General features: G+C 50.5%; 5 protein-coding genes across 5 annotated transcripts in view; 3 read left to right on the forward strand and 2 right to left on the reverse strand.

Moving 5' to 3' along the window:
• Positions 1 to 30318: 30318 nt before the first annotated feature.
• GPN1 (GPN-loop GTPase 1) lies at positions 30319 to 48023 on the reverse strand (the record flags this gene model as incomplete). The annotated part of the gene is made up of 14 exons (XM_081998109.1): positions 30319 to 30410; positions 31022 to 31129; positions 31636 to 31726; positions 34144 to 34183; positions 38076 to 38158; positions 39323 to 39469; positions 41582 to 41627; positions 43256 to 43350; positions 43453 to 43531; positions 44016 to 44053; positions 45080 to 45146; positions 46639 to 46678; positions 47745 to 47838; positions 47934 to 48023. The coding sequence occupies 14 exons, from the start codon at positions 48021 to 48023 to the stop codon at positions 30319 to 30321; spliced, it is 1110 nt and encodes a 369-aa protein (XP_081854235.1).
• A 311-nt stretch (positions 48024 to 48334) lies between these two features.
• Positions 48335 to 69532, forward strand: ZNF512 (zinc finger protein 512; the record flags this gene model as incomplete). Its single annotated transcript, XM_081998110.1, has 14 exons — positions 48335 to 48358; positions 51261 to 51319; positions 52621 to 52829; positions 53960 to 54049; positions 59792 to 59875; positions 61127 to 61251; positions 61633 to 61719; positions 63005 to 63103; positions 65094 to 65261; positions 65888 to 66082; positions 66724 to 66825; positions 68128 to 68190; positions 68675 to 68773; positions 69233 to 69532. The coding sequence occupies 14 exons, from the start codon at positions 48335 to 48337 to the stop codon at positions 69530 to 69532; spliced, it is 1704 nt and encodes a 567-aa protein (XP_081854236.1).
• A 31340-nt stretch (positions 69533 to 100872) lies between these two features.
• On the forward strand, positions 100873 to 111785 carry FNDC4 (fibronectin type III domain containing 4; the record flags this gene model as incomplete). The annotated part of the gene is made up of 6 exons (XM_081998322.1): positions 100873 to 100945; positions 106464 to 106579; positions 106999 to 107203; positions 108145 to 108234; positions 109548 to 109681; positions 111750 to 111785. 6 exons carry the CDS (start codon positions 100873 to 100875, stop codon positions 111783 to 111785), a joined length of 654 nt encoding a protein of 217 aa, XP_081854448.1.
• Positions 111786 to 119025: 7240 nt separating this feature from the next.
• On the reverse strand, positions 119026 to 127150 carry LOC309403723 (low density lipoprotein receptor adapter protein 1-like; the record flags this gene model as incomplete). The annotated part of the gene is made up of 7 exons (XM_081997970.1): positions 119026 to 119075; positions 121245 to 121310; positions 121745 to 121817; positions 122198 to 122312; positions 123263 to 123375; positions 123900 to 124042; positions 127066 to 127150. 7 exons carry the CDS (start codon positions 127148 to 127150, stop codon positions 119026 to 119028), a joined length of 645 nt encoding a protein of 214 aa, XP_081854096.1.
• A 254-nt stretch (positions 127151 to 127404) lies between these two features.
• IFT172 (intraflagellar transport 172) overlaps positions 127405 to 141796 on the forward strand; it is a gene marked incomplete at both ends in the record, with an annotated part of 40308 nt that continues 25916 nt past the window's right edge. The window contains 15 exons of the mRNA XM_081998321.1: positions 127405 to 127443; positions 127553 to 127696; positions 127861 to 127973; positions 128556 to 128595; positions 131077 to 131142; positions 131537 to 131616; positions 133086 to 133173; positions 134037 to 134251; positions 134348 to 134471; positions 135563 to 135658; positions 137531 to 137692; positions 139733 to 139786; positions 140312 to 140415; positions 141079 to 141164; positions 141644 to 141756. Coding sequence (XP_081854447.1) covers positions 127405 to 127443; positions 127553 to 127696; positions 127861 to 127973; positions 128556 to 128595; positions 131077 to 131142; positions 131537 to 131616; positions 133086 to 133173; positions 134037 to 134251; positions 134348 to 134471; positions 135563 to 135658; positions 137531 to 137692; positions 139733 to 139786; positions 140312 to 140415; positions 141079 to 141164; positions 141644 to 141756 — 1524 coding nt within the window. The remainder of the gene's footprint in view (positions 127444 to 127552; positions 127697 to 127860; positions 127974 to 128555; positions 128596 to 131076; positions 131143 to 131536; positions 131617 to 133085; positions 133174 to 134036; positions 134252 to 134347; positions 134472 to 135562; positions 135659 to 137530; positions 137693 to 139732; positions 139787 to 140311; positions 140416 to 141078; positions 141165 to 141643; positions 141757 to 141796) is intronic.

Genomic DNA, 141796 nt, shown 5'->3' on the forward strand with positions numbered 1-141796 from the left:
CATCGGCCCTGCGGTACCCGAGAGGGCAAGAAACAAAGCTACCGTTACACTCCCGGAGAAGTCACCAGCCCCACGATCCTCCACGCTGCTACCCCGGCTCACCTCAAATACTCCTCCGACTCCCAAGGGGCCCACGCAGCATCTGCAAAACCAAAAGGGAAAAGCTTCACCAGCTTGCCGTATAATACTCTGACATCAATCAACAACCCCAGAGAACAGCACCTCACCTTCTCAGAACGCTCACTGGGATACAGTTTCACCCCTCTCGGGCTGCATGCGGTACCTGCGCAAAACCAAAGCAGAAGGCACGTGCCGAGACGTTGCCCAAAACTGCACTCTGCCCACGCCCATTCGTATCTCCTGCGCGTTTACCTTGGCCGCTTGCCCATCTGGCCTCCGTTGTTTTCAGCAGCAATGGTGACACTTGCACATCTAAAAAACAGAAGAAACGAGATGCTTATGCCTTCACGAGTATGACACCTGAAAAACAACTTCTACCTCAACCGACAGTCATGGCACACCTTGCCCGAGCCACCTCTGATGCAGATGTCCCGCTTCGCTCCTCGCTTTACACGTGCAAAGTAAGAAAATTATGAGCCTTAATGGACCCACCAGGCACGTCTTCCCTCCGACACCGTGTGCCGACCCGCCTCCTCACGGCGCTCCGCTCATCACCTCCGTGGCTCTTTAGAGCGCATCTCGTTCCTCTGCTTCTGAAAAGAAGTTCTTTGCCAGGTCACCTGGATGCAGAGATAAAGATTAGTGATTCCAGAGGTCTTATTTCTGACTACAACACCATCTAGACTCCAACTGCAGTCCGACATTTAAAAGACCACACCACTTCAAGCCCTGCGCAAACAAGCCTAAACACATGTGAGATTCCATTTGCTTCACTGCTGCCGAACGGCCCCCTCCCAAAGGCTCCAATCACCTCCGTAACACAGTATTGAACCGGCTGTGCGCTCAGCCTGACGACGGCTACTCGATCCAGGGTGACTGGACAACCTTTGCCTAAACGGTCGAGGCATATTGACGTACTAGCCATAGGCTCTTATGGCTATCGCACCTACCTCTGACTCTACGCCCCTGGCAGAGCAGCTCCACGCCAAACACACACACAGGTGTAACGCAGAGAGCCACAAACGGCTCAAAGATGAGACGACCGTCAGCAAGACTCACGATTCCTGGACCCAACAGGCTGTCAGGCAAGATGGCTGAGGAAGGTCTACGGCAACCCCAGGAAAAGAGTCAGAAGTAACAGCCCGTCGCAAGAAGTTCCTCTCAAGACCAAGATAACTGATGTGCAAGAAGCCTGCCTTCAAGACCTAACGGCATAAGGATGCAGGGAAGAAGTCCCAGTCCCTAAAACGGAATGCCTAGAGAGCAGAGCTGCTCACGTGGCCTGGAAGGCTGCTGCAAAAAAGAGGACCGAGCGGCAACTTGCTAGATGCAGGACCGACATATGCTTTAAGCTGGTCACGCAAGAAAAGCGGCACTCAGTCGGCACTATGCCGATGACTATCAGCATTTAAGACCCTAGTGATGGCACCTGAGGCGCATGCTATGCCAGACAGGTATGAGGACATCAAGACCTAAGGAAGGTCCAAGACACAGAACACAGACTACACAAGACACGGGCTGGAGCTGCCCTGCCTGGCACACGTTACTGGGATGCTGAGGAGTAACCCGATCCCTTTGCCTGCCCAAAGAGGACTGACTCTTTGGGGACAGCCCTCTCCCCTGCACTAGCATTAAAACCCCTCCTGGCAGTTCCCAACCTTGTCCCCTCCTCCCAGCCCCGCCCCAGCCCCAGTCCCTCACGTTAGCTTTCAGAGGGACAGGGGTCTGATTCCATCCTCACCAAAAATAACATGTCAACTAGCTGCTATGTTGCTTCACTCAGGAGACTTCCTCTACATCATCTGCGATAAAACCACCCAGAAGTAGTGGTGGGGACAAGCATCGCATCAGCAAAGGCCAGTCTCTTCCACAAAATGCCTCCAGAAGCGCCGTGATGTTCTGCTGAGCTGCTCGTTCCCGAGCCGCACGCTAAGGCCATCATCTCTGCGGTACTTAAGACGGCAAGAAGCAAAGCTACCGTTACGCCTGCGAGAAGTCACGGGCCCCGCGATCCTCCTCGCTACTACCCCGACTCACCTCAAATACTCCTCCAATTCCAAAGATGCCCGCACAGCACCTGCAAAACCAAAAGGGAAAAGCTTCACCAGGTTGTCGTATAATACGTGGCTATTTAACGCCAACAACTGCCTCACCTTCCCAGAACGCTCATCGGCGTACGGATTCACCCCTCTGAGGCTGCCCGCAGCACCCACGCTAAAAGAAAGGCGGCACATGCTGAGTTCCTGCCCAAAACCGCACTCCGCCCACAGCGATTCCCATCTCCCGCACCTTTACCTCGGCCGTTTGCCTGCCTGGCCTCCATCGTTTTCAGCTGCCGCGGTGAGGCTTGCGCAATGCCTATAAAATACAAATGAGGGATGCTTACGCCTTCACCGACAACACGATGCCTGAAAAAAACAACCGGTATTGCACACCGGTCATCGCTCACCTTGCCCGAGATGCCTCTGGTGCCGATATCCTGCTTTGCTCGTGGCTTAACACCTGCAAAATAAGAAAACTACAAACCTTAAGGGATCCACGTAACGACCGGTCACATCTCCCCTCTGACACCACGTGCCGACCCGCCTTCTCACGGCGCTCCCGCCCCTGACCTCCGCCGCTCTTTGATGCGCATCTTGGCTGCTCTCTGCCTCTGAAAACAAATTATTAAACAGGTCACCGGGGCGCAGAGACAAAGCTTAACAATTCGACAGGTCTTCTTTCAGATTAGGAATACCATCTAAGCTCCCACTGCAGACCACCGTTTAAGAAACCACCAAAATTTAAGCCCCGCACAAACAAGCCTAAACACCTTTGAGACTCACTTTGCTTTCAGTTACCACCCTGAAACAGCCCCTCTCAGACAGCTCAGATCTTCTCCACAAAACACTGTTGAAATGACTGTCCCCTCAGCCTGTCGATGGTTACTCGACGCGACATGACCGGGCAACCTTTGCCTAAGCGGTCGAGGCACGTTGACATACTAGCCGTACGCTCTTACTGCTATCGTACCTACGCCTGACTCCACGCCCCGGGCAGAGCAGCTCCGTGCCAAACACGCGGTACAGACTGACATGACAGAACACCACACAGCTCAAATGATGAGACACAAACGTCAGCAAGAATCACGATTCCTGGACCGGGGATGCCGTCGGGCAAGAGGGCTGAGGAAGCTCTAAGGCAGCCCCAGAAAAAGATGTGAATGTAAGGGCCCGTCGCAAGAAGTTCCTCTCGAGGCAGAGATAACCGATGTGTAATAAGCCTGCCTTCAAGACCTAACAGCATAAAGATGCAGGGAAGAAGTCCCAGTCTTCTGGGGGGATGCCTAGACAGCAGAGCTGCTCACACGGCCTGGAAGAGCGCTACAAAAAAGATGACCGAGCGGAAACTTGCAAAACGCAGGACCGACGTACGCTTTAATATGGTCACGCGAGAAAAGGGGCACACGGTTGGCACTATGCCGATGAGTATGGGCGTTTAAGACCCTAGCGATGGCATCTGAGATGCGTGCCATGCCGGAGGCAGAGCGGTACGAGGATATTGAAACCCGAGGAAGGTCTATGACACAGAACACACACGACACAAGACACAGGCTGGAGCTGCCCTGCCTGGCGCACGCTACCGGGCTGCTGAAGAGTAACCCGATCGCTTTGTCTGCCTAAATGGGACAGACCGTTCCCGGACAGTGTAGGGGACTACACTAACTTTAAACATCTCCCCTGCAGTTCCCAACCTCACCCCCTCCTCCCAGCCCTGGTCCTTCAACTTAGCTTTCAGACGGCCCAGGGGTCTCAATCCATCCTCAACAAAAAGAAAAACCACTCGTGTCAGCTAGCTGCTATGTCGCTTCACTCACCAAGTTGCTCTTCATCATCTGCCATAAAAAACCCACCAGCAGTGGTGGCAGTAAGCATCACATCAGCAACTGCCAGCCTCTTCCACAAAACGCCTCTCTCGAGAGGTGCTGTGATGTTCCGCTCACCCGCTCATTCCAGAGCCGCACGCTCAGGCCATCATCCCTGCGGTACCTGAGAGAGGAAAACACAAAGTTGCTGTTACGCTTGTGACGAGTCACCAGCCTCACGATCCTACCGGCTACTACACCAGCTCAGCTACCCGCACGGCACCTGTGAAACCAAAGGTAAACGCTTCATCAGGTAGCCATATAATACTTAGCTATTATCCACTCGCCCCACCGACAACCGCCTCGCCTTCTCAGACCGCCCCTCAGCGTACGGCTTCGCCCGTCTAGGGCTGCTCGCACCACCTGCATAAACAAAAAGGAAGATGCACGTGCCGAGATACCGCCCGAGGCGGCGGCCCGCACGCACCGATTCCCGAGTTCCGCTCCGGAAACTCGTCCGCTTGCCCGACCTGCCCCGCCGCTTAAACGTTGCCACGTTACCACCCATAAAAACACAAACAAGGGCTGCTTATCCCTTCACCACCAATGAGACGCCTGAAAAATAACTGCAACTTCAGCCCACTAGCGGTCTCTCACCTTGCCCGAGTGTGCTCCGGTGCACATATCCCGCTTCGCTCATTCCTTCGCGCCTTCAACGTAAGAAAAATAAACCAAAACTCGTAATCTAGTCGTACGGCCGACGGTCCCATCTTGCCTCTGACGCTGTATGCCGACTCGCCTTCTTACGGCTGATCTTTCCGCATCTGCGATAACGATATTCAGCAAGTCACCCAGATGCTGATCGATAGTTTACCAAATCCAGGGGTCTTGTTTCCATTTAGGAATACCATCTAGGTGCCTATAATAGTCTGACGATAAAAAAACACCAACATCAAGCATATGCGTGCAAGCCTTAACCCATTTCAGATGCAACCTGTTCAACTACCACTCGATAAGCCTCTCACAGATCGTTCCGGTCATCCCCTCGACGTCCTCGCCCGCTACTGCGGACTACTTGCTCCGAGGTGGAGTGTACAGTCGCTAACTAAACACAGTCTAGCCATATCGACGTTAACTAGAGACTCTTCTTGTTAGTCTTCCCCTCGCTAACGTTGCTCTGCCCCCGGGCAGAGCAGCTCCGACCCAGACACGTGTGCAGACCAACGCCGCACGCGAGGCGAACGACTCGACGCAGACGCAAAAGAGCGATCTCGGCAAGAAGAATTACCCCCGGAGGGAGAGCGCTTCTAGGCGAGAAGACCTAGGGGACCGCAAAGAAAAATCTTAGGCTGCCCCAGAAGTCAAACTCCGTAGGCCTTTACGAAAAGATACGGCCGCAATCACGACGCTACACGTGCAAGAAGCCAGGCTCTAAGACCCGAGACAAAAAGGATGCAGAGAAGTAGTCCCGGAAAAGGGCTCCATGAAAACGGACAGCTCAGCGAGGGATATGCCGACGCATCCTGGATCGCTGCCTCGAGAAAAAAACGTCCACGGACTTCTCAGAGACAAGACGCACGAGACGGATCTGCGTGTCGAGTCTAACGCGGGAAAGGAACCGCTCCCTTAGCGTTCCGATGAGTTGAGTGCACGAGACGCTCGGTAGGCTATCGATGTGCCCACCTAGCACAAAAAAGGGAACGTCAGGAGCCACTTAACACGTGATATTGAGCACAGAAAACAGGTGACACAAGCTACCTTCTTACCTACGAAGCCCCTGAGGGAATTACAGCGGCGGTCAGCCGATAGAACCACCACAGCGGTGTGACACGGTGACTCAAAGAACTAAAGCGGACCCCTAACGACTACAGAAACCAGCACTAAAAGACCAGAATAAAAAAACACAAGAGAATGTAACCGCCATGGCTGATACTGCAGAAAATCTCGCCGGATGCTGAAGGAAAAAGCCAAAACTGGAATAACAGAAAAAGCTCACGTGCCCGGGACAGCGGTAAAGACAAACCCCTGGCTGACCGTTGTTATGAGCGCAAATAACGCACATCATCTCCGAGAAATCCCACGGAAGGCGGTCACAAACCTGCGCCGGAAATAGGTGCTTAGATAATGGCTCTCGGTAATACCGACCGCGATGTCCTGATGCACGGCGAATGGAGAGAAGCAAAAATTAAGTCGGTAAGGAAGTAAGTAAAAGGCACAGAGAAGCAAAGATCTCAGAGTCCCAGAGGGCATATTTGCATGTACCCAAATGCTTTCTGAGATGAGACTCCTCTGACGTTCGGCCCCGCGTATAGCGACGCGGACGCCCAGACGGTCAGCGCCATGTCTCTCATGACTTTGTCATACTTCCCGTCGGCTGCGGGGAGACTAAACCGGAACGGGCCTCACCGACACCCAAATCCAACCGCAAAGCCAATCTGAGAAAGGCTGATGAGCCCTCCTCCCTTTCCCAACCATCCCCCTGCCCCAAAACTTCAGCGATCCCTTCTCCTCTCCTCAACTGTCAGCAAAGGAACGCTGCTCCTTCCCGAGAGCTCCTTCCCTGTGTTCGCATGCCCCGAACCCCCCGTGTCGGCCGCTCCGTGGGAGCTGCTCTTCCGAGCTGTGCCCCGCGTTCTGCGGGCGCCTCCTATCGCCCGTCTTCCCACGGGCTCTGCTACAGGCCCACAGAGTAAGTAGAGTCCCGACGCTTATCATCTACGAGAGGACTGCCGCAAGCTGTCGGCGTTCTGGAGACGACAGGGTCCTCCACAGGCGATCGGGAAAAGCGATGAGCTGTCCCGTACCCTGAAAGACGCTACGCCTCGGGTCCTTGCCGTTTCCTTGAGAAACGCTAAAGCTACGTGTACAGATGTGTACGAGATCCTCACCGTAACCCCTGCTAGATAGTCTCACCATCATTCCCGTGAAGAAAGATGATATGAGCGACTCCCACAGTGCACATCAAAACCGGTGAAGATGACGACGTTCCGCCTTCCACACGGCCAAGACTTCCAGGAATATGCAATGCACCTAAGTTAAAAAAACACACACAAAAAACAAGCACGCTACTAAAGCGCCTCACTACACCTGAATGCTCAAAACAAATTTACTGACCTGAAAAAAACAAATATACAGAAAAAAGCTACATAGAAGCGCGCTTTCCGCTATATATGCCGCTTTACCTCAACCGGTCCTGAAGCTCTTACCTCAGATACCTCTGCTTCTCCAAGTATCAAAATACATCTACGCTAAAGAGCTGAGGAAGATGAGAAGTGGCAATAAACTGCAAGAACAGCAAAGCACTAACCTGAAAGAAGCCCAGAGGCTGAATGAGCTCCCTGAGCCGAGGCTGTGGCTCATATACCCCGGGCCCTGCCCACCACGCTTCCCACGGTCCCCTGGGAGAGAGGAGGGGCGAACCGCCAGAAGGCATAAAGGCGGCCGGAGGAGCGGCAGCAAGTTTTCTCCTCTGCCTTAAGTTTACAGTATGTGAAGTGCCAAATGGAGAAAGCGACCCTTCCCGGACACGACGATACCCGTTCTTTTGCGATGGCTACATCTATGGCATGAACCACGGGATCGGGTGGGTAATTGAGCTTCCTTTTCCTGGGGCATAGATAGAAAAAGGTATACGTTGTACTCGGTTACGTAAGAAAGTAGTTAGTTAAATGCAATTACAATATTTTATAAAAAGTCACATGCTTTAGTTTTCTACGAGAAACCCAAAAGGCTACAGGGGTTACGCTTCATTTCTCAAAGACCACGCACGCTACCCGACCTCTACCGGAACCATGTTCTGCATAGGGACGAACAACAAAGCCGAACTAGATCCTGTTCTAAGGATCCATTCCCAAACGTATCTCCGGTTCGCAAAGCAAATTATTTACTGTAAATCGCCGATGATTCTGAATCGCCTCGACGGCCTCTCCGACCGACTCCCTTACAGAAGTAGATGAGTCCCAAAGGACGCAAGTCACTAAAAAAAACACAGAAATACAAGAAACGTAGCAGAAACTGTATAAAGGGGCCTAATCGACACCAAAGTAGCTAAGATGAAAATAAACTAGAAAATGCAACACAAACACCTCAGCAAATGAGGCGATACCCTTCATCTATAGCGACGCCTCTGAGAAACTCAAGAGGAGAACCGAGCCGACGATAGATGTCTTCGGGGTACCAGATACCGTATAGAAACGTACCGTAAGGCAGAAAACAGACCGCCGCGGAGCACCGAGATGGCAACGGAAAAGGTTCTGGCGGAACAAGAGGCGTCGTCGCAGGGATCAGAGATGTCTCGAAGGGGCCAGAGAGACCAAAAAAGTCTCGGGGATGCAGTGAGCCCAAAAGGGAATTGAACAAAGTAGAGATGTCCTCAGGGGGCCGAGGACCGAATGGAGGAGCGCCGAGCAGACGAGAGGACGGAAAGACCCACCGGGGTAACGCGTGCGGACGTGGGAAGGGTTCAGAGAGAAACGGAGGAACGCAAAGCGACCCGCCGAGCTAAAACGGGGCTCAAAGGCGTAGCGCTTGTCTCCCGAGAGCTCGGTGAGGGGAGCGGAGGAGTCCCGAGGGGACCCGAGACCCCAAAGAAGCCTCAGAGATAACAATGAGGAACTCCGAAGGGGATGCCGACAAAGTACGGACTTCATCACGGGGCCAGGGGGTCAAATGAAGGCATCCTAAATGGCAAAGATTAAGATAAGAGCGCTCTGACGTGAAAAAACAAACCGACCGACCAATTGACCGACGAAACCCACAGAGAGATCTAGGGGGCAACGAGAGTGCCATAGTACGAGAAAGGACTCTGAAGACACGGTTATAAAGAGTAGAGGAATTATGAGGGGGCATGGTAAGAAAAGAAGGCTTGGGGACACTTCGAGTGAGGGCTTCGGAGTCTCAGGAGGGCACCTAGGCAAATTGCAGGCGACTGAGAGAGGCACCCTCGACGGCAGAGGGAAAGATAAAGGAGCTCTGCGTAGCAAATAAAGATGGAAGGCTCCGACGGAACAAAGGAGACGGAAAGGGAAATAACGTGCCACGAGGCGCCGTGGAGAGCGAGGAAGGTCTCGGGAGGCATCGTGACTGGGAGAAAAAGCGTCCCGAGGGAGTCACAGAGATGGAAAAAGGATTTGGGATGTGATGATTAAATCCAGAGGGGATGGTGAGCAAGTAAACATGTCATCGGAAAGGCAGGGAACAAAGAGAGGCACGGCTAGAGGGACTCGGGACGTCTTCCGAGGGAACGAGAGGGCTGTGAGCGCCGCTCCAGATCTAAAGGTGTGCTAAGGGCAACCTCAAAGGCATCTAGAGGTGTCGTGATGCCACGAGAGGAGTCTCGAACGGGCCGGAGACCAAAGATGGCTCGGCGACACGAGGAGTAAGTCTGGAGGGGATACGAATGGCGTGCGGGTGTCCTCGGGAAGCCGGGGAACAAATGGACGTGCCCCGGGTAGCAGAGAGGACGGTAAGAGCCGTCTGAGGCGCAAACAGATCCAGAGGCGGGTTTCTGAGGGAACGACAGACCATCAAATTCCGCCCCAGAGCTCAAACGAGGCCGTGGCATGCCAAGTAGGTCTCGGGAGGCGCGGTGACCGGGAGCGGGGGGATCGTGAAAGGCTCGGAGGCATAAGAGCGATCGAAAGGGAGATGAAGCGCTACCCGAATTCTGCGAAGCGTGAGGAAGGTTTCAGGAGGCGTCCTAGATGGCATAGGAAAAAAAAAAGTGTTTATTTTGGGAACAACAAATAAATAGGCAAAGACATAGAAAATTTCACAAGCGACAGGGTATGCGACACGCTAGAATGAATCAAAAAATTAAGCCGGTGAACCTGATAAAAAGAGACGAGGAAAGAAAATTTAAACGTGAGGGGGTACGGGACAGGCGGCAAACAATTAAAAAGAGGGAGAGACATCCTTATAAAAGCAGACGTAGAACAAATGTTTTAAAAGCGATGGGTTACAGGAAACGGGGCGGGGGGCGGGGAATAGGGACAGAAAGCGAGGTAAAAGTACACAGAGAAACAAAATTTCAAAACGAAAAGAATTAAGAGTAAAAAATTGGAAAAATAGGGACAGTGACCTGCATAAAAGGAGGCGTAAAAGAAAATTTAAGAAGCGATGCCCTTGGGAAAAATTAAGGAAAAATAATTAATAAATAACAACAATGAACGAGGCGAAAGCAGAAAATTTTAAAGGCTGAAGGATCAAGAGAGGAAAGCGCTAAAAAATAGTGGCGGCGACCTAAGTGCGGACAGAGGCGGAAATATCGAAAAGCGATGTCGCTAAGGAAAAGAGAAGGAAAAATTAAAAAATAAAGACGGCGAACGCAACAAAAGTAAAAACTTTTAAAAGCCAGAGGGACTGAGGGCATAAGAACAAAATTAGAAAACTGTGACGGTGAACTAAAATGGAGATGTACAAAGAAAATTGAAACAGGGAGGATGTTAAGGAAAGACACAAAATACTTAAAAATACGGGCATTAAAGGCAGGGAGAAAGTGAGCATAGCGAGAACGTATAAAAAGCGATAGGGGTTAAATAAAGGAATCGAATATAGAAGAGACAGCAAACTACAAGAGTTGGAGAAAGAGACGGTAAAAAGCGAGGGCGCTAAGGAAACGCGAGAAATTGATTAAAAACTAAAGGTAGGCGAATAAGGACCGCGAACGGGATAAAAGTAGACAGAAAACTTGAAAAGTGACGGTGCTTATGGCAATAATGAAAGAATTAAAATGTAACGATGGCAAACTGAAATGGAGACGTATATAGAAAATCTAAAAAGCGTAGGCACTAAGGGAATATGGAAAATAACTAAAAGGAAAGACGGCAAAGGAAAAAAGTAGGCAAGAAAGAACGTTTTAAAAGCGAGGGGCATTAGGGAAAATAAGGGGAAAACTGAAAAAAATAGCGACAGCAAACTAAAGAAAGATACAAAGAAAACTTAAAAAGCGAAAGCGCTAAGGAAAGACAAGAAATAATTACAAAATAAAAGGCGGGCAAATAAAGACGGCAAAGAACATCGAGGCAGGTGGAAAACTGTAAAAGCTATGGTGATTAAGGAAATAAAGACACGATAAAGATAGCGATTAGATTGACCTAGATGTAGAAAGCGCACGTAAAAAGGAACAGGGTATGTGATAGCCGGGAAAATTAAAAAACGGCTGTAAGCAGCCTGAAAAAGCAGATGTAGCGGGAAAACAAGAAGCGATTGGCTACGGGACAGACAGGAAACATTTTAAACATAAAACAGAGAAATGGAAAGGAAATTTAGACACGATGATGCACGGGACAGAGAAGAAAAAATTAAAAAATAAAGACAGCGAACGGAATAAAAGTAGCCACAGAATTTAAAATGGACAGATAATAGGAAACAAAATAAAGGGAGACATAAAAAGAAAATTGTTAAAGCGACTGGCTACAGGACGGAAAGGGAAGAATTAAAAAATAGGGACAGGGAGTCGCATAAAGGCAGACGTTAAAATAAATATTATAAAGCAACAGACTACGAGAAACACGGGAAAGAATTAAAAAATAGGAAGAAGGACAACATTAGAAGGAAAGATGGAAAGAAAATTTTTAAAGTGACAAGGTATATGGAAAAAAGGGAGGAATTAAAATTTAGGGAAAGGGAGACGGATAAAGGGAATTGTTGAAAGATAAATTAAATAGCAATGAGGTACAGGAAATATAACGAAGCAAAAAAAAAGTCATGAAAGCGAGCCAGATAGAGGGACATGTAGAAGGAATTTGAAAAAGCAACTGAATACGAGAAACATAGGCAAGAATTAAAACATAGGCACAGGGAGGTGGACAGAGGACAACATAGAAAGAACATAAAAATACCGATGGGGTACAAGAAACACAGGAATATTAAAAAAACGGGGACAGGGAGACCGATAGAAGGAACTGTAATAAGAAAATTTTAAAAGCAATGGGGTACAAGAAACACAGGAAATAAATAATTAAAAAATAGGGACAGGGAGATAGATAGAAGGAAACACAGGAAGACACTTTTTAAGCAACGGGGTACAGGACAGAGTGAAGAATTCAAAAACAGACACGGTGCCAGAGAGAGGGAACTGTAGAACCAGAAATTAAAATGCAACAGGGTACAAGAATCACAAGAAAGCATTAAAAAACAGAGAGAGGGAGCTGCCGAGAGGGAAACATAGAAATAAATCAATAGGTGAAATGGCACGGGGCAGAGTCAGCAGAAGAGTAACAAGTTTCAGGGAGCCAGGCAGATAGGTGGGCCAGCACAGAGGGAGACGGAAGCAGGGACAGGCAGGGAGGCAGGCAGACGGCTGGGGCAGGGCGGCAGAGACGGACCAGGATGCGCACGAGAGAACGCGTGACTCGCCACAGCTCCTGGTGCTGGCTGGAGACCTTCCCCGCCCCGACGCTTCTCTTTTTGCCTCTGCTCCTTCCTCCTCTGCGGTGCCGCCTGCCCGACCTTCCCCCGCTTGGCAGCATGCAGCGAACACCTCGATGTTCCTCATCCGCGAGGCTTCCTCGCATTCTGGTGGTCTTCTCTATCAGGGATGGCTCGGAGGGATCCTGCCTCGCTCCAGGGACTGTCTGTTCCTTCCTGGAGGCACCTGCCTGCAGCACCTCCCTGGATTCCCTCCTCAGCCAGTTCCTCTTCACTAGCTCCCTCAGGCAGCCGTGCCCCGGCAGCCCCTTTACAGCCAGAGCCCCAGCAGCAGCAGGGCCAGCCCCGCCCTCAGCCTCACTGGCCACACCTGGGGCTGCCCCAGCTGGAGCCCATCGGGAACAGGGTCCGTGGCCAAAGCCCCACGGCACATGGCTACCTCCCCTGCACCCGTCCGCAGCCACGAGCTCTGCCCCCGGGGGCTGCGACCGCCACGAGGGGGGGACACAGGAGGCGGGAAAAGGTTATTGGTTAACGCACCTAAGAAATCCCGGCTGCGAGGCTCGGTGCCCAAAGGCAGCAGGACAGAGGGAGACAGAGGGAAGAGACAAGCAAGACGAAGGACAGAGGGACGTAGAGAACAGATGTGGGACAGGGAGCCAGAAAACGGGACGCTGTGAACGATAGAGGGACGGGGTCCGGGACGACGGTGCAGAGAGAGGAGAGCGGAAAGACTGCGCCGAAAAACACAGATGCGCAGATGGAGGAATAAATGAGAGAGACAGAGAGCGAGAGAGGACGGTGAAAGGGACCGGCAGGACAAGATAGAGAAAAGGTAAGGGCTGGGGAAACCGATAGGGGAAAAAGAAACATAGGCAAGAAATTAAAAATAGAAACGGGGAGCGCGGTAAAGGTAGGCATAGAAAGAAAATTTCAAAAAGCAACAGGGTACGAGAAACGTAGGCCAAAACTAACAAACAGGGACAGGGAGATAGACAGCTGGGAAGTGGTACAGAGGGAGAGAGAGAGAACGCGATGAGTGCGGAGCAGGAAGGAGAGATAGAGAGTAAAACTGAACGAGAGCAATAAAGAAGGCTGGAGGGAGAGAAAAAGACAGAAAACAAGCCGGAAGGATTGAGGAAAAAAAGAGAGGGATGGGTCAGGACAAAGAGACGGACAAAGAGGAAAAAACAGCCACGGACTGCAGGATGAGAAAAAAGGCCAAGGAGCAGGACAGAGAGGGACAATCGGATAGCGAGCTGAGCACGGGGATATAGTGAGAACTGATGAGACAGGCAGCGGTACAGAGATTCAGAGACAAAAATTTAGGTGTAGGATGAAGGGCAGAGATGGAGAGGAAGGGAGAGCCCGGGACTCACTGCAGTTCTCGTTCTCGGCACTGCCAGAATTTGCCGGTTCAGATGCTTTTTCCTTCTTCTCTCCTCCCTTCCTCTTCTGTAACTTCTGTAACAGCTTAGCTGTCCTCCACCTAAGAGAATACGTGGGTGTCTTACAGCTCTTATGAGATGAGGCTGCCTAGACACGTAGCCTCGCTCGTGCGCTACATGGCCATACCATGCTGCTGGTGATGCGTACAAACCCTGCGGTGCACGTTGGTGGTCTGACCTGCTGTGGACTACAAAGAGGGATCCTTCCTCACCTAGAGAGTCAGGCTCTCTTCCCTGCAGCGGGAGGCAGCTGCCTGCTGGATGGCCTTCGATTTCTTCTTTACTTTCTATGGCCTCTCCAGCTGCAGCCGCAGCAGCTGCTGTCCACAGCCGGTAAGCGCTCTGCCTGTCCCTTTTTGTCCTCACGGCACGAGGAGAGTGAGACCGGGGGTAGACAACCCACGTAAGCCTGAGATGGGTCCAGTCAACAGGGGAGGAATGCACGATGGCATCCTCGGCGCAGCCTCTGGGAGAGGTACCTTTCCTTACCGGGAGGCGGCAGCGAGCGTCGCACAGTCGCTTCACGGGCACCACGGTGTCACATTGCTGTTACTGGCCGACGGCGCTGCGGAGCGTACCCAGCGCCTACCCACGGTACTGCAGTTTGATCACCGTGCGGCAGCGAGCGCGGCAGGGGCGTGCGCCGCCGCGCGTTCACGGCCCCCGTGTGGCGGAACAGACTTTTGGTCGCCAGGCGGCAGCGGCGAGGGCAGTGTGTCACTGCGTGGCACCTGCAGCCTGGCACCACAGCTCCGCTACCGACCTTTGGACGCCGGGCAGCAGTAGCGAGGGCAGAGGCGTGTGCTCTTGAGTGTGCGGCACACCCCGTTTGGTGGTGCAGCACAAAGCCTGCAGAAGGCCACACGAATCAGGCAACAAAGCTACACCTCGTCCTGTGACACAGGGCGCGGTAGCAAGGACTGCGACGTGGCCGCCCACCAGCCAAGCCTGCGAAAACTATACTTCCCTGTGCGCCCTGGGGAACTGACGTGGCTGGACAGAAGTGCGTGCTGTAGGAGGCAGCCTTCCTCGTAATCTGGCCTGGGGGAAGTGCTGTTTCTCGCCCTTGAGCCAACAGGGCCGGTAGCCCCGCTCTCCCCTGGGCAGTTCCCACCGCACGGCCCCGCCCACGGTCCGGACTCGCTACCCCAGTCATTCAGCCTTCGCTCCTCCCTTGGCTCGCCCCAGCCCCTCCACGGCCACCAAGGACAGAGGCAGCACTAGCCCCTCCCCCAGCAGCCACCCTGCTTATAGGAGGGGCCTGTTGCCATCAGCCTCAGTGCCCACACCTGGTGCTCCTCTGCCCCGGTGCACAGCTGGAGCCCAGCTGAAACAGGGGGCCATCGCCCGACCCCCACCCCAGGGCATCACTTACTGCCCTGGGCTCCGGCGCAGGCCCTCACCCGGTGCGAAGGCAGTGGAAATGCAGCCGGGAAGGCAAAGGGGACGGCGGCGAGCGTTTATTGGGTCACATGCGTAACAAGTGCCTGGAGCGGGTCTGCCCCGGGGCTCGGGGCCTGCAGTCATTCCTGGAGCCACATTCGTCGCTCCGGCAGGGAACGGGCAGCCGGGCAGCTCCCAGAGTGATGGGCTGCCGGGCAGAGGCTGTCGAAAACGAGGAGCACGCCGCAGAACAGGAGAGGAGAAAAGCGGCAGCTGGCTGGATGGCGGGGGTGCAGCGAGAAAGCGGGAGGGAGGGAAGGGGATGGCGAGAGAAAGACAGACGGAAGAGATGGGGACAAGAAAAAGAACAGAAGCACAGGGAGAGAGGGGAAAAAAGGGAGCAGGGCAGAGCTAGGGAATGCAGCAGCAGGGACAGCGGAGCAGAGGCAGAATGGAATGAGAACAGAGAAAGAAAAATAAGCACAAGGGAGCAGGATGGAGATGAAGAAAAACCTGGGATAGGCAGCACAACAGAGCAGGATTAAAAAAGAATAGGGGCAGGGAGCAGGACACAGGCATGCAGTGAGAAGCGACGGCACAGGGAGCAGCACGGACCAACAGAGAATAAAAAAGAAAGGGGGAGCGTGAGAGAAATGGGGGGAGGGAGACAGATAAAAGGACAGAGCAACAGAGGGCAAGAGGAGCGGGACACTGGGACAGAATGACAAAAGTGGGGCAGCGAGCAGAACAGAGCAGTAGAGACACGAGAAGGACAGAGGGATAGAGAGACAAAGTGGGAGACAAGGACTGCCAGAGAGATAACGACCGGAGGGGTCGGGCACAGAAATACGGGGGCAAGGAGCGGCAGAGAGTGAAGGAGAAAGAGAAGGATGAGGAGCAGCACAGAGGGTTATAAAGACAAAAGTAACGTGCGCGAAAATGACTGAGGAGCAGAGACGGAAAGGTAGGGGAAAAGGACGGTGAGACGGAAAAAGGAATAGGGCCAGTGAGCAGGCCAAAAGGACAAAGAAAAAGGAGAGGAAGAAGGAAGCAAGGGTAAAGGTGGGGACAGGGAATGGGATGTACAGAGAGAGAAAAAGTAGGACACAGAACAGGGGACAGGGATTGACTGATACAATGAGAAATACATATTAGGACAGAGAGATGAAGAAGGTAAAAACAGTGACGGGCTAGAGGACCTGCTTCTCACACCCTTCTCGCTCCCAATGTCGGTTCCGTGGACTCAAAAATGGGACGTGGCACAAGACTGGGGAACTGCGGAGTGAAAGAAAAGGCATGGGAAACTTTTAAAAAAGAAAAAAACAAGAGAGTGCAAAACAGCAAAAGGGAATGGGATAGGGATGGGGAGCAGACAGAACAAGAGCAAAACGAGAGAGATGGGACACCGGACAGAAAGTGAGAAGAAAAAAGGGACAGAAAGCTGGATCTAAGGATGGAAGCAAAACAGGAACAAAACCTGGTATTTCTTACACAGTGTGGATAACAAAAATGAAAATATTCTACCAGCTTGAACAGAACTGCTTACAGTAGTGGCTTACCCTGCTTCTACGCTAAGTTAGCATCCGTTTCGTGGCAGGGTATGCAGAAATATAAACCCCATGATAAAACATGGAAGGAGAAACATGCTTATACGAGTAAGGTAAATGGATTATGGGCACAACAGCTAATATTACTCGGCCTCAATCCTAGCTCGTACGGTCAATAAATACTCAGATTTCCGAATGTAATTTCTGCAAATTCCAGATTTATTTGTGCTCCTCAATTCAAAAAAATAAATTGCATTCTCTCAGCGTTAGATATAGGGTTGTTTGAAGATGCTGTGAACGTAAGGAGACACTTCTCTTTTGCGGGTTCTTTGGAAAATATACGCTGACTCTGAAATTGAGCGAGAAGAGTATGAGAAAATGAGAAAAGCTTACTGCGGATTACTTCGGTGGACATGACATGTTAAGGTACGTACGGGCACCCGGAATCCAGAATAGGTCTCGAATCTAGTCCACGGTGGAGAGAAACCCTAGGCTGCTTCAGTCGTCTGGCTTTTTCAAATCGACGGCGACCCTAAGTTCACTCCCGTGCCTGTGCTGTGAAGAGGGGAAAGACGTTTCTACGTTGCGTATAAAGAGTTGATCTTCTACGCAAGTATTAATACATTGCTTTCCCCTGATGTGTTTCTTGGGTATTGTATGATATTTTCATCGGTCGGGAATAAATGCAGTTGAAGAGTTTTTACTATTACTGACTTCGGGTATTTTTGGTGTGAAAGAAAACCAGGAAAACACCATACAGGAACTAATTTCATTTTAATAGTCTCTGAATTTCCAGTATTTGAAAGGAAAAAATAATAGGGTAAGTACAGGAGTCTGCAGCCATTACCAACAGAAGCAACGTTGGTAAGCCTCTCAATATTCTTTTATGGTATTTGATGGGAAAAAAACATTGAGCCTAATATTTCCCATGTGTAACTTCTCGGGGGCTGGATGCAAGAAGAACCTGACACTCTTAGTAAGCTGCCTGAGAATCACAGCTTATGATTAACATCTCCTGGTCGCACAGGATGAAGCAGAGGTATAACTGATTCCTTGTCCGTATATCTGGATGGACTTTTTCTCAAATCTGTGCCAAAGAAAACAAATGCTATTATAAGACGACAGTCATGGCACAAAGACACGTTACATGAATTCTCTGTTACAATAAGATAATTTTTATCATGAAGATTTCCTAGAATCATAGAATATCTCAAGTTGGAAAGGACCAATAAGGATCATTGAGTCCAACTCCCCGCTCCTCGCAGGACTACCTAAAACTAAACCGTGTGACAAAGAGCATCGTCCACACGCTCCCCGAACTCTGACGGGGCTCGGCGCCCTGACCGCTACCCTGCAGACCCCATTCGGGTGACTGACCACCCCCTCAGTGGACCTCTTCCTAATGTCCGATGTGAACTTCCCCTGACGCTGCTTCGCTCCATTCCCTCGTGTCCTATCGCCACTCGCAGGAGACAGGGGATCGGGGCCTCCCCGTCCGCTACGCCCGCGAACAAGTTGTCGACTGCGATGAGGTCACCCTCGGTCTTCTCTTGTCCAAGCTGAGCGAACTGAGCAACCTCAGCCGCACCATGCACGTCTCACGTTAGACACTTTTGACCGTCTCGGTCGCCCTCCTCTGGACACGCTCAAATACCTCGACATCCTTAGCGTTGTTCAGCATCAATGTTATCAATTACGGTATAATGCTATGTGAAACTCAATGGACTGGAAATGAAATGCCGAGTTAAAGGGACAAACGTATGATTTAAGGCATGTGCAGCAATGGTACATGTCTCTCCATAGCCCCTGTATTTCATGCACCCCCTGCACCTGCCTGCAGCACCCCCCAGATTCCCTCCCCAGCCAGTTCCCCTTCACCAGCTCCCTCAGGCAGCTGTGCCCCGGCAGCCCCTTTACAGCCAGAGCCCCAGCAGCAGCAGGGCCAGCCCCGCCCTCAGCCTCACTGGCCACACCTGGGGCTGCCCCAGCCCCAGCTGGAGCCCGTGGGCAACAGGGACCATGGCCAAAGCCCCACGGCACAGGGCCCCTTTCCCCAAACCTGTCCACAGCCACGAGCTCTACCCCCAGGGCTGCAACCACAGCCGGGGGGGCACAGAGGAGGCAGGAAAAGGTTATTCATTAATGCACCTCAGGAATCCGGGCAGTGAGTCAGCTGCGAGGCTCAGTGCCCAAAGGCAGCAGGACAGAGGGAGACAAAGGGAAGAGACAACAGGAGGAAGGACAGAGGGACATAGAGAAGAGGCATGGGACAGGGAGCCAGAAAACCGGATGCTGCGAACAAGAGAGAGACGGGGAGCGGGACAAGAGCGTAGAGAGAGGAGTGCAGAGAGATTGAGGGGGAAAAAGGAAAAAGGACAGAGATATGGTGGAATAAATGAGACAGGGAGCAGGAGAGAAAAGCAGAAGGGACCAGCAAGACAACAAGATAGAGACAAGACAAGGGCCAGGGAAAGTGATAGGGGAAAAGAAAGCATAGGCAAGAAATGAAAAATACAAACGGGGCAGGACAGAGGTAGACACAGAAAGAAAATTTTGAAAAGAAACAGGGTACAAGAAACATAGGCAAGAACTAACAAATAGGGACAGGGAGATGTAGAAAAAAAAGTATAAGAAGTGATATGGTACAGGACTGTCAAGGTTCAGCCCCAGCCGGCGACTAAGCCCCACGCAGCCGCTCACTCACTCCCCCACGTGGGATGGGGGAAGAGAATCGGAAGAGTAAAAGTGAGGAAACTCATGGTTTGAGAGTTTAATAAGTAAAGCAAAAGCCACGTACGCAAGCAAAGCAAAAGGAATTCATTCACCACTCCCCACGGGCAGGCAGGGGTTCAGCCATCTCCAGGGAAGCAGGGCTCCATCACGCATAATGGTTTCTTGGGAAGACAGACGCCATAACTCCAAACATCCCTTCATCCCTTCCTTCTTCTTCGTCCCAGCTTTATATACTGAGCATGACGTCATATGGTATGGAATATCTCTTTGGCCAGTCTGGGTCAGCTGTCCTGGCTGTGTCCCCTCGAACTTCCTGAGCACCCCCAGCCTTCTCGCTGGCCAGCCAGCACGAGAAGCTGGACCGTCCTTGGGTACTCAGCAACAACTCAAAACATTAGCACATTATCAACAGTTTCTCATCCCAAATCCAAAACATAGCCTCACACTAGCTTCTGTGAAGAAAATTAACTCTACCCTGGCTGAAATCAGGACAAGGACAGAGAGGGAAGAATTAGAGACAGGGAGATGGATAGAGGGAGACGTAGGAAATTTTAAAGCGACAGGATACAAGAATCATATACAACAATTAAAAAATAGGTACCTGGAGCTGCATAGAGGGAGGCATAGGGAGGAAAAGTGACAGGGTACAAGAAACACAGACAAGAAATTAAAATTAGGTCAGGGAGACAGAAAGAGTGAAAGGCAAGAAGAAAACGTAGAAAGTGACTGGGTTCAAGAAACATGCAATAATTTAAAAAATAAGAATGAGAGGTAGGAAGAAAGTTTCCAAAGCAGCGGGGTACAAGAAACATCGGCATGAATTAACAAGTAGGCACAGGGAGCCTGAAAGAAGGAGGGGGATGACCTTGTCTGGCTGCCGGGTACCCACCAAGCTTCTGTATCGCTCCCCCTCCTCAACATGACAAGGGGAGAAAATACAACAAAAACGCTTCTGGGTTGAGATAAGGCTAAAGAGATCACTCATCAAGTACTGTCACAGGCAAAGCAGACTTGACTTGGGGGAAAGTAGTTTAATTCATTGTCAATCAAAATCAGAGTAGGGTAGCGAGAAATAAGAACAAATTAAAAAAAAAAAACCAACTTCCCCCCCCTCTCTTTTTTCCCTGGGCTCATCTTCACTCCTGACTCCTCTACTTCGTCCACCTGAGCAGCGCAGGAGGACAGGGAGCAGGGGCCATGGTGAGTTCGTCGCATGTTGTCTCTGCCACTCCTTCCTCCTCACATCATTCTTCTGCTCCAGCACGGGGTCCCTCCACGGGGCCACAGCTGCTGCCAGGAGCCTGCTCCAGCACAGGTTCTCCACAGGGTCACAGCCTCCTTCAGGCACATCCACCTACTCCAGCAGGGGGTCCTCACTGGGCTGCAGGTGGGTATCTGCTCCACCAAGGATCTCAGTGTGGTGCAGGGGGATGACCTGCATCAGCATGGTCTTCACCATGGGCTGCTGGGGAATCTCTGCTCTGATGCCTGAAGCACCTCCTCCTCCATCCTCACTGACCTTGGTGTCTGCAGGGCCGTTTCACACTCACATTTTCTCTACGACAGCTTCTGCGCAGCATTTTTTAGCCCTTCTTAAATACAGCGTCACAGAGGCACCACTAGCATTGCTGATGGGCTCAGCTTGACCAGCAGCAGATCCGCCTTGCCCCCCAACATGGGGGCAACTCCTGGTGTCTTCTCATGCAACCCACCCCTACAGCCCCTGCCTCCACCCCCAGCTAACAAAACCCTGCCACGTAAACCCAATACAAAAGCGATCAGCTGCAGCGCAAGTGGGGGGATTGAAAAATATGGAAAGGAGCCACAGAGAGAGATGGCGGGGGGGGGTGGGCAGAGGTAGGGGGTGATTAGGAGTTTGGGTTTGGTTTGAATTTTTTTTACAGCCCAATTTCAGGTACAAATTAAGGGAAAGAAAAAAAAAAAAGAAACATAGCAACAGACACACATAAAACTTCCCTCAGGTTTGGTTCCTTCCACAGTAGTCATCATGCATTCAAAACAAAGGTGCATCGCTGTGCAAAGCAACGTGCCACTTCTCCACATTATTCACAGGCGACACAGAAGTTCAAATTCCACGCACGAGTTCTGCAAGGACACAAAAGGGAACAACACACGCCATCTAGTTTCCTGCCCACTGAGAAACTGGAAAGCAGACCAAAACAGGCAAGACATACAAAAAAAGATCCACGGCATTAAGAACTCTGTTATCCTGGTGAATATTGGTAACTATTGCTTGGGTTTCTTTGTAAAAAGAAACACAAAGGAATTAGACTATGATCAACAAGAACTAAGCCAGCAGGATAAAAACCCAAACCCACCCAACACATACACAACTTTAACTCCTCAAAAATAGCTTCCAACCATTTCTTTCAAAGAAAAATAATAGGGAACATGCAGTTACTGGAGACCTCAATATTGATGTCTTTCTGCAACTCTCTCCACCTAAATTTGGGGAGAAGACTATAACAAGTTCACAGCGCATGAGGCCCTTTAAACTAAAAATGGACTAAACTTATGAAAAGTATTTTACTTTCAGAGCTTCACTTGTTCTCTTTGCATTAACACAGGCCCCACAGAAGCAAGTCCAAAAAACTTGTGGAAAATTAATTACATGAAGTGTGAAAAGAGCCCAGAATCTCTCCATTTTAAACCTACCTCAGGCAAATGATTCTGCCAGCGGCTTTTCCAGACCCTGGGATTTTCCTGCTTTCCGTATTTCCGACGGTAGGGGAAGCTACCATGCTTGTATAACCTTCGAAGCTGTTAGCACTTCTGCAAAACACAAAACATTCCTACACACCCTGTATGCAACAGGGAAGATTTTACAGACGTCCCTCTGTTGGTACACACAATGCCATCCTTCTCTTAAAACCAAGGAGCGAAGGTTTTGTACACTTTTACCTTTTCGTGAACTCTACTGCATAAATATGAGGTCTTTTTTAAAGTGCTGCAAACTCCTCTTCATCTTCTGGGCTTGCTCGGTATGGATATACGCCACGTTTTAATCAGGCCTTGCTACCTAGCAATTCCAGACGCTTCCTAGCTCAGAGCTTGACAAACGCACATATTCTGAACACTGCAGATGTCAAGTTTGGTGTGCAGAAGCTTGACTGCTAAAATGAGTCCGGCGTGACAGGCCACAATTTAAGCGTAACAGGAGATGGCCAAATCTGTTCCAAAAGTACTACAGTTTTTTACATCGCAAGTCATAGAAGTGTTGGTATTTCCTTCAATGCTCAGCAATTTACAACACATGATTACGGATGGACAACAAAAGAAAAAAACAAACCACAACCACCACAAAAATTCTCTCCTAAGCTTCTTGATGATAACAGAAATCCAAAAAACACAGCGTGCCCTAACAAGCCCTGAACTCACAAAGAAAGCAAAGAACGAAATGATCTGCAGTATAAAAATCTCAATTTTTATGTCAGTCTCATGATTACAGCAGGCACTATTCGGCATAGAAAAACGTTTGGAGTTTGCCTACTGATCAGTCTTCCATAGCTTTCAGGGAAATTTTCAAGGAGAAGCAACAGTCTAACTCATCACCAAACCACCACTGCTGTAGCAAGCCATCCTTTCTAAACCTCTGACACAGAACGCGTGATTTTTACCCCAGATACACGTATTCATAAGCTCTACACACACACACACACACACCCCCCCCTCTGCTGTGGGCAGGACCAGATGTTTTCCAAACACAGGCAGGCAAACGGGAACACGGAGGATTCGCTGGGATTGCTACAACTGCTGAGCTAAGCGAGAAACACCCTTGATCGCCATTTCCCCCAGGAGGTTTGTCACTGCAGCACCACTTGCGCCGACTTCGTCTAACCAGGTTCTGTAGCGAGTGGTAGGATTGGGTGGGGAAGGGAGAAAAGGCGGGGAAGGGGGAGCTAATATAAAGGAAGATTGAGACTTTTGCCTTAACATTAAAAAAACAAAAAGCCCAAAGCATCACAGAGTCTTTTTACTCCTCCAAATAAGAAGGCAAGAAAGAAAGATTCTGCGAGCCTGGTTTGGACCTAGGTTACTGTTATTTCACCTGCGACCTTCCAACTGCCCCTTAGGAGACGGCAGGATCCCATCACCCAGCTTGGCTACACAAGCGAAACCCATGTCAGAGGCCCAAAACTCCTGCAAGGATTTAGCCAATAAGGCACCTGGAGCCAGAATATTTCACAGTTGGTGAGACAACCTCCAAGTAACTAACTAATCCTTAATGCTTTCACAATACTGAAATCATTCCTACCATTGTATGGACCATGACATTTCACCAACAAACATAAAAATGGCAGGGGAGCACTTGCCAGGTGTAATTACCTTCTAATGTAGCTTTTTCCAAAGCAGAAGTCTTCACTCTGACTGCAACAAGCTCACCTGCCACGTAAAACTTTCCAATGCACACATATAAAGAAGTCATGGCCTTTTTTTTTTTTAATTGCAGACATCAAAATGCAAAACTGAAACAAATGTGCCCTCCTGCTACAGACGTATTGCAAAGAAAGTGAACGTCAGACCTTCCAAAAAACAGGTGTAAGACGATTTGAACAGTAGCCACTAACAGATTTCCTGTAATCTAGTTCTCAGAAACACCTCAAACTTTTGAGTTGAAACACAAAACTTCCAGGAACTTGCAAGTTTGAGCCCACAAGAACGGGTGACACTTCACAAAATTTCAAGACACTGAAAACTTTTTTTAAAAGGCTGGGCAAACTTAGAAACTAAGAGCGATGCACAGGCTGCTGTCACAATATTTGCACACCTACAGCAGAAGAGCTCATCCTTTCAGAAGAAAACATTGTTCTACATAGTACACCACATAGGGCATAAAATTTAAATAAGCTTTAAGTAAGAATTGGTCCTTTAAAAGGAAGAACGAAATGCATGGAGAGAAAAATAAAACCTCACCTTCCCAGTCAAAATACTCATCTTACTCTTCTCCTTAGTATTATCTTGCTGACAGCACATTACCCCAACACTGCAAGGAAGAGAAATTAAATGTCACTCTACAGAGAAAACTATGAAAAAACACCCAACCCCTAACCTGTAAAGAATTCACGTCCAACAAAGGAACCAGTGAACTGCCCACAATTTTTCAACTAAACTTTGGATTTGCAGAGCTGCCCATCTCTTCAGGATTTCAACTCACTTCAGTGGAACCTGCAGGTGCTTAGAGCCCTAGAACAAACCAGCTCTTTTCTCCACATTATATCGGAATCGGAGATGCAGTAGGGACTCCATAGTACCTGACTTTGCCTCTAAACCGAGAGGCCTTGAAAGCAATCGCTCAGAGATTACTAAATTTAAAATAGTCGTAACACCAACTGGCTGCACAGAACAGCTCACAAATGGTATTTCAGTTCATACTTTCAGGAAGGTGACATCTGTCTGTCTGCAGCAGAGACACAACCTGTGTTGGAGAAGCGCGTACCATATACTGTTCGCGTTGCCAGAAACTCATCTAGAACAACAAGAGCTCTATGTTTTCAAAGTTCTCCAGGAACTAAAGAGATCAGGCACTTTTCTTTAAAATAAACAGAAATTTCTGAAAAAAAAAAGTATTAGCAATTATATAAAACTTATGGGCAGATATTAAATGTGCCCCAGAGCACAGCATTGCTGAATTATGTCTTTCCAAAGTTATTCTATGAGCTGAACTTTCCTACACACGTAGCCTCGCTCATGCGCTACACGGCCGCCTTTGGTGATGCGTACAGACCCTGCATGTCGATGGTCTGGCCTGCTGCGGACTACGAAGAGGGATCCTACCTCACCTGGAGGGGCTGGCTCTCTCTTCCCTGCAGCGGGAGGCAGCTGCCGGCCGGCCGGCCTTCGGTTTCTTCTTCCTCTTTACCGTTCTCTGGCCTCTGCAGCTCTGGCCGCGGCAGCCCCCGCCCAGGGCCGGCAAGCGCTCCGCCTGTCCCTTTCTGCAGCCGTGCCACGAGGAGAGCGAGGCTGGGCAGAGACAACCCACGCGAGCCCGAGGCGGGTGCGGTCAACCGCATCCCCAGGGGAGGAACGGACACGCGCAGCCTCAGCGCGGCCCCTGGCAGAGGGAAAGAAGCAGCAGCGACCCTTATTACCGTAGTTCCCCCCTGGCCGAAGCCTCTCCTTCCGCGGGGGCCGCCGGAGACGCCGCTCTGCCCCTGCACCACTGCCAAGGGCGCCCGCTTTCACGGAGAACCCAGCGCACGCGAGGCCCGGCTTGCCGCCTCTGCGACAGGGCCCGGGTGCGGCCCGGGGCTAGGGACGGGCTTCAGGGGAGGGGCTGGAGCTGGGGGCAGCTGCGCGGGGCCAGGAGAAGCGAGCGGGGGGGGCTCTGGCGAGTTGGGAGGCGCCCGGCGTCTGCGCCTGGGGGTGTCCGCCTCCTTCCCTCCTCCCTCCTCCCAGCCCCCCGGTAACTCCCCGGGGCTGCCCCGACCCGACTCGCCTCCAGCGGGCCGGCAGCCGGCCGCAGAGGGCGGCTCGAAGCTCCTCGCCTCGCCACCCGCGGGCGGCCGGCGCGCAGGAGACGCCCCCGCACCCGCCCCAGGGGCTCGGTAGCCCCGGCCCTCACGCCCCGCCGGGAACAGGACCCCGCTGCGCCGCCATGCTGCTCCCGCGCGCCGCGCAGGCGCCGGAGGCCGACGGCGCGCCGCAGGGGCGAGGGGCGGCGCGCGAACGCCGGGCTGCAGTAGCAGCGAGCACCTGGCGGCGGTGTCGCATTTTGCAGGGCGAGCGCCCGCCGACGCTGCGCCCATGGGGCGGCAACGGCGCTTCCTTACCGGGAAGCAGCAAAGAGCGCGCAGGGACCGCAGAGCGGCATCGCTGTTACCAGAGGACGGGAGCGTGGGTCACTTAGGCGCCACCACGCATGCGCGGCTTCCGAGCCGCGGCGAGGCGCCCCGCCGCGGCTGCCGAGCTGCAGTACCAAAGTTCGGTTACAGGGAGGCAGCACCGAGAGCGGGGAGGAGGTGCGCCACCACGCATGCCTGGGAGACCAGGTCGCAAAACCTACATCTCCCGGCATGCACTGGCAAGCACAGCATGGCCGCCCGCCAGCCCCCTGCCACAAGACTACGCTTCCCGGCATGCGCGGGGAACGAACATCGCCGGCAGTAAGCCCCGTGCCGCAGGGCTACAGCTCCCGCCCTGCCGCCAGGGACACCGGCTCCCCCTTTTCCCCCGCAAGTCCCGCCGAGACGCGAGCGCTAACCCGCGCTCCGCCGCGCGGCTCCGGGCAGCCCCTGCCGCCGGCTCCCGCACGCCCCTGCTCCGTGCCCCCGACGCGGACCCCGCCGCCCCGCCTCGGGGCTTTCCCCGGCACCCGCTGGTCCAGGGGGCGGCTCCGCTCACGTTCTTCCTCGCTGCAGCCGCAGCCCGGTCACACCGGGCGACCGCTCCGCCCCGCCCCTGGCTCCCCCCGGCCCCTCCACGGCCACTCGGGGCAGGGCAGCGGCGGCGGCAGCCCCTCCCCCGGCAGCCACCCCTGTGCAGGGAGCGGCCGTCCCCACCGGCCTCACCGCCCGCACCTGGGGCTCCTCCAGCCCCGGCCCACAGCTGGAGCCCAGCTGGAACAGAGGGGCAGCGCCCGACCCCCGCCCCAGGGCCTCCCCCGCTGCCCCGAGCTCCGGCACAGCCCCTCCCCTCACCCGGGGCAAAGGGAGGGCGAACGCAGCCGCGAGGGCGAAGGAGGCGGCAGCGAGCGTTGGTTCAGGCGGCGCGTAACAAGGCCCGGGAGCGGGGCTGCCCCGGGGCCAGCCCGGCAGTCCTTCCCGGAGCCGCGCTCCTCGGTCCGGCAGGGAACGGGCTGCTGGGCAGCGGGAGACCGTCGAAAACGGGGCGCGGGGCGCAAGACGCTGCAAGAGAGGAGAACAGAGGCAGGGAGTCAGACCGAGAGAGAGGGAGAGAGACAACAAAGTGACAAAGAGCCCGGCAGAGAGGGAGGAATGAAACAATGGGGATCCGGGACAGTGAAAGATGGAGGGAAGGGACAGTGGTGGGAACGACACAAAACAAACCACCTAGCTACACACTATGTATCTTAGGTTTATTCTAGTTGTAGAGCATTTTTCCAGCAGTTTTCTTTAACCGTGCTTCCCTGGTAGGTTATGTGATGAAAAGCTCACTGCCATAACCTCAAGCAGAGGCACTAGTCGGGGAAGGAACACCAGTGTATGGAGTCCCTGCATTGGCACCTCCCAGCACTGACCGGGGAGAGACATCTCCCACCAGCCCCACAGTCATGGGTGACACCCATCACAGTAAACCAGCAAGGAGAGGTTCTCCACTGCAAGGGGATTACTGCCAAAGGGCTATGGGACCTGATATGGGATGGAGGGGAAGACCATTTAGGGGTTGCACAGAACTTATTACGGTATATTTACTGGAGGAAATAAAGATGTGGAAAGCATGGTGTAAGAGCGGCTTGGGGAGGAACACGCCTTGGTAAATAGGATAAGGGGATAACAGGCTCCATTCACATGTAAACAGATTCCTGGTCAGAAGAGTGTCTGGCCATGCTTTGTCCCTGATGAAAGGAAATTCAAGGTCATGTTGGATGAGGCTTTGAGCAACCTGATGTCGTTGAAGATGTCCCTGCTCACTGCAGGGGGGTTGGACTAGATGGCCTTTAAAAGGTCCCTGCCCACCCAAAGATTCTATGATTCTATGACATTTAGAAAAGGGGGTGTGGGGATTGTGTGTGCATGTCTGTGTGTCTCTAAGGGCAAGGCAACAAGGGGAGTTGGTTACCAGAGGCATCAGGGGAGCCGAGGCCAAATGCCAGAGTTGTGTGTGCAGATATGTGAGCGTGTGCATGCATGCAAGCAAGGTCTGTACCAGCAAGCGGCGTGGGGCTGCAGGCCTTGGGGGTTCATTATGTCCACATGCTAGTAATGGAGGAAACCAAGACAAGGGCCAGCTATTAGGTAGACCTAGAGTCTTGTAAGACCAACTAACTGGAGGGATCCACATCGTGCATTGCAACAAACTGACAGAATAGACGGACCTGGACAACCTTGAGACGTGGGCCTGTGTGAACCTCATGAGGTTCAAAAATGTGACGTGCAGGGTCTTGCACGTGGGTCAGGGCAACCCCCGGTATCAGCACAGGCTGGGGGGTGAAGGGATGGAGAGCAGCCCCATGGAGAAGGACTTGGGGGTCCTGGTGGGTGAAAAGCTGGACAGGAGCCGGCAATGTGCACTTGCAGCCCAGAAGCCAACAGTATCCTGGGCTGCCCCCAAAGCCGCGTGGCCAGCAGGGCGAGGCAGGGGATTCTGCCCCTCTGCTCCGCTCTGGGGAGACCCCCCTGCAGTGCTGCGTCCAGATCTGGAGCCCTTGGCACAGGAGAGACACGGACCTGCTGGAGCAGGGCCAGAGGAGGCCCCAGCAACGCTCCGAGGGCTAGAACAGCTCTGCTGGGAGGACAGGCTGGGAGAGCTGGGGGGGCCCCAGCCTGGAGCAGAGAAGGCTCCGGAGACACCTTATTGTGGTCTTTCAATACGTAAAGGGGGCTTACAAGAAAGATGGGCACAGGCTTTTTAGCAGGGCTTGTAGCGATAGGACAAGGGGTAATGGTTTTAAACTAAAAGAGCGTAGATTTACATTAGATATATGGAAGAAATTTTTGACAATGAGGGTGGTGATCCACTGGCCCAGGGTGCCCAGAGAGGTGGTTGATGCCCCATCCTGGAAACATTCCAGGTCAGGTTGGACAGGGCTCTGAGCAACCTGCTCGAGTTGAAGATGTCCCTGCTCATGGCAGGGGGGTTGGACTAGATGGCCTTGAAAGAACCCTTCCAACCCAAGCTATTCTATGATTAACAACAAATGTATTATTTTAATCTTACCAGTATGCTATGAAATCTTTGTTTCTGATAAAACTTCTTACTAGGATCAGTCTAGTTCATCTAAATTTGAAGTTGTCATACTCTTGGAAAGCTCTACATTAATAAAGCAGTAAGCGTATCAGAGCTCGCAAGGTTGTCAATTTCCCTTCCCTGCCAGCTATACTTTTAAAATTCATAGAAACTGTTTTTTTCCACAAACCTATAGAACTTGTGCTAGCAGACCCTGCTGCCAGATTCCCACTGAGGAATCTCTCCAGTGAGGCTACAACATTGTGTGGACGGCAAGAAAACAAAGATTCCAGAGTTCAGAATAGTAAACAGCAAGTGAACATCTGTGCTCACAGTGCCTACCGGGAAAATAAGTATTAGACAATCTCCATTAGACAATCTTAATTTTCCTCCTGGGAACTTTACTCAGGATTTTCCCAGGAGGCTTCTGTAGTGTATCTATGTAATATAATTAAGATGCATTGGCTGTGTATCCATATGGGTGGGCTGTAAGCATAGGAAAAAAGTCTCACATTAGAATGGTGAAATTAAATCTACTGCTATTAACCATCACACATTTGTTAGTACATAAAATATATTTAATTAAAACCAAAATACCGAACATTAGATTGATGAAGTTTCATGCAGCGGAGATTTCACTTGTGTCCTGGCTGCAGCAGACACCTGTCTGCACAAGGTGAACAGAATGTGCTTTTGGAGACCACTAAGTAGATGGTAGTGCTGTCAGAGCTCAAAATCTAAGCTCTCAACATCCACATCTAAAGAATCTGGAGCAAAAGAAAGTGTTATATGGTTCCTTCAGCTTCAGGAAGTCACTGTGACAGTTGGATACAAGACCTTCAACTCAGATGACCAACAGTTACTGCAGGAAGAAAGGTATAAACATATCAGAGGAAGCTGTTCATAGATAGAAAATTTCATGCATGGTTCCATGCAAGTTTCTTTACGCTGTTCTTTACTTTTAACTCCATTACAAGGGATTCCAAACCCTCTGTTTCTGAAGGTCTCATTCATTCAGGTTGCTTCTTCTCTGGTATTTCATCCGTGTCTCTTGCATAAAGTTTCTGAAGGCTGGTTCTTCATGACTCTCCTCAGTAACTGGGGGGAAAAAATCCACAATTCAGCACTACTTCAGCACTTGTTCTACTTGTTTTACTGAAGAAAGCTAGGGTCAGGCTAGTCAGAGCAACACATAAAGTCTATTTGATCTTCAGCTTCATGACAAAAGAAATAACTGATCCTAAAAATCAATGGAACAGGGAAAGAATGAAGATTAAATCTGCAAGCTATGTAAGAGGAAAATCACACACTGCAGGAACTTAGAAGATTGCTCCAAGACCAGGAGTCACAGGAAAAGGGAAGTGAGCTAGGGGCAGAGACTGTAAGGCCAAAAAGATGATGAAAAATACTGGCATTAATTAGGTTCAGAGGTCATCGCATGCTCCAAGCATAACATAGTTTATGCATGCTATACACCTATTAAATATAATTATTTGAACAGAAAATTTACAATTAAACTTTCACAAAGGTTAGAGTGGTATCACTGGACTAAGCATTGCAGCTGGGCTTCTGCTACAGGTTCAGACACCTATATTTAGGTGACAATGTTTGCTTGTTTTCTACGCTCTCACTACAGTCAATCCACTTAATGAAGAGGGCATTTCCTGACTAGAGAGGCAGCCTTTAGACCAGACCCCTCATTCCCTTACCTTCATGGTCAATATCATCAGCGTCACTCTCCCTCTCTTCTTCTTCATCAAGAGTTCCTCGTGTTAGGATCAGCTCAGAGGGGCCCATTGCAGAAGCATCATCAGACCCTTGAAGGGAACAGAAGTGGCTATACAACAAAACAGCATGCTAACAAGTAAGTTAGCTTGTGCTCTGACAATTTCTATTTGCACATAAACACAGCAATTAATACCTACTCTAAAGGGACAGAAAGCTGTTGCCGTTTCTGGATTCCAGAGATACAGAACAGACTGCGTCAGCACCATACTCAACCTCATGTAAGGCAACAGTTCAACGAACAGAAGAGCTTTCTCATATTCCAATTTGACTGTTTCACCTTTTCTAAAGTATTTAATTACTTCTAGTACGTCCACTGCTTTATTTACACAGCAGGGTTTCTTCTTCTCATGTCTGTGACTGACACATGTAAGAGCTAAGCCTGGCCCATCCCACAGGAACTATAGCCCCACTCCTCTCTACTAACATGAAGCTGCTTTCATGCTTTTGCTGTGAAGACAGAAAAGCACTATATAACTTCTCAAGGCAGACCCTTCAGACAACTTCTGCAGTAAACTTAACCTTCATGGTAAGGTACCTGCAAGTGTGTTGCCCTGCACACACACGCTGCCCATGTCCTTCCACAAGTGTTCCAGCTGCTCTCTCTTTTGTTCATTTTGAGCTTTCTCCTGCACGTACAAAGTTACACGTGGATTCTGAGTACATTTAAAACATCAGTAGAAAAGTAATCTCGACCAGTATTAGCAGTTTGTCCCCCGGAGAGAAAGCAGAAGCCAATAAGCAGGCCTTACATCACAACTAAGGTTACATGGAACTTTTGGATAAACACAGAAAGCAACCTCCAACATGATGGGACTTCAAGAACATTTTCAACAACATCAGGAAGCCAAACTCAGTTGTGCCTGCAGAGAATTGTCCTCTGGACAGCCAGAACTCAAGGTGAACAGAGCTACTGATTTTGGTACTGCGATTCAGTCTTCGTTATTGTCAAAATAATTGTTGTAAGTCATTATAAGTCAAAACAGTACACTTCACTGGTGTGGAAAGATACAGTGATATTCTCAACAAATCAGTCTGCAAAGCTATTTTTAAAAAGGTCTCTATCCTTCTGAATGGAAGATATAAAAGTCTTTCACAATCATTTTCTTACAATTTGCCCAAATTATTAGCGCTAAAACACTGAGCAACATCTGTTTTATGAAAAGTCTTTACTTTTGTGAAGATGTGCTCCACCAAATCTAGGAAAAAAAGACAGATGGTGAGCTTCAGGACAGGAGTTTTTCCACACTGAATATGATTAGTAAATGAAATGTTAGACCCTCCCAACATAAAGGCAATTGTGTGCATAAAAATGACCCCAAGATACACTGCCCAGAATCACAGAATGGTAGGGGTTGGAAGGGACCTCTGAAGATCATCTCCTCCACCAAAGCAGGATCACCTAGGGCAGGTTGCACAGGAACGCATCCAGTTGGGTTTGGAAGGTCTCCAGAGAAGGAGACTCCACAACCTCTCTGGGCAGCCTGTTCCAGTGCTCCGTCAGCCTCACAGTAAAGAAGTTTTCCCTCATGTTGAGGTGGAACTTCCTGTGCTGCAGTTTGTGCCCATTGCCCCTCCTCCTATCACTGGGCACTACTGAAAAGAGACTGGCTCCATCCTCCTGAGAGCCACACTTCAGACATTTATAGCATTGATAAGGTCCCCTCTCAGCCTTCTCGTCTCCAGACTAAACAGCCCCAGGTCTCTCAGCCTTTCCTCATACGAGAGATGTTCCAGTCCCTTAATCATCATTGTAGCCCTCCGTTGGACCCTCTCCAAGAGTTCTCCACCTCTCTTGAACTGGGGAGCCCAGAACTGGACACAATACTCAGGCCTCACCAGCGCAGAGTAGAGGGGGAGGATAACCTCTCTCGACCTGCTGGTGACACTCTTTTTAATGCATCCCAGGATACCACTGGGTCTGTTGGCTACCAGGGCACATTGCTGGCCCACTGCTCTCAGGATAACTTATTGTCTACCAGGACTCCAAGGTCCTTCTCCATGGAGCTGCTTTCCAGCAGGTCAACCCCTAACCTCTACTGATGCATGGAGTTGTTCCTCCCCAGGTGCAGAACTCTACACTTGTCCTTGTTAAATTTCATGAGGTTCCCCTCCGCCCAACTCTCCAGTCTGTCCAGATCCCGCTGAATGGCAGCACAGCCTCCTGGTGTATCAGCCACTCCTCCCAGTTTTGTATCATCAGCAAACTTGCTGAGGGTACATTCCAACCCTTCATCTAGGTCACCGATGATGTTGAACAAAGCCAGACCCAGTACTGATCCCTGGGGAACACCACTAGATACAGGCCTCCAGCTGGACTCTACGCCACTGACTACCCTTTGAGCTCTGTTGCTTAGGCAGTTCTCGATCCATCTCACAGTCCACTCATCCAACCCATACTTCCTGAGCTTCACTATGAGGATGTTATGGGAGAGAGTGTCAAAAGTCTTACTGAAGTCAAGGTAAACCACATCCACTGCTCTCCCTTCATCTACCTAGCTAGTCACTTCATCATAGAAGGCTATCAGGTTGGTCAAGCACAATCTCCCCTTGGTGAATCCATGATGACTACTCCCGATAACTATCTTTTCATCCATATGCCTAGAGATGGCCTCCAGAAGGAGCTGTTCCACCACGTTCCCAAGGATGGAGGTGAGGCTGATCGGTCTATAATTTCCTGGGTCTTCCTTCTTGCCCTTTTGGAAGACTGGGGTGACAATGGCTTTCCTCCAGTCCTCAGGCATCTCTCCCATTCTCCATGATTTTTCAAAAATGTTGGAGAGGTGTTGCAACAACGTCAACCAGCTCCCTCAGCACTCGCAGGTGCATCCCATCAGGGCCCATGGATTTGTGAGTGTTCAGTTCAGCCAAATGATCTCTAACCTAAACCTCATTGACCAGTGGAGAGTCTTCCTCCCTCCAGGCTTTTTCGCTTATCTCCAGGGTCTGGCATTCCTGAGGAGTAGTCTTAGCAGTAAAGACTGAAGTGAAAAAGGCATTCATTAATGATATAGTATACAGGTATAAAATAGTTAAAAATACTTACCAGTGTTTTTCTCAGGCGCTCGTATTCTGGACGATATTCTCTGAAAAGATAAATAAAGAGAGTGCATTCAGTCTGAACCAATACATGATTTATATTAAGTAAGGATCACCTTGGAGGCTTGTTTCTACCCCAAAAAAGTCTTCTCTAGGCTCTGATGTTGGAGAGACATTTCAGAAAGACTAACTAATCTGGTACTTTTTACCCAGATTTGGATGCTGAAACCAGTGGATGCAAAATAAGTGAACATACTTTGTTAAAATAGCTGACCTTTCTCACACCGTCTTGCTGGATAAGAAATTGCACCAGCTTGACTGAAGTAGTCATTCCACTGCTATACCTTATCAGCAGATTTATCACTCTCCTCCAATCACAGACATGACTTTCTCTGCCAGAATTTGTGCCTCTGTATACGGCGGGGTTGTAAGATGGGAGTTTGGTCCGTAGTTGGACACTGGGTAAGAAGTAGATAGCCAAGAAAATGGCAGCAGAGGGGTTAAAAGATGGAATTTTGGCCTGTGAGAAGAACAGTAGAATATCATTGTGTTCCAACCACAGACCACGCGGTAGCATATATATGGAGAGGTTATAAGATGGAATTTTGGTTCGTAGTTGGACACTGAGTGCGAAGTAGATAGCAGAGAAAACCGCAGCAGAGGGGTTAAAAGATGGACTTTTGGTCCGTGAGAACACTGCAGTTAGCACACTGAGAAAAACAGATAGCTGGGTGAGAAGTAGATAACAGGCCGGGTGAGAAAAAACAGATGGTTTCCCACAGAGATAAGAAAGTTGAACAATACTAGGGGAGGACGTGGAGGGAGGAATCCTTGCAACATCTTGCTATTGGCTTAACCATGATTGATAATATGCCGTGCGTACAGAGCCTACAAAGCAATAGATGGGATGGCTATGGCATGTGCAGTGCACCTGACCAGTGGGCACATACGCCATAGGCTCCCTATGCTGAGAGTCGGCAACAGAGGCGTGTTTCGGCACTTGCTGGTCACGCGTGTCGAAACCCGCTCCTCTGCAAATGTATAAATACTGGGGTTTCCCCAAGAGCAGGGGGGCCGGTGTTCGGTGAGGCCACCATTGCCTCCGTGGGGATGCCCACGTAAAGGTGGCACCTACCGACTGCTGGGCTGAGCGCACGGCACAGGACGACACAAGAATGTACGGATGGGCCATCTTCCTCACAGTCCTCGGGTTGGCAAGACAATCGCTTTGCAAGATACCCTTAGTGTAACGCATGCTTGTAGTTAATAAAACGCTTACTGCTTTTTCCCCTTGTAGTCCGTGTATATGTGTCTACTCTTCTCGGGAACCCTCAAAACCACCTTAAGACAGCCTCCTAAGACAGTTCAATGGGATCTCATTCAGAAAGACTGTTCACAGACTTCCAAACTATTGTACCACTAAGGGACCTTTGAAATATTTCTTTAATGAAGTAAGGATAAGTGGGTGTGGATACGCTCTGCTCAGAATCATGGAACAGTTTGGGTTGGAAGGGACTTTGAAAGACCACCTGGTCTAACCTCCCTTGCCACGGCAGGGACATCTTTCACTAGATCAGGTTGCTCAAAGCCCTGTCCAGCCTGACCTTGAACGCTTCTGATGATGGGGCATCCACAGCTTGTCTGGGCAACCTGCCCCAGTGTCTCACCATCCTCACTGTGAAAAAATTCTTCCTTATGCCCAATCTAAGTCTACCCTCTTTCAGTTTAAAACCGTAGCCCCTCGTCCTGTCACAACAGACCCTATCAAAAATTCTCTCTCTGTCTCTCTTATAAGTCTCCTTTATATACTGCAAGGCCACAATAAGGTCTCCTGGAGCCTTCCCTTCTCCAGGCTGAACAACCCCAACTCTCTCAGCCTTTCTTCATAGGAGAGGTGTTCCAGCCCTCCAATTGTTTTTGTTGCCTTCCTCTGGACCTGGTCTAACAGATACTTGTTTTTCCTGTGCTGGGGACCCCAGTGCTGGACAGAGAACTCCAGGTGGGGTGCCATGAGAGCACAGTAGAACAGGAGAACTGAACATGAGCCAGCAGTGTGCCCAGGTGGCCATGGCCAACAGCGTCCTGGCCTGTATCAGCACTAGTGTGGCCAGCAGGAGCAGGGCAGGGATCGTGCCCCTGGACTCAGCACTGGTGAGGCTGCACCTCGAATACTGTGTTCAGTGTTGGGCCCCTCAAGACAAGAAGGATGTTGAGGTGCTGGAGCGTGTCCAGAGAAGGGCAACAGAGCTGGGGAGGGGTCTGGAGCACAAGTCTGATGAGGAGCAGCTGAGGGAACTGGGGGTGTTCAGTCTGGAGAAGAGGAGGCTGAGGGGAGACCTCATTGCTCTCTACAACTGCCTGAAAGGGGCTTGTGGTGAGGTGGGGGTTGGTCTCTTCTCCCAAGTAACCAGCGACAGGACGAGAGGAAATGGCCTCGAGTTGTGCCCAGGGAGGTTTAGATTGGATATTGGGAAAAATTTCTTTACTGAGAGAGTGGTCAGGCATTGGAACAGGCTGCCCAGGGAAGTGGTGGAGTCACCATCACTGGAGGTATTCAAAAAACGTGTAGACGTGGCACTTCAGGACATGGTTCAGTGGGCATGGTGGTGTTAGGTTGATGGTCGGACTTGATGATCTTAAAGGTCTTTTCCAACCTTAATGATTCTGTGATTCTGTGTGATTCTGAGAACCACCTCCCTTGACCTGCTGGCCATGCTTCTTTTGATGTCGCCCAGGATACAATTGGCTTTCTGGGCTGCAAGTGCACGTTGCCGGCTTATATGAAGCCCTTAACTAGGGTTTCATTATGTAGGCAGTGTATGCCAGAAAAATCGTTAGGTTATGTGGTAAAACTCCTCAGCACCTCCAAAGAGCACAGAGACACATTTAGCGGAGGAGGGGAAGCGCAAATAATACTGCCCAGGTACTCCCAGGTGCATCACAGGAGGGCCATCAAACCATCAAAGACCCATCACAGCAAGCCCAGAGAACACAGAAGCACGGTGGCAGGCAGGGGATCCAAATTAAGGACTCGGAGGAAGGGCAACCCCATCCCAGCTCCTCCCAGGGCTGTCCCAGGAGAACCATCATCCCCATGGTCCAGGCATGAAACCCATCACCGTATCTCGCTGGGAGCTCTCTGTATCACCTTTCAAAGAAGGGTGGCTGCCTAGGGGTGCGTGACTCACGGGATACAGGGAAAAAGTATTTGGGGATAGTACAGGATTTATTATGGGACGCTTAGGAGAGGAACCAAAGATGGGCAAAGGGAGGGATTTAGGAGATTTGGGGAAGAAAAAGTGTGGGAAAGAGAGGGATAAGGGAGTAAAAGGGTCTACTTGCATGTAAGCAGAGACTAAGCAGTATGCAGACCTGGGGGCATGACCAGGCCAGACTAATCAAACCTGGGAGCATGAAGCTGTAGCAGCCTCTCTCCAGCTATCCAATCCACCATTTTCCTCTAACAATAATCTATGGTCTGGTTTAGGTGCTTCCAAGTAATCCAAGCTACTGGATTTACTTTCTGCTGTTATAGAGCAGCCTGGCAGTGTTTCATGGGGAGGAATCCAGTAAGGAGCAAATTCTCAAAAGAATTGTGGAATTTCAACTTTCTCATCTACTCAGTCTGCCAAACTGATCTCTTAGCTTCCTGAGGACAATTCAAACCTTAATCATTGTATGGAATGAAAGGAAAAAAATTACTGCAGAGGTTTGCTGGCACAGGTAACTTTTACTTTTTCACTGAACAGTTAATTTACCACTGAATAGTTCCTTTTGACTGCTGCTTTTTATGCTGACTCTTGCACTTAAGTTTATTAGAAACACTAGACTACCTTGGCTGTGAAAAGTGAACAGTCCTCCAAATCAAAGGAGTGGGCTCATGAATTGGTAACTTCAGCAAGTATTCACTGGGTCAGGGACCAAAGGTTATCACCTTACCTCTCATATTCATCTACAGCTTTAGAAAGCTGAACAAAAAAATCATCCAGTCCTGTGCCAAGCACAGCAGAAACACCAACCACCTATAAAAGAAAACCATATACCAGAAGAGTAATTAAACCAAGTTTTTAGGTAACTGATGGATTATCACAGCTGGAAAAACTAAGCAGTTTCTATCTACAGCACTACAAACCATTTTGGGTGTAATACTGTGTAGTGTTCCACATAGGGCACTTAAAATATTTTTGTTTTGACTAAATTATCATAATCTGTATGAATGGAATCACTTATTTATTCTCATTGTCTTTCTTGTAATATCCATAAAGCCGTTTGCTTGCTTCTTCTTAAGTAAGAGCTGACGAAAAACACAATTAGCTGAACCTTTTTAGCACAAACTATGGGATCATTAACATCCTCCAATGTATAGTGTTTTCAAGGAAACTGAATGGATTTGTCCTCTCAAAATCTGGTAAGTGGAAAAAAAACCCCACACTTTTTCTTGCATCAGCAAATATGTAGGATTTTTTTGTTTGCTTGGTTTTGAGATTCTTTCCCTTCTTCCTACATAGTAAATTGCCCAACTGTACTCGACACTTTCAGAACAAGGAAAATTATCTCAGATGGGAGATGCTGCAACACAGAGCATTACCTCTTACCAGCCTATCTCAGCTTTCTTCTGATGATTCACAATTCCGTATTAAATGATACAGGCTGCCAGTCAGTGTGACAAGCAACTAAAGTTCCTTTATGTTCAAACCAGCAAATCCTCGCCCCCAGTGCAAGGCTCATCAACAGATTCCAGTTCAAAAGGGCAGTGCAAAGCTCTTTTACAGAAGGACAGATGGTTAAAGTGGGAAGATGCCTCTGGAGATCATCTAGTCGAACCTCTCCTGCTCAAAAAGCAAGCAATTAACTAGAACAAGTTGCTCAAGATCTTGTCTGAGTGTGTTTTGAGTATCTGCAAGGATGGAGACTCCAGAATTTCTCTGGACAATCTGTTCCAGTATGGTCAAATTAGTAAAATTACAGTAATTCTGTTTTCCTCTTCTGTTAAGAGGAACATAGTTTCCTGTATTTCACTTCATGTCTACTGACTCTTATCCTTTCATAGGGCACCACTGAAGAGAGCCTGTCTCTGTTTTCCTTACATCCTCCCATCAGCTATTTATGCACATCAATAATATCCTCCTTGAGCTTCCCCTTCTCCAGGCTTTTATAAGAGGCACTAAAAAAAGGAAGATTCTTACCTTCAGTGAACTGTAAAATTCATCCAACACTAAACTCATAGAACGAGTCAGGTTACTGACGTAGGATGTCTCTTGATTCAGGGCATCCTGAAAAGTCTCAAAGTCCTGCATCCATTCTACTGCAAAACTGTGGTCAATTATATCAGTCTGGAAGGAGAAGAGAAAATCTTCTGAAGTTATTACTTCTGAAGTTATTATTATGATGAATTTTTAGTCTTAGGCTGTTAAGTAGGCAAATTAAAAATTTTAATTTTAAAGTTACTTTCAAAATTCTGATCTTTTCAAAATATTCAGCCCTGGTCTGAAGTTTTCCAAGCTCTGTTTATAATCAAACCAACTAGTTGAATATAGGAAAAGAAGACAAACAACCACTATCCCAGTTTTAAATAGGCATGTTTAAGGAAAGAATTGCAAGTTTGAAGGCTTCTATGGTTCACTGGAAAGGGGCATCCAAAAATTGCATACTGTACAAAAAAGTTTAAGTTGTAAATATTAGATTGTATGGTTGAGACCAGACAAGAACAGTCTTCACTGAAGACCCCATCCATTCTTGATTGCCTTGGGGTCAGCGGGGAAGAGGGAGCCATTTCCACGTTGGGTAACAGCCTACAGGATCTTTTTATAAAGTGAGCTGTGCTCTAACCTGACGAAGTTATAATCTAAACGCAGTGCAAGATGATAGACACAAACAGGTGAGATGGTTCCATAATTTTACAGGGATTAGTATGTAAACAGTCTATTAAAGAGTTTTATAAACACATCTTGCCACATGTATATCCACTATTGTCACAGTATAGAGACATTTAAAACTCTGATATATTTCATCTCCCAGCACCAAGGGGAAGGAGGAAAGCAGATAAAGAAAGTATTGCCTAGCATTACTCAAGAGATTTGAGACAGAACTGAATCCATCAAGGGTCAAAGCCTGACTATTTAGAGTTAGCTTGATTAAATTCTAGAAATAAAATTAACTCTACAAATTACTTTTGTTTTTTCCCCTCCGCAAATTTTAACGTTGCTTAAATCTGTGTGTTTGTCACTGCCCATACACCAGTTCCTTGGGATTCTTCCATTCCCATCAACACTAAAATTTAAAATGCTTGTCAAAAATTTCTGCAAATGCTGTTGGCTTTACTTTTTACTGAAGGCTAAACATCAGATCAAAATGAAGGTTAAAGTAATGAATCTTAAGCCTTGGGCCTACCTTTCCCTACCTATACTGATGAAGTCCCATTTCTTTCAGTCTTTCAAAAAAATTTATTTTCTTAAGAATGATTTTCCTACCTCATGCCTTTTTCTACTAAAAAAGCCTATCAGCTTATTCTAAAAATACTGTCTAGAGTTATAAAGAAAACAGTGTACAAAAACTTGCTAAGTAAGCGAGCAGATATGAAAGACATGCATGGTTTGGGTCACGGGGAAGATGTGTGTAGTTGGACAGTAATCCTACTCAGCTGGTGTGAGGCAAAATTTCACATTCAAACATGGGTTTTCTAGAGGAAGCGTATGGGATATACGTGCACCCACACACAAAAGATTGCTAGGTTGGGGAGCAATTCCTGGAATACAAAGGATGTCTGTGGGGAAAAGAAAGAATATTCACACCAAAAATCTAATCTTTTAACATGTGAAATTTTTATGTTTAAAGAGCCAGCTACTTGTTAAGTTCAAAATCATTCCTTCAAGTCTACAAGTACCTTACACAACAGTGGAGATGTATACCTAGGCTAGTATCTGCTTTCTGGCAAATACTGGCATATTTTTAGTGTTACTAATCAGGACCAAACACCTTTTGTTAAGTTTTGCCCACTACAATACATGGGACTCCTTCCTCAAAACAGGCAGGTGTTACACAATTCCTACTGTGAGTCATCAGCCTGCTGCTAAGCAGAAAGAAATAATGATTAAGACAATTGTTCTGAGGAAGCAGGGTACTGTAAGAGCAGATTCAGTAATGAACTTACCCTTATGTTACAAAGTTTCCTTACAGCCTAAGGTTAAGGTGCAAAACCTTTTTCAAATGGTTACTGTCATCTCTAACTCAAACATTTGGGTTTGATAACCGCCAAACTCTGATTCTTCTTGTGCATTTGTATATCAGATTAGAGACCCTTTTAGATTTGGTTTTCAGCCTGCAGCTCGCTCCCGGCCTCTGTTTTCTAGAAAATCTTTTATTGTAGTAAGACAAAGACACTACAGCAAAGCAAGCTTAACAGAACAACGTTCCACTAGGACATAGAAACCACAGCTTTAACTTACTTTGTTCATGACAACAATGAAAGGTAGCTTTGTCTTGTACAGGATGCTGGGGAGGGGAACAAAAAAACCCACACACAAAAAATGTTAAAAAATTAATTTAAATTTCACTAGAATAGAAAACAAGTTAAGCGTAAGGCAGGCAAGACTTGTGCTAAACTGAATACATTTGACTTCAAAAGATAATTATTTTTCTCTGTATCAATTAGAATGTAATTTTTACCCAGATCCTTCTTACCACAGTTGAACAAAATATGCCACCTCACCCTTCAAGATGTAAGTGCACATCCGTAAGATATAAAATCTCCTTCTACACACCCAGTTGATTCCGATTACTATTTCTATGACTCTCAGATCCCAGTTTTTAACTCTCTTGGCATTTTCCAATTATTGTGACTCAAACCTTAGGTTTTGAAATATTATTTGTGAACTGAGCAATGAATTCAAATAACTCAAAACATCTACAACGCAAAACTACCTTGAAACATGAGCCTACCTATTCATTTCACTGTCTGTATTCTAGCACCTTTTGCCCAACACTAATGTCAGAAAAAGCAGCATGTGATAAGACACATTTTGCATACTCCTACCACAGTGACATAGCTTCTGACCTCGATACAAGGGTTGATAGGGTTTTTTTAAAACATTTTACCACCATTTACCATGAATTATTACAGCTCTAGGTATGTTGATCTTTACATAGGTATTTACTCCCTGGTTTAACATGAAAGAAAACACATAAATCCATGTACAAGGAGGAAGACAATAAATCAAGAACTCCATGCTATGCTGAGCTCCAAACAAATCTTGAACAATCACTGAAATAATATTAATGAAATAGCCTAGTTTAAGCTCTTTTTTGTAAACATAAAATATTTTATTCTATCTTGATACATCTTAGATAAATTATTTTATAAGCAACAGGCAATGTGTTATATCTGATGTAACTAGCCTTCATCACACTAAGGTCTTACGGATTATTTAATGTTTTCAGTTGGAGTTTTGACCCAATGACCTCAGGATGTCCACTGGCACCTAAATTATTTTGCTTATCCAATGAGAAAACCACTAAAGGCAGAGAATAACCACAACAGCAGATTAAGTGTATATGAGGCATCAAAGTGCACTTGCAGCCCAGAAGGCCGATTGTTGGAGCAGGGCCAGAGGAGGCTCCAGCAATGCTCCGAGGACTGGAGCAGCTCTGCTGGGAGGACAGGCTGGGAGAGCTGCGGGGGTTCAGCCTGGAGCAGAGAAGGCTTCAGAAACAGCTTATTGTGGTCTTTCAGTATTTAAAGGGGGCTTATAAGAAAGACAGAGAGACTTTTTAGCAAGGCCTGTAGTGACAGGATAACGGGCAATGGTTTTAAAACTGAAAGAGGGTAGGTTTAGATTGGACATCAGGAAGAAATTTTTTATGATGACGGTGGCAAAACACTGGAGCAGGTTGCCCAGAGAAGCTATGGATGCCCCATCATTGGAAATGTTCAAGGTCAGGTTGGATGGGGCTTTGAGTAATGTAATCTAGTGAAACCTGTCCCTGCCCATGGAAGGCAGGATGGACTAGATGGTCTTTAAAGGTCCCTTCTAACCCAAACCGTTCTATGATTCCCCTCCAAAATAAGTATCAAAGAGACTCAGCAATCAAAATAGATGGACTGCATTTTCACCTTTTCTTACCTGCAGGCATACAGCATGTTGGACATAAAGGTGATAGGGTTAGTACTGCGAGAGGTGTCCATCACATAAACAACAACCGAAGGAAAAGAGGAAGCCTGGAAACACAAAGTAAAAGATATTTTAATTAGAAGTACATGCTGTTCAACAGCCACTTCTTTCACACAGCCTCACTGTCAAGTCATGTAGAAAACACTTACCAAGGCCTCAGTTATGATGGTTCCTGATGCTGACCAGGTGAATACCTCAATTTGCCCTGGTGTGTCAATAATAACATACCTGTTAAGAAGTCACCCCCGACAAACAATAAGGGAAAATTAGTTAAACATGAGGTCCTGTTCTGGCTAGATTACCATAAGCACATAACAGCAAATCACAGGATTATTCTGTTACAGATCAGATAAGCTTCCTCCAAACAGCAACAAGATTTATGGGCATGCCTGAAAATTTCCTGAATTTTCTAAGAAGCACATACTCTCTTCAAACTCTTCAGAAGAAGAATTAACTGTTGTCTACTCGAACAGTGCGTGAGAAAAAATTACAGTCTAATGGACAAGAAAAGCAGCACTGGAATCAGCAGACATTTCTTTGATGGATCCAAAGAAAGTCTAATTTATCTGTTCTAATTCTGTGCCTTTTTCCACATGAAATTTATACCAAGGCTGAAAAAAAACCTAGAAGACATGCAGAGAACATGTTTAGAATTTCACATGGTTGTCCCACACTTATCCCAGAAAAGTAGAACTTGGTAGAATGTACTCACTTGGATGCATTTTGTCTTTTTTCAATAAACTTCATCACCTGATGGAAAAAGGAGTATACTTTGTATTTAGGCTCACAACATTAAATTTTCATAATCATTTCATAACAGTAACTACATTAACTTGCACAGCTGCGTGTACGTATCAAAAGAAGATTAAAGTCTCTAAGCTTTTCAATGTGTGAAAATGCCCTACTAAGGAATGATGGAAAATGATCAGACACTGCATAGGTCAAAGACAACCTTGATTTTGTCTGTGTTCTAGTACCTGGCTAAAGAAATGGTATAACAAACGCAGTTGTTCCCTACCTGTTTACTAAAAGATTGTGCACTGTCTCAATATCTTGCATAAGTTCCCACCCCAGCGCTGATTTAGCATTATGATTTAAGAGAGCAGTCAATTATCAAATAACCCTAGGAAAACCTAACCCATTTCCGGAAGTGACCTTCCCTACTTCAAAATCAGAACATTCATATGAAAGATTTTATAGTGAAGATAGTGCAACAGAACATTATGTACAAAGACTAACGAATGTTCTGTATATGTGGCTTCTAAATTTTACTTTTAAAAAAGCTGAAAAACTGAAATCTCTCAAATGAAAGCTAAAGCACTTGGACTGCTTAGTAAAATATATGGTTCTGTATGGAGAATACTCATGTAACTCCAAAGAAATACTAGGAGGCTAACCAAACACAGCGCGCTCTGAGACTCCAAACACACCCCCCACCCCCCGACGAGTCTCCAAGCACAGTATTTGCCACACAGTATCACAAATCGCGATAGGAGGACAAGGCGTAATGGTTTTAAACTAAAAGACGGCAGATTTCAACAAGATACATTTTTCACAATGAGGGTGGTGAAGCACTGGCCCAGGTTGCCCAGAGAGGTGGTTAGGTGCCCCATCCCTGGAAACACCCCAGGTCAAGTTGGACAGGGTTCTGAGGAACCTGATCTAGTTGAAGATGTCCCTCCTCATTGCAGGGGGGTTGGACTCAATGGCCTTTGAAGGTCCCTCCCAACCCAAACTATTCCCTGATTCTATGATCACATAGGAACAGCCTCGTACCTGATCAAATCTTGTAGCAAAGAGATTGAGTGAGGTCACTATTCCACCATTTGGGCCCAGCCCATATCTAGATGCTTCATTTAGGAAAAGCAGATGTTTATGGAGACCTCTGAGGGCTTCTTTTTCAATCAATAGTGGGCCATGTACAACGCGCATTGGATACCTTGCGGCAAAAGACAATACCCCTAATACACAATTACATCTTCTAAGTGATGTAGTAGCATAACAAATACAAAGTCGTCTCTCTCTTGCCCAAACATGTGATGGACAAAAGGAAAAGGGGCTATGCCATTGCTTCCCCAAGCATTATCATTGTGACAAAGGGAAAACATACGTATGTGTATACATCAAAGCCATCTTCGTCTTTCCAAAAAGAGTTACAACACAGGCAGTAACTCAGAATTTAACAATGCCCTGAATGCACTTAATTTTAAGAATTTATACTTCAAAAGATAATTGAAATATTTCTTGCACAAATAAATTTTTAGCAGAATTTAAATGCTAATGGGAATGAATGTTGTAAAGATACTCAAAACATCAGCTTAGAGGTGAATATTCCAAAATCCTTTTTCATGCACACAGATCTGTATACTAGTTATGTTCACAGAAACAAAGAATTATTTTTTTAAACTGCGTAAGAACCAGCACCGATTCATCAGTACATGTTGTCTTCTATGGCCACTACTCTCAGTATCCAAACACGAGGCCAGATACCCTCCTTAAGCACTATTTCATGAGATGCTTAAACTCTAGCAAAGGCTAACAGACACAGTAAAGCAAATAATGCACCTACATACCAAAGTGAAGCTTATACTTGGATGTTTTGCTGGTAACTCCAAATCAAACAACAGACAAAATCAAGAATCCTATCCCCCACAACCTTTATTCTTCTCTAAAATATTAAATTCAAGAGTCACACTAGCAAGTCAAATCCAAACACTGCATATTACTGCCACCTGCACAAGCTATTACTTAGGAGACAAAGGACCTCCATACCGCTCTGGAAGTGTGGCCATTTTAATATAATGTTACTGAACTACAGTCAAACTATTGTGCAGCAAGAGCGCACAGTCGAAGTCTTTGAGATTCAGAAAGACAACAGTGCTTTGATTACAGTCAAACGATGGGAAAACTGTTTTCTCTACCTACTACAAATAGGAATTTGCATATTTGTTTATAACAAATAAAATTAGACATGTTAAAACATGGGGGAAAAGGCTGCTGGCTTCCACAAAGAAAGACACAAGCTCTTCAAAAGAACAGAAAAAAAAAAAAAGATGTGGGCAGAGAGCCCATTATTTGTAAAAATGTACTATTAGGCAGAATGACTTTTAACACAGAAGAAAATTACCTAAGGAATACCAAATCTTGTAGAACATACGTTTCTAACCTCACATGCAAGAAATACATAGTCAAAAACTTCTGATCTTCACATAACATTCTGCATTACTGCAATTCCAAACGCCTCCTGCCCCCTTTGTCGTGGTGTGCAGAAGTGACAGACAGATTTCACAAAATCTGAGATTTCAAATATCATTATTTAGACAAAAAAAGGATACTGTTTCATGACTTCTTTGTATTTCACAGTGTCCCGGATATCTAGAGGAGGAAGTTGTATAAATAGTTTTAGAACATCACTTTTAAAATAACCTTCTTATTCAATTTGCTGATAGGTGAAAGCTCTTCTTTTTCTAGCAAGTCTCCTTTTGTCTCAGTAGTAGATCTATCACCACCAAAAATCTCTTAAGTAGGATAAATAAAATCTAACAGATTTGCTATGCTGTCAACATACATATGAAATTAAATGTAATTCATGCAAAACACCACCAATTTAGGTATTTAGCAGTAACTGCTTCAGTTTAATTTTATTCTCAGCTGATCAACATCAGTTAACAAAGTAGACATACCCAACTGTATTATTAGAGATCCAGCACTTGAACAGATACTCTAATTATTCATTTGACGTAAATAACACAACTTTGGTATCCACGCTGCCTTTCTTATCCTCCGGAGAGGCAGGCTGACAAACTTTAAGAGACAGGATCCTCACAAAGCTAATGCTTGATAAGGCCTTTGGATCGGCTAAATATAAGGTCTGTTTTATTGTTAAGGTATTTTCTCTAAAATTCACATATTTTAAAATGCTTTAAAGAAGTTATTTGGTAGCACATACGGCTACCACTGTTCTGGATGTAGGGAAGCAGATTGAATCTGCTCCTACGTTCATCACTGACAAAGGAAAAAAAAACCCAAAAGAACCCAAACACATCAAATCACTCCGGATGACGTAGGAAAAAAAAAAAAAGTACAAACGCGATGGAAGGATGCCGCTGGTCCTAAAAACTCACACGTTAAAGACTGACAGGAGAAAGGAGTTCAATTAAAAAAAAAAAAAGTCTTAAAGTCCTTCTTGTCTTAGAACTTGGAACCACTTAAAGAGAATACAAGCAACCCAGCCAAATACCTCACACACCCTGCCCCTCCGTCCCCCGCCCCGGTTCCGCAGAACATGACAAGCAGTATTCCAAAAACGCTGTTATGTACCTACGGCAAAACGCGCTTTCTTCTGGCGGACTCCACGAACAGGCCACACGGCTGGCTCGGGACCACCCCCCCACACACCGCCCGCCACGGCCAGGGGCTCAGCCGGGGCGGCAGGACTCACCGATGTTGGCGGGGAAGGGCAGCTCGTGCACGGCGGGGTCCAGGTTGATCACGTACGGGGGACGCCGTTGCCCATGCAGGTGGGCCGCGAGTCGCTAAGGGGACACAAGCAAGCGTCGGGCCCCGCTGGACAGGAGGACAGCGCTGAGGGAAACCGGCAGCTCCCCACAGCCCCCCAGCCGCCCCTCACCTGCACGAAGGTAGTTTTCCCGGAGCCGGCCATGCCCAGCACCAGCACGCACACCGGAGGCGCCTCCGCCAGCCCGCTCGCCGCCGCCATCTTCCCAGCACCCGCTTGTCCTTCCGGGACGCGGGGAGGACGGCGGGGGGGCGGCCCAACAGCACCCCGCCATGACGCGCGACTGACCCGGCTGTCGCACTGCCGCCGTCGTCGTCGGGTACGCGCCACGGGCTCGCGCAGCCTACCCCGCGCCGGACGGCCCGGTCGGGGCCCGCGGGCGGCCGACGGCACCGCCTCGCAGGGCTCGGGGCGGGCTGCCACCGTGAGGAGGCGGCCGGAAGCGGGCGGGCGGGACTTCGCGGTCGTGCGCGAGCGGGCGGGGCACGTGCTGACGTGGCGGCGGCGGCACCATGCGGGGTAGCGGCGGCGGCTCGGTGAGTGCTGGGGGTCCTGGCCGCCGGTGCTGCCGGCTTCTGCCCCGGGGGCGCGCGGCCGGGCTGTGGTCCGCGGGCGGGCGGGGGAGGCGCACGAGGCCGGAAGCTGTCGCGAGATGGGTTCCCCCGTCGGGATGGCGGGAGCGGGCCGGCGCCACCGGAGTGGCCGCGGTGGGACTTTGCTTCGCCCCGAGGGTCTCGCTGGGCTTCGGACTGGAAGGAGAGGGGGCCCGGCCCGGTGCTGAGTTGCGCGGGCGGCGCGGCCTTGGCTCGATGAGCGGTCCCGGCCCGTGTGCCGTCGCCAGTCGGCAGGGCCCTGTCCCCCAGGGGGCGGCGAGCGGGACCCGCTCCGGGCTGCCGGAGAGCCGCCGGCGACGGCGGTAACGCCTGCTTTCCGTTTGACCGCCTGGCCGTCTGCTGATGCCGAGCGCGGGGAGCGGCGGGCCCCGCTCTGCTCGGCTGAAGGCCCAGGAGGGATCCGGAGCAGGCGCTGCCTTCTCCCGGTGCCGGTCTTGTGTTTTATCCGAAAGCCCTTCGTTGCGGGAGGCCGTGGTCCGTGAAGTACGCAGGCGCAAACGGCAACGTGGGACCGAAACGGGGAGTTCCCCAAAGGGTGCTGGGCCGTCACGCTGGCCCCGGGTCCCGGGGTTTTCCCTTGGGGGTCGGGACAGTCATGGCAGCGCAGGACTGCCAGAGGACGGGTGCTTCCACGGACACCGCTGCCTCGTGGCTGTAGGACTGGCACACTCGCGGTTACTACATCGGTCTCCTGACCTCGGTGGGAGATTCTGTGCTTAAACGCCACCTTTCTGGACGCGTTGTTGTGGAGCAGCCAGTCGCTAGCAGCAAGCCGTGTTCCAGGACACGGGAGTGTCCCACAGGCCAAGGGAGGCAGAAATGGCCCACTTGCAGATGAAGTTTATTCATCTTTTCAGGATTTAGGCTGCTCTTTCTCTCTTTCTGTCCTGTGCAAGGAAGTTGGCTTTTTTGTTTTCCATATGTCCAGCCCTTGGGCATTCCCACATACTTTAGGTCTCAGTTTTCTAAGTGGGAAGTACACTGTGTAAATAAAAAACGTTCAAAACTTAAACACCAGTTTCTCTAGATGTTTCCTTCATAATGGCTGCTATCAACTTCCCAGAAAGGAAGGCTAGACAGATCATCTGTACTTTCCTTTTTTTGTATTGCAGATCCTTAACTGTGACTAATCTTCACTTTTATGCAAAATGTTAAAGTTAAAAAAAAAAAAAAGCTTAAAACGTGCCATGTTTGTCAGTCATCTAGGTTCTTCTAATGGTAGATTAGACGAGTTCATTGCAGCAGACTCTGCCTGCTTGTTTGTTCTTTTTTATTGTTACAACTTCACAGGCCTGATTTTTTTTCTGGCTGCTCCTCAGTGAGGTTCCTCCATGTTTCTGGTGTAGGGGTTTCCCAAGGACCCCTGTTTGCACTACTGGATGCGTGTAAACTGTGTCCAAGTAATACAAACACAAACATTCAATTGACTTTCTTCCAAAAATGACAAGATATGATTGTGAAGTCATGGATACAAGCAGTTGTGAATGTCTCTCCTGCTGCTTCCCTAACCTTTCCATGAGAGGAGACGCTGGGGCTGGAGGCCCAAGGGCAGTCTGACACTCCATAGTCACAGTTTAAGAATTCGTCTAGTTGATGTCAGCGCCCGCTACTGAATTTCTTACCCGGTGTTTACGGCATCTCTCATTGACTGTCCTGGGAAGAGTGAACTACTGGTTGTTCCTGTGCATAAATTACAAGGCAAGAAGACAGATTGAAATTAATTTTCTTCCAGTGCATTTTTTTTGTGGTGAATTTTATTTGCCTTGAAGCTGCCTCTTCCCTAGTCTTGATACAGCACCTGAAGTTTCTCAGCATCTCCTCCTGACAAGTCACCACATTTTTATGCCTTCTTCAAATTCTGTCGTATCCCTGTTAGCTGTTTTCTCCAGATAATGTCTAGCATTTATTTCTAATAACTAAACACTTCATAGCATGGTCCAGTTGATAATGTGCATTATGTTTTTCTATAAAGAAAATAGGTAATTTATCCATAATCTTTCTTTTGTCCCAGTTTCATATCCAGTTCCTGTATGTGGCAAAATACTACCTCTGTTCCTAGGTTACAGTTTTGGTATTTCATATGCTTCTACTGGGCAATGTTTTTTGTTTTCTAGTTTGTATAACCAAGGTTTTTGTGCGGGGTTTCCCAATGAAGAATGACATTGAGTCAGTATTAGTACTTGGAAGAAGGTGATAAATGATTGTCCACACACCAGGAACAATGTACAGCAAATGAGTTGTTTATACTGATTTGGGAATGTCAATGGTATCTGGTGTCTTAATAGGAGTGTAAGAAGCAACAAGCAATAATTGGCAAAAGATTTTTGTTAAATAAGAAGGATTCTGTGATGTGGATAAAGTGAACATAGGGGCAGCTGATGGAGTATGACAAAATGAAATAAAAAATGAAAAGATGATGTGAAAGAGACTAGAGACAACAATGTTGGCATGGTAAATGCAAGAATTATTTCATTAAGGAAAAAGTAAGTAGTATGTAAAAAATAGTAAGTTAGGACCTAAAATATTTGTCATCATCTGATAAAGTCTAGGCAGAAAGAGCAGGTACCACTGAATGAATTGGAGACAAAGAATACTCCATCGTGCCCCAATGCGAGGGGAATGATTTGCTTTCATATGGGGAGTGTAGAGGGGGTCATCCTTATTCCAGATCTAATTCAGGTGGAGTTGAAATGGTTGTTGCAACTTCCTTGTTGCAGAAAGCAGTGGTTTCCTTTTCAAAGTGCAGGTGATTGTATTTAACTGAAACGTGAAACACAAAGAAAGAAAAATTATGCTGCTAATGTAAATTGTTTTACTTTGTTAGGACACCAGGCCTGGACATCACAGACAACAGAAGGTCAAGAGGTCTCTGGGAAACAAAAAGTATGTGAATGTTCCTTGTTTAGTTTGACTGAGGGCAAGAACAAAGCTGAGAGATTCCTATTGGAAAACCATATCTCGTCTTTACGTAATGTTCTGAATTTTAAGAGCTGCAATGATTTTGGTTTGTGTGACGAGAGTCTCAACTGACTTTTGTTATTTGTTTGCAGGAAAAGTGCTTTTCTGACACTTGAAGGGATATTAGCTTTCATTTGTTTTTAAAAGGATTTTAACACTGGGAAGATATATATTGTATGTTCAAAACCAAATGGTGTTCCAAGATCTGTATTTTGACTGTCATTGCAGCTGAAAGGTTTTAATTTGAGAATTGCTCTCCCCATCCTTCTGCAGTAACTCCTTAAACATAGTATATACTGATCTGATCTGGTACAAACAGTGCCCCCCACTTATTAATTTCTGAACTGATGTGTTAAAACATGTGAGCTCCACAGCTCAGGGTGTTGGGAGAGTATTGCTGGGATGGCCATCGCAGTCATCATTCAAGCGATCTACTTATTTCAGTTTGTGAATTGTGGTAGTAATGGGCTATGTTGAAAAGTGTTTCTGTTTTCTGTCTTTCCTCTTACATTAACAGTATTTGCCCAGAGAATAGATACTCTATGTTTCTTGACGCCTAATCATTTTGCTGTCATGTACAGTGATGTAAATGTGCAGGCATTTCAGGGCTGTGCGAAATATTTGAGAATAGTGAAGCAAAGTTGCCTCTGATGTCTAGGAAGAAAAATCAGTGCTGCTGGCTAGTCTAAATTAGTCTTAATGTAGTGTGATTTGTAGGATATACTATAAGGCTGTCTTCATTGCTGAAAGCCTTGTTGGTTAAAATTCTTAGAACTAATTGTGTAGTGTCAGCTCTGACTCTGGGAATACATACTGAAGGAGATCTTGCCCTTTGTGGGATGGAAAAGGTCTCTTTTGTAATGATGGGCTACAGAAGAATTCTTTATATTCCACATTGATTGCTTAAGGATAAATGTATATTTTAAAACCGAGATTAACTTGTGCCTACTTCTTGACTTGAGTGTTTGAAGTAGGATGGATAGTTTTTTCTTGTTTCTCTCAAATAGCTTTCTAACATTCTCTAAAAGATGTACTGAAAAATAACATTTAGGATCTTTTATCTTGCTGGCACTTCTCGGTTCACAAAACTCAGGAGATTCAATGAACTGTGAGATTAATTTTTAGAGTACTTGGGAAGATGAAAGGTATGTTGTATGTCAAGTTATTGTGGTTGTGTGTGTACGTATGCATATATATGCATAGGATTTCAAGTTCATGTTTTCCAGGTCTAAGCAATTTGAGGCGGTGGAAACTACTGTCCTAGGACTGAACAGTAACTATGATGAGACAGTCAGCAACATTTCTTCTGCCTCACCGAAGAGTCAAGTGAACGGAAGTGCAGAGTCCAGAAGCAAGCGGACCATTCGCAGGCCTGCTTACTGGTTGGAAATGAGAGGAATAAAAAACAGCATTAACAAATCTTCAGAAAGAAAAGGTACTCATCACTCTTGGCTCAATGCAAACCTGTTTTTCTCTCTGGTTCTTTTATGAGAGATTAGATGACTTCTGGAAGACATGCATCAGTTTAGCCACAAATTATGAGCTTGGTAATGCTGTCCATGTATTAGGAGAAATAAACTTCCTCCGCTGCAGAAACATAGCTAAAATTCTCTGATGTTAGCAGTTCCTTTTGAGTGACTTGTCTATTAAAATTAATGATTCTGTGACTGAAGTCAGTTTTATCTATAGAAGAGATATGTATAAGGGTTCTGCCAATCATATCAGGAATATGCTTTGAGAGCTTTAAAAATTGAACAAACAACACTAAAGATGTAGAAAAGGGGACCGTTCAGCAGTATTCTGGATCAGACATGGCTTTTGTGGTTGGTAGATTATTATTGGTTTTTTAAGGATGTTTTTATTTGTTTTATTTTCTCCCTTCTGTCACTTATGATTTTCTGATTTGGAGTGGTTTGATCCTTATGTTGTTGTAGGAACATTCAGATTTCCTGGCTTAGGAGCTATTTTCCAAACTTCTCATGTGGCGGAAAGACAAAACTTCACTCTTCTTTAATGCACTTTCTTCTTATCTCTTAAGTCCACATCTGTATTCTGGTGGGTCTCCTGAGACAGACCTAGGAGGAAGGTGTCTGTTTCTTTGAGTTCGTCATTTGTTCCCCTGCCTGCCATGTGCTTCTGAACTTCTCTGTGTTCATGGAGATAAACCTTTGATAAGTCTGGAAATAGTGAGGGGAGGTAGGATACTATTTGGGTTTTCCCACCTGCCATTGTTTCTCTATGCTCCTTTTTGTGTGTGTGCAGATGAGCTTTTTATGACATAACCTTTTGGCTCTTTTCCTGAGGAGTATTATTTTCCAGACCATGCTGTGGCACTGTTTCTTCCATATCTTCTGTGTTGGAGGACTGCAGGCTGTGGAGTGCCTAAATGTTACTTAGTCAAAAGGCTGTGTCTAGCTCACTGGTGTCCAGCTGCCTTACAAAAACTACTTTTTTTTTTTTTTTTGAAGTGTTGAATACAAGGATAAGCTGAGCAGCAGCAGACTCAAAGCTGTTATCCAGACTGAATAATGAGACTGAAGCATTTCTGTTCTTACTTATAAACAGGAGAAGTACTATTGAAAGGCAAGAGGAAATCTGAGCAAGGAGAAGGTGAAGATCTTAAAGACTCTCCCAAGAAGAGGCAGAAGATTTCGGGTAATACAAATAACTTGTAATTCCTACTTACAAGCCTCCAGGTACTTCAGACTTCCTCTCTGTCCAAATGCTATCCTCTGCTGTCTTCCAACTCTATTTCTGATTCTGGGTATTTTGTTATAAGGAGACTGGTGACTAGTTTCTGTTTTACAGTGGGAAATGATTGTTCTAATTTCAGTGTTTCTTAAAGTCCAATGAAGAGAGGGAGGAGGGAGGAAAGGAAGTAGGGGAAGTATAGGCTGGTCTACTTCATTTCTGTTTCCCAAAAGATTCTGGACTAACTAATCAGACAAATTACTTGTAAACATCGCAAGATTAATGACAAGGTGATAACAGTAATATGGGTTTGTTAAGGAGAAATCAAATGCAGCCACTTTAATTTTCTTTTACTGCAGAGGTGAAGTGGAGAAATGCTTGATTTCATAGGTCTTTCATGCCTTCGAAGGGTTGTTAATCAGTGGTTAGGTGCAAAAGAAAGCATACAAGTCGTGAAAGTATGAGCAAGTGACACAGGAGAAGTAAACATGTGCTGTCCAGTCTTGCAAGGATGAGGTTATGAAAGCCAAAGCCAACGTGGAGTTGAATCTGGGAAGGGGTGTGAAAGGCAACACGAACAGGAAAGGGAGGACTAGGAAAGCATGAGTACACTGCTGAACAGGGCAGCGGAACCGGCAACAAATGCCGTGGAAAGGCTGAGGTACTCAGTGCTTCCTGTGCCTCAGTCTGTATCAGTTAAAGGAATCCTTCAGGAATCCCAGATGCCTGAGACCAAAGGGAAAGTCTGGAGCAAGGAAGCTGTGGTGAGTTGACCTTGGCTGGACGCCAGGTGCCCACCAAAGCCGCTCTATCACTCCCCTTCTTAGCTGGACAGGGGAAAGAAAGTATAATGAGAAGCTTCTGGATCGAGATAAGGACAGGGAGAGATCATTCAGCAGTTACCGTCACAGGCACAACAGACTCAACTGAGAACTAAAAGGAAATCTTTAAACACCTTCCCTCCACCCCTCCCTTCTTCCTGGATTCAACTTCATTTCCGATTTCCTCAAGCCTCCTCCTCCCAGCTGGCACAGGGAGATGGGGAATGGGGGTTATGGTCAGTTCATCATATGTTTCTGCCACTCCTTCCTTCTCAGGGGGAGGACTCCTCACACTCCTGCCCTGCTCCAGTGTGGGGTGCCTGCCACAGGAGACAGTCTTCCACGGACTTTTCCAACATGAGTCTTTCCCACAGGCAGCAATTCTTCATGAACTGCTCCAGCCCGGGTTCCCCCACAGGTGCCATCTTTCAGGAAGAGGCTGCTCCAGCCTGGGCCCCCCACGGGTGCCATCCTTCAGGAATAGGCTGCTCTGTCCTGGGTCCCCCCACGGGTGCCATCCTTCAGAAACAGGCTGCTCCGTCCCAGGTCCCCTCACGGGTGCCGTCCTTCAGGAACAGGCTGCTCCGTCCCGGGTCCCCCCATGGGTGCCGTCCTTCAGGAACAGGCTGCTCCAGCCTGGGCCCTCCCACGGGTGCCGTCCTTCAGGAACAGGCTACTCCAGCCTGGATCCCCCCACAGGGGCCGTCCTTCAGGAACAGGCTGCTCCAGTCTGGGTCCCCCCACAGGGGCCGTCCTTCAGGAACAGGCTGCTCCGTCCCGGGTCCCCCCACGGCTGCCGTCCTTCAGGAACAGGCTGCTCCAGCCTGGGCCCCCCACAGGTGCCGTCCTTCAGGAACAGGCTGCTCCGTCCCGGGTCCCCCCATGGGTGCCGTCCTTCAGGAACAGGCTGCTCCAGCCTGGGTCCCCCCATGGGGTCCCAGGTCCTGCCAGCAAACCTGCTCCAGCCGGGGCTCCTCTCTCTCCCCACGGGGCCACAGGCCCTGCCAGGAGCCGGCCCCAGCATGGGCTGCCCACAGGGTCACGGCCTCCTTCGGGCATCCCCCTGCTCTGGCATGGGGCCCTCCCCGGGTGCGGGTGGACATCTGCTCCCCCATGGAGCTCCATGGCCGCAGGCGCACAGCCGGCCTCCCCGTGAGCTTCCCCAGGGGCTGCCGGGGAATCTCTGCTCTGGTGCCTGGAGCCCGCCTGCCCCTCCTGTGCTGACCCGAGTGTCTGCAGAGCTGTTTCTCTCACATATTCTCACTCCTCTCTCTGGCTGCAATTACTTCGTGCTGGTGTTTTTCCCCTTTCTTAAATATGTTATCACAGAGGCACTACCATTGTCGCTGATGAGCTTGGCCTTGGCCAGTGGCGGGTCCATCTTGGAGCCTGCTGGCATTGGCTCTATTGGGCACAGGGGAAGCTTCTAGAAGCTACTCACAGAAGCCACCTCTGCAGCCCCCCGGCTGCCAAAACCTTGCCATGCAAACCCCAATACATTCCACCCCTCACCTCTGTGAATCACATATTTAAGAATTATCATTAAAATCCACATTCATCACACAGTCTTAACAATCTTCACAAACTCCGCTTAGATCAACAAAAAAGAATGCCCCACACCAAAATCAAAATAACATCATCACAACACTGAATGAAAGCGGACAATTCACACACACAATCCACGCCTCGTCCCTTCACCACAAGTATAACAACTGAAATTCCCCATGATCATTCTGTTCTCTGACATTCTTCAGTCCATGATTTGCCTGTTACCTCTCTCAATTACTATCCTTATCTCAAATTCCTCATGCTCCACATTGGGTGCCAAAAAGGACTGTGGTGGGTTGACCTTGACTAGATGCCACTAAGCCAGCTCTATCACTCCCCTCCTCAGCAGGACAGGGAAGAGAAATTAAGATGGAAAAAATAACCAAATAAGTGGGTCAAGATAAAGGCAGTTTAATAAGCAAAAAGCTAAGGCCACATGCGGAAGCAAAGGAAAACAAAAGATTTATTCTCTGCTTCCCATCAGCAGATGATGTCCAGCCACTTCCCAGGAAGCAGGGTTTCAGTATGCATACCGGTTGCTCCAGAAGGCAAACATTGAAGAACAAATGCCCCCCCCCGCAGCATTTCTCTTAGCTTTTATTGCTGAGCTGATGTCATATGGTATGGAATATCCTTTCGGCCAGTTTGGATCAGCTGTCCTGGCTGTGTCCCCTCCCAAGATCTTGCCCACCCCCAGCCTACTGGGGCCAGGGGGAATGTTGGAGAGACAGTCTTGATGCTGTGCGAGCACTGCTCAGCAGCAGCCAAAACACTGAGCTGTTGCCAACACCGTTCTAGCTGCCCATACAAAGCACAGCACTGAGGGCTGCTATGGGGAAAATTAACTCCACCTCAGCCAGACCCAGGTCAGAAGCCTACAGTCAGTGACGGAGGACGAGGTTAGAGCACTTAAAGAAATTGGACATACCTAAGTCCTGTGAGGCCTGACAGGTTGTACTGAGTGCTGAGAGAGCTGGCTGATGTCATTATGAGGCCACTCTTGATTATCTTTGAAAGGTCGTGGCGACTGGGAAAGGTTCCTGAAGACTGGAAGAGAGCAAATATCACTCCTATCTTCAAGGACAGAAAGAAGGAAGATCTGGGAAACTACAGGCCAGTCAGCCTCACCTCAGTCCCTGGGAAGGTGATGGAGAGAATCCTCCTGGAAAACATTTCCAAACACATGAAGGACAAGGTGGTGATTGGGAGTAGTCAGCATGATTCATGAAGGGCAAATCATGCTTAATCAACCTGATAGTGTTCTACAATGAGGTCACTAGCTTGGTGGACAAGGGGAGAGCAGTGGATGTTGTTCACCTCAACTTTAGTAAAGCTTTTGGTGCTGTTTCCCACAACATCCGCATAGACAAGCTGACAAAGTACAGGTTAGATAAACAGTGCAGTGGATTGAAAACCAGCTGAACATGCAGGCGCAGAGGGTTGTGATCAACAGCACAAAGTCTAGTTGGAGGCGCATCACTAGTGGTGTACTCCAGGGGTAAATACCGGGGCCAGAACTTTAACATTTTCATTAATGGAAATTAATGGACAACGGGACGGTGTGCACCCTTAGCAGGTTCACAGATGATACAAAACTGAGAGGAGTGGTGGTACACCAGATGGGCGTGCTGCCATTCACAGGGACCAGGACAAGCTGGGGAATTAAGCAGAGAGGTTCATCAAGGAGAAATGTGAAGTCCTGCAGCTGGGCAGGAATAACCCCATGTACCAGCATATGCTGGGGGCTAACTTTCTGAAAGTGGAGAGAGGGTCCTTGGGGTCCTAGATGACAGCAAGCTGACCATGAGCCAGCAACACACTCTTGTGGCAAAGGCAGAGCCAACAGCATTCTGGGCTACATTAGGAAGAACATTGCCAGCAGGTCGAGGGAGGTGATCCTTCCTTTCTGCTCAGCACTGATGGGGCCACATCGGGAGTACTGTGTCCAGTTCTGGGCTCCCCAGTATAGGGTTCCAAAGATGATTGAGGGACTGGAATCCTCTGAGGACCGGCTGAGAGAGCTGCAGCTCTTCAGTCTGGAGAAGAGAAGGCTCAGGGGGAATCTTATCAAATGTGTATAAATTCTTGATGGGAGGGAATGAAGAAAAGGGAGCCAGAGTCTTCTCTGTAGTGCTTACTGACAGGACAAGAGGCAACGGGCACAAATTAAAACGCAGAAAATTCTGTCTGAAGACAAGGGTACACTTTTTTACTATGAGGGTCGCCAAACCCTGGCACAGGTTGCCCAGAGGGGTTGTGGAGTCTCCATCAGTAGTTACTCAAAATTTGACTGGATACTTTCTTCAGCAACCTACTGTAGCTGACCCTGCTTGAACACAGGGATTGGACTAGGTGATTTCAGGAGGTCCCTTACAACCTTAATGTTTCTGTGATTTCTGTGAAATAGAAAAAAGTATAAAATGATGGTTCACGATCTGTGCTAAGTTCAATTCTAATTACTGTTTTTGTCACCAAGGACTTGGAAGTATGTAGACAGCACGAAGCTGAAAGACATGGCAAGTGTGTTGGAGAAAAGCCTGAAATGGAAAGTGGTCTTGATGTTAGAGAAACAGTTTAAAAAGAGAATGGAATATAATCTGTAAAATTAAAGATACTTTTGTTAGGAAGAAATATTAGCACAGCTGAAAGACAAAGAAACCTCCTAGGTGTCAGTTCTTCAGAAAAGGATTTGAGATTTATAACTCATCAAAAGCTGAATAGGGACCAACAGTGTCAAAATGGTTTTTAAAAAGGCAGATGTTACACTGAGGTGTCTGAGCAGGAATGTAGACTTTCAGACATGTGAAGTAATTCTTTTGCTCTAATGCAGGGTCACACTTGGAGTGCTGTTTCCAGCAGTGGGCACTGCAGTTCAGGAAATGTGTGGACCAACTGAAGAGAACAGGGAAGAGAAGAGAGCAAAAAGCATAACCCATGAGAAAATACTGAAGCAATAAGAGTTGTTTAGTCTAAAGGAAACAGGAAGGAGTAGAGGAATGGGACTGCCCATTTGGTTGTCAACAAGTCATTAGATTGGCTCAGCCATACTGTGAACAGAGGATATTTCAGTGTGAAGAGTTCCTATTCTCTGAGCTTTGTGTATGATACAGATACCTGGATGGGACTAACGCCTGCAGCTGTAAATATCTGTGGATTTTGAAAAGGAGTAGGGAACAAAATCTTGAAAATCCTTTTTTAAAAAAAAATGAACATTTCTAAATGAGTAGCTTTGAGACAGCAGACTAAATAGCAGCCTCCTAGCAAAAAAATGTCTGCTTTTTTGTAACAAGGCCTGCAGGATTAAGTCTTCTGGTCATTCTTGTTTGTGTTATAACAGGAAAAAAACAGCAAGCTGGAACACAACAAAACTCCAAAACAAAAGGCCACTGTGTTCAGAAAGAACCAGCAACCTATGGCATAGGTAAGAAGAAGAAGCAGTTGCTCAGAATTGTTTATAAAGCAGCTAAAAGGTAAATTTCATTCTAGGATTTGAATCTGAGTGACAGCTGTATTTCTGGTGTTTCCGTTTTGTTGTTCACTTCACTGTTGACAAGAGTTGGCTGCTGTCCTTTTGGCACTGTGTCAGTACTGCAGAGCAAGATTGGAGGGACTGCATACTGCCTGATAGTGCAGTTCCACGTGGTTTTACCACTGCATAATGGAACAGTGAAGGGGGAATCACTTTTTGAACTGAGAAAAAGCCTGTTAAAATCATTTCACTATAAAACTCATAAAAATATTTTTACTTTTTTACTCAGCAGCATACGTTTGCAGGAAAAACTCTGTAGCTGTTGCTGCCAGATCACCTGTTCTGGTAACCTGTTAGCCAGAGACCCAAGCAGTCCATCCTAGAAAAACAACATTAGCCTTGACTCAGTAAGTGGAATGACTTGGTATGTGTAGCTCACAGCACTCATTAAATACCCCAGTTTTCTGCCAAGTGCTGTTTGATTCACAGACTTTTCCCCCAGCCACCTGGGGAGGGACAACCCTTGCCTATTATTACTGGGCAAAGAGGAAAGCCTTTAGATCTTTTTATGATGAGAATTCAGGCAGATGGCTGCTAAGCCACTTTCTTCACAGAACCCATTTCAGTAACTTATAATCCCTGTGGATTATGCCAACACTTTTTTGGCATTTCAGAAAGAGGCCAGGAACTGGAAACAATGCCACACAGGGTGCTTTTCCCTGGCTGTTGAGTAACTTGGCTTGGTGGTGCAGCTCTGTTCACTTTCAGCACCAAAACTGCTGGCTAACATAAGTGAAGTTCTAAAGATTTGGTTAGTAGAACTGAACCATGGCCTTTGTGTGAAGCTATTCACTCACATATGTGACTACTTTTTTTGTGAAAACTCTTTTGCCGAATGAAAAGCTTACTCTGCATGTTGAAGTAATTGTGTAATAAAAATGAACGAAGGATAAATCTCTACTGAACAAGTGGAAGAACACTCCTCGCAAGGGGATGGTAGGATTAAGAGCTTTTATAAAATGATCTCCCAAAAGGACTGATGTGTGCCTTGTAACATGACACATTTAAAGCTGCAAACAAGCTAAGCCTTTTGAAGTGTGGCTGGACACGAGGACCTGTTTCCTTCTAGGATGCATTGTGCACATCAAAGGGAAAAAAAGATACTGTGATTGCAGTTCTATTGCAAACTCTTTGTTTTGACAGGTAGTATGGAAGAGCGATGGTCTTTGGAAATTCAGGACAAAGGCCGAGTTACCTGTCCAACATGCCGGGCTGTGGTGAGAAAGACTGTAGAAGGACTGAAGAAACATATGGTAAATTGCAGGCAGGTAAGAACACCAGAGATGAGCAATGTTTTCTTTACTCCTTTTCAGCTAACTGATAGAAATGCCTTTATACTGTTTTGTGTTGCATTTAAACCCAGTTTCATCTCATCATCATGTCTCTAAGCAAGAGTCCTTTACACATCTGTGAGAGGCTGCGCTTGGTGCTTCTTGCTTAGTGTTTTGCTGGAGGTTTGGAGTAGTGAACAAAGGTGTAGCTATTTCATTGTTCCCCTAAATTTTAGGCTCCATAAAATCTCTTCTGTTCTTAATGGGCAGTTACCAGGCCCAAATAAAATGTTCTGCTCTCCTGCTCCTTTCCCCCAAAGTTTCCCATTGCTTTGGTTAATTTACAGTTACATGCACCATGCCCATGTTTATTTTTAGGAAATGTTCACATGTCATCACTGTGGGAAGCAGCTGAAGTCTTTAGGAGGGATGAAATACCATGTCATGGCAGACCATAACAATCAGGTAACACAACTTCTGTGCATCTAAAAATCCTACAGGCAAGACAGTCTTCTGTTCCTTCCCTGGTGCACACAGAAACAGAACATGGTGTATTTTTTCAAATGTGGTAGCTGCTCAAATCTTGTCTACCTATTATTTTTCCTGTGAGATTTGACATCTGAAAAAACAGTAGAACGTTAATCAGAGATGGTAGGTATCCTACACCTTAGAAACAGGGGATGAACTTCTGTTTAGGCTGGTTATGTGTCACACATAAAAGGCATTCTCAATCAGAAGAAAAAAGATTGTTCATTAGGCTGCAATTTTCAGTCCTTTGCTAGAAAGTAGGATTTTTTCTACATCCAGGCAATGTCTCCTGTTGTAGTTGTGAAGAATTAGAACTTTTGGAAAGGTCATTCAGAAGTTTGGGTAAGGTTTAGCCAATCCGTTACTGTTATTTTTTATGTAGTTCCCAGTACTGTGCTTTCTGAACCTACAGCTGTACTAGTAAGTGAAAAAGGCTAGGGAACATGTTCTGGCTATGAGGAATAGGTCTGTCACTCAGTTCTAACTTTTTATTCAGTCTGAGTGTAATATTATTATCATAGAATCATAGAATAGTTTGGGTTGGAAGGGACCTTTCAAGGCCATCTAGTCCAACTTCCCCTGCAGTGAGCAGGGACATCTTCAACCAGAGCAGGTTGCTCAGAGCCCCATCCAACCTGAACTGGGGTGTTTCCAGGGATGGGGCATCCACCGCCTCTCTGGGCAACCTGTTATAAGGTAGTGGAGGAAATAACATACCATCAGAGAGAGAATAGAGGAGAACTTGAGCTCTAGTTTAGCATAGATGAATAACTATTAAAGGCAGTTAGTCTGCTTAGCTTTAGTTAGGCTAAGTGGAAATGGTAGGACCAGTAAATGCTAAAGGTACATGACAGAGACGAGTAAGTACTTTCCACAGGCAGAAGGGGAATTACGGAAATACATACCCTTGTCCTTCCCAGCAGCTACAGCTTGGGACCATTTTTTATCAAGGTTTCATTCATAGATAGCTATCTAAATGGTAAAACTCTTATCTGCAGAGTGGTTTTCAGGTGGTTTACTCCTTTTAAAGATAATTCAATTGTTCTGGGATATAGACAGTCATCATTGTATTAGATACACTTCTGTAAAATTATAAGTTGCAAAGATTTAATTATTTTAGAAGCTTTCCTTCAGTAGTGTATTGAGTAGCAAATTCCCTATGAAAAGAACTGTAAATGCTGACCATCCTGTGTTTTTCTTTCACCTTTCTGCTGTGCTTTAGCCAGTCGTGAAGGAGGGAGGAGAATTGGATGAGCAACTTGAGCGAGATCGCCTTCGGAAGGTTTTGAAGCGTATGGGAAAACTAAAGTGTACAAGGGAGGTAAGCTGCATTGTGCTAAGTATCCTGAATTAAACAGCAGTGCATACATGAACGTAAAATATTATGAGAGTTCTGCTGGGTATGCTTTGGTGCTGGCCAAAGCTTGATTTGTTTCAAGAACCTAGCTGTGCTTTTGAAACAGAGAATCATAGAATCGTAGAATAGTTTGGGTTGGAAGGGGCCTTTAAAGGCCATCTAGTCCCACCCCTGCAGTGAGCAGGGACATCTTCACCCAGAGCAGGTTGCTCAGAGCCCCATCCAGCCTGACCTGGGGTTTTTCCAGGGATGGGGCATCCACCACCTCTCTGGGCAACCTGGGCCAGGGCTTCACCACCCTCGTTGCCAAAAATTTCTTCTTATATCCAGTCTGAGTCTCCCATCTTTTAGTTTAAAACCGTCACCCCTTGTCCTGTCACTACAGGCCCTGCTGAACAGTCTGTCCCCATCTTTCTCCTCAGCCCCTCCAAGCCCTGGCAGCTGCGCTAAGGTCTCCCCGGAGCCTTCTCTGCTCCAGGCTGAGCCCCCCCAGCTCTCCCAGCCTGTCCTCCCAGCAGAGCTGTTCCAGCCCTCGGAGCATTGCTGGAGCTTCCTCTGGCCCCGCTCCAGCAGGTCCATGTCTCTCCTGTGCCGAGGGCTCCAGAGCTGGACACAGCACTGCAGGGGGGTCTCCCCAGAGCGGGGCAGAGGGGCAGAATCCCCTGCCTCGCCCTGCTGGCCACGCAGCTTTGGGGGCAGCCCAGGATGCAGTTGGCCGCCTGGGCTACAAGTGCACGTTGTGGGCTTCACACATGACTTGTTAGGTGACTTGTGGTGACTCTTGCTTACACTAGAAAGGGGTTCACCTTTGGTTACTGTCTGATCCCCATTCGAACTCTTTTAGAGAGGATAACTAGGGTAATTGAAGTGAAGGTTTTATTTTTATTATCATTTTTTTTAAATGGGTCCCTTAAACTGGATGTGTAAATGTAGATTCAGCAAAGGTGTGACTTTATAAATGCATTCAATGGAAGATGTTAGGGAGGAAGAAGTTAAAGGATAACCATTTTACCTTGTAACAGTATTATAAACTGTTTACAGAATTACACAGTTGTTAAGGCTGGAAGGGAACTTCTGAGGTCATCTAGTTCAGCCCCTGTGCTCAAGCAGGATCACCTAGAGCTCTTTGAGTATGTGATGTGTTGGTGTCATCAAGGGGGATTGAGAGGACACTGGATTGTTTCTTGTGTGCACCAAAAGTATTTTATTAATGTGTGCTTCTGCTCTTTGCTTAGTTGTTTGTGATATCTGGGAAGATGTTTTATGCATAATTAACTGTGTGAGTTTGTTTGTGGTTTTTGAAAATATTGAGATGAGCCACAGGAAGAGAAGGGGATGGAGGGCAGCTAGATACATGTAAGAACATTAAACATTTGCTGATGCGTGTTTGATTTGTCCTGTTTCCAAGCTCAGTGTCAAGTTGATCACTGGATTCAGGGTTAGGAGGTATTCTAGTAAGTGACATCCATAGGAACCATTGGAGTTTTTGTTGTCCTCTGCTGCAGCATGAGACAATAGCTGTATCCTAGGAATATCTGAAAGTTTTATTTACCATCACCCTAATATTGCTGTGTTCTAGACAGTTTGACCAACCAACTAAGTAAGAAACCTTCCTCTTTTTCTGCCCGACTCCTCCATTTCTATCTGAAAATCTTTCTGTTTTGTGCATCCTCATTTAACTTCTTCCTTCTTCATTCCATATATCGAAATTTTGTATTGCCCACTACCTATGAAGAAGTTCTAAGAAACGATTTCTCCCAGTTGCAGCCAATTCTTTGTCACAGATTTTGTCTGTCTGAATAGACTAACATTAAAGTTTACTACCTGATCGTCTCTGGTCTGGCAGGAAAAGTGACAGTACTTTGGTCAGCAAACTGTGGATTCTAAACACTTGTGATCTTGTGATCACTTGGAGAGCGTTTTTCTTCTGTGCATTTTTCTTCTGCATTGACAGGGCTGTACAGGCAGCTTCACTAGCATAATGGGATACCTATATCATGTTAAAAAATGTGGGAAGGCTGCTTCTGAGCTGGAGAAAATGGCTATGAAGTGCCATCACTGTGGAAAAGCATACAAATCAAAGGCAGGACTTGTCTACCATCTCCGATCTAAGCATGGGCCGGTAAGTGCAAGTTGCCGTAGATAGTGTGGTGATACTTCAGCCATTCAGACTTGAGACACATGTAGGCTTTTGTCTGCTACTTGTGTGGGTAATTAGGGATAGCAAATCTTTGCATTTTTCTGTCTCTCTGGAGTATTTTGTCCTTGATACTTTCCTTCTAGCAGCAGCTGTAGCCCTTCTGTGACTAGGGTGAAGTTTTTAATAGTAAATCACCATGGCAGCAGTAAACTTTCCCCAGCCTGACTTTTGCTCCATGGAAGAATGATGGTAACATGTATAACTTGTGAGATGCTTTTCTTTGCTCTTAAAAGACCCAACACTGGAGCAGAACAGGCAGTACTACGCTTGCTGTCCATGAGGGTTTTACAGTGAATGATTTGACATTCTTTCAAGACCAGTGGCTGCATGAAACTCTCTGCTTGAGCCTTACTTCTGTGACCCGCCCTGAGAAGATCTGGGGGTCTGTCTTGCTAGTGGGATGCACTTCTGTCCCATGTCTGTGACAGTGAACCACAGCTGCTGCAGCGTTTTTGTGAGGGACTTGGCAGAACATTTTTCCACAGTATTTAGTGTAACTGAAACAGGAACTAGTGAAGGAGGCTCACCTTTTTTGGCCTTCATTGCAGGTCACTTTCCTCCATGAGGAGAGAAGAACAGAGAGCCTGAAGGAAATAAAACGGGAGCCAAATAACACAGGCAGAGTTCAGAGGAGATCTGCAAAGGTGGCAATCTACTATCTCCATGAGCTAGCTGGAGAAGAGCTGGCCAAAGAGTGGCCCAAGAGAAAAGTTCTGCAGGACTTGATTCCAGATGACCGGAAGGTACAAGGTCTTCAAAATGCTATGTTGGGTTTGAGTCTGTCTTCGCATCAAATGAGTCTTGCGCTGGCATCTTCGCAGTGCTGCCAGTGTTTAGTGGCCCATGGAAAGCAGCATTGAAGTAGTATCTTGTGGGAGGGATCAGGTTTTTCTCTCTCTGGTCTTAGATTGCAGTATTGCTACAGTAGCAATCGCTGTGGGATAAGTATTTTATCCAGGCAGGCTGTAATGACGTTCAGGTCCTATTGCTGTAAAGCAACAAAGGCAGTTACAGGCAGTATGTTTCTCACCGGTCATAGGCTGCAGATCACTGCTGCCATGCAGTGATATTTCGTAGTTTTTCAGGCTTCAGAGTTTCCAGGAGCATCTTTTAGGCTGTAAGGGAAACCCAAGGGAAAAGGATGATTTATGATTTTAATGAGGTAAGTACATTTAGAGGAATTGTTGTAGTCAAAGTTATGGGAAGTTTTGGATTCTGGTATTGTGGGGGTTTTCCAGATTCAGTTATGTTATCGGGAATGTGGCTGTTAGAGTAGGAGAAGAAACAGCACTTCTGTCTCACAACCTGGGAGAGAAAGGGACATACTTGGCACTATGTGTAGCCAACATTCCTTCCAGCTTTCAGTTCCATCTCTTTATCTCAGCTGAAATATACTCGTCCTGGACTGCCCACATTTAGTCAAGATGTGCTGTGCAAATGGAAAACGGAGATAAAGATGTACCGAAGAGTCCACTGCCCAAATCAGGTAATCTTTGTATTTCTGAAGTCTGAAAGGGGACAGATTTCAGGTTTGTATGAGACAACAGCTTTCCACAACCTTGAAACTGCAGTTTGTCTCTCTGTGGGAGACAAATCCTGCTCCATCTCAGTGCGATTGGTTAGTATAACCAAGACCCTGTTTGGACTGTTGCCCAAGGGATGATCCCTCTGGGGGTGTGTTTGCCCACTTCAGAGTCAGTAACTTGGTGTCAGACTGATCCAGCTTTCACATCCAGCTGGGAGCTGGTCCATTTGTAGGTTTGAGAAGTGGAAAAATGACAAGCCCCTGCCTGTCTAGCAGATATACTGAATCTAATTATAGAAGGGAGGAATAGAGATGGAAATGTAAGAGTAGAGGGACTTTGGCACAGCACTTAAGTTTTCTTTTGAAAGCTGGAAATAGGCTACAGCACTGTCGTCCTGGTCTAGGGATGCTTATGCACATGCACTTAGTTTCTCACAATCCCACACAGCAGTCACCAGTCAAATCCAGTGAGAAGTGGCCCCACTGGTGGAAACTATGGTAGATGTGGCACAGCTGACCCTCACTGCTGGAGAGCCGAGGGTCAGTGGTGGCTTCTGTCTGAGACAATGCCTTCCCTTTGCCCCACACCACCCCCAGCACTCTCCCCCTATTTTCACGCTTGCTTCATTTCCAAGTGTAAGAGTTGCAACATCATGTTATATATGGAGCTGTCCCCAGAAAGCAGCTCTCCTGTTTCACTGCCCAGTAACCCAGAAGCATGTCTTGCACCTGCCTCCTGTTTCAGGGTCTGGGCTGTTGGCTGAGCCTGGTCTAGTATCCCAAGAGCGATGCCTGAAGCTCCACATGGGGTAGGCCTGTAAAGCTGCCCTTTAGCGGAGACGGTTAATGTCCGATGTAGCACTGCTGCTCTGTGCCACTAGATACACGAGCAGGGCAGGAGCGGTGGAAGTGTCCCGTACTTGCCCCTGTGCTTTGTTTGAAACTAATTTCCGCTGCACTTCAGGCAAAATGCACACTCTATGATTTTACTGAGGCTTTTGATAGAGGGTGAATGTAACTGTGACAGGAGTCTATTATGTCTAAAGTGCTCAGAACCTGGAAATAGTTAACTTACTGAAAGCTTAAGTCTCTTTCAGTGGTCTTTTTACCAGAAGTTTTCTGCTTTCTAGGACTCGGTATCTCCCTTCCTTTACCTTTCTTGTCACTTTTGGAATTGTCTTCCAGAGAATAAGACTTTCTTGTGCAGGAGGAAGTGATTTCTTACTAGAGTGTTGCTGATATGTACTTCTTTTACTGTTTCAGGGTTGTGAATCTGTATACGGCAGTGTCTCGGGACTCAAATCTCACCTTGGCACATGTACCTTGGTTGGTAGCCTTCCTGTACTCACTCTCTTTTATAGCAATAGCCTGACTGTCCCTGTCCCTCAGATATCTCCTTATTCAAGCTGTTGTCCTGCCATCTGCTAATCTGAGTTCCTAACAATTTGAGTGCTTCCCTATGTGCTAATGGGGTTGCCCATTGCACACGCTTCTTAAGGCAAGGAGGAAGCATCTTAATGGCACGCACTTCAGTGAAACTGCAGTCCTTGCTGTGGATTCACAGCTACAAGAGCATTTTTTCCAGGTACAGTGTTGGAGACCTTGTAACATCTTACAGAGCAGCCCTATGTTTTGTGGGCATAACTTGTCAATAATGTGAGTGCTCCTGTAGCTAAAGCATTGTCTTGTATGAATAAGAGTTTCTACTTCTTACTGCTGGGTTATATATGAGCAAGATTCAAATACAATGTACAGGTGTATCAGCCTTCAAGGAAGCAATTGCTGATGGATTTTTTTGTTTTGGTGCCAGGGAGACTTTGTGGCTGGTAAATACAAGTGTCTTCTGTGTGAGAAGGAGTTCATTTCAGAGAGTGGGGTCAAGTATCACATCAACTCTGTGCATGCTGAGGTAAGGCAGGCAGGATGGAAATCCTGAAACCCTAGGTTGTTAAAGGTGGGGAGGGTGTCTTGGGAAGGAAATGCTGGATGCTTGCCCTGTTTTCTTTTTTCCTTGCTGCTGGGAACAGGGTCCCGGACTCAAGTGGCCTTAGATTTGCTTAAACATAGCTGGTCTTACGCGTTGGTCTGGGCAGCAAGGGTGATGTCACGTCTCATGCCTTGTCCCAAGCTGCTGCTGCTCAGTTCAGCTTTTCAGCATTTCCCGTGCCTTTAGCCAGGCAATTGCCAAATCAAATCTGAATCCTCTGAGAGAGAGTGACACCTGAGGAGGACCATTGAAGAACAGAGCTTTGTTAGGCAGGTGCCTTTCCAGATCTCACATTTTAGGAAACCCTGGTCCCACAAGGCAGCTTTATTATAAGCCCCATTCCACCGTCAGTACCAACCTGTTGCATTCTGAACCCTCCAGGACTGGTTTGATGTGAACACAACTACCACCAAAAGCTTTGAGAAGCTAATGAAAATCCGCCAAAGAGAAGAGCAGAGGAAGCAACGGAAGAAACGTCCTTTGACCCGGGGCAAAAAGAAGAGAACTGGGACCCTCGCTGCCAAGAAGCTCCCCACTGCTGGAGTAGAAAAAATGAGGAGAAGTAAGAGAGGTCGTCCACAGCGGGTGGACAATGAGAGTGCAAGTAGTGAGGAGGGGGAGCCCCAAGTTGCACAGAGAGCCGAATTTCCAAAAACCAGCCGCAAGCGAGGCCGGAAGTAAATCCCTAGGAGGAGAGAAGGAGTAATCCTAAAGCTTTTCAGTTACAAGTCCCACTTCTGTCAGGCTCATAACCCACAGCACCAATCTAAGCAACCAAATGTCTTTGGGACTGTGACTCCATTCTACTCAGTGACCTTGATTTTGAAACTGTTGCCTCTGGTCAGTTGTGAGAGACTTCAAACCAAAGCTGTGGTACAGAGGCTGCCTCTCCTGGTGTAGTTCCTTTGGACAGTGGCACTAGCAGCGTACCCAGTGTAGTTCCTGCTCTGGTTACAGTCTGTTTGGGTCACATTAGTTGCTTGTTTAGTGGTTCCCAGTACAGCACCTGTCTGTTTTGTCATCTTCCGCTGATGGGTGAGATCAGGGTTCTTTTTTAGCAGTTCTCCCTATAAGGGACTGACCAGTACAGTGTTTGGGTCTCTTTAAGGCGGGGGAAATCCTTTCTTGCACAGTATGCACACAAACTAAGCAGCGCTGTGCAGAATACAAAGGCTTTAGCTTGCCCTGTAACTGTCCCGTCTATTGTCAGCAAGGCTGCCACAGAAGAGCAAATACCTTCCTAGTGTGTGCTCCAGCCTGTTGCACAAGGCACTGTCTCTACTTCATACGCTGATGTTTAGGCTCAGCACCAGACAGTAGCACATGTGCTCTGGTCTGCTTGGAAGTGATGGGACATCATTATTACCCTCATCAAGAACCCAGTATTCCCCAGCATCTGTATTCTGTAGCACTGGGTGTTGAAGGTAGGTAGAGGGTCTTCCAGTCCAGTGAGGAAGAAATACTTTCCAACCTTTTGGAGATTCACTGGCCTTTCAGAGACCCCCAGTAACTAATGTAATAAGATGGTCTTTGTGGGCCCTCTGAAGACTGCGTTTTTCAGACTCACCTGGGAAACAAACTTACAGCAAGACAGTGCATACCTACAATAGCAGTCTTGTTCATGGTGAAACCGAGATTCCATTGAACTGCCTTGCCAGTGTGTTATTCTTTGTCATGCCTACGCTCCCGTAGTGACCTTTTTTTCTGCACTGTACATGCTACCTTCATTGTCTTATATCACCTGTTTATTTTCAGTGCTGCTTCCTTTGTGTGAATGAGGTATATTAGCAGTGGCTTCCCTGTGTGGAAAAGGTTAAAAGAAGAGGGTTCATTATTTTAAGTCATGTGTTGGCATGAACTCTGGATCATAGGGATTATCTTCCTGTGCTCCGTAAATGCAGCAGACGTCATAGAAGCTAGTAGGAAGCAGCACCACAGGCAGTCTTACTCTGTCTTTCAGAGAATGGGTTCTCCAGAATTTCTGTTTATCCAAAGACCCACTGTACCAGGAAGTTGCAAAATTTGACATTTTTCTTGCAGTTTTGCAGGCAACAAAATAGGCATCCGGCTTCATGTTACCTCCTCGTGAATTTTCACTGTCTACGAAAGTTGCTGGTGCTGAAATTCCCAGGGAAGCCACTGCAGTGCCTCATGAACAGGCAGGCTTGTACCTATGTGTTATTACCAGAATAATCACATTGGCCCTGACAGTGGGAAGTGCTGTATGGCTAGGGTGTTCTCAGGACCTGCCTCTCCCATATAATAAGCAAAGCAGACTCCAGCTGAGCACAGTCTGTCTCTCGTCAGTATTATCACTTGTATGGTAGTGAGACAGCATGCAGTGCTCCACTGTGATTTACATGTAGTAGTTACACTGCCTTTTGGAACCAGCTGTCACTGTGGTTGCAGTGCTGCGCTGAAAGTAAAAATATGTGGACTTCTGTGCAGGGTGTGTAAGGTTTGCAGTAAGAGGGGCAAGATCAGAAGATGACAAAATAAAATGTCACCAGTGCAGGAATGTGGTTTCTTGTCTGTTTGGTGTGTAGTGTTCTTGGTACCATCCCTACTTGCACAACACACCCCAGCCTGCCCACTTGGTTGTCCTGCATGCTCTGGTGCTCTTCAGTTGTCTGCACCATTTCTCCTCAGTACTCTACACAGCTGTACTTTGACCACATTATGTTTACTGCCTTCCTGCCCAACAGATGGACAACATGATAAACCCATGAATTAAAGGAGGTTTTTCATAGTGGATTTCAGTCTAGAGTCTTATTTACTGTCATTCATGAGTTACTAACTGGACCTGCTTTGTAGACATGGATGCTTTGTGACTGCCTGGGTTTTGTAGAGTTACATCAACAACATATTTCCCCACATAACATGGCATGCAGAAGAAATCATTCTCCAGCAGTCCATTCATGCTCCATCAGTGTTACAGCAGATCATTTGCTGGATGGCTCGAGCTGGTAAGAGGTGGTGGTGGCACTGCTGCAGCAGCAGGCCACTGCTTTTAAGGAGTATGATCTGTTCAGGAGCCCCTGCATCCTGCTGTAGAGGGACTAAGGCAGGCTACCCAACAGGACAGCAGCAGTGCTCTACTGCTCTGAGGGCATGGGAAAACGTAGCCTCAAGGAAGGAATTTTAGTTGCAGAATTCACAACATCATGTATATCCAGGGCTATAAATATAATATAAAACCAGCTAATTGTACCACAGCCTACCGTGCTAACATTTACTGTTCAAGCACAAGTAAGTCTACTGTACAATCCATTGTTAGGAGCTCACTTAGCCTAACATTTTGCAAACCCAGGTCAAAATTGTACCCTATAGAATTGTAGAATGCTTTGGGTTGGAAGGGTCCTTTAAAGACCATCTAGTCCATGCCCCTTGCCACAGGCAGGGACATCTTTCACTAGATCAGGATGCTCAAAACTTGAGCTTGACCTTCAACACTTCCAATGGTGGGGCACCCACAGCTTCTCTAGGCAACCTGCTCCAGTGTCTTGCAACCCCCATTGTGAAAAATTTCCTCCCTTTGTCCAAATCTAAATATATCCTATTTTTAAATCATTATCCTTTGTCCTATCACTGCAGGCCCTGCTAAAATGTCTGTCCCCATCTTTCTTATCAGCTTCCTGTATATGCTGGCCGCTGAAATAAGGTCTCCCTGGAGCCTTCTCTGCTCCAGGCTGAGCCCCCCCAGCTCTCCCAGCCTGTCCTCCCAGCAGAGCTGTTCCAGCCCTCGGAGCATCGCTGGGGCCTCCTCTGGCCCCGCTCCAGCAGGTCCATGTGTCTCCTGTGCCGAGGGCTCCAGAGCTGGGCACAGCACTGCAGGGGGGTCTCCCCAGAGCGGGGCAGAGGGGCAGAATCCCCCTCCCTCGCCCTGCTGGCCACGCGGCTTTGGGGGCAGCCCAGGACATGGGTGGCTTCTGGGCTGCGAGTGCACATTGCTGGCTCATGTCCAATTTTTTGGTATCTCCATGTCCTTCTCGGCAGGGCTGCTCTCCATCCCTTCACACCCAGCCTGTGCTGATACCATGGGTTGCCCCGACCTGGGTGCTGGACCTTGCACTTTGCCTCGTTGAACTTCATGAAATTCACATGTGCCTGTTCCTCAAGCCTGTCAAGGTCCCTCTGGATGGCATCCCTTCCTTCAAATGAATCAACGACACCACTCAGCTTGGTGTCATCTGCATACCCGCACTCAATCTCCCTGTCTACATCATTGGTGAAGATATTAAATAGTATCGGTGCTAACACGGACCCCTGAGGGACACCACTTGTTACTGATCTCCGTTTGGACATTGAGCCATTCGTGGACTGCAGCTCTTTGGACGTGGCCATCCAGCCAATTCCTTACACGTTGACTAGTCCATGCTTCAAACTGGTATCTCCAATTTATTGACAAGGATGTTGTGTGAGCGTGTCAAAAGTCTTACAGAAGCCAAGGTGGATGACCTAAGTTGCTCTTTCCTTTTACCCACCAACACAGTCACTCCATCGTAGAAGGCCACCAGATTAGTCAGGCATGAGTTGCCCTTTGTGAAGGCATGTCGGCTGTTCCTAATCACCTCCCTGTGATCCATATGCCTTGACATAGCTTCCAAGAGCATCTGCTCCATGATCTTACTGGACACAGAGGTGAGGCTGACTGGTCGGTAGTTCCCAGGGTCCTCCTTTCTACTCTTTTTAAAAATGAGTGTTGTGTTTCCTATTTTCCAGTCACTGGGTGATTAAGTGCCATGACTTTTCAAATATGATGGTCAGTAGCTTAGCGACTACATCTGCAAGTTGCCTCAGGACCCTGGGATGAATCTCATCAGGTCCCATGGACTTCTGTATGCTCAGGCATCTCAGACAGTCTTGAACCTGATCTTCCCCTAAGATGGGTGGAACTTCATTCTGCCAGTCCCTGCCTTGATATTCAGGGACTTGGGAGATCACACAGAATCACAGAATCACTAGGTTGGAAAGGACCTTCAAGATCATCAAGTCCAACCATTAATCCAGCGCCACCATGTCCCCTAAACCATGTCCTGAAGCGCCACATCCACACGTTTTTTGAACACTTCCAGAGATGGCGACTCCACCACCTCCCTGGGCAGCCTGTTCCAATGCCTGACCACCCTCTCAGTGAAGAAATTTTTCCTAATATCCAATCTAAACCTCCCCTGGTGCAACTTGAGGCCATTTCCTCTTGTCCTATCGCTAGTTACTTGGGAGAAGAGACCGACACCCTCGTCGCCACAACCCCCTTTTCAGGTAGTTGTAGAGAGCGATAAGGTCTCCTCTCAGCCTCCTCTTCTCCAGACTAAACAACCTCAGTTCCCTCAGCCGCTCCTCATCAGACTTGTGCTCCAGAGCCCTCCCCAGCTCTGTTGCCCTTCTCTGGACACGCTCCAGCACCTCAACATCCTCCTTGTCGTGAGGGGCCCAAAACTGAACACAGTATTCAAGGTGCGGCCTCACCAGTGCCGAGTACAGGGGCACGATCACTTCCCTACTCCTGCTGGCCACACTATTCCTGATACAGGCCAGGATGCTGTTGGATGTGGGAAGAACAATTGCCAGTGAAAACTGAAGGGGAAAAACGTTGCTGAATACCTCAGCCTTCACCATCTGAGTTGTGACCAGATCTCCTCTCTCATTTATCATGGGGGTACAATTTCTTTTGTCTTTCTTTTCTGACTAACGTACCTGTAGAAGCCCTTATTATTCTTCACATCCCTTGGAAATTTAGCTCCAGCTGTGTCTTAGCTTTCCTGATCCCACCTCTAAACTCTTGTCCAGTATCCCTATTTTCTTTCTAGGATGTGTCCCTGCTTCCACTGCCTATGCATTTCCCTGATGTGTTTCAGTCTGACCAGGAGATCCTTACTCAGCCATGTTGGTCCCCTGCCTTCCTTTCCTGATGCCTTTCACATGGGAATTTATAGTTCTTGTGCTCTCGGAAAAATGTCTTTAAAGAGCTGCCAGTTCTCTTGTGCTCCTTTACTCCTGAGGACAGTTTCCCAGGGGGTCCCATCCACCAGTCCCTTAAACAACTGCAAGTTCCCTTTCCTAAGGTTTATAGTCTTGGCTATACTTTTTGCCTGGCATATACCCCTCAAGACCATGAATTCCACCAGGGCATGATCACTGCAGCGCAGGCTACCACCAATCTTCACCTCTCCAATAAGTTCTTTTGCGTTGGCGAGCAACAGTTCCAGTATATAGCTGTAAGTTTGTACATATGCATGGACATGCACACATATTTTTAAAGAAGGTATCATTTTCTGGCACAAATTAAGAGAGGCCTGCAGTGAAGGGAACGTTTGGTCATTTAATGCTTAACCCCCGCTCTCATGCAAACAAACGGGCTGCAATGACCCTCACACAGAAGGTTGCTGAGGCCTATAATTTTATGTCTGGAGAGGAAGCATATGTGCAAAAAGAATATCCAGTGTTAAATAACAGGATGGCTGGAGTCTATCCTGAGAGGTGGTATGCGATGCAGCCATGGCAAGTTCTTTCGAAGAGGAATGAGCATCAATACACAGCTCACTTCATCAATAAGAAGTTGTCGAGTATTCCTGCAGGCTTTCAGGATATCCCATTTCAAACACAGCAATCTTTTCAGCAGGTGAAATGCAAAGCATCTTTGAAGGAGTCTGAGAGCTGCAAGGGCAATGTACAGCGGTTACTGGATGCCTTTCATTTTATAATACTGAATTTCATCTGCTGTTCCCTCTCCCGACCACCTAGTATTCTAAGATGCTTCAGCATTTCTTTGTGGTTACCCTTCAGTTCTTACTGCTCTGTATAATCCTCAAACCGGGTCTTAGTCCCCGCCCACTTACGTCCTAGATCCTGGGGAAAGATTTTGAACAGCCCAGTGTTAATATGGATCCCGATGGGATTCCCCCAGTGGCCTCACTCCCCTGAAGATGCCAAACGTCTCCTCCAAATGCTTCCTCTAGCCTCCAACAAGACAACCATCCTGTTTAATGCACGGCAGTCTCACTTTTTAAAGAGGTCTGAGCGAGGGACCTCATCAAAGTCTTTTGGAAGTTGAAATAGCCGATGCAGCAAGAACTAGTCGAAGATGCTAGTGGAACTAGCTAGTGGGACTAGACTAGTGGAAAAGTCTTCTTTTGAGGTTTACCTGTTTTCAAAATACTCAAAACAGGTGTATGAAGTCTGTCTCCCTTTCACAGACATCCTGGTCTCCCTCGTACCCCACATCCTTCCTTTGCACGTTAGTCCTCCTCTTTCCCACAGTCCTTATGGCCATGCCCGCTGCGCCCTGGTTTCCCCGAGGTGAAGCTGTCCACCGACCCGGCACATGTACCACCCGTCCTTCTCTGGGGCAGCAGGAGGGGCCATGGCTGCCCCAGAAAGCGTGGGGCCATCCAAGGGCAGGTTAAGTACCAGCCCCTCCCTCCACCACAGCGCGGGCAGGGACCGGCACGTGCTGCGGCACGCAGCGGGCCGAGAGCCCTCCCCGGCCGCGAGGAGTGGGAGCTGGCGAGCAAGCTGACAGCGTGGGCTGCGACTTTCCTAACCTTTCATTTGGTTCTGTCCCACCCAGCGATCACCAGGATTGTTTCTCTGTTTGTGGTTAGTCGATGTTTAAATAAAGGCTTTCCTTGAATAACTAACTGGCTTTTGTTACCTGCTTCTGAAGAAAGGCAAAGAGGCTTGCTTCTGAGGCGCAATCGCGCTTTTTAGAAACAAATGCCTCTGATTTAGAAGACCTTTGAGCGTAATTCAGATAGAGTTTTGGACCTGGTGCAACATGCATAAAAAGGGACAGCTGCCCGATATAACCGCCACCCGCTGCCCCAATCGCACTGCTAAACCTGCTGTACTTTAATTATTAAGTTGACCTACTTACTTCTGAAGACAGCTGGCCCCCAGAGTCAAGCAAGACTGAGAAATAATGTCATGCTTCGTGTTGGTTTCGTTACCGGCATCACAGTCAAGCAGGGCCCAGGGTGACGTCAGCCCTCCAGCCACGCGCTCGCCGCGCAGGTCGCTGGGCAAGCACTGAGGACCAGATTCCCCCGAGAGCCGGTCCCAGCCCCTGGCTCTGCTCCCGAACGCGCTGCTGCTGCGCAGTGAAACGTCCAGGTTACAGGTAACGGCGCTGCGGAGGAAACGAAGCCGTGGAAGATCTCGCCTGGCAAAGGCGAGGTGTTGTGCAACCAGGCGGCTGTGCCGCACAGCGGTATGGCCGTGCAGCCGGGCGTGCGAGCTGTGCTGCCATGGTGGCATTCCCGTGTGCCGTGCACAGCGCGCTGTTCCGTGCAGGCAGGAGGGACAATTTGCTGCTGTCGTCTCTGCCTGAGGTGCACCCGCGATTCACGGTTCCTGCAAACCCCGGCAGAACAGATCAATTTTTGGGGACGTTCTGGCGTCATTAAAACAGCTTCAGCGTCTCTAAAGCTTCAGCACGGGCTAGCTTGCAGGGAAGGGTGCTAAGTAATCTCCTGAAAGCTCCTCTGAATTCTTATGAATGGCTTTTAACAACTCTCAGAACAATGGGAAAATTCTTGAGGATTAAGAAAAGAAAAAAAAAACACACCACCCCCAAAACAAAAAGATATTCTCTCTCCTCTTCCAAGAAAAAAGAAGAAACAGCACTTTAGTGTTGCGTCAGTATTTTAAAAATGACAAGCTGTGTGTTCAGTGTAAGTACAGCTTATCAGCCTGAAATCTCCCAGGCAAACCAACGGAACAGCTGATGTTAAAGGACAGCATGAGTAAAGCCAACCAACATGCTTTCACAGAGAACAGTTTTCTGTAAACGTTATTTTTAAATTAGTTACCAGTCTGGATTGGTAGAAGTAGCTATCGGCATTGCAAATTTCTGCTCGGCCATGTTCTTGGCCCACGTGTCGTATAAAGGCTGGTGGAGCACATTAAATGCTGGTTAGTAAGTGACTGTGAATAAGGATTTGTCCTGGAGAATCCCAGAGCCTGCAGCTATTTGGCATCTTTACAAAGAATGTTAATGAAATTATAAAACAACTGCAAAGAAAATCTGCGGATTAAAAAAGCTGATGTCAAATGAAAGCAATGAAACGACTGATTGTATAATTGTTTATAATAATTATGTTTATAATTTATTGTATAAAAAAGTTTTCTGGAAAAGTTGCTCAACAAAAAACACAGTTATTAAGGTCTCTGCTAGAGTAATTCTGTGAAATATATCATGATGCTTTAGAACAGACAGATGAGTTCATCATGTGCTGTCTGGCCTTAAACCCTGTTAACTTGAATTTCTAGAAACAAAGGAAATGGGTCTCAGACGCATTTTCAGAACAACTGAAGAATGCGCTTAAGTGGGTAAATTGCAAACTGAGTGTAAACAGTGTAACAAAGCAATTGATGAGGAAAAAAGAGGTGGCTAAGAGCAGAGCAACATTATCAGTGTATTCTACATAAAAGAGACTATTACGGAATACAACAAATGGTTCCTTGTTTGTGTCTCTGGACTTAAAAAGCCAAAAATACACTGATCAATATATAAAATGTCAGCAAACAACAACAACAAAAAAAGAAAAAACTGTTTTGACTAAGATTAGCAAGTCTCTTTAGCTCATATAGCAAATTATGTATGGAGTTAATTATGACTGCAAATATGCAGGAGGACATTTCTGATACCATAAAGCTATTTAAGTTACCAGGACTGAACAATATGAGATGCAGAGGCTGAAATTAAAAAAAAAATTCAAATGTGAGGACACATCATTTTTAGTGTAATTAATCACTGGAACAAGTATTGACAGACTACCTGGTCTCTTTTATCACTTGCGCTTGCCCCCCCCGCAGCTGGATTTCTTTCTACATATTTGCTCACATAGAATCTGTAAGAGCAAGGCCAAGCTTGCAGGGGCAATGAGCGGGGGACCCTCAGGGGTCCGTGCTGGTGTAACCAAGGTGGTAGGGAATTAAAATAAAATAGGGTTAGAAAATAGGTTTGTGAATTTGTAGCAAGTTGTAACTATAAGAACATTATGCACCAGCAATGCTGCTCGAGAACCCACCTAACCCTTCCCATCTTGATTTAATTATCAAGGAGTTAAGCGTAACATTGTGATCATGGTATTATGTTTTGTTCTAATAACAAGAAGCTAGAAAGAAGGAACACCTTGGTCAGTTCTATGGTCCAGTGGGTGCGTAATTATTCATTCTATAGTCTTGTCTTAAAACAAAGGACTGTGGGGTGAATGATTGCATATTGGGTCGACAGCCCGTGAAGATCTATTTAGTGTTGCCAAGTTTAAATGAACTTAGAGGGAAAGGTAATTCCGGCAGGGGGAGATCGCGACCACCGACTCAGAGACCACCCACTCAAGAAACCCTCCAACTCAAAAGAATAAGGAAGTAAAATCTCAAGAAATTATAGTGAGCATGCGTAGTCATTTACATGTTAGGCGAGGAATATTTAACCAATCATTGTATGGACACTTGATGAATATGTATTAATCTTGCCTAGAAATGTTTGATTTTTGAACTGATCGACGAACGCAATTTAGGAGGAGCTATCCCCCGTGTTCCCGGCGCCGTGAATAAAGAATGCCTGCCTTTTAACACTACGCTGGTGTTACGAGGTTTATTCCCGATTTCGGTGACACTGACACCAGTGCTATTTAATATCCTCATCAATGATGTAGATGGGGGATTGAGTGCGGGTATGCAGATGACACCAAGCTGAGTGGTGCGGCTGATTCGCTTGAAAGACGGGATGCCGACCAGAGGGACCTGGAGAGGTCTGAGGAACAGGCACATGTGAACCTCATGAAGTTCAGCAAGGCCAAGTGCAAGGTCCTGCACCCGGGTCGGGGCAACACCCAGTATCAATACAGGCTGGGGGATGAAGGGATGGAGAGCAGCCCCATGGAGAAGGATTTGGAGATACCAAAAGATTGGACATGAGCTGGCAATGTCCGCTTGCAGCCCAGAAAGATAACTGCTCTTGTCCAGGTCATCATCAAGCACCTCCAGCACAGCTCGCTCCCTCAGGTACTGGATACCTCTCTCCATAGTGCTCCACTTGCCTGGGTGACGTAGAACATCTTCCTTGAAGGGATCTTTCCTTCACACCCGACAGGAGTAGTCTCCAGAGGCTGAGGACTCGTGCACCTTTTCCAATAGCTTTGTCAATGCCCCCTTCTCTAGAAAGGGATCCCAGCTGCTTGGCTTCCCTACTCCCTAACTCCAGGCTACTGGCCCCATTATCCTGGCATCGGAGCAGCCAGGTGACAATGTGCTCACCTGGACGACGGCTGAAATCCTTTCGCATATCTCGCAATTCACTCAGGGATAGAGATCGGGTAGTTACCGTCTCTTTTATGAGTTCTTCCTCTTCCTCCTCTTCAAGTGATGACTCGCTCTCTTCCCTCTTCCGTACTTGTGATGGCCCTGCTTCAGAGCACTCTGCCTCCTCCATTGCTTCCTCCTGCTCTCTCTTAGACAAAGCTTCTTCGTCCCTTACTAAACGAGCTGACTTCCGCTTCCAAGTTTTCTTCTTTTGTACAGGGGCGACTGATACCGGGGTGGGCTGGTTCCCCGGTTCAGCTGCAGTGCCCGTCGCAGGGGTCAGAGTAGCTGCAGTGCCCATCGCGGGGGCTGGAGTAGTGGCAGTGCCCGTCGCATCGTCGTCGGATCCAGAGTGTCTCTCTCCCCTTTGCACAGTGTTAAATAGAGCTCGGTGGGCATGGGCCAGGCCCCAGCACATTGCAATGATTTGTGTCTCCTCGGAGCTGCCAGGCGACAGCATACTTCTTCCAAATATTCTGCTGGTTTATCAGGGTTCTGCACTTGTTCGGGAGTAGAGTTCCAAAACGCCAGAGGTGCCCACCGCCCCAGGCATTTGCCCATGCTGTTCCACACGCCCTGCGAGTCATAACTCTGGGTGATATTCTTAAATTGCTTGCTGACCTTAGACAAAGCCGGAACAGTGTTCCCCAGAAGTACCAACAGAAGTATTTTAACTACCCAAGGGTGTTCAAGATACTGAAAAGTTATTGTGATGAAGGAGGAAACATCACAGTAGAAGGCAGCAAAGGTGCCATTCTGCATTTCCTCCATAAAAAACCTTTCAGAGGAAAAAGTATAATTGCTAATTGTCCCCATGAGATGGTACCCAAAATACAGTAATGGCTTTAGTACAAAGCTCAGATACCACATTAAGCTCAAGGTCAGTGTCCTGAAAACAAATCTCCCAGGCAAAACATTAATCACTGCAGAGTACAACAGTCTGCAAAAGCCAGCACCAATCTTTACCATGTACAGCAAGGACGAGAGCATGATGCAAATCAAATAAACTAACATCATGACCTGCAACTGTTAACAGATGTAAATCCCCTAGTATGCTCTGGTTGACCTGTTATTATCTCAAACCCTTCGGGCCTCACGTTGGGCACCAAAAGGAACTGTCATGGTTTAGCCCCAGCCAGCAACTAAGCACCATGCAGCCGCTCACTCGCCTGCCCCCGAGGTGGGATAGGGGAGAGAATCGGGAAAAACTCTTGGGTTAAGATAAAAACAGTTTAGTAGGACAATAAAAGAAGAGGAAACAACAATGATTATGATAATAATAATATTACTGATAAAGGAATATGCAGAAACAAGTGATGCACACAATGCAACAATTGCTCACCACCTGGTGCCCAACAGCCCGTCCCCGAGCAGTGATTCCCGCCCCCCCGCCAACTCCAGTTTATGTACTGGGCATGACGTTATCCGATAGGGAACATCCCTTTGGCCAGGCTGGGCCAGCTGGCCTGGCCGTGCCCCCTCCCAGCTCCTCCTGCACCCCCCCACTGGCAGAGCGTGGGGAGCTGAGAAGTCCTTGGCTGAGCACAAGCACTACAACTACTCAGCAGCAACCAAAACCGTCAGTGCATTACCAACGTTATTCTCATAGCAAACCCAAACCACAGCACTGTGCCAGCCATGAGGAAGAAAAAACACCTCTATCCCAGCCGAAACCAGGACACCGCCCAAAACTCCCTTGCAAGGCTGTTCTCACAGAGCCCACCTCCCTTGTTACAGCTAATTAAGCTCAAACACGAAACGCACTTTTACGGTGACTACAATTAACCATTGGGACCACTGGTGGGGCATAGGGATGTTCTGTCTCTGGCAGTATTTATGGCAAGTTTAGACAGACCTTTTCTCTGAACTGGGATGACTGTTCTTATGTTCTTAGGAACTCAAGGTAATGATCTCAACTGAGGGTCGCAACTGCCAGACATGACAATCTCTTTGGGGCTGTAACACATGAACCTGTGCTCTAAGCATTGCTCGGACCCTGAGGCGCAGGGAGGACACATCTCAGCAACATCTGCAGATGCTCAGAAGGATCTGTCCTCTTGCAGCTCATGGTTCCCATCTGCCTCAAGTGGAAAAGGAGCTTGAGGGTGGCAGTGCCAGGGGAAGAGTGGCTGGCAAGGCCATTTTGACGTGGAGCTGCAACAAGTGGCAAAGATCTCCTGGACGCTCCTGGCACCAGCTCCTGGCACTGCACATTCCAGTTCCTCCTCCATCCCTCCCTCCCCAGGTGAAGCACATCATTGATCCACACCACACGGGGGTCCTCACCTCCCACCTGCCAGGATCCGGTGTCATAGACTCACAGCAGGGTTTGGGTGGGAAGGGGCCATTAGAGGCCATCTAGTCCCATCCCTGCAGTGAGCAGGGACATCTTCACCCAGAGCAGGTCGCTCAGAGCCCCGTCCAGCCTGACCTGGAGTGTTTCCAGGGATGGGGCATCCACCACCTCTCTGGGCAACCTGGGCCAGTGTCTCAATGACATGCCTGTATTTATTTGTCCCTCGCATGATCCAGGCCCCAAAAAGGGCACAGCAGCTCAGGCGGAGTCTGCAGGGCCCAGAGCCAGGTACTGGTGCAGCTTGGCTGGGTCCAGGTCCAGCAGGAGCTGGGCACTGGTGCTCCACCACTCACTGCAGCTCACTTCATCCTACCTTTGCCAGCCCTTCACGTGTAACTGTTAATCCAGACAGTGAAATATCAAGCTGTTGCTCTCTCCCTGTGTCTGGCTGCCACAACGAGTTGCCCCAGCTTATCTGCCCAGGTCTCCAGCTAGCAGCCAGGCCTCCCAGTCCCAGCAGGGTGAGGGCACTGCCTCCGTCATGCCTGCCGCTCAAGGACAAGCAGCCCAGGCAACCGGCAAGTACTGCACAGCTGCATAATCACGGCCAGAACACGCTGGCTGCTGGGCAGGGACAGTGTGGGGGACTGGATGGGCAGAAGCCTTACCAAACCACACCGGTGCTGGCCCCCACGGGGGCCTTGCTCTCCACAGCAAAGCGGGAAGACTCTGTGCACAGCCACAGAACCTGCAAAACGCCCCTGCGCGCCCTGGGCCCTCTCCTGCTGGGAAGAAAGGCACAAACGAGTCCCACGGGAGACCTGAGGGCTCAGCGTGTGAGTTCAGCGGGGAGGGGACACGGCGTGACCTGATGCCTCGCACGGTTACGCTGGTAGGAAAGAGCCATTTTGTACAAAGAGGGTGCATGCAGTGGAGAAACGCACTTGGCAACGTCCACCACAGGGTTGAGCTGGAAAAGGCAAAGCCAAATGAAGGGTGGTGGCTGGGAGCCACCCCAAGGCAAGAGGGGCATCTCTTCACACCTGGATAGAACTCCTCGGCGTCCAGCCCTCCTGCCTCTCTGTTACCCGTCTCAGTGCCAGCACCCCAGTGAAGGCAGGCGCAGCACATGGAAGCAGCGTGTTCTGAGCAGGCTGGTGTGATACTCCAGCTCTCCTTGCTAAGGTGCCGATCTTCCACGCACGACCAACAGGTCAGGGGAGGCTGCTCAAGGAGACGACGCAGAGCGGACCGGTGGTACCTGAGGATGGGAGCGTTGCAGTCCCCTCTGTCTCCCCTCCTCAAGCTTTGTGACTCGGGGGCACAAAGGACCCAGTGCTGCGCAGCGCTTGCTGCTCCGGCCGCAGCTGTGTGGAAGGTCCCCGCGCCGCACACGCCGCCGAGCCACTGACCTCAGCGCGGCCTGGTCCCAGCAGCTCAGTGCCCTCTGCTGAGAGCGTGGGTGAGCCCAAGCGGAGAAAAGTAGTATTCCTGGAAAAGAGAAAGTTACAGACTTTGCCACCATAAAAGAAAAGCATAAACAAAGAAAAGACAAACTTAAAACACGCCCCAGCTTAAAGGTCTTCAAGCTGCCATTAGATTTTCTCAGAGGCTGGTCACTTATGCCGGGAAGGGCACCAGTTCCAGGAGCCCTACGGCCGGAGAGGTCTCCCCGACTCCTGCTGCCCACGGTCCCCCTCGTGGGAAGCTGCACGAACCCCTCCGCACTCGCACGCATCGTGCATGTGGCAGAATGTCTCCCTAAGTCCCTCTGCAGCCACTCCCACACCCCTTTCATACTACGTAGTTCTGGAAATCTTCCTGGTCAGGAGCCTTCAGCAGTTCTCAGCATTTGTCAGCGTGTAAACAAAGTTTTACTAGTTTTTTTTTCTGGAGCCTGGAAACCTTGAGAAAGGTTTTTGCTGTGTTGACATTGCCTGCGAGGCTCCTGTCTGGGCACTCATCCAGGTCGCGGTCTCCCTGATGGCCCCACTTTCAAGACACTGTGGATTCTATTAGGAACTATTTTAAAGCTTTGCAACTTGCAACACACCCGTTACACAGATACCGTCTACACAGCTGTGCATCAGCTCGCCGTCTAGTTCATAATAGAGTGGGACTGTGATTTGAGTGCCTGCCGCCCTCCTCACCCGTCACGGCAGCTTGGGTTTCTGCCAGGACTTGCAGGGTGAAGAGCCCGGGACTGATGGGACTGATGGGACTGGTGGGGACTGATACGACCGGTGGGACTGGTGTGACTGGTGGGACTGATGGGACTGATGGGACTGATGGGACTGATGGGACTGGTGGGACTGGTGGGACTGGTGGGACTGGTGGGACTGATCTGGTTTGCTTGCTTTGAATCCCCGTCAACCAGTGAAGTCCGTCGGCCCGGTGAGCCTTGTGCCTGAAATCACGGCCGGCCGGCCATGCAGGTGACCCGTGGCGTGGCTGAGCCGTGGCGTTGGCAAGCCAGGATGAGTCGTAAATAGCTGAAGGCACCAGGCCTTTTTTGTTTTTTTACAGCAAAAGGAACGGGGCACCGCAGAGATCGCCTGGCAGCGCACAGCCTCCTGGGAAACAGCCGGGCCCAGGCGGCCTGCATGAGGCAAGCCATGGGGTCTGGGAGGGGCGGCGGGACGTCGCGCAAGTGCCTACATTGCACCTTGCAGGGCGAGGGATGCGCAGGCAGGAGGACGTCTTGCCGCCTCTGCCCCAACCCCGCTCTGCTGCCGCCAGCAGCTGCGGGGCAGCAGGTACCAGGCCCCTGTGCAGGAACCCCCCAGCCGCGGCAGCCGCCAGCCTTCAGCCACCCACCAGGCGCAGGATGACGCTTATCTGCTTCTCACGTCCCTCTCAGGAGGTCTCTGAGAGGGCCTGAGCCGCGGTCCGGCGGGTCCCATGGCAGGGGCCCGGCAGCGCTGCATGCAGAGACAACGTGCTGGTGAACACGAACCACAGGACAGCTCCAGCTGGAAGGGACCCGTGAGGCTCATCCTGCTCCTCGCAGGACCACCGCAAACCCAACCATATGACTGAGAGCGTCACCCAGGCACTCCTGGAACTCGGAGTTCAGGGACCCCTTCCCTGGGGACCCTGTTCCAGTGACCGAGCACCCTCTTGGTGAAGAACCCTTTCCTGATGCCTGACCTGAGCTTCCCCTCAAGCAGCTTCATTCCGGTTCCTTCGTTCCTGTCGCTGGTCACCGGAGAGAGGAGGTTCACAGAATCACAGAATCACAGAATCACTAGGTTGGAAAGGACCTTTAAGATCATCAAGTCCAACCATTAATCCAGCGCCACCATGTCCCCTAAACCATGTCCTGAAGCGCCACATCCACACGTTTTTTGAACACTTCCAGAGATGGCGACTCCACCACCTCCCTGGGCAGCCTGACCACCCTCTCAGTGAAGAAATTTTTCCTAATATCCAATCTAAACCTCCCCTGGCACAACTTGAGGCCATTTCCTCTCATCCTACCGCTGGTTACTCAGGAGAAGAGACCAGCGCCCTCGTCGCCACAACCCCCTTTCAGGTAGTTGTAGAGAGTGATAAGGTCTCCCCTCAGCCTCCTCTTCTCCAGACTGAACACCCCCAGTTCCCTCAGCCGCTCCTCATAAGACTTGTGCTCCAGACCCCTCACCAGCTTTTTTGCCCTTCTCTGGACATGCTCCAGCACCTCAACATCCTCCTTGGCGTGAGGGGCCCAAAACTGAACACAGTATTCAAGCTGCGGCCTCACCAGTGCCGAGTACAGGGGCACAATCACTTCCCTACTCCTGCTGGCCACACTATTCCTGATACAGGCCAGGACGCTGTTGGCCTTCTTGGCCACCTGGGCACACTGCCGGCTCATGTTCAGCCGGCTGTCAACCAGCACCCCCAGGTCCCTTTCCGCCAGGCTGCTCTCTAGCCACTCCTCCCCAAGCCTGTAGCGTTGCATGAGGTTGTTGTGGCCAAAGTGCAGGACCCTGCACTTGGCCTTATTAAACCTCATACAGTTGGCCTCTGCCCATCGATCCAGCCTGTCCAGATCCCTCTGCAGAGCCCTCCTACCCTCCAGCAGATCAACACTCCCACCCAACTTGATGTCATCTGCAAACTTACTGAGGGAGCACTCAATTCCCTCGTCCAGATCATCAATAAAGATATTGAATAAGACCGGCCCCAGAACCGAGCCCTGGGGAACACCGCTTGTGACCAGCCGCCAGCCGGATTTAACGCCATTCACCACAACTCTCTGGGCTTGACCATCCAGCCAGTTCCTCACCCAGCGAAGAGTAAACCCGTCTAAGCCACGAGCCGCCAGTTTCTCCAGGAGAATGCTGTGGGAGACGCTGTCAAAGGCTTTACTAAAGTCCAGGTAGACAACATCCACAGTCTTTCCCTCATCCACTAGGCGGGTCACCTGGTCATAGAAGGAGATCAGGTTGGTCAAGCAGGACCTGCCTTTCATGAACCCATGCTGGCTGGGCCTGATCCCTTGGTTGTCCTGCAGGTGCCCTGTGAGCACTCTCAAGACCAACCGCTCCATAATCTTCCCCGGTACGGAGGTCAGGCTGACAGGCCTGTAGTTCCCAGGATCCTCCTTCCGGCCTTTCTTGTAGACGGGCGTCACATTGGCAAGCCTCCAGTCTTCTGGGACCTCCCCTGTTAACCAGGACTGCTGGTAAATGATGGAGAGTGGCTTGGCAAGCTCCTCCACCAACTCTCTCAGTACTCTCGGGTGGATCCCATCAGGCCCCATAGACTTGTGGGTGTCCAGGTGGTTTAGCATGTCCTTGACTGCTTCCTCCTGGATTGTGAGGAGTACATTGTGTTCTCCATCCCCGTCTTCCAGCTCAGGGGGCTGAATATCCTGTGGATACCTGGACTGGCTATTAAAGACTGAGGCAAAGAAGGCATTAAGTACCTCAGCCTTGTCCTCGTCCTTGGAGACAACGTTCCCTGCCATATCCAGTAGGGGATGGAGATTCTCCTTGCCTCTCTTTTTGTTGTTAATATATTTGTAAAAACATTTTTTATTATCCTTTACGACTGTGGCCAGACTGAGCTCTAGCTGGGCTTTTGCCTTTCTAGTTTTGTCCCTGCTTGACCTAACGAGATCCTTGTACTCTTCGTGAGTTGCCTGCCCCTTCTTCCAAAGATGATAAACTCTCCTCTTTTCCCTGAGTCCCAGCAAAATCTCCCTGTTCAGCCAGGCCGGTCGCCTTCCCCGCCAGCTCTTCTTACAGCACATGGGGACCGCCTGCTCCTGCGCCTTTAAGATTTCCTTCTTGAAGACTGTCCAACATTCCTGGACCCCTTTGTCCTTCAGGACTGTCTCCCAAGGGACTCTCTCAACCAGTGACCTGAACAGGCCAAAGTCTGCCCTCCGGAAGTCCATGATAGCAGTTTTGCTGACCCCTCTCCTCACTTCCCTCACAACCGAGAATTCTATCATGTTGTGGTCGCTAAGCCCAAGACGGCCTCCGACCACCACATCTCTCACCAGTCCTTCTCTGTTTGTAAACAGCAGGTCCAGCAAGGCATCTCCCCTGGTGGGCTCACTCACCAGCTGTGTCAGGAAGTTATCCTCCACACACTCCAGGAACCTCCTAGACTGTTTCCTCTCTGCCGTGTTATACTTCCAGCAGATGTCCGGTAGGTTGAAGTCCCCCACAAGAACAAGGGCCAGCGAATGCGAGACCTCCGCCAGTTGCTTATAGAATGTCTCATCCGTCTCTTCATCCTGGTTGGGTGGCCTGTAACAGACTCCCAGCAGGATATCTGCCTCATTGGCCTTCCCCCTCATCCTTACCCACAAGCACTCTACTTGGTCTTCACAATCTTCGATTTCTATGCAATCAAAACACTCCCTAACATACAGAGCCACCCCACCGCCTCTCCTTCCCTGCCTATCCCTTCGGAAGAGCTTATAGCCATCCATTGCAGCACTCCAGTCATGAGAAGCATCCCACCATGTTTCTGTGATGGCAACTACGTCATAGCTGTCGCGTTGCACAATGGCTTCCAGCTCCTCCTGTTTGGTGCCCATGCTGCGTGCATTGGTGTAGATACACCTGAGCTGGGCTATCGATTTCAACTCTGGCACGTTGAACCTACCCCTAGGTTCAACTCTAGTGAGCCCGGTTTTATCCCCTCCTGCACCTCCCTCTCCACTGCCCCCGATGAGGGAATTGCAGACTGCGATGAGGTCACCCCTCAGTGATGAGGTCACCCCTCAGCCTTTTCTCCAAGCTGAACAGACCAAGTGACCTCAGCCGCCCTCCTAAGTCTTGCCCTCGAGACCTGTCACCATCCTGGTTGCCCTGCTCCAGACACTCTCTAATAGTTCGATGTCCTTCTTGTGTAGTGAGGCGCCCAAAGCCGCACACGAGGCTCGAGGTGGGGCCGCACCAGTGCGGTGCAGACTGGGACAACTACCTCCCTTTGCCGGCAGGCTATGCCACGCTTGAGGAAAAATATGGGAAATCACATCATTTCAGAGAAACACCATTTTCTTTCATGCCTGGTATTTTTTGAATGCGTGCTTTCCATATTGGCGTTACAGATGCGACTATAAACCTCACTGCGTTATTTAAGATTATATTTCCTAACAGTTTTAACATGCTAAGATACATTTTCACATTCAATTGGGCATTGATTCAACAAATGCTTCACATGTACAGTTCCAAATAATTTTGAATTGAAGTTTATATGTTATGGGATGAATAATTAACAGATTTCTGCAGCTGGCCTAAAAATATTCTTTCTACAGCTGCATTTGAGGCAGGGTGAGATAAAATATATGACATAAAATTTAGAATTTGAGAAAATTCATATTCTAAGATACAGTGAGATCTAATGCTTTTATAAAAGTCTCCCAAATCATGCACCCACACTGAACTTACTAATTTGTTATACGTTATTCTTCATGCAGATAATCTGTAACCTCCCCAGCTTTTGTCATCTTCAGTCTTCCAGTAATACTTAAGATCTCTTAAAAAGTATTTTTCTTCAGATCAGTTGCCTGAATCTGGATGTGGTAATTTTTTTTCATGAAATCAAGGATTTGGGAGGTGATGTATGCCACTGAATCAAATCTCTGGTTTTTTTCTGCTTTGCCATTGTGGTTTGATATAGAGAAAGATTTGCAATGAAAGAGTTTGTCACTGATTCCTTGTTATAACTTTGCTTTCAATGAAGGCATTACATCATACATTTCATCACATACACGATTGAATTGTTCTCATTTGAAGACTTAATTATAAAAAAAATTGTATTTTAAAAGGCACTTGATAGACATTAAAAGTGTTTGGTCATCTGTCTTTGTAGTCTTCAAGAACTTAAAACTGCAATGGCATAACTCATTTTATAAAAATACCTTCTAGAAGCAGAGAAGTCTTTTAAAATGCACTTGACTGCGGATATGATTTGCATGTAAATACTTATATTTGCATTTTCGTGAGATGTTTGCTATAATTCTGTAACTCTTTTAGGTAGAGGATCTTCATTATTTACCTACAGGAGATACTGCTTCATGATGCAGTATATGAACGGGGCAACACTGGCCTTCTGCAGGTGTGCAGCCAGGTTTCCAGACATCTGTAGTCAAAGGGCAGAGCCAAGAGGAGCCAGGAAAGCCTTGCTATAACCTAGGTGCGCCGCCGAGACAGGCTAGGTAAAGAGGCTGCTCAAATGCCCGGGTCTGCCCCTCGTGTCGCCAGGGCCACCAAGGCAAACTTCCCCACAGGGGCCGTTTTCTGTGCTGTGCTGCAGAGACGCAGGGTCTGCACAGCCCTCTGCATGGCTTCCCCGCCGCTGAGGGCGAGCCACAGAGCTGCCGTCCCGGTCCTCTTGTGCACAGCAGGGTGGGCTTTGTAGTAAAGCCCAACAAGGTGGGTTTCTGCCCCCAAAGCCACGTGGCCAGCAGGGCGAGGGAGGGGATTCTGCCCCTCTGCCCCGCTCTGGGGAGACCCCCCTGCAGTGCTGCGTCCAGCTCTGGAGCCCTCGGCACAGGAGAGACACGGACCTGCTGGAGCGGGGCCAGAGGAGGCCCCAGCGATGCTCTGAGGACTGGAACAGATGAGCAGATCCCGGCACTGGTGATGCAGACGGCAAATTATTGCGGCCCCGGCAGAAGCAACACCAGGGAGGAGGGTCAGAGGAAAAGCGGCAAGACGGCCCTCGGGGAAGGGGCTGGGGGAGGGCTGGAAACCAGATCAGCATCCACCAGCCTCGCGTTGAGAGGAGCGACTGGCCTGCTCTCGGTGCAGGCCAGGCCAGCACGGGCTCAGGCCTTACCCCCAGACACAGAACAGACCGGTCTGTTCTCTGCAGCAGCCTCGTATATACCCGGGAGCTGTCAAGCACATAAAGAGAAGCTGTCAGCACATCCTCCTCAGTTCTGTAGTTTCTAGGCTAAACAACCCAGGGTAATTTAGGCTTTCACTACAAGCTGCTTTGCCCGAATCTCCCTCTTAAGGACTCTCAGGTGAATTTTCTCCCTCCTTGAATCCCAAGCACCTGGCTGGACACCAAGGTACCAGCACTACCACGCCGAGGATGAGGCATCTCGGCCAGATCGTGCTTCTTGCAGGCCCTCAGCCCATTTGCTCAGGTGCCTTTTGCCTGGCAGCTGCTCGCTACAGAGCAGTTTTAACTTGGGATGCATCATTTGTCCAGTGCTCCTCATCCTTTTTCTGGTCGGGATTAGCTTTCCTGCCCCGGGTTCAGTGCTTTGTATGTTGCACTGCTCATCTGCATCCTCGTTTGTAGAATAAGCAATAACAAGCTTCTTCCCCAGGGGTGCCACTGTGGGCTTTGAGAAAGGCAGATTTTAGCTCCCAAGCAAAGCAGCTCAGTAAGGTCCATCGTCCGCAGGCTCAACGACCATGATAATACTGGACACTTTTGCTATCAACACACCTGCCAGATCCCTTTTTAGCCTTACTAGGCTCTTGGCTTCGATGGCTTCATGTGGTGTAAATGATCTGGGAAAACGCTGAGTGGTAACATTATTATCAATACACAGGACACTCACATATCAAACACCATACGCTGTCTAGTTGTCCCGTCTTAAAAGGGTAAAAAAAGAAATTATCAGCTGGGAAAGATGATAAGGATCTGCAGTGTCACAAATGCTGCAGTGCATACCCATTATAAACAATTAGTAACTGTTTCTTACTATAGGAACTAGAAAGCACCAGAAGAAATAATTGGGCAGCTGGTCTAAACCCAACAGAATAAATTACTTTTCACATTGCACATAATTACATAGAAGAACTCTTGACTTCACAATACCCTGTGATAATCAAAAGTATAAATGTCTGTTCTTGGGCAGCATTGAATTCCCCAGAAACAATTATGCAGCAAATGGTGAAAAAAATGCCACCACCAAATGAACAAAAAAGGAGGATGGGGAATTTTTAATGATTAGCAGAGGGGCTTCCCACATTTCATAAAGTTCATCAAGTCTCAGAGGGTTGATACCCACAACCTGGTGATGGATCTGTGGATCTGAGCGCATTCCTTGGCTGAGGGCAAGGGAATTTCCTGTAGCAGCTTTATAGAAAACACCTGTGATTTGCTGTGCCTTTGCCCTCCATTATTATTATTATCACAAGGGATCAATGAGTTAATTCCACCTCCATGGGAGGGAAACGAGATGCAGCAGCCGGCACACGGACACGGCTGGATCGAGCTGAATGCACCCTCACAGCATACCGTGGGCACTGTCTTCCAGGAGGCAAGACAACAGCCGGCGTAGAGCAGCAGCCACAGCGCCTTTGGAGAGGGCGTGTGGCGGGCGGTCATGGGCCCAGTCGGGAGACAGGGCTGGGGGTGCCAGGGCAGATCCGGCATTTGCACCCTCCCCAGCCCTCCTCCAGGCCAGGCTGCAGCTGGTGGAAGTACGACGCTCGCCTGGAAACGGCCACCCTGAGTCCCAGCTGCCGGCTGTCTCCACAGGCGTAAGCCTGCCCGGGGCGAGCCGCGCGTGGGCCACAGCGGGCCGGGAGGGGGGTCTACAGCAGGGGCTGGAGCAGCCAGGTTTTCAACCCGGGCAGCACCCTTCTGCCACCCTCTGGAGGCAGACGCAGGCAGGACAGAGCCTGCACAGACTTGCAATGCTGGAGAGAGGATGGAGGACATGGAGACTTGCACAGACATTCACAAACTTGGAGTTTCTTGGAGAAACAATTGCATGAGCGTGGTGTCCTGGGAAGGGAACAGTCACGGAGGTCCAGGACCCCCAGGTCAGGACCCAGCTATTGCAGGTCACGTCATGTTAACGTCTTTCATAAATTTGTGAATGCCCACCTCACAATTAGTTAGAAGCTGGCTATAAGGCTTAGATTAGGGACACAAAATCCATTGTGTTTCATTTAATCATATATTTATTTAATCAATAACGTTTATGTGTTACAAAGTATGGGCACTTTCTGCACAGGCATACTGTAAATCTAAAACTTTCCCGGCTCCCAAGGGCCACAGACACAGACACGGAGGCAAATTCCCGATGCTCTGGGAACCCTCGCTGGTGTATTCAGTATAGGGCGGAGAACAACGGCAGCAGGGTGACGTGCTGCCGGAGCGGGAGGCTCCTGCACGACAGGCAGGGTATTGCGTTGCTGCTCGCACCTCTCCCAGAGCCTCATGTTTGCCTCAGTGACTGCCGAAACTAAAGACTGATGATGAGTGTATTTAAGGCCTTCCAGAGCCAGGCAGCCTCTGGGAAATTCTCTTTTTGCTGAAAGAGCCTCCTACAGCTCGTGTGTCTGCGGGGCAGGGTGCAGGGAGGTACAAGCAGAGAGGCGGTGGAGCCAGCTGCGCCGCTGCACCGCGCGGCAGTCACACAGCCGACGCACACGTGGCAGTCAGGTAGCCCATGTGGCACGCGTGCTCCTCGCCCACACGCAGCCTTTGCTCGTGGCCAGCTGGTACTAGTGAAGGGGAGTGCAGCACAGCGACGCATGCCGAACACGGGCAGGCAGAGCGCCTCAGCGGGATGGCCAGGGTGAGCTGGCTGCCCGGGGCGATGTACAGCGCCTGCGCTGCAGGCAGGGAGCGGAGCGGGAGGGAACTGAGGCAGGCAGGGGCTGTCAGACCTGCAGACCCGGCTGCAGAGGTGAGGACAAGACCGCGAGCCTGCTGCTGGATTTCCCCACTGACTTCCAAGTACAAGGCACTGCAACGCACGTAATACTATTTAGATGTATTAGTTCCTGATTTGTGATTGCAAATTGAGTTTTGGATGGCCGAGAACCCAAACACTCAAATGATAATAAAATACGTGTGTGTGGAGAGCTTGCACTCTCAGTATTTATTATTTATAGACTAAACCCACAGACAAAAATGCTCTCCTCTGCTCCCAAAGCACATCCTGCTTCTCCCTGAGCGCAGCCGCAGGGCTGCTCCCCAGCGCGGCACGCAAGGGCATGTCGTGGCACTGGAGAGACACGGTCACTAAGCTCCCAGGATCGCCTCGGGGAGCACGGCATGTCCTTTCCCCTTGTCCAGGACAACCAACCTGGCGGGTGTACACCGCCTGGGAATGCCATTAAGCCAACAGTGGTGGCCAAGGGTGGTCAGATATAAACTTCCACTGATCACAGCATGATTCTCCCCATGTGTCAGCAACGGGGCTGCAGCCCACTGAGCGTAGGGAAAGGACACAGAAACCTAATCCCCTGAAAATGGCCTTGGGGGGATGCAGAATAAACTGTCCCACAGGGCTAACGGACACCTGTTTCTGCTATCAGAGAACAGCATTACCCACTGATACCTAATACCTACAGTGCTGAACTTTCCAAATAATGTATTTTAAAAGTTGCCATGTCATCTTCATCTGACCACCCCTGTGCAGGCTACAGTAATGTTGGGCAAGCCAGGGAGCAAATGAGTAACTACTGCAGCTGTGCAACCTGAAGGGATGCAAACCATGCAACTGATAAGCAACTAGACAACATGTCAGTGTTCAGATTTTGTTCCAAATGCTGTGAGAGATGATACTTACGTGGAGCAAGAACATACTGAGAAATGTCCAGTAGAGCATGCAAACACATGTACAGCATTATAGAATCATAAAATGGTTTGGGTTGGACGGGACCCTAAGGATCATCTGGTTCCTACCCGCCTGCCATGGGCAGGGACACCCTCCATCAGACCAGGTTGCTCAGAGCCCCGTCCAACCTGAGGATGGGGCAGGGATGGGGCATCCACAACTTCTCTGGACAGCCTGTTCCAGTGCCTCACCACCTACATAGTGAAGAATTTCTTCCTTATATCTTATATCTTATATCTTATATCTTCCTTAATCTAAATCTCCCCTCTTTCAGTTTAAACCCATTAGCCCTTGTCCTATCACTACATGCCCTTGTAAAAATTCCCTCTCCAGCTTTCTTGTAGCCCCCTTCAGGTACTGGCAGGCTGCAATAAGCTCTCCCTGGAGCCTCCTCTGCTCCAGGCTGAACACCCCCAAAGCTCTCTGCCTGTCTTGATAAGAGAGGTGCTCCAGCCTTCTGATCGTCTTTGTGGCCCTCCTCTGGACTCACCCCAACAGGTCCACGTCCTTATGTTGGGGGCCCCAGAGCTGAATGTAGTACTCCAGCTGGGGTCTCACGAGAGCAGAATAGAGGGGGAAAATCCTCTCCCTTGACCTGCTGGTTGTGCATCTTTTGATGCAGCTCAGGAAGGAAAGTCACAGTGCTGATAACAATTTGAGCTAAGTAACAGCTTAGTATGCAGGTAAAATAACTAATCCACTAAAACGTAAACAAAACAAATGAAAGAAGTCAATCACCAATAGAAAAAAGCATGGTATGATGTTAAGCTGGTGATTCAGTGTATGGGAGGAAGGACCTGACTTGGGTGGTTTGGGTTAGAGCTGCAGTATGACCAGAAGCTCTTTGACATCAGTACACACATTTGTCCTTGCTGCTTACTGGGCTGCCTGAACAGAGGAACCTAAGCTACAGAGCAGTCAGTGACAAAAAACCTGAATCCTTGGCTGGTGGCAAAGACAGGCCATGGAGTAGTCAATATTATCACCAACCATCGGGTTAACAGTCAGCTGTGCAATAACCAGGTGTGGATCATGCCTCAACTACAGTGACCAAGTGAGAACAGGTCTTGCAGAGAAGAGACAACTAGCAATCTGTTCCTCTAAAACCTCGTGCAGTCACATTCTTGCAGTTGCCAGCTACCCTTGGCTTTACTTCAAGTTCCCTTCCCAGCAGGCAGGTAGAATCCAGCAGGACTCTGCTGGGAAAGCACGGTCTGACTCACCTTCCTCCTGGCCACTGCTGACTGCAGAAACAAGGAAGCTCAGTATAGGAAGGAGTTCATCTCTTGATCCACCAAGAACACCTGAGAAGCGACTTTGAACAACCCAGACAGGGCCAAAAGACCACCTAACCCACCATACAGCTGCAAAGTTAACCTAGGTTCTTCCAGACTTCAATTTCCACTTGGTTGGAATGTGTCCCTTACATGCTGCAGGTTGCAGCTGCTGAGCCTGCAGATTAAATCCTTCCCGTGGCAATAGCACTACCCTGGTCTTCCACGGCTCTCCCCAAAGCACAGACCAACTCTCCTGTGACTAGGAAAGACCTCCGGAAGTGACCAGGAAGGCATTTGGGGGGCCCTAGCACACTGGAGGTGCACACGCACACATCCATGTAGCTTTGCGGCAGGCTGACCGCTTCCAGGGCTTGGTCTGGCTGCCATTGAGCTCCGGCTGTACTACACAGCCGGGACAGCAGAGGCTGCAGCAAAGGACATCAGCTGGGCAGTGAGGAGCCTCGGGCCTCCGCAAGTCTGCCCAAAGCAGCGACCAGGCTGGGCTGCCTTAGCAGCCCCTCAGACCCAAGGGAGCTCAGAGACTCCCGCTTGGCGTGACTCCTCCTTCCAGTCTCCCTTGCCCACAGAGGACAGTAGCTTACTGCCTGTGCCGGAGGATGGCTCAGGTTCATTTCCTTACTTCACTGGCCCGGGAGGTGCTGCCCCTCTTGCAGATGGGGCACAGATCGCGCCTGTGCCCTCATGCTCACACAGAGCAGCGCCCTGGAGGGGCCAGAGCATCCCCGGCTACAAAGGAGCTGGCGGGACTGCGTGGGGGCACCAGCCCACGTGTCTGCCTTGGTGCCCCAGCGGTCATGACGCCAGAGAGCCAACGGTGGTCACTGCCACGAGGCATGGCCCCACCGCCCGCACGTGGAGCCCCCGGTGCTGATGCCCCCCTCGGATGCAGGCCCCTCACGTTGTCCGTATGCTCAGGGACAAACCTCCAGCCCAGTTAGAGCCTGCGGCATCGCCGCCTCAGCTCGCAGAGGTGAAGATTGCTCGGGTTTCCCCGCAAGCTGGAGAAGCCATGCTTGCTCCTCCTGCCGGGCCTCACCTCACTTAAAACCCCCCCGAGTGTTCTCAGTGAGGGCCCGTGCCCCTGTACTCGGCACTGGTGAGGCCGCACCTCGAACACTGTGTTCAGTGTTGGGCCCCTCAGTACCGAACAGTCAGCAAGAAAAGCCGCTAACGCGTCGTTTGCGGTTTCAGAAGGCGGGTATTCCTTACTGCAGCGCTGGGTGCGCAGGCGTCGCTCCACCTAACGCCCATGCCCTGAGCAAAGCTCATCCTTTATATACCTGAAAGATGTGAATATTCACACATTTCCTGAGAAATCTCCGCCTCCCTGCCTACCTACTACATTTACGTAATGCTGGCGTCGCAAAACTACACGCCGCGTGCGCAGGGATCTCGGGCGGTCGTCGGTGGTCATTTGGGGCATTAGCCCCCTCCTCCTTTTTCCCTTTTATGGTCACAGGTCTCCTGAGGATAGCTCCTTCTCCTTGGATGTTTTCCCCTTCTGTTCTTCAGCCAAGCGGTTCCTTCTTCTCATCCATGTTTGAGCACTCCTGCTAGGACGTTTCTGTGCTCAAGGTTAATCTCTCAGTCCTTGCTCTTAACTCTCCTTTGTTTTAATTTCATGAGGTTCTACATGCATGCTTTCCTTGTGATGAACAGTTTACACATAGCTGAAATGTTAGCATTGAGGCAAGTATAGCCAAAGGACTATGAGAGTAGGCTGTTAATCACAATCACACAGTTATTAGGCTAAAGAAGTCTGTACAAAAGTTAAACTAATCATGTAATCAATAACCTTCCAGAAAGTATATAAATGTACCACCCTCACGACAAGAAGGACGTTGAGGTGCTGGAGCGTGTCCAGAGAAGGGCAACGGAGCTGGGGAGGGCTCTGGAGCACAAGTCTTATGAGGAGCGGCTGAGGGAACTGGGGATGTTCAGTCTGGAGAAGAGGAGGCTGAGGGGAGCCCTCATCACTCTCTACAACTGCCTGAAAGGGGGTTGTGGTGAGGTGGGGGGTGGTCTCTTCTCCCAAGTAACCAGCGACAGGACAAGAGGAAATGGCTTCAAGTTGCACCCAGGGAGGTTTATATTGGATATTGGGAAAGATTTCTTCACTGAGTGGTCAAACATTGGCACAGGCTGCCCAGGGAGGTGGCGGAGTCACCATTGCTGGAAGTGTTCAAAAAATGTGTGGACGTGGTGCTTCGGGACATGGTTTAGTGGGCATGGTGGTGTTGGGTTGACAGTTGGACTTGATGATCTTAAAGGTCTTTTCCAACCTTAATGACTGCGATTCTGTGAGAGGTCTCCTGCCTCCTGGATTGTCTCCTCAGTGCTGTCCAATTCCTTGCCTGGCACTACAGCAGAAAGCACCATTACTCTAGTACTGAAGTCCCTGCAACTTCACCAGCCCCAGGCTTCCCTCAAATCTTCCAGCAGGCCCCTACCAGCAATGTGCGCTCGCAGCCCAGAAGCCACCCGTGTCCTGGGCTGCCCCCAAAGCCACGTGGCCAGCAGGGCGAGGGAGGGGATTCTGCCCCTCTGCCCCGCTCTGGGGAGACCCCCCTGCAGTGCTGCGTCCAGCTCTGGAGCCCTCGGCACAGGAGAGACACGGACCTGCTGGAGCGGGGCCAGAGGAGGCCCCAGCGATGCTCCGAGGGCTGGAACAGCTCTGCTGGGAGGACAGGCTGGGAGAGCTGGGGGGGCTCAGCCTGGAGCAGAGAAGGCTCCAGGGAGAGCTTATTGCAGCCTGCCAGTACCTGAAGGGAGCTACAAGAAAGCTGGAGAGGGAATTTTTACAAGGACATGTAGTGACAGGACAACGGCTAATGGGTTTAAACGGAAAGAGGGGAGATTTAGATTAGATTTAAGGAAGAAATTCTTCACTATGTAGGTGGTGAGGCACTGGAACAGGCTGTCCAGAGAAGTTGTGGATGCCCCATCCCTGCCCCATCCTCAGGTTGGGTGAGGCTCTGAGCAACCTGGTCTGATGGAGAGTGTCCCTGCCCGTGGCAGGCATGTTGGACTAGACGGCCTTTAAAAGTCCCTTCCAACCGAAAGATGCTATGATTCTATGGTTCTGTGCTTTGCCCTGCTGTACCATCCCATGCCATACTATCCCCTGCCATGCCATGCCGCGCCATGCCGTGCTGGGCTATCTGTGTTATGCCATGCTGTGCCCTCCCCTCCCCTGCTGTGCCTGGCTATACCGTGCTGTCCTGTGCCCTGCCGTGCATGTCAGGCTGTGCTGTGCTGAGCCTTGGCCATTCTTGGTCGTAGCACCTCAGTGGCTCTGCAGGCCGGTCTGCGTCTCCAGTTTGCCCCCAGCAGCAGAGCGCTAACGGGCAGGGAAGGTCCCACAGGTAAAGCCCATTATGCCCAGCATCCTGCGCTCCACACAACACCTCTTTGGTCAGACTGAAGGCAGGAAGGCGCACCTGAACGTGGGCATGTACAGTTAACTGCTGCCTGTGGACTGCAATGCAGCGCAGCTGGCCCCACGGAAACCACTGTGCTGAAGCCTGAGGAAGCAACAGCCTAGTCTGTGATGTGGATGGATCTACCTCCAGGATAGCCAGGACCTCATGAATTAATAAAGATTGCTCTCAGAGATACTGCAAAGTGTCACTGCCTGCATCCAGACTTGTGTAGCAGGTGAGCCAGAGCCCATGGCTGGATGCAGGTCTGCAGCACAATGGGGCAGAAGGGAGGCTGTTCTGGGGTGGCTGTCCCCATTACCAGGCATTCAGGTGCCATGATGCAGGAGCGCTTCCAACCGCAGCTCTCTTCCGCACATGCCCGGCCGGAACCCTGCCCCCAGGCACAAGCCCCGGGGAGCTCTTGGGAGCCCCCCAAGAGCTCAGCTGGGGCCAGCTCTTGCCAAAGGCCCGGACAGGCCCTTGGGGTGGCCATGGTCAGGGGAATTTTGCAAGGACAAACGCACTGACAACCACACAGACGAGCGAGGTCCATCAGAGCTGCGCTGAACCCATCAGGCTGGTGGTCAACCACTCTGCATCTGCAGCTCTGTGGGTCGAGGCTTTAGCCAGCACCACCTGCGCCTGCACCAAGTGGCTCAGTGTGGCAGTGCCCGCGTCATGGAGCCATGAAACCCCAGAAGGATGGGACAAGTTTCTCCCACGTGCCTTCCAGGAGCCTTCTGCAGCACAGCCCAGAGATGCACAAGGACCCTCCGCAGCACAGGAAGGTGCGTGAGGGCCCCCTCAGTCTGTCGCAGCTGTGTGCAGCAGCGTGGGCAGGGGCTGCGCAGGACGGCCCTGCGCGCTCCCATGAGGTGTCCCGCTGTGGGCACAGCAAGTGCCGGCCCAGCCTGAGGCCCACTTGGCACAGGAGCCGACCGGCGTCTGGAGACTGTCACCGTCCTTTTGCACAGTGCCTGGCCGCCCCCCGCGCATCGCTGCCATCGCAGCACGACAGAGAGTGCAGCCAGCCCCCGCAGGACACCGAGAAAGCGCTGTGCTGCCATGAGCCGTGCAGCCTCGGTGCAAACCCGCAGGGCAGGAGCCGTGGGCTTGTGAAAGAGTGCGTGGGTGAGTGGGAAGCGCCACGCGAGGACAGTGCGAGCGAGGCGGGCCGTTGTGTGACAAAAGACGCGCGCACACACTGCGTGAAAGGAGAGAGCATGGGGAGAGCCGGCGCTGGTGGTTACGGAGTACAGCGTGCGGGGGGCACTGGCGGTTACCGGGGGACCGCACAGGGGCTATGGGGGTACTGGTTACGGGGTACGGCACGGCGTGGGGGGCGGCACAGGCAGGTTGAGGGGTTCGGCTCGGGGGGCGGTGCTGGTGATTTCGGGGGGGCGGTGCCGGGGGGCGGTGCTGGCCGGCTCGGGGTACGGCTGGGGGGCGGTGCCGGAGACGCTGCGGCGCCGCTCGGGGGGCGGCGCTGGGCGGAGCGGGCCGGGGAGGGCCGGGCGGCCGTTCCGCCCCCCCCGCGCTGCGGCCGGGGCTCGGCCCCGCTCCGTCCCGCGGCGCAGGGAGCCGGGCCGGTGCCAGGGCTGCTGCCCGGGCTGGGGCCGCAGTCCGGGGCGCCCCTGCGCCGGCCCGCCGCCATGGCCCGTTTCTCGGCCTTCCTCAACCCCGTCCTGGTACTCTTCAGCTGCGACCTCTGCCTCGTGCGAGCCAGTAAGTGCGGCCGGGCCGCCGGGCCGGGCCGGGCCGCCGCGACTCTCCCCGCTTGCCCCGCGGAGCCCGGCGGGCCGCTCCCGCTCCCCAGGTGCCCGCGCGGCCACCTGCGGCAGGGCCGGGCAGGGGCGCGGGGCGGGCGCTCCCCGGGCGGGGACCGTGCCGGCGCCGTCCGGGGGCTCCGCCGCCCCTCGCCGGCCCCCGGCACGGGACGCCGTGCGCCGGCCCCGGCTGCGCGCGGGGGCCTCTCGCGGCCCCTCCCGCCGGCCTTCCCCCGTCCCCGGCGCGGCCTTGGCCGAGACCCCGCGGGGCCCGGCCCTGCCCTCTCCGGCCCCCGGGCCACCCCGCCGGGGCTGCGCCCGGCCCTGGGGCGCCGCGGCCTCCCAGCCAGCCGTGCCTTCGGCCGCGGCGCGTCCCCTCCCCGTGGGACGAGGTGCCATCGCGTGGCCGTGCTGCGCTCCGCGGAGGGCGCCGGGCTCTCCCGGGGGTACCTGGCGCTGCCGGCTTCGGCTCCCGAAGGCTCCCGCCGCTGGGCGAGTCGGTGGAGAGACGCGGCTCTCCTTGTTCCCCTGCTGAGGGGTGCCTCCCCGTTGCCCATCCTTGCCCCTCACCAGTGCGCAGCGAGTCCCGAGAGAGTTGATGCCCCTGGGCAGGGCTGCCCCGGTGCCGTAGGCTGGGCTGGGAGCAGGTCCCCGGCTGACGGGCGTTGTGTGTGCCTTCCTGCCTTGCGTCCTCTGGGCCGGCGTTTGCCAGGGCACCGAGGTCTGTCAGCACCCGCGGTACCTCTGTCCTTTCTTCCCCGGACTCATATGAGTGACCCTGTGTCAGTGGCAGCCCTCTGCTGCCTGTTTGCCCCTCATCAGGTTACTGATGTATTACATCGAATTGTGAGTATCAGACATGTTCTGATTATGTTCTACCATGTTTTCAGTCTCCTTGCAAAATATGTACTCCAGGGCCTGATGGATTCTGGAAAAAATGCAGTCAGGGTTGTTAAAAAGGGGCCACTTATTTTTAGACATGCAGGCTGATGCTTACCTCCCTACTGCAGAGATAAGTTGGGCAAACATCTGGGTGCCCTTGAGCAGCAGTCCCAAGGGCATGGGCCGAGGGGCAGGTGAGGCCCCTTCCTCAGAGTCCTAGCAGGATGGGGAGAGCGCCAGTGGGGCTATGCCCCGTCCCCATGCAGCGCCACATCTGCCAACGGCACTCTTGAGGGGCGTCTGTCTGACCCCTTCTCTAACCTACGAAGCCAGGTTGCGTGGCAGATCTAGTCTGGCGCTCCGCTGCCCACAGCCCTCCTGGCTGCCCGACCTCAGGCTGCAGTGCTGCTAGCTCCAGCACGCGGGACCAAACCCTTCCCACCGCTTCGGCAGGCCTGAAGGGAATGCACTGCTGCACTGGCAGGACAGAAGGGTGCCCCAGGCCTTAAGTAAGTGATTGCTCTTTCTGTGGTGGTGCCCGTTTCTTAATATGGCTTTAATCAAAGGCGAAGCTGGATAACTTATAAATGATGCAAAATCATTAGCGATTAATGCATTGGGCAGGGCTTAACTGTGGCATGCTTTTCCCAGAGAGCCCAGTAGGGTGTTGGAGCATCTTGGCTTGACAGGAATGTTTTTAATAGTTGGCTTCAGAGAGTACATTTTTTGGAGCCCTTGCACTCACAGATCTTTATGGCAGCAGCTCTGGCATGAAACTGCTCTGACCTCAGCTGCAGAGCAGGCTGGAGAATGCTAGGCTTGAGGTGGGGATCATATGCAAAGCTTTCTATGGTGTGAGCTGTCCTCGCAGATCTTGGTATAACGACTTTCAGTGAGGTCTCATCTTGCATATACTTGGGATTAAACATTGCCCCGTGTTTCAAGGGTGAACTTCTCTAGTTTTGACTTCTGAAACTTCTTGACCTGTCTATTCCTGCTAGGTGTGCAAATCCCATGTGCTCAGGAATGTCTTTTCTACAGTTTGCTGAACTGCAGACTGACCAAGAGACACTCATTCTTCCAGTGAAGGACTGCAGCCTGGACACCTTCAGGTGTCACTGTCAGACGGGTTCAGGTCTGCCTGCCTGGAGCCTGCACAAAGTGCGTTTACGAGGCGTGAGGTCTGAAGAACTGACGAGCCATGTGTGTCGTGGCCCCGCCATGCCCCCATGTGCTCCTGCCCTCCCCTCTCTCTATTTGGGACATTTGGGGACTGGCTCTGGGGGTAATAGCAGATCACGCTGGATTTGAGTGCACTGTCTTTGCGGTTTGACACCAGGGTGGTATCTGCCCTGGGATGCCCTGCTGCTGCCAGTGAGGGAAGGTCCCTACACAGGGCCTGTGTGAGCTCTGGCCAAATACTGTTCAAGCAATACTGTCAGCCTTGTGTGGACCCAAGCAGCGTGGCTTGTGGATCAGTGCAGTGCCCTTGTTCTCAAATCACAGAGTGACCCAGCCCCAGGGCCATGCTTCAGCATCCCCAGCCCAAAAACCTGGCCTGGCCAGGCTGTGGTCCCTGCAGAAGCCTAGAAAATTCTTGTGCAGAGCAGGGAGCCTGCTATAAGCTCCATCCACAGACTTTTGCATCGCAGAGAGTCAGACTCTGCTTTTAATTTCCACACATACGCTTAAAGGTTGGGAAGTCCAACTGCCCACTTTGGGCATGTTCAGACCTCTTCTCATTCTGTTAGATACAAAAAGCTACCTAATTTATTACTGTAGATGTATGCTGTGAAGCACCAGGTCCTGTTCTTGTCCTGAGGCCAGCTGGCAGGGTCTGGTCACATCCATAGGACTGAGCTCATGAGTTCCAAAGAGGGGAGCACATCCGTGCTACCTACTAGGAATGGTTCATCACTTGTGCTAACTCCTGAGCCATGCCCGAGAGTCTTTTGAGCACACACTGGCTGGTTCAGACCAAAGCAGTGCGCGGGACCAGTCTGCACTACTGGATTCCTGGGCCATTCTTGACCTCATAACGTTTGCTAGCATAGTGGTAGCCTTGAACAACTGTTTTTCTTACGCCTGAAGGCTAGCGGAAACATTACAGGCCCCCGACACACACACACTTTGAAAGGCAGCTGGCTGGCAGGCTGCAAGGGAAGGGTTATTTGCTGACCGTGCTGTCGAGAGCTCAGCTGTTAGTTGGGCAACTAAGTTGCACGCTGGCCATGGCTGCAGCAGAAAACCAGAGCACGTCTGCGGGGAGCTCGGCTCCTATGCGCACAGAATACACATGCCCCAGTCAGTGGCGAGGTCGGGGGAGTGCAGCTTTATTCAGCCTGTTCTGCCGTTGGTTTCTGGGAGACCAGGATGTGCAGGTAAGGACATGGCTCAGAGAGTCCCTCTCACAGGTTAGAGTGATGAACCGGAGTCCCACTAGAAAACTCTGAGGAGACGCACTCTTCGTGGGACAAAAGGTATTTGAGTGTACCTTTGAATCCTTTCCAGTTTTCCAGGCTCCTGTTCTGGAAGATAGGGCGCAGCATCCTGTGATGTCCTTGTTTGCGTCGTCTCCAATGTCTCTGTCTTCTGGTGCCGTGGCAGGCTTCTGCTGGGAATGCGCTCAGCCCCAGCGTCTCTCTGAGAATATTTTTTCTGGGCTCTGTGGCTGACCCTCCTATCTGTCTTAGTCACCCGTGGCTGACCACAAATCTGCATTTCTCAGAGTGGGAATCACATCCTTTTCCTGGTTAGATCTGTGATGGAGCTGGGTATATTCAAATGCGAATGAATGCATTTAAATAGCTGACCTGCAGAAATGACCTATCCTTGTCACTAACTGTGGTTGTTGTTGGTGTCTGTGGTTGTCTTCTTTCTTATTCTCAGGTGCCCTATGGGGATCTTTTTCTGTCTATATAGATCACAGCATTGAACTTGTACTACACAAGCAGCTTGTAGGACACTGTCTTGTTTACAGGGAGAGAGGACACGTGAACAGCAGCCTCCGTGTCTTTCTTCATGTGCTCCTGTGTCTCATTTCTGGACAAAATTTGGCTTTGTATGCGGGTCTGTGTACCTGTGTAGGACCCTGCCACGCTCTTAGTACTGTGAAACCTCAAAATGGTGCAGACCATGGGCCCATCAGGCCAGCTTTCCGAAGGACAGCACCGGCTGAGTGTTGCTGCCAGCTTTGCAGATGCTGGCATTACACTGCTGAGAAAGTCAGCTCTGCCTTCTGCATCGGGCTTTCCTCCCCACTCTGGAGCAGGGAGTAACGCCAGGCGGATGAGATGGCCAGATTGAGTTGCATAGTGTGTTTATTCCAAGCTGCCCCATTTTTCTGTCACAGTTGATATATAAATACTGTGTCTGGGCTGCTTCCTACGCAGTTCTGGGTGGTGTGCCAGGCATTTGTGATGTGCACATCCACGGGGCAGCCCCAGAGCTTAGAGGAGCCTGATTTTACCATTGCAGTCTTGGTTGAAGTATTGCATTAATGTAGGATTCGTTTGGACTTTCTGGACCGTACAGAAACATGGGACTTCCCTGCCAAGAATCTACTCTGTGCCCAGGCTGAGCAGGAGCATGTCATGCCAGACAGCCCTGCTTCTGCTGGTGCTGGAGCTGAATGAAGTAAACTTTCCAACAGATGAACATCTGAGCAGCAGTGAAGGTAGCTCAGCTCTGCAAGCAGATGCCCTCGTGAAGAGCTGATGTGAATGTCATTCTCCTCTCTGATAGCAGGGTCTCTGCAGTGCTCTGAGACAGGCTTCAGGGACTTTTCTTTTCATGGGATTGTGAGCTGCAGGAGCTGATTAAGTTGCGCTGACGGTCTCTTAAACTCTGTAATTCTTTTTGGCTCAGGATGGGCCTTCGTGCATTTCCCATTTCGGTGTCTGCAAGGCGGAAGGAGCCTGCTGCGGGCCCTTCACGCCCTGAGCTGGGCTTGGCAGCCCGGGCACACGGTCAGCACTGCTAACCCCTTTTACGTGGAACGTGTGTTATGAGCCACGGGCTATGTCTGCCGCTGCAAGCGCGCCCTTTAGAGAAGCGCCAGTCAGATGCCCCGCGAGCTTGTCCTCCTGCCCCGCTGTAGGACACTGCAGAGGGTGAGGTGTGCAGCCAGCACGCTCCCACCCACAGCCAGGCAGGGAGGAGTCCCGGCCAGTGCGCAAAGGCTGCCGAAGCCGACGGGTGCCACAGAGGGGCAGCTGCACGGGCAGGGAGTAGCTCGGTGCCTGCACACCTGCCCCCACGCTAGCCTGGTAAGCACCGTGCGGTGCACGTGTTGCTGCTGGCAGGGGCTCAGCCTTGTGCATCCGCTGTGCCACTCCTCTCCTGGGGACAGGTTCACTGGAGAAGCTGCTCCCGGTAGCGCTGGCCGATGTGCTGCCACGGGCAGATGTTGGAGAGGGCCCCTGGGGTGGTGCGCAGGGGCGAGTGCCCGTTCTGAGACATCTGAGGGGACATGGTGGCGCTGGATTAATGGTTGGACTTGATAATCTTGAAGGTCCTTTCCAACCTTAGTGATTCTGTGATCTTCTTTTGCCTCTTTCCTGTGCCTTGCCTCGGTCCATCCCCGGCTCACCCAGACAGGCCGCCGTCCCCTGTCAACGTGACTGTGACACAGCTGAAGGCAAACTCTGCCACGGTCTCCTGGGACGTCCCAGACGGAGACGTGGTCATCGGCTATGCCATCTTACAGCAGGTACCCAAGCTCTGTCCCCAGGGGGCTGGGGACCCCTCTCACTGATTACCAGCATGCTCCTATGTCAGCCCTTCTGCCGCAGTTTGGAGCTCCTCTGGCACCTGCCTGAGGACACCGCTGCTGGTGAGCAGCCCTTGCCAGGGCGCCCTGTCTGAGCCATCTGTCCTGCTGGGAGGCAGCAGACCGTGGGCTGCGCTGGGGGTAGCTGTCCCTCCAGCGGCTTCCCTCCAGTGGCGATTTCTCTGGATAAGGATGGTGCATAGCAAAGTGCTGGCCAGCCTGGCCCATCCCAGGGGTGGATGGTTGCCCGGGAAGGGAGGAGTAAGGGCGGTGTGCCCAGCACAGCCCTACAAACAGGGGCCTGTGCCTGGTGCAGCTGGCAACAGCCTCCTGGGGATGACAGGTCTTCACTCTGGCAGCGGCAAGATGGACAGATGCAGCGCTTCATCCGGGAGGTGAACACCACCAACCGGGCCTGCGTACTGTGGGACTTGGCAGAGGACGCTGATTACATCATCCAGGTGCAGAGCATCGGCCTGTATGGGGAAAGTCAGGCCAGTAAGCGTGTCCACTTCCGGACCCTGAAGGAGACAGACCGCCTCCCTTCCAACAGCTCCAACCAAGGTGAGGCAGCTCCTTTCGACTCACCCAGGTGCTGCTGGTGGGGCTATACCTGGAGGTCTCCACAGCACACGGGCAGGGATCCAGCGGGCAGTGAGGAAGGTGCTGCCCTGAGCAGCAGGCTGCTTGGGACACACAGGGTCATAATGGGTGGCAGGGTTGTACAGCCTGCTGTTGTGTCCACTATGGCCATGATAATGTCCCCAAGCCCTGGTTTACAGCTCTCCTATCCCAGGTCTTGGCACCCTATGCAGCTAAGCAGGCTGTGGCCAGGACAACCGCAGTGGCCTGCTCAGCTGCTGCCCATAGGAAGCAAATATCGAACGGGCTCTCTGATCTCCCAGCCTGCAAGCTACCAAAGGACAAATGATGGAGCCCCATGGTCTCCTTTCCTACACGTATCCACGTTGTGCCTTCTTGCCCTGGGGTTGCTTACATGCTGGTCCATGAAAGATGATCCAAGAATCCAAGAGGGACGATGCCCGGAGGGGGACCACTGGGCACAGGAGTCTGTCTCCAGCACTAGCCATAGGAGGGGGACTTGAGAAGAGTATAACAGGGCAAGCAGATGGCTTAGTTTGCTCAGAACTTTTGTGTTCAGCTCAGGGCCCTCCTACCCTGCCCTGGTCCTGACATGGGGAGTAACCTCAATGATTACTCCCATGCATTGTGCAGTCCAAGCACAAGTTGTGCAATGCAGCAAACAAGCTGTTAGAATCCCTGACTGCCTTTGGTAGCAAGGATGGTTTATCTGACACAGGAAAGCCACAGGCTGCATGTCCTCTCCCCACCCAAGGTGTCATCTCACACCCATCCTTGTTTGGCAGAGGTGGGCCTCTCTCCTCCGGAGCTCCTTCTTAGATCCTCAAGTGTTGCTGGTCCTGAAGTAGGTTCTGGTGGGAGGGAATCTGCTGCCAGCCCTGCCTGGATTCTCTTCTCTGTAGGTGACATCACCATGGAAGGGCTGGACAAAGACAGGCAGCTGCAGACGGGCGAGATTATCATCATCGTGGCTGTGCTGCTCATGTGGGCAGGTGAGTGCCACAAGCAGCGTTCCAGCAGGCTGGGGCATAGGTGCAGTCCAGGGTCCACAAAGAGGATGGGTCTCAAGAGACTGCAGAGGCATATCGGTATGCGTCTGGCATCCTTTCCAGTAAAGCCCATTGAGTCTCTGTAGGAGCTCGAGCCAGTGGGGTAAAAGGAGCAACCACAGCCACTTCTCAGCAGTGAAGGCCTGGAGCATGTGGGCTGGCTGGCCTGACTGCTGTGCTGGAGGAGCAGGAGGCAATGTGGGACCCAAGGAATACAGATGTACAGGGTGGGAGCATCCCAGCTGACATCATTAACTATCATGTAACTTGGGCCTTAGCTTGTCTGACATCTGATAACATTGCTGCGCTGGCTGTGGCCATGCCTCGATCTGCAAAAACTGTAAAATGGGTGATCTGCTCCTGTACAGCACCTGATCAAAGCCAGTGCTCTAGCAAACAGCAGGTTGCCCTGTGAGCAGGGAAGCCTAGGAGATGTCAGCTCCTGACTGGTCACATGCAGCTGCTGCGAATGGGGAGTCGTCCGTCCCCTACTCCCTTCCCAGTAAATGTGGATTTTCTAGTGGCATCTTGCAGGAATCTCTCCTCGTCCTGGCCTTGAACACTATTCTAGTGCACTGGAAAAAAATACGAGATGGCTGCTGCTAGCTCACACTTTGTGCAGGTTGGTGTGTCAGCGTGCCAACAGGGAGAAAGCAGGTCCAGTCAGTGGGCGGCTGTGATACCGCACTGTTGTTTGAGTGGGTCCGACGCATCTAAATGATAACAGTTCAAAGCATTGCTCCACAGGCCGGCATCCAGGGTCGCGAGGGCTGCGATGCGTACTGCGTGGGCTGGGTACTGTACAGCCATGACTGACTGACCCCACAGTCATTTTGCAAGACAGGACAAAGCCACGGGCTGGCTTTTGTGAGGGTGGCAAGCACAGCACCAATAACTTCAGCATCTTGCTGGAGGCACCCAGAAGCACACTCAGCTGCTCACCGACCTCAAGGTTGTCCCTCTCTGAGTGCTGCAACGTCTGCCTTTGGCCTCAGAGCCCTGAGCTGCAGGCACCAAGCACTTCACGTGTGCCCTGATGGCTTTGGCCGCGTCCATGCCTCGTCTGCCCAAGGAGGCTGGTCTGACCACACACGCAGAGGTGCCTGGGGTGGTCCAGGCTGACACAGGGGGAGGGGGTGGGTGACCAGCACACTGGAGTGCCCTGGGCCTGATGGCTGTCCAGCTGGGATGCTGTGGGGAGGGGAGGCAGTGGGCAGCCAGCGTGAGGGAGTCCTTCATTCCCTGTCTTTTGGCAGCGGTGATCGCCCTCTTCTGCAGACAATATGACATCATCAAGGACAACGACTCCAACAACAACAAGGAAAAGACAAAGCCATCCTCGGAGCACAGCACGCCAGAGCGACCGAGTGGAGGGCTGCTGCGGAGCAAGGTGAGCAGGGAGGGCTGGTAGAAGGGATAGCTTATGACATCTGCTGTGGCTTGCTGCCTGGACAGGTTCTGGCTCTTTCCAGAAACAGGAACGCCCCATCTCATGCTCTCACCCTAAAAACTGAGGGTTTTTAGGGTGCAGGGAGCCCTGGGGGGCAGTGCAATGCCCCCGCTCTGGGGCAGTGTGTGCACCCCGTGTGTGATTGCAGGAGAAATATCGGAAGAGACAGCAGGATATGTAAGCTGGGATGGCTTCCACATTGCACGGTGGTAGCCGTCCTCTCACTGTAACAGCCCCTTCACCATGCCCCTCCAAGGCTGCACCTCTTCTGCATCCCGTAGACAGGTCTAGCTCCTGCCTGTTCAGGCAGGAGGCAGACAAGCTGGGCAGCTGTTCTTACGGTTCCTGCACTGGTCTATCGCTGCCCGCTTTCTGCCTTCACTGGGGCCTGCTCCAGGCCATCACCACACAAGTTGTTCATGGGAAGGACCCCAGAGCCCCTTTCCCACCCTAATGGAGGTGATGTGCCGGGCTGTGGATGGGGAGGGAGCAGTGCTGTCATCTGGCTCTTTCCTCAGCACCTGACATTTCTCCCTTTGTTACTTGGCAAAGACAGTGATTTATAACCCTGATGCGTGTGCTCTGAACGGGACCTTGCATTAGGTTTGCCCTTGTGTCTCATCTGCCTCTTGTATCGATGGTGGGAACTCTGCTCACTTGTTGCCTGACTCCCCCTCTGCTTCCACATCTTGGTTTCCAGTGGATGTCAGGAGCAGAAACTTCCTGTTTGGATTTCAAGACCTCAGTTCTCCTCCTCCAGATTTTTCCAGCTTCCTGATTACTCCTTGCCAAAAAGATCCCTCTTCTTGGATCCCTGCTCCAAACTGACCTTGCTCATGTAGAGCTGCAAAGGCGGGTGCAAAGGCCTGTTCCTGCTGCTTGTGCAGTTCTCCTGTACAAGGCTGATGCACCTCAGTTTGTCTTTTTGCATTCACCAGACTCTTGGCATCCTTGTAGCTGACAACACTGCAAGTTTATTCTTGCAGTCCTTAGTTACAAAGCTGGGAACAAGGTATAGGAAAGAAAATGCTTTGCATTGCTTCCCCTTCTGGCTTCAGGGCCAAGCTGTTGTAAAGTAGCAGACAAATGGTGCAGCTCTTGATCTGAGCGCTGTTATAAAGTGTGGTCATGGGGACACTCGCCTCCTGCACCCTGCTTCAGCGTGAAAGGGCTGAGCTACAAAGCACGTGTGCAGCAGCCAGGACCCCTTCCCTTCCCAGCACGTTCTCTGAATTCACAGATCTGCCATGCTCTGCAGTGAGCACATTCCCTTTGGCGTAATGGAACGTGCCTGCTCGTGCTTGCAACAGTTTTTGAGAAAATCCACCTTGCCACCTGCCGCCTTTAGTTCCCTTGGCACATGCCAGAGCTGTCATGAGGGCCATGGCAGTGAGATGTGCCTGGCACTCAGTGGGCCCCGTCTGTCCCTCCACGCCAGTCATCCCATGCTTTGTGGATTCTCTGCCCCCTGGCAGACGTCCCCCTACCCCCTCACTTACAGTTTCTGCCCTGACCCTGCATCTACCTCCTGTCCAAGGGCATCAGGTGTAGTGTGGCTGCCACTGGGGACCAGATAGACATTTGCAAGCCCTGGAGGCTGACGAGCGTGGGGCAGGAGGGGCTGGTTCGCCCAGGGGTACTGGGGCACAGCAGTGGGCTGAAAGGCTTCGTGGGGAGGCACGCATGTTGTTGAAGGGACTCACCTGGAGGGAGGCACCACGTGGTGCAGCTGAGCTGCCTGAACCTTTGTGCCAGGAGAGCACATCCATGTAAAAGGCCGGGGTTTCAGGGTGAGTCCCCTTGGTCTGACCCCTCTGAAGCCAGGTCTCTGCTGCAGCTCACCCCCACCTCAGCTCAGGGCAGAAGGCTGGGCTGCAGCTGGCAGCCCTTTTGCAGAGGAGGTCGCCTGGCCTTGGTGTCCGCTGTGGGAGGTTGGGGGCTCTGCCGTGGGGTGTGCGTCCCAGGGGCTTAGCAATGCAGGGCCTTAAAGCAGATTTTTCTCTCGTAGAAGAAGTCTCCCTCGGTCAATATAATCGAGGTGTAAGTGCAGCACCAGCTCTGCGCCTGGGGTCCTGGGTGTCCTGCCAGAGCCAAAGCAGGCCTTGGAAGAAGAGGCAGCACCAGGTGCCCACCCTGGAACTCTGCATGCGAAGATCCGTGTATCAGAACTTTCGCTTTCCCAAGGGCGCCTATCCAGGGATGTGCATAGAGCCGGCTCCCAGCCGTGCATGCAGTGCACGGCCCTGCCCGTCCCGCACGCCCGGCCCCGCTCCCCTGCCACTGCGGAGCGCAGAGCTGAGCAAGGGTGGGGGACCACACCACCAGCCCAGGGGGGCAAGCCTAGGGGGGCGGAGGGGCTGGGTGCGCTGGCTTGAGGGGAGGCAGCATCCCTGCCTGCTGGCTTGGCCAAAGGCCTGGGTGCAACCGTGTAGCACTGGACGCCCACCCGGCAGGCAGCCCGGAGCAGAGCTTGCTCTCAGCTGCTGTGTCTGGGCCCAGAGGGCTGTCTGTGGAGGCAGCTGCTCCCCTTTCGGCCCCGAGAATGAGGGGATGGGGCAGTGCAGGCATTCGCCCCAGCACCGCCAGGGAAGTCGTGGCCCGGTGGCAGGAGAGTTTGTTGTGAGGTGAGCACAGGTAAAGAGTGGATCCCTGCTGGGGAGTGGGGCCCCATTGCACCACGTCATTGCCATGCAGGGGCTTCAAGGCCTCTCCCTGCTGCAGGGAGCTGAGACACAGATGAGCGCAAGGAGGCAGGGCTGCCGCAGCGCCTGGCTGGCCTGCGGTGTGCCGCCAGGGCGGAGGGTGCCAGTAGGAGCCGTTCTGTGGGGTGGGCCCCATAACGCTATGGGAGCAGGCAGTGCCGGGGCATGGCTGCGGCTTTGCCATTTCCCTGGTAGGGCTCTGTCCTGACGCATTCAAGCTGTGTGCGGGGTTGCTGCCGGGCAGCCTGTGGGCAGCGCGGCACCGGTGCTGCCCAGAGGAGGTGATGTGGTGAGGCCCAGCAAGGTCTCCGCAGCTGCGGCAGGGTGTGTGCTGAAGAGCTCATCACTGCTCTGGGGACGACCCTGGCTTCAAGAGCGTCGCATCCCGCTCCTGGCTCCTTCAGTCTTGTGGGGATATGGTGGCTACTGATGCTCCCGCCCCTGGAGCGGGTCCCGTGGCCTGCACCAGGTTGGCTGATGTGCCACAGACCCGTTGGAAAGGGCCCTGAACACCCAGAGCTGGTGGACCGCTGGCTTGCTGTTATCTGCCCAGTCTGCCTGCTCATGTGAGGACGACATGAGCCATCGCCCAGCCTGGGGCTGGTGAAGAGGTGATGTCCAGCCTGTGCTTGTTTGCTCCCCGGCATCTGCAGGCACCAGTCTGTCACTGGCTACCCGCACTGCGCTGTGGCCCAGCCGAGGCCAGGCCCAGGCATGCCCTCTTGCTGCGGTAGGAGGGAGGGGGGTGATCCGAGGAGGCTCTCTGCTGCAGAGGCTGGTGCCCTGGCTGCTGCTCTCCCTCCGTACTCTGCTCTGCGGCCCGTCAATGAGCTGGGGTGCTGGCTCTGCAGCCCTGGACTCGAGTATCACAGGATCCAGCGTCTTCCAGGAATAAACCTCCCAGAAAAGCACTTTCAGGACTCTTCCTTCCAGGTGCTGCTCAGCTCCTACTACAGGACGAGGTGGGGAAGGGACGGGATAAGCGACTCCCTGTGGCAGGGTCTTTTCAATAAAAGCATCCTGGCTCAAAGGCAGCATTGTCCCTGCGGAGCTGCAAGTCTCTGTGTGTGTGTGTGCGCGCGCGCGCGTATATGTACAAGACTTCTTGAACTTGCGTGTAAGGCCCTTGGAAGGAGACCTGGCCTCGCAGGCTGTGCAAGAGCTGCAGGTCCTCTAAAGTTGTCTTGCCCACCTCTCCGGCCGCCGAGGGAGTGCTGGTGCCAGTGCTGGGCCATGTTATGCTGCTGGACAAGTTGCAGTTAAAGACTGTCCCGCCGAGGATGGCTTTCTCTGCACAAACAAAACTGGCTGCAGAGAGCAAAGACACGCTGGCAGCCGGGACAGGAGAGAGGATGAGGCCAGATCCCAGCAGGCTGCTGGCAGGAGGGGGCTGTGCTGTTCCCTGGTAGGGTGAGGAGAGGGGTTCCAGAGGAGCAAATGCACCACGGGGGGGTCCAAGTGCTGCTGTACTGTAATCTGGCCATAGCTCTAGAGAGACAAACCACCTTGTTTTGCCAGCTAACTTGTTTTTTGGAGAGGTACACTAAAAAAATAAGGGCTGTCAAGGAAATAACAAGAGTTTTTAAAAAACTCTGGTGCCCTGGAAAATGTTTAGAGGTGCAATCCTGCAGGGTCAGAGCAGACGGATGCCTACCATCATGAGTTCTTTAACCAGACCAGAGGCACACACAACGAAACAAAGGAGCATGACTGTCTAGCAGAGTCGAGGGCCTGGGAGTGGCTCCAAAAAAATGCCAAAATGCAGTGGTTGTGGCCAGATAAAAAAGGAGACCAAAAGTCTGTCACATTAAATATAAAATGAGGGTGTCATGTTGAGGCAAAAAAGACATACCCCTCAAAAAAACAACCCAAACCACCACTCCTTTCTCAGACCATGACAGTGCAGGATGGCATGGAGCTGCAGAGAGGAGTGCTGCAGACGAAGGGCAAGTTGGACAAAGGTATTTTGTGAGGCACATACAAGCACACACCCTGCGAATGCGTGTGGCAGCACCAGCAGAGGACGGTGCAAACGCGTGAAGCGGTGCCAAGGCAGGGCAGGACATGCACACGCCCTGCAGCATCAGCACCGCAGGGGCACAAGTAAGGCGCCGTGGGGCTCATGCGGAGCACTTCTGGCACACAAATCTAAGAGATGTTGGACAGTGTTAGCACATGCATGGGTGCGGCGAGACCATTGCTAGCTTGTACATCACTAAAACAACAGACTTGGCCAAGGCACTGGCACACACAAGGCTGAGATGGGGAAGCAGGGAAGCCGTTCACTCACTGCAGCAACAGCTGGTTAAAGGCAGGACAATGGCAGAACTAGCACCCATGAAGTTGTGCAAGAAGCCTTACAGGGCTACAGTGTTCGGCAGAATCACAGCAAAGAGCACACCCCACGAGTCCCAGGGAGAGGCTGTTAAATGCTTGGAGTACTTTTGTCTGGAGAGGTGATAGCTGCCAGGCAGCAGGGTAGAGCCCACTGCCCTCCCCAGTGGCAGGAGATGGTGAACAATCATTCACAGGCCAAGAGCAAAGCGTGAGTGAAGCGATCAGCATGTGCCGGCGGTAGCAGCAGCCTTGTCCGGCCCCTCAGCACTACCTGCAGCACTCGGCTGTGGTATGGATGCATGGATGCCGGCATCCTGGTTCAATGTGTGGCAGACAGCTGGCTGTTCAACCCCCTCCACCACCAGGTCAGCCATCCCTCAGCGCTGGAAGATGAGGACTTGACAACGACCTGCTCACCCAAACCACCCCAATAACATCTACAGGTTGCTCTGTGCCCTCAGCTGTGGGAGGAAGGCATAAGATCAGGACTCAACGTGCAAAACCAAAAGTGCGAAAAACAGTGCACAGCTCTCGCCTGACCTGCAGAGACACAATCCTCTGTGGAGTGCAAGCCTCTTGGGAAAAGACACTTGCCAGGAGATCAGCTCTGCTGCCCCAGGCTGCATACAGCGAGTCCAGCCCAGCTGGGGCTGCCAGCGTCACCAGCCTCAGAAGGGGAAATGTGCTGCAATGTGACAGGAACCCAGCAGCAAGGTCCTCGGCCAGAAAGCAGCTGCAAACTGTTATGTGCCAGGAGAAACAAGGCGTCCTGCTGGCTGCAGCCTCCCATGCGCTGTCTGGGGAAGGAAACCAGGTGCATGGCTTACCCATGTCTCCGGACCACAGCCAGGCATGCAGCAGGGCAGAGGCACCCCAGAGCAGGCACACAGGTAGCTCATGTCCCCCCTGGCCTCAGCACAGTCAGCTGCCAGTTCTCATCGGCACAGATGATGTTCACAGGTGCTCAAGATGCACCAGTCCAGCACAGCCTGGACCAGCTCCCCGCTAGATAACAAGGGCCAGCCCGGGCCCCGGCAGCCCTCAGCGCAGGGGCAACGGCTGCCTCAGGACCAGCAGCCGAGGAAGGCCTGGGAGCCCCAGAACAGCTGCAGGCTCCACAAGCTCAGGGCACAGCCCAGGCCCTCACCACAGGCAAGGAAGCCTCACTGCAGGCAGGGCAGCAGAGACACAGTGCCTTGCACACTTGCTTACACGGCACCAGGTCTCCTCGCAAATGATGGAGTGCAACTGACGCCGAGGGGCAAAAGGATTCTTGCTCATGAGCTGGCAGGCCTCATTGAGAGGGCTTTAAACTAGAATTGGAGGGGGGAGGGGATAAAACGGGGCTCACTAGAGTTGAACCTAGGGGTAGGTTCAACGTGCCAGAGTTGAAATCTATAGCCCGGCTCAGGTGCATCTACACCAATGCACGCAGCATGGGCACCAAACAGGAGGAGCTGGAAGCCATTGTGCAGCGCGACAGCTATGACGTAGTTGCCATCACAGAAACATGGTGGGATGCTTCTCATGACTGGAGTGCTGCAATGGATGGCTATAAGCTCTTCCGAAGGGATAGAATGGGAAGGAGAGGCGGTGGGGTGGCTCTGTATGTTAGGGAGTGTTTTGATTGCATAGAAATCGAAGATTGTGAAGACCAAGTAGAGTGCTTGTGGGTAAGGATGAGGGGGAAGGCCAATGAGGCAGACATCCTGCAGGGAGTCTGTTACAGGCCACCCAACCAGGATGAAGAGACGGATGAGACATTCTATAAGCGATCTCCTTCTATGACCAGGTGACCCGCCTAGTGGATGAGGGAAAGACTGTGGATGTTGTCTACCTGGACTTTAGTAAAGCCTTTGACAGCGTCTCCCACAGCATTCTCCTGGAGAAACTGGCGGCTCGTGGCTTAGACAGGTTTACTCTTCGCTGGGTGAGGAACTGGCTGGATGGTCGAGCCCAGAGAGTTGTGGTGAATGGCGTTAAATCCGGCTGGCGGCCGGTCACGAGTGGTGTTACCCAGGGCTCGGTTCTGGGACCAGTCTTGTTCAATATCTTTATTGATGATCTGGATGAGGGAATTGAGTGCTCCCTCAGTAAGTTTGCTGATGACACCAAGCTGAGTGGGAGTGTTGATCTGCTGGAGGGTAGGAGGGCTCTGCAGAGGGATCTGGACAGGCTGGATCGATGGGCAGAGGCCAACTGTATGAGGTTTAATAAGGCCAAGTGCCGGGTCCTGCACTTTGGCCACAACAACCCCATGCAATGCTACAGGCTTGGGGAGGAGTGGCTGGAGAGCAGCCCGGCGGAAAGGGACCTGGGGGTGCTGGTTGACAGCCGGCTGAATATGAGCCGGCAGTGTGCCCAGGTGGCCAAGAAGGCCAACAGCATCCTGGCCTGTATCAGGAATAGTGTGGCCAGCAGGAGTAGGGAGGTGATTGTGCCCCTGTACTCGGCACTGGTGAGGCCGCAGCTTGAATACTGTGTTCAGTTTTGGGCCCCTCACTACAAGAAGGATGTTGAGGTGCTGGAGCGTGTCCAGAGAAGGGCAACGAAGCTGGTGAGGGGTCTGGAGCACAAGTCTTATGAGGAGCGGCTGAGGGAACTGGGGTTGTTTAGTCTGGAGAAGAGGAGGCTGAGGGGAGACCTTATCGCTCTCTACAACTACCTGAAAGGGGGTTGTGGCGACGAGGGTGTTGGTCTCTTCTCCCAAGTAACTAGTGATAGGACAAGAGGAAATGGCCTCAAGTTGCGCCAGGGGCGGTTTAGATTGGATATTAGGAAAAATTTCTTCACTGAGAGGGTGGTCAGGCATTGGAACAGGCTGCCCAGGGAGGTGGTGGAGTCGCCATCCCTGGAAGTGTTCAAAAAACGTGTGGATGTGGCGCTTCAGGACATGGTTTAGGGGACATGGTGGTTCTGGATTAATGGTTGGACTTGATGATCTTAAAGGTCCTTTCCAACCTAGTGATTCTGTGATTCTGTATGCATGGCACCCCATCCAGCACTCGCACACAGATGACAACAGTAAAAAACTCGGTTTATTTCCCTATAAAGGCAGAGCTTTCCTTTAAAAACCAGCTCATTTCACTCATGAGAGGGCGTGGGGCTAAACTGCAGGGGCAAGGCCTTCCTTGCTCATTGCTCCAGGCCAAGAGCTATTGCTCCCTGAGGGTCACGCATGCCGAGCAAGTCCTTCACCATCTCCAGGGGGCTGCTTAGCCTCAGCCGGTACCCAGTTGCCCCCAGGAGGAACAAGGTGGGAGAAGCAAGCAAGGCAGGTCAGAGACAGTGCACTAGCTGCACCCCACAGGCTCACAGCCCGTGGGGTGGCTCTGCGTGCCCTGGGAGTGGGCAGAGCGAGAAGCACCGGTCCACCAGCCTGAGCTGGGAGCAGGAAGCAGCTGCAGTTTGAGGCGGTTCATGCAGGCAGAGAGCAGGATGAGGAGCGAGTGTTGCAGTCTGTGTGCTGCATGGCAGCAGTGCCAGCAGACCCCGTGCCTGCTGGGCAGTGCTGGGGGTAGGCGCTGGCTGGCCCGGGGGCAGGCACAGGGTGAATCCTGAGTGGCTGGTCCATTGCTGCAGAGATTTGGCTTAACCCAGGGGAGTCTTGGGGCCAGCAGTCCTGGGGTCAGCTGTGGGGAGGTCTCCAACCCGTCCCAGCCCTTTCCAGCTGTCTGGGGGTTGCCCCAAGCGGTAGCACAGTAGCTGTGCAGTAGGAGAGCTCACTCTGGGCACAAGAGGTGCTGACTCTGAAAAGCAAGAGAGAGGAAGACCCAGTCCATGAGGCATGCAGCTGGGAACCCAGCATGGCCTGGGAGGGGAAGCAGACCTCCCCAGATGAGCCATCAGCCCCCTCCCCTTACAGAGGACATGCTGCGGGCTGTGGCAAACCAGCACTGAAGGAAAGAACTTACCCGCTGGGCTGTGGGCTCCCCTCCCCAGCTCCTCCATGCTGCTTTGGAAGAGAACAGAGCACCCATCGTACCCCCAAGCAAAGCTTGCTGAGAGACGCAGCATGCTCATGACCCTGACAGCACAGGCACGGAACAGCAGTACCAGGCACTCGAAGTGCAGAAGGCTCTAGCCCACTTGCTACCAAACCCTTTTGCCAGGCGAGCCTGTCCCGAGACTGCAAAGCCATCTCCTCTTCCCATCAGGAGGCCGCATGTACAAAGGGCTGCCATTTCACAGGGCCACATACCTAGCTCCAGCCCGTGCACGCACTGGTTCCCAGCTGACACCAGCTCAGGCCAGGCTCAGGTCTGCACCGCTGACTGACCCCAGCCAGGTGCCAGCTGCCGGGCACATGGAGAACAGCCACAACGGAATGGGCCCTGTGCACCTACCACCACAGGCACTTCTGCAAAGACCTACAGGTTAATCCTCTCCTGCTGGACTGGTACCATCAGCTGCTCCCAAACACAGGACAGACACCAGCAAGCTCAGTCCCAGGCCCCAGTCCATGCGTAAGTCAGCATGACCAGGCCTCCATCCTGGTGCAAGCCCCAGGGAAATCAGTGGGAGGAGAGCGGCAACTCTGAGTCCCCCCTGAGAAGTTCATCACTAAAAGAAAGACATTGAGGTGCTGGAGCGCGTCCAGAGAAGGGCAGCGGAGCTGGGGAGGGGTCTGGAGCACAAGAGTGACGAGGAGCGGCTGAGGGAACTGGGGGTGTTCAGTCTGGAGAAGAGAAGGCTGAGGGGAGCCCTCATCGCTCTCTACAACTGCCTGAAAGGGGCTTGTGGTGGGGTGGGGGCTGGTCTCTTCTCCCAAAGAACCAGCGATAGGATGAGAGGAAATAGCCTCAAGTTGCACCAGGGGAGGTTTAGACTGGATATTGGGAAAAATTTCTTCACTGAGAGAGTGGTCAAGCACTGGAACAGGCTGCCCAGGGAAGTGGTTGAGTCACCATGCCTGGAGGTATTTAAAAGATGAGTAGATGTGGCACATAGGGACATGGTTTAGTGGTGGACTTGGCAGTGTTAGGTTTATGGTTGGACTCAATGACCTTAAAAGTCTTTTCCAACCTAAACGATTCTGTGATTCTAAGCATGTCTGGATAGGCTGGCCTCAGCAAAGAGTGGCAGAAACAGAACAAGTAACATCTCTGGGTACATCCTGAGGGACAGCATCTGTCCCCCACAGCTCTGCTGCAAAAGCTGAACTGCAAGATCTGCCCCTCCACAGCTTGGCTCCCTGTTCACTTGACTTCTTAGCTGACAGAGGCAGAGGAAGTAGCAAGAAGCTTCCCCTTCCTCCCATGCAGATCTCCTCCATGCTCCGAGCATGCCCATGATGCCAGCAACTCCCCTTGCATGGGGCACGGAGAAAGAAAGACGACAGGTTTCACCAGAGAGATCTCTCAACACAAGCAGCAGCTCACCACCTACCCAGACAAGGTTTCACCAGCGTTGTCATCTTCCTCCTCCCCTTCCTCCTCCTGGCAAACAAAGAAACCAAACAAAAAACCCACCATGACACCTCACTGCCTGGGCAGGTCTCTGCCAGTGGGCTGCCCAGAGCCTGTACTGGAGCAGCAGGCAGTCCCCAGCCCCTTCACAAGACAGTCACCCAGCAGGCATGGCACAGACAGCGGATGCCTCCAGGCAGTGGGGGGACGTACGGCACCTGCAGAGCTAGGCTGCCGAAATCCTCAGGGCTCAGGCACACAGCCACGCAAGGGGAGAGGCAGACCGTGGCTCTTCTCACATCCCCTCCAGCCAGCAGAGCACCAAACACAGGCTGTGAGCGGGGAACGAGCTGCCAAGCTGAGCCAGCCGCTGCACACAGCGCACCTTGGCCTGGAGACGGGAGCGGCGTGAGCACATCTGGCAGCCGCAGGGCCAGGCAGACGACCACCCAGGAGCAGGCTATAAGCAAGGAGGACCCCAAGCCCTGCCAGGCTGGGCCAGCGCTGGAAGCATGAGGCCAAGGAGCAAGTGTCCAGAGGCTCCTGGGCAGGGACACAGCGACACGGGCAATGCTCCGATGGGCTCTAGACATGCAGTAGGTGTAGTGCAGGTGGGCAGGGCCGAGCCTTAGCCCAGGCTGGTACGATGGTGGCCAGACAAAGGCTCCTCTCCTTCAGAGGCAATGTCTCACCCCTAGCCATGGCACCAAGCATGCAGAGCAGGTCCCAGCTCCCTGTTTGACAGTGCCAGCAGAGCAGGGCTGAGAGCTGCTGCAATGCTGGGCCTGGCAGGAGAGCTCCTGGAGCAACCCTCTGAGGACCTGTGCCTGCCCTGTGAGCCCGACAGAGCACAGAGTGCCCCTCTTCACGTCAGGCCACCATGTGTGAGGGAGGCTGTGCAGATATCGACAGGGTCTTGGAAGGCCAGGAGGAGGGAGCGGCGTAAGTGTTACTCTTTCTGCTCTAGTGTGAGAGCCCTGGGCATGGGCCAGACTTGCACATACTGTACCCCAAACCGGTGTCTGAAGGGAGGGCTCCCCCGGGGGGCTGGCTCACTTGGTCTGCTGGGCTCACTGCTCTCCAAGACACATGAAGAGTGAAGGGGCTGTTCCTGCCTAGAGCCTGGGACAGGGCAAAAGCAGCAGAGTTAGTGCCTGCAACCTGGAGAAGGCCCAGCAGGGGATATACAGGCAGGACTGTAAGCGAGGGACAGATACCCCTGCTGTGCTTAGGGGAGGGTGCAGACAAGGGTGGGGGATCACCACTCAGGGCAGGTACCACAGGGCCCTGAGCTGTGCTACAGCTCAACAATGCAGAAGAGTTCAGCACGGATAGCAGGGACGCCCACACCCCACGCCAGCCAGAGACAGGGCAGGTTCCCCAAGTGGGGCAGTGGCAGAGAACACAACAGCAGGGACAACACTCTCCCTGCTTGGTGTGTTTCACCAGCCATGCAGTGAGCCATCTCTCCTCCACACAGCCCAAGGCAGGGTCCCACACTGGAGACCCCAATCCCAGGGCTAGGCAGAGGAACATGTCTGAGAAATTCCTCCTACCTGCATGTGCTGCTTCCCAGAGATCCAGTGCCATCTGGAAGGCCTGGGCCACAGTCAGAGTCACAGCCTGGGCCTGTGTACAAGAAAGAGAGAGAATGGCTGCTTCCACCCTGGGCCCTTAAGCCAGGACAACCCCACTGCCACAAGATCTGAGAGCACCCAGGCCTCCCTCAATGCCTCTCCCCGCAGAGCACACACACAGAAAGCCACAGTTCAATGCTGTGTCTGTCCACCTGCGCAGGCCAGCCATCCCCAAGAGGAGATCCCAGAGGAGCTGGAACAGAAGAACCTCCTTTCACTCGCCTCTGCAGTGTGTGAGCATGCATGCGCTCCCTGGCTCCATCTCTGCTGAGGTGCAGAGAGGTAAGGGCCTTCTCTCTCTGACAAGGGAGAAGGAAGGGCCTTGCTCCCCCCCTTACCTCATGGAGCCAAGAGCAGAAGGGAAGTGCTTACAATCTTCTTCTTGGGTGAGAGGAAGGCATGGCACTCCAGTGCCCCGCTCTCCTGGCTCTGGGCAACGTAAGCGAAGACTTTGTTCTGTAGCTTGTCTGTTGTGCAGTAGGAGATCCTGCAGGCAGAGAAGAGCTGCTCAGGGCAATAAAGGTCCCCCAGCACAGGTCTTCTGCTGTGCTTCCAGCACACCAACAAGCAGTGCTGACAGCCTGAGGCTTTTGTCTGCCTCAGATGATCAGGCAGCCTAACCCCACAGCAAGGCCAGAGGCTGCCTGGTACCTACAGCTAGTGAGAGACCACTGCATCCACAGGCATGCCCTCCTGCGCTGCCCCAGCGTGCTCCTCAGTCCTCTGATGCCCAGTTCAACCCCATGTATGAACTCAAGCACTGAGACAAAAGGAGCACAGAAGGGTGGGTGGTTGCCTCCAATGACGCAACTGGAGGCCAGGCAGTAGGACGATCTGCCTTGGCACATCAGCTCTGGTGCCAAGACCCAAACATTTTGCACCAAGGAGATGTCCTGTCTCTGCTTCCCATCTAGCCACCACCCTGCAGCCATGCTCCCCTCACACCCACCACCCAGAGACACACAACCCAGCCAAAGCACAGCTGGCAGCAGTAAAAAAAACACCCCACATCAGCTCTCTCAGCAACTGCCTTTATTTAGCCAGCCCAAGTAAGCTGCGGTCCATGGCACCCTCATCCCATTGCAGCCAGAAAGGCAGTCCTGTGTCAGTGGAGAGGGCCAGGCGTGCAGTCCTGCCCTAGCTGGGGGGCTTTCCAGCCATCAGCCTCGACATCCTGCTTGAATGCCAGAAGAGACAAGCAGGGCCCAGGGAAAAACAGACGGACTGATGCAGAACTCAAGGCCACCCAGGACGTTGCCTGCATTGAGCCCCAGGCAGTGCTGTGGGGCACAGCAGGGAGAGGGCACAGGCCAAAGGATGACCTAAGCTTGAAGGTACCACTGACGGGAGGCCCAGCCCTCCATGGCTGCTCAGGATCCCATCAGTCTCCAGCTGGCTGCTGGGGAACACCCAGGCCCTCCCACACACCATGCCCACCTGTAGATGGAGATGTTCTCAACCATCTCCTTTGTGTCTGCATCCTGCAGCGAGATGCCCCTTGGAGACACTGTCAGAATCACCTTCTGGAACTTGCGAGCTCCCACCCGTGCCTGGCAGTAGGGAGACACCAGACATCTCTGCAAATCAGGCAAGGGTCTTCACCTCCCCTCACTGGCAGGAGTCCCCCAGACTCTGTACAGAGTGCCACCCACTTGGACCCTTGCTGCAAAGGCTCCTGCCACAGGGATGGGAAAGCAGAGCCTGGAGATCGGGCGTGCCCTGCATAGAACACCCCTGGAATCCATTCACACTACTGCCATGCATGCAGGAGAGGACAGACCCCACCCTCCCCGGTACTCCACCCTCCTCTCTACGCTGTGACAGGCACAGCTCTGCTCCTAGCTGCATTCCCGGTGTGGGAGCAGGCAGCTGTGGCTGTCCTGCAGGAAGACAGAGCTTCCCTCACAGCACACAGGCCAGCCAGCCTCCGACACGCCACCCTCCTCTTGGGAACAGCACGGTCCCTCGCTGGGGTTCAGGGCTGGGACATGGACACTTCCCAAAGTCCAAGGGCTGCGCTTTGAATTGGCTCTTCTCCACCCCGGCACCGCTGGGCCCCAGGGCCAGCTCTCACCGTGGCAATGATCCGGCGGATGGCAGCAGCAGCCATGTCTTCGCCTTTGGGTTTTTCTACCAGCGTCATGCCTAAATACTTGAGTGTGAAGCACATCCCCTCAAGCAGCGGCTCCTGCATGTCAGCCCAGCTCTCAGGAAGCTCTGCAAAGACAAAATCCCTTAGCAGTGTAAGCCACATGCCAGTAGCCCCGTGGCTAGTCGCAGCAGAGCCACCCCACCCTCATGGAATCATAGAATCTTTGGGTTGGAAGGGACCATTAGAGGCCATCTAGTCCCACCCCTGCAGTGAGCAGGGACATCTTCACCCAGAGCAGGTCGCTCAGAGCCCTGTCCAGCCTGACCTGGGGTGTTTCCAGGGATGGGGCATCCACCACCTCTCTGGGCAACCTGGGCCAGGGCTTCACCACCCTCGTTGGGAAAAATTTCTTCCTTCCATCTAGTCTGAATCTGCCCTCTTTTAGTTTAAAACCATTACCCCTTGTCCTGTCGCTACAGACACTGCTAAACAGTCTGTCCCCCTCAGCCCCTCTCAGCCCTGGCAGCTGCACTAAGGTCTCCCCGGAGCCTTCTCTGCTCAAGGCTGAGCCCGCCCAGCTCTCCCAGCAGAGCTGTTCCAGCCCTCGGAGCGTTACTGGGGCCTCCTCTGGACCCGCTCTCACAGGTCCGTTGTTCCAACCTTGTTGCTACCTGCACTCAGCAGGGCACTCTCCTGGCTCTGTGACATTCTTGGAAGAGGAACAGAACGAGAGGACAGTTCACTTTCAAAGCTTTTAGTCCTCCATCCGTGGAGGTACAGGCTCTGTCAGCACAGATAGTAAGCTCCTGCATACCTGCGTAGGGCCCCAGATACTGCAGTGTTCAGTGCCATCTGCAAAACCCTTGCATTCACGCATCTCACTATTTTACTGAAGCAGGATGTGCTCTGTACTGCATTTGTCTCGCCCACCTAAGCCCCTGGCACATCTCAGGAACAGCAGCATTTGCTGCCACACTTGGTCAGATCAAAATCCCCAAGCTGTCCCAGTGTAACCAAAGCCAAACCCTCTGGTAGCTCTCGTTTGCAGCAGCGGGCTGCTGGGGAAGGGGAGTCTGCCCAGCACTCACGGTCCAGGCTGAAGTGACTGGAAGCAACTGTGTCACAAAGAGTCTGTGTTAAGGAAGAGCTCAGGCTTGTATTTCAAGGATGCAAACTAGCTTCCAGGAAAACATGTTTTATGGATGAACTCCAACTCACCACAGGAGGATCATCAGTTGGACTAGATGACCTTGAAGTCTTTTCTAACCTAATGATTTATGATTTTACGAGAGCTCCCCCATCCATTACTTTGCGGGTCACAGAAATAAAGGGGCACTGGCTGCTGTTTCCTGTGTCCTCTCTTTTCAAACCCCTTTGCCGCAGTCAAGAGAAAAAATAAAAAAATAACGGGCAGAGCTCACTCAAGGAGGACTCCCTAGGGACATCAGCATCTCCAGCTTCCTTCAGGAACCAGACAGTTTCACCAGCGTGTTCTGCCACACGGCAGATGTACTGGTAGGAGCAGGAGCCCTGGCCCTATAGCCAGTCCCAACACCACTACCGTTGGCAGAGAACACAAGAAACAAGCACTGTAGAAGCATCCATCCAACCTCTGCTCCCACAAGACAAAGCCATTGGCTTCAACAGAAAGCTCACTCTCATGGAAGGCAAAAGCCTTAGTTATCAGACCAGTGTGCCACATACAAAGGAACACTTCTCTTGTGCCGAGTGCTTCCTGGTGATAATTTTCAAGGAGAGCTGAAGCACACATTTACTTTCCTCAAAGCCCAAAGAGCACAAGGATGGTAAGAGAGGAGATATGCAGAAGGGCTAAGACACAGGGAGTCAGAATCTCTCTCCTCTTCTTGGGGTTCACGCCACAGAGGATGGAAGGAACACAGGAGTTACACGCTCTGCTGCAAACACCAGGTTTGTACACTTCCCTGGGAATTGCCTAGGTATCTACTGTTCACACTAAGCTAATACTTTTCAGGGTTATTTTTCATCTCTTTCCTGGGATTAGTTCCCTGAACATTACTGGCATACTTGCAGAAGTCTCTGACTAGTAACTGGAATAACCTGAACCCACAGGGAAATCGGGAGACCTTATTTTCACAGCATACTTGTGCACAAATTACAACTACCACGGAACCCACTCGGTACCATGCAGGCGTCAGGGATCTCTCCCCAGGGTAAAAAAGCACTGTCTCACTCCGAACCTTGAGAACAGCCCCCACATGCCAGGGCTGCCAGAGTGAGCTCTGCTGCTGCAGTGACGCCTTTGGGCGGCGATGACCAAGGAAGCCCAGGCACAGCCGAGGAAGCCCAGGCACAGCTGTGCGCGGGGTCAGCGTCAGATCGGGCTGTGTTGCGGACAGCAGGGCAGGCAGCCTGCAGCGAGCAGCCTGCAGGCTGTCCACCCTCGCTGCGCTCACATCCGCGCCTGCAGAGGACCAGGCGCAGTGGTTCGGGCATGCCAAGGCCTTCACGGGCTGGGGAGGGTGCCTGTGGACGGGGTCCGGTGCCTGTGGACGCGGTATGGCATGTCCCGGCACCTGGCACCACCGCACTGCCTGTCACAGCTGCCCAAGGCCCTTCAGCCCGGGTGGCCTCAATTCAAAAGTGGGGCAAGGGGCTGGCAGCCCGGGGAGCGCGGCGGGGAGGGCCAGGCAAGCAGCCCACAGCGCTGCCGCCTGCCTCAGCCTGTGGCCCCACAGCCCGCCCCACAGCCCCCCCGCTGCCCCACCGTGCCGCCAGCCCGCCTCAGCCCGCGGCCCCGCGGCACGGCCACAGCCCGTCCCCCGGACGACGGGCCCCCCACTGCTCCCCACAGCATCACCAGCTCACCTCAGCCCGCGGCCACAGCCCGGCCCCCGAGCCCCACACCGCTGCCCGCAGCGCCGCCGGCCTGCCTCGACCCGCGGCACGGCCACGGCCGTGCCCCGCACCGCTCCCCGCAGCGGGCAGCGGCCGCGTCCCGGGCCCGGCCAGACCGAGATGCGGGCTCCCTGCCCCGCCCCCGGCGCACCGGCACCGGGGCAAGCCCGGAGCGACGCCCCGCCCGGCCTGCGCCGCAGGTGAGCCCAGCCCGGCCCCGGCCCCGGCCCCCGCCCCCGCCCGCTCCCCGGCAGCCGCGGCCCGCACTCACTGCGCCGCCGGCGGAGCCCCAGGCCGTGCCGGGCGAGGCGCGGGCTCCGCAGCACGGCGCGCCCCGCCGCCCGCAGCGCCTCCATAGCGGAGCCGGAGCCGGAGCCCGAGCCCGAGCCCGAGCCCGAGCCCGAGCCCGAGCCCTGCCGGTAGCGGGGCGGCTGGAGTCCCGGGCGCGGAGGCCGTCCCGCTCTGGGCTCGACGCGCTGACGTCAGAGGCAGCGGAGGCGCTGGGGTTGCCGGGGCAACAGGGGGCGGGGCGAAGTGAGGCCGGCCGCAGCGGCGCGGGATCGTCCCGGTCGCAGTTCCGGTCCCGGTCCCGGTCCCGGCGTTCGGCGCGATGCAGCTGCGGCATGTGCGGACGCTGCTGGCCCCGCAGGTCGGGTCGGTCGAGCCGGGCTGGGCGGGGCGGGGGGAAGCGGGCCGGGCCGGGGGGCGGTGGCGGTGGCGGTGGCGGTGGCGGTGCTGAGGCTGTGCGTGCCCCGCAGGACGGCACCGCGCGGGTGACCTGCATAGCCTGGTCGACCAGCAGCGCCCGGTTCGCCGTGTGCACCGCGGACCGGGTGGTGCTGCTGTACGACGAGCAGGGCGAGCGGCGCGACAAGTTCTCCACCAAGCCCGCCGACGCCAAGGTGAGGGCCCGGGGCCCGGCCTGCTGCCGCGGGGCCTGCTGCCGCCGGGCCTGCTGCCGCCGGGCCTGCTGCCGCGGGGCACGGCCACGGCCTGTGGGTCAGCGTGAGTGCGCTTGGGGCGGGCCAGCCTTCCCCTGTGGCTCACGCTGCCATCCTCTGTGCAGTACGGCAGGAAAAGCTACGTGGTCAAAGGCATGGCCTTCTCCCCGGACTCCACCAAAATCGCCATCGGCCAAACGGACAACATCGTCTATGTCTACAGGATTGGAGAGGAGTGGTGAGTCTGGTGGTGGAGTGTCCAGCGACCGTGAGGAGGGGGCGGCACTCCTTCCTGCCGTGCAGCCTGCGTTCCGCGCGTTGGTGCTCCCTGCATCAGTGCCCTGGCTGCCCCTCAGCCCGGTGCACACTGCCCATCGCCTGACCTGCAGCAAGTCACTCAGACGTTCCTATGGTGAGCAGCAGGTAGGATTTCCTTGAACGCAGTCCATGTGAACGTGCATGAATGTGCGCCAGCTGAGCTGCTGTGGAGCTGCAGCTGTAAAGCCCATGCTGCTGTCCCCTGTTTCATAGCTGCGGAACTGTGGCACACACCTGCCTCACCTCAGCCTCATTTGCTGGTGCGTGTTGCGCTAAAGCTGCTCAGAAAGGCAGGTCACCAGAATTTTGGAAGCTCTGAAGTTGTTAGATTTTTTAAAAATTTTCTGCCTAAAGTTGGCTTATGATAGACAACCAGTGCAGAAAACTTACATGACTTGTGTTTGACAATACTAAAACAGACTGAATACAAACAGTAGGGTAACCAGAATGGGCAGGATTACTAGCTTCCCTGATAGTCATTTTTGTCTACGTTTTTCTGCAGGGGTGACAAGAAGGTGATATGCAACAAGTTCATCCAAACGGTGAGACCCAGACTCTTGTTTAACTCCATTTTCTCCAGCATGTGTAGGATAAAGACAATTAGAAGTCTCTCTGCTCATACTCACAGGTGTACTTGGCCAAACTGTCAGTAGTGCTTGATCTCCAGAAGGTGCAGCTGGATCCTAAGATAATCTATAAATTCTGAGGCATGCATTACCCGCCAAGCTTCAGAGGCCTGGGTACAACACAGTAATTAATTGTTGAATGATCAGTGCAACCAGTTGCAAAACTTTGGGGACTACTTTAGGCATCAGTGGACAGAATGTTTTAAGGGCGTTGAAAGGGAAAAATAGGAGAGACTCTGAGCTCAACTGTTTTTCACAGGTTGGCAACTCTAAGCCCCAAGTTTCGTTATTAATCAAAATGTAAAGTGTGCAGAATTCAGCCAAGCTGCACAGTTTCTGCATGTTCAAAGACCTCGGGTTTGTAATTTCAGACAGCTTATCTCCTTGGCCTTCTTCACATTCTGCTTCTCTGGCTCTGCCTCTGTGTGTGTCAGAGCGCACTCTACTCAGTAGGTCTCTGGCAAGGATTGTCCTGAGGGTGATGTAAGTATCTGGAAAAGGCAAAGGTGTTATATGTTCCTTGCATAGAAAACCATCCGTGTGAGAAAATGCAGTGCACTGACTAGTTCTTTTACCTGCAGGAGCAAACGTCCAGCAGCTGCCCTAGGCTTTCCAGCCAGTTGGCATCACACTATGACCTCCATTTTTTCTGTGACCCCCATTTTTTCTGTGACTAGAGGAGGCCCCTGGTACGCAGCGCCCTAAAAGAGCCAGTACCAGCTAGGTACATCCTCCTGCGCCAAATCCCCAGAAGGTGTAGGTGGAACTGCTCCTGATGGAGTTGCTGGAGTTTCTGGGCCACATGTTCTCAAGCTGCTTCTGAAGAGCAGCCTCAGCCTCTCCTAAACCTTAGGGCTGGGTTGTGGCCCACCACCGCAGCTGCTCTTAGGGTGGCTTAGGAGGGCCCTCTCCCCTCTCTGAACACTCGCTCCTGGCTGCAGGAGGACTAGCTTCCTCTCCCTCTGGCTCTCCTTTGCTTCAGCACCTGGCTAACAGCCTGGTGAGAGGCTGCTTGCCTCTCACAAGCTTAGGTGCTGTGTGCAGCATGTGTACCATTTTTTGTATTTTTAATGTAGTGGTTCATTTCTCTTTTCTCTATTCTCTTATTTCCCCATGCCTTTTGTACCATTTCTATCATAATAAATCCTTTATTTTTTCTAATGCTATATGTGTGGGTTTTTACCACTGTGTTTGGTCTTCTCCTGTAATTGAATGTTGTTATTTACAAATTTTTGGTGCGTTCAGTCCATACGAGAGATCGTTTATTAAGCCCTTTCCCTCTCCTGCCATTTGCAAAACTTGTTGTACACTCATCTTATGAATACAGTGACAATATTCTGCTCTGCTGGCAAGCAAGGCATCCTGCTAGAGGGTCAGGATGAGTATGTGCAAGTTTGACTTCTTTACACAAGTAGCTGAGCACCTTACCACTTTGTGAGACTTACTTCTAAGCTACTGCTGGGCTGCTTGTGGTTGTGTTGGACTGAAAACAAGGGTCTGGCAGATAATGAGGGAAAGATACAGATGTCTGGGAAACAGGTGTAATAAAAAATGTGTCTTGGTCATTAGTTGGACGTATAAATGATGAGCAGCTTAGGTATCCAGGGACATTTTGGTATGTAGCTGTGTTTGCTGATGTGAATGGTCAGCGTTGGGGACAGAGATGAGCCAGTGAGGCTAGTGCTGGTGGCACAGTGCCAAACACCTTCCTGTTGTCTGAAATTCTTCAGTTTAAATGTGAAGCAGTTTCATTAACTGTCGTGGCCCTCTCTTACGGTTGGGTTTCATGCTCAGCTTTATTCATCCTGACACCCACCTCAGATTCTGAGAATGCCCCTGGTTTGAATTTAATGATCCGTTTTCTACCTGACCTGTTTGGAGGCATCTGGTAACCGTCTTGCTTGTAAATGAAAAAATATAAATAAAGACTATTTGATTCATCAAATGAAGATCCAATGTACAAATATTCTCATATCTATTACAGAAGCTAGCAGAGTCAATTTGTTTTTATGTTTTATATTTGTTGTTGAAAAAAAATCTTTTAAAATAGCCATGATTTTGTACATTCGACAGTAACATGTGGAAAACCCCACAGCTGATCAATAAGTAATTCTCTTAAAAGAGCTTCCATACTGGTATAACACATCTGTTATAACTTTGATGTCCTGCTTTAGCCCTTCTGAGCCTGTTACTTTACCCCAGCTCACCATTATCTAGTTCAAGCTTCAGCATGGAGGGCCTCAATCCTACTTTGAGGTCTGTCCAGATGCCCCCATCGCTCCTCTTTCTTGGTCTGAGTCGTCTCACTGTTCATGAGCTGTGTTATGTAGCAGTGGGGCAAGAAGCTTTTGAAGTAGGGTGGAGCTCTTATCTCTCTTTTTACCTCCTCCTTGGCAGAGTGCCGTGACCTGCTTATCGTGGCCAGCGGAGAATATCATTGTCTTTGGTCTTGCCGAAGGAAAGGTAGAGAAACTTGTTATTTGCCTGATTTTTTTTTTCTGTGCAGGTGCTACCAGCGCGTGCAAGCACTGGGGCTGCAGGGTAGGAGCTATTACTATGTGGCACCGGGCACTGAACAGCAACAAAGGGATTACACCACTGACTTGAGTTTTCTGGTTCTGGTTCCCAGTTAGTCCTTGGAGGTTCTACTGGGTCATTTGGTCCTTTTCCTGAGCCTTTCTAGAAACGTGGAAGTGTGATTCTAACTTTTCCACTTCTTCTCCAACCTACCAGAAAGCAATGAGCTTCCTGTTATTTCTGGTGCTGATCATGGACTAGGAAACCTCCGGGGATGTTACACTTGGGGAGATCCACATTCTGCAGACAGAAGCAACATTGATCAGATTCTCTTTCTCAGGTTCGTTTAGCAAATACAAAGAACAACAAGTCTTCCACCATTTACGGGACAGATTCCTATGTGGTCTCGCTAACTTCCAAGTGAGTATGGCATTGCTTTAGCCTATACTGCTTTGGCTCTGTCTCCTACTCTGCTATTGGCCCTGGTGTAACTGGTGGCAGCGTGGGAGGTTGCCAGAGTGTCTTTCTGCTGTCAGTTCCTTGTCCAGATAATAAAATACTGTGCTTTCCAGAAGGATTTCCTTCCTAAAACCTGATACCTGGCTATGCCACACTGGCCCATGCAGTGTGGTTGCCTCTCAAACACATTTCAGGATGCAAGTCCCCATGAGATTACTTACATATATTGATTTATTTGAATCCATGACTTTATAAAGATTAAATTGGTCAGCTACATCTAGCTAATTACTAACATTAGTCAAGTTTAAGGGCTAAAAAAAGTAAAAATATTATGCCAGATGAAACTGTGACAGGGCTATAATTAGAAAAATAACTATAAAGTGCAATTTTAAATTATTTTTATTAAGATTTCATTTTAACTACTTTAGTATTCTTTACCTAAAAAAATTTAAGGTATGTCACGGTCCTAGCAGTGGGATTTTCAGCAAATGGTGTCATTCTATTTTTTGAGTACTAAACAAATTTAAAAAAACTAAAGCTAGGCTAGGATTCTGACTTCCTACTGCTGAGAAATCCCTTGAAAGTCTTTCTGCCTTTGCCTCTGTTCCAGAGGGTTTCTATTTCCTCTCTCTCTCTTCCTTTCTTTTCACCTCATCTCCTTCCCCCACCTCTCTTCTCCCATTTGCCCTCCTCTTCCTCTCCCCCAATCCTGCCCCCCCCACCTTATTGCTAAACACAACTCATGCTGTTACTGCCATGGTATTAATGACAAATGTGGGATTGCAGTCAACAGCAGACAGATTCTGGGTTGTTACAGTGTTCATAGAATTTGTATTCTGTACTTGAATCATCATTAAGAAGTGTTCTTTCTGGGCACATTACGTTAGGCTTGTTTCCTCGTCCTTGCTCTCTTCTCCTTGCTTGTGTCAAGAAGTACCCAAGATGTTAATGCTATAGATAATGGACCTAGGCTTGGAGTCTTTGTCCAGATATATTTTCTCTAAATTGTGTTGCTTTTAGGGATTCCTGGTGTCACAGTATCCAGCTGCACTTCTGGAACAGTTCCAATGCAAGTGTTGTTTGATACACCTTGCTATAAGAAATTGTGTGCATAGTCATTACTCCACTTAAGGTTACTTAGCCTGTCTGTGTTTTAGTAATACAGAAGATTGGTTATTGTCATTTTACATGGTGAAGATACTTAACTGGTCACTGTCTACTCTCCATACTTTTGTCTGCTTTGTTTTTACAGGCACTGAAACAGGTACTAGAAATTTTTGTGTTCATCACCCAGCTTGTCTTTGGTGAAGGTTCCTTTAATGAGGAACATCAACGATGACCCTGGGACTGGCTCCTCTGGGTAGGGGTGTGAAAAAAAAGGTGCAAGTCTTATCGCAATATTGCATCATCCTGTCTGTGTTTCTTTGCAGTGTGTCGGGGAAGGGAATCCTGTCTGGCCATGCAGATGGAACCATAGTACGCTTCTTCTTTGATGATGAGGGCTCAGGTGAATCACAGGTATCAAAGATCCTTCTTCAATGAGCAAAATTCCTGTTTTCACAGCCCACTCCCCAGCTTAGGAGCTCTGGAAAGGGATCAGGCCATGGAGGGAGTGCAAGTCTGGAGAGGAGCTAGTCTGTGCTTGCTAGCATAGGTTTTATGGAGCATTGATGAAGACAGAACAGTGACTAGATACTTTGAAATACACTGAGTGCGGTGGTAAGAGGGGGCGTTACATTTTTGTGTGTGAGACATAAGGCTTTTCAGGTGTCTGGAAAGATCTGATGTTAGGGTGTGCAGGAGACTGGTGCTTGAATGGGCAGGGTTCCAGGGAATAGCTATTGTTGTCTTCTCAGTAAGCAATGTATAGTTATCCCAGTTAACCTCGAATCCCAAGTTCACACTCTGTCTGTGGACAGGATACTGTAGGCACCCAGCATTTCTCTTGAGCCTCCTGCTTCTCCCCAAAAGGAGTAGTCTGTGTGCTTCCAGCTGTGGTGAAGGGAATTCTATTCTTACTAAGATCTTTTCCCTCCAGCTGAAGCAGTTTGGGCAGGTCTGCTCTCTAGCATGGTACGCTGGAGGCCCATATATACTCTGCTGTGTTAAGAGTGCATCCCAGTCTAGTTAATGGTACTGGTCTTCTTACTGGCATCAGGAATCTTCTCTCCCAGTTAAACGCATGGAATACATGGATACATCTCTGAGGTCTGGTTTCTGCCTACCTTCCTACAGACTGGGGCAGGCAGACAAAGCAACCCCCATGAACTGGACTTTACAGAAGTGCCTCATACTGGTCTCATTGTTGTAGCTGAATACAGAGGCCAGCTGAGGTCTAGAGCCATTCACGTTTTCCGGATGTTCTTTCTTGTCTAATGTAGGGTAAGTTGGTGATGCATCCCTGTCCTCCTTATGCCCTCGCCTGGGCTTCCAACAGCATTGTGGCTGCAGGCTGCGATAAGAAGATTGTAGCTTATGGGAAGGAGGGCAATGTAATTCAAACCTTTGACTATAGCCGGGACTCGTCAGAGAAGGAGTTCACCACAGCAGCTGCCAGTCCTGGTGGCCAGTCTGTCGTCATTGGCAGCTATGATAGGTATGCTGCCTGATAGTAAAGTTGCCCTTTCATAGTGCTTGCTTCGTCAACCCCACACAGTTCTTCATATTTCTGCTGTCTCATGTATTCTCACAGGTTAAGGATTTTGAACTGGAGCCCACGCCGCAGTGCCTGGGAGGAGGGCAAACCCAAAGAAATAGCTCACCTCTACACCATCACAGCTTTAGCATGGAAGAGGGATGGTTCACGGATCTGTGCGGTTTGTATCATCAGTCAGCAGCCTTGAGCCCATGGGCCGCCCACCAGGGACAGTCTTACGCACGCTCCTGAGAGCAAAGCGATGTGATACACGGAGGGCTTATGAGAGTGGTCACCCCATCACCTAGGTGTGCGACGCAAGGTGCCTGGGCTGAGACCTTGCGCAAGGGACACTGCTGCCCGTCAGATGTGCAGTGTGCAGGGTATGAAGCTGGAAAATATCATAGGTGGTTGTGTAGTGGCTTACAGGCAGCAGCAGTCCTTTTTTCACAGAAGCATAGCTTCTCTAGTGCAGTCTCATGAGCATTCTTTCCTCTGAGCACCTGTGAGAAGCAGTATAAAAACTGATCTTACACTCTATGTTTATGTGCTATGTTCTCAGTTCAGAGTTGTCTTTCTTCTACTTTCATCCCTTGGGCCTTGATCTGCCTTTCTCTTATTAAGTTAAATAATTCTTTAAAGCTCTTTAAATTAATCTTTCTACAAATCTTTCTGTATTAAGTTGAATAACTCTTTAAAGCATTTAAATTATTCAGGAAGGTTGCTATTTACAGCTTTTCTTTAATAATTTTTGCATCTTTTTATGCTCAACAAAATCAAGAATCCTTTAAATATTTTCAGATAGAGAATTAAATGAACATGCGAACACATACGTGCAGAGAAGGGGAAGGGTCTAAGGGATAGGAGAGCAGTGAAAGGAATGGGGATGCTATAAGGAAAGGGGTAAAGGTGGAAGGATTCATCTGGAAGGGAGGAGAGTTTGGGAGGCTCAGAGAGGGAGAAGTGGGAAACTGAGAGGGATAATGGGGAAGATGAGGATGAAGGTGATTTTTAACTCCTCCTATTCCTCTGCCATGTACATGGCAGCATTTGGTAAGCTCCATTTCTCTGAGAATTTCTCAATCTTTCTGTTCTGTCAAGAAAGTCAAGATATGGCTGGTCCTCTGCATCTGGGGCTTGAGCCTTGTTCCCCAGAGCAGCTAGGACCTGTGGATTTCTGTCTCATCTCTGATCCTCTTCACGTAAGTAGGGTCTCTGGAATACCTCTCCATAACAGAATTCACTGACTCTGCAATGTGTTTGTTTCCCCAGGGCACTCTGTGTGGAGGAGTTGAGCAATTTGATTGCTGCCTTCGCAGAAGCATTTACAAAAATAAGTTTGAAATGACATATGTGGGACCAAGCCAGGTAAGAGAATATCCAATGAAGTAATGTTCCTTGATGAAAATGGGATGCTTACTAAAACTAGACATGTTTGGACTTCTTGGTGCCATCAGCTTCATTCCTGTCCATCATCTGTCTCCAGTCCTTGGCCCAATCATTCATAGAATGATAGAATCATAGAAGAGTTTGGGTTGGAAGGGACTGTTAAAGGCCATCTAGTCCAACCTCTGCAGTGAGCAGGGACATCTTCAACTAGAGCAGGTTGCTCAGAGCCCCATCCAGCCTGACGTGGGGTGTTTCCAGGGATGGGGCATCCACCACCTCTCTGGGCAACCTGGGCCAGGGCTTCACCACCCTCATTGTCAAAAATTTCTTCCTTATATCTAGCCTAAATCTACCCTCTTTTAATTTAAAACCATTACCCTTTGTCCTATCGCAACAGGCCCTGCTAAAAAGTTTGTCCCTATCTTTCTTATAAGCCTCTTTAAGTACTGAAAGACCACAATAAGGTCTCCCTGGAGCCTTCTCTGCTCCAGGCTGAACATCCCCAGCTCTCCCAGCCTGTCCTCCCAGCAGAGCTGTTCCAGCCCTCGGAGCATTGCTGGGGCCTCCTCTGGCCCCGCTCCAGCAGGTCCATGTCTCTCCTGTGCCGAGGGCTCCAGAGCTGGACGCAGCACTGCAGGGGGGTCTCCCCAGAGCGGGGCAGAGGGGCAGAATCCCCTCCCTCGCCCTGCTGGCCACGCTGCTTTGGGGGCAGCCCAGGACACGGTTGGCTTCTGGGCTCCAAGTGCACATTGCCGGCTCCTGTCCAGCTTTCATCCTCCAGTACCCCTCCCAAATCCTTGTCAGTAGGGCTGCTCTCCATCCCGTTACCCCCCAGCCTGTGCTGATACTGGGGGTTGCCCTGACCCAGGCAGCCCCAACTCGTGAGGTCCACACGGGCCTAGTTCTTGAACTTGTCCAGGTCCCTCTGGATGGCATCCTGTCCCTCAGGTGTGTCAACCCCACCACTCAGCTTGGTGTCATCTGCAACCTTGCTGAGGGTGCACTTGATCCCACTGCCTAAAACACTGATGAAGATATTAAACAGTACTCGTCCCAGAACGGACCCCAAGGGACAATACAGACCCGTGAGGGACAGATTCCTTGTAATCAGCTGAGGGAACTCTGTAAATTCTGTGCAGTAGTTAGCTTCAGCCCCAGTGAAATTATGCTTGAAACAGTTGGGAGTCATGATGTATTTTCTGAGTCCATTTACCTCATTCCCTCCTCCCTTTAAAGCAGTTACACTATCTTGAAAAATATGCACCAAAATTGTCACAGCAAATTACCAAAGTATTTTACGTACACATCTGCACCTGCAGTTTTTTCATAGCAACTTTTTGGGAAGGGCATAAGGAATATTCCAGGGGCAGCATCAGAGCGGGATGGAAACTGGCTAGGAGCAAAGACAATGGAGTTTATTTCCTTGCTTGTGAATTTGTGTGGGATACCTCCATGCCAAATGCAGGCTCCTTAAATGATCTAATTTCAGCCAACTTTACCTCTTTCAAAAGCAGGTAGTAAGGGTGAGCTAGTAGTTTAGGCACCCCTCTGTAGTCAGTGGAGAGAGCAGGACTCTGAGAGGGTGACTCATCTGCAGGGGCCTGAGCAGTCCCCCAATTCGACTAGAAACGTCTAAATGGCAGAACTGAGAACCCCACATTTCTACTACAGTTGCCATGCCATACAAAAGGAATGGTAAGGTTTCTTTAAAAAGCAGAGTGAAATTATGTGAGGGGACATCTAAATACCCAAATATCATCTGTTCCATAATCTTCCATGGGGTAAGAAGTCTGTGTCCTTGCTCTGTGCATGGAAAGAGGGCCTCATGTTGCTTTTTCCCACTTCCTCTAGGTCATTGTGAAGAACCTCTCAACAGGAACTCGAGTTGTGTTGAAATCCCAGTATGGTTATGAGATTGATGAGCTGAAGATCTTAGGGAAAGACAGATATCTGGTGGCCCATACCTCAGACACATTACTGCTGGGTGACATCGGCTCCAACAAGCTCAGTGAGGTACTGGAAAATCTATGGCATTTCCTGAGTGTCAAATGCTTAAGTTTGTAACTCAAAGGATATGTTTTCTGCATGGAAACAATACATTTATTTTCAGAGTCATAGAATAATTCAGGTTGGAAGGGACTTTGGGAGTTTTCTTATCAAACTGCCTACCCAAAGGAAGGTCAACATTAAATTCAGATGTGGTTACTCAGGGCTTTATCCTGGTTGGTCTTAAAAACCTTCAAGGATGGCAATCCCACAGTTCCTCCGGTCTCATGTTCAATGCTTTACTGTCCTCCTCGGTGAAAGCTTTTTTCCTAAGTCTTGTTGGAATCTCTGTTGTAATTTATGACCATTTCTCACCCTTTCACTGTGCATCTGCCAAAAAAAGCCTGACATCACCTTATTAGAGGTCTCTTAAGCCTTCCTGTCTCCAGGCTGAAGAAGCCCAATTGCTTCAGCCTCTTTTCACGGTGAAAGTGCTTCAGCTCCAACCATCTTGATGGCTCTGCTGAACTTGCTGTAGTTTATCAATGTCTTCCTTGTACTGAGTAGCACAAAACTGGGTGCTGTATGTACGTACATTCCAGATGTGAATGTATGAATCTTAGTGTGTTTAAATAAAAAAACCAAAAAAAACCCACAACAAAAAAGCAGTCATGACCGCAGTACCAGAGCTTATGCCAGTACCATTTCTGGTACCAAACAATTCATACAAAACTGTCCGTACCCTGAGCGTCACAGTGCACGGAGTGCTGAGCCCACGTGCCAAGCCCGGAGAACGTGGGCAGCAGGCTCGTGTCTGATAAAAGTATTAAATAAGCTTCAAGACATACTTGCTTTGTTCACACAGGTATCATGTACTTTTAATCAGGCTAATAGTATGCTAATCAGTCTAGCTGGGAGCAGGAATTCCTGACTGCAGGTTTGTGTTGGAGGGTACTGATACTGGGTAATCCAAGTGAAAATCTGGCGAGACTAAATCTCCCAGGTTTCTCTACATTATACTGCACAGAGAAGGCTTTTCTTTCAGTTGCACAGCTATACTCACTTCTTATGAATAACAGGGTTCTGAGTAGTCATAGAATCATAGAATCATTTAGGTTGGAAAAGACCTTTAAGATCGAGTCCACCGTAAACCTGCCACTGCCAAGCCCACCACTAAACCATGCCACATCTACACGGCTTTTCAATACCTCCAGGGTTGGTGACTCAACCGCTTCCCTGGGCAGCATGTTCCAGTTCTTGACAACCCTTTCAGTGAAGAAATTTTTCCTAATATCCAATCTACACCTCCCCTGGTGCAGCCTGAGGCTGTTTCCTCCCGTCCTGTTGCTTGTTACTTGGGAAAAGAGGCCAACACCCACCTTGCTACAACCTCCTTTCAGGTCCATTTACCATCTTGCTGTCTCACCGGAGTTCTGTTGAAGCAGTGACTTAAAGCTTTTGCTCAAGGAGGAAAAAGGACAGCTGCAGCCTCAGCTTTCAGTTTTCTGCCTCTCTGATCACTTGCCTGTTGTTATGACAGTAACTATTGCATTATCCAGTGCTCTTCTCAAATTCTAAATCAGCTGGTCCCCCACTGGCACTATACTGATCAGTCATGGTTAACATGGCCCCAGAAGGGTTTCAGCTACGTATAGTGTGGAGATTCTGTGGAGATTTACTGAGGCAAAGGGGCTGTTGGGGATGCTTTTTATAACAAAGTTAGTCTGGAGGAAGGTGGAGAAGTGCCTGTGAGAGAATAAGCTAGAGGGACTACACTGGTCACATAAAGGCCTCTTGTCCAGCAGGCAATAAGATACTACACAAAGAGAACAGGAGTCTGAAGCAGAGGTTAAAAATAGGAGAGGGATGTGAGGAACTTGCAAGCTGGGAATGACTGAACAACACTGTTGACAGCTGAAGTGCTGGAACATGATCCCTTGCGCGGTGTAATTCTTGCTCTCTGTTGTGGGAGTTGAGAGCTGGACAATAGACCACAATGCCTGCAACCTGGTCCCCTGCAGGAGCTGTCAGCCTGACATATGCTCATTCCATGCCATCGCATTGCAGGTAGCCTGGCAAGGATCTGGAGGGAATGAGAAGTTCTTCTTTGACAATGAAAACGTAAGTTGGATGGGTCAGGATGCTTTCCATGAATGGTGAGTAAAGCCGTGTGTGCACCGGCAGAAAAAGTGTCAACTGCACTTCTGGGATATCCTGTTTCTCAGCAGTTTCCTGGACTTACCCTCTTTGTGCAGATCCTGTCCTGCTTCCTCTCCATACTTGCCTTTTCCACAGGCAAGGTACAGAACAAACTCAGTGTGCTGACTGTCAAGTTATGCGAGTCATAGCCCTATAGGAGAGAGGAGCAATAAAAGAGCAACCTCCAGAGAGGATGTTAGAGGTACAGAATACAGCTGTCAGGGTGACAGTTTGGCTCCTCCTGCAGGACTGATAGGCCCCGGACTAAAATGCCCAACCCTGAGGGAAAGCCAGCAGTCACAACAAGAAGCCAAGGACAATTCCTTACTCTTCACATGGGTTTGAATTTAGACCTGTGTGCAGCAGGTTATTTTCTGCACACCTCACTGGTAGGTATGCATGCTTACCTGGCTTTTCTGTAAGAGTATATTCCCCTCTCACCTTCAGGTCTGCATGATCTTTAATGCTGGAGAGCTAACACTGGTGGAATATGGAAGCAATGACATTCTGGGGTCTGTCCGCACAGAGTTCATGAACCCTCATCTTGTCAGGTGAGTGTCACACCTGGCCTGCACAGGCATTTTGAGGGAGGCACCTCGGATATATACGCTCGGAAGCATCCCACTCTGTAGAACACAGCCCACATACACTGAGACCTGAGTGATCTGCTTCTGACAGTGACCAATGGTTGGGTTTAATTGCTCAGTTACACTTAATGGATGTAAAGTTTTAGAAGCACAAGAGCCCATTTTCCTTTCATATATGCTTATTGAAGCCTGACTTGGGTATTGCTGAAGAGGGACCTCCTGTGCATGTACACAGGCGTCTCTGCATCCAGCTGGTCCTAGTACAGCATTATCAGGGACTCTAGATGCCAGTAGGACCTCCTCTGTGCCTCTGAAATACCATACTCCATTTTCTGATTCGAGAGAAGGGAGGATCATGGGCTGCTCAGAGGTGGAAGCAGTGTAACTAATTTGCTATTGGGGACCCTGGTTCCAGAGGGGCAGCTTCGGGACCAAAGCCATGAATCAGAAAGGTTTGTTCTCATTTGAGGCAGCCGTAGGTGCTGTGCAAGAGTCACAGGTCAGAGAGCTGCAAGAGGCTCCATGTGCTTGGGGAAGCTGCAGGTAAATCTGGGGGGACTATGTGATTCAGTCCTGTGAATTTAGAGAGTAGTAAAGGTGATGGTCATCATTCCTTTCAAATAACAGTGTCCGTATCAATGAGAGACGACAGAGAGGCGTGGAGGAGAACAAGAGACTGGCTTATCTGATAGACATCAAGACTATAGCAACAGGTGAATGTAAACCTCCCTCCCCTGTATCCTGCCAGCCTTCCTGATTCCTTTGTAATTTCTGTGCCAGGCAGCATACCCCTGATGGCCCTCTTTGCATGCACGCTGCCTGGCAGCAGACCACCAGAGAACAGGCTTCCCTGCTTTTGGCAGGTTGGCTGCTTGGTGTGGACACAGCTGTGAGGTGGCTGTGACTGTGTCCTGGACCTGAGATTCTGTGCAGTTCAGCGTGATGATATTGCTTCCTGCACTGCCTGGATCTGTGCGTGCTCACAGAAGGGCGGAGAACAACGGCTATTGCTGTTGATAAGACATCAAGCTAAAATGTCACTGCAGTCTGCCTTTCACATCACAGCGTGTTTGCCAGCGGGTCCTGCCCTAATGAGGTCCCAGGCACCTGATTCCCACGGGAGAGCATTGAATGTTCGGCACTTTGTGGCACATTAGGTACTTAACGCCGTTTGCTTTCTTCCCTTCCCCAGTGGACCTTGTTGGTGGCTACAACACTGGCACTATCAGCCATGACAGCAAGATTGATTGGCTGGAGTTGAACGAAACAGGCCACAAACTACTTTTCAGGGACAAGAAGATGAGGGTGAGGCAGGCATATGTGGGGGAGGGTGGCAAGATGGCAT

This window comes from Phaethon aethereus (genome assembly GCF_964289735.1).
Source record: "Phaethon aethereus genome assembly, chromosome: 3".
NCBI lineage: Eukaryota > Metazoa > Chordata > Aves > Phaethontiformes > Phaethontidae > Phaethon > Phaethon aethereus.